Source organism: Narcine bancroftii, chromosome 8 (assembly GCF_036971445.1).
Source record: "Narcine bancroftii isolate sNarBan1 chromosome 8, sNarBan1.hap1, whole genome shotgun sequence".
NCBI lineage: Eukaryota > Metazoa > Chordata > Chondrichthyes > Torpediniformes > Narcinidae > Narcine > Narcine bancroftii.
Window position 1 is genome coordinate 129,702,879 of NC_091476.1, and position 144,179 is coordinate 129,847,057.

Consider the following 144,179-nt stretch of genomic DNA (forward strand, 5'->3'; position numbering starts at 1 on the left):
CCACTGATTCCCTGCCCCTGATTCCCCAATTCTGATTCCCCATATCTGATTCCCCGCCTCTGTTTCCCCGCCTCTGATTCCCCGCCTCTGATTCCCCATATCTGATTCCCTGCCTCTGATTCCCCAACTCTGATTCCCCACCTCTGATTCCCCAGCACTGATTCCCCACCTCAGATTCCCCGCGTCTGATTCCCTGCCTCTGATTCCCCGCCTCTGATTCCCTGCCTCTGATTCCCCATATCTGATTCCCCGCCTCTGATTCCCCATCTGTGATTCACAACCTCTGATGCCCCACCTCTGATTCCCCATATCTGATTCCCCGCCTCTGTTTCCCCACCTCTGATTCCCCGCCTCTGATTCCCCATATCTGATTCCCCGCCTCTGATTGCCCACCTCTGATTCCCCGCGTCTGATACCCTGCCTCTGATTCCCCGCCTCTGATTCCCCATCTCTGATTCACCACCTCTGATTCCCGCCCTCTGATTCCCCATCTCTGATTCCGCACATCCGATTCCCTGCCTATGTTTCCCCACCTCTGATTCCCCGCCTCTGATTCCCCATATCTGATTCCCTGCCTCTGTTTCCCCGCCTCTGATTCCCTACCTCTGTTTCCCCATATCTGATTCCCCGCCTCTGATTCCCCAACTCTAATACCCCGCCTCTGATTCCCCAGCTCTGATTCCCCGCCTCTGATTCCCCGCATCTGATTCCCTGCCTCTGATTCCCCGCCTCTGATTCCAGGCCTCTGATTCCCATCATCTGATTCCGGCCTCTGATTCCCGGCCTCTGATTCCCTGCTTCTGATTCTGATTCCCTGCCTCTGATTCCCCATCTCTGATTCCGCACATCTGATTCCCTGCCTCTGATTCCCCACCTCTGATTTTCCATATCTGATTCCCCGCCTCTGTTTCCCCGCCTCTGATTCCCCGCCTCTGTTTCCCAATATCTAAGTCCCCACCTCTGATTCCCCAAATCTGATTCCCCACCTCTGATTCCCCAGCTCTGATTCCCCGCCTCTGATGCCCCGCATCTGATTCCCTGCATCTGATTCCAAGCCTCTGATTCCCTGCCTCTGATTCCGAACCTCTGATTCCCCACCTCTGATTCCCCATATCTGATTCTCCGCCTCTGTTTCCCCGCCTCGGATTCCCCGCCTCAGTTTCCCCATATCTGATTCCCGGCCTCTGATTCCCCGCCTCTGATTCCCCGCCTCTGATTCCCTGCCTCTGATTCCCCATCTCCGATTCCGCACATCTGATTCCCTTCCTCTGATTCCCCGCCTCTGATTCCCCGCCTCTGATTCCCTGCCTCTGATTCCCAACCTCTGATTCCCCACCTCTGATTCCCCATATCTGATTCCCCGCCTCTGTTTCCCCGCCTCTGATTCCCCGCCTCTGATTCCCAACTCTGATTCCCCGCCTCTGATTCCCCAGCTCTGATTCCCCGTGTTTGATTCCCTGCCTCTGATTCCCTGCCCTGATTCCCCATCTCTGTTTCACCGCCTTTGATTCGCCACCTCTGATTCCACATATCTGATTCCCCGCCTCTGTTTCCCCGACTCTGATTCCCTTCCTCTGATTCCCAACCTCTGATTCCACACCTCTGATTCCCCATATCTGATTCCCCGCCTCTATTTCCCCATATCTGAATCCCCGCCTCTGATTCCCCAACTCTGATTCCCCGCCTCTGATTCCCCAGCTCTGATTCCCCGACTCTGATTCCCGGCGTCCGATTCCCTGCCTCTGAATCCCCGCCTCTGATTCCCCATCTCTGATTCCCCGCCTCTGATTCCCCGTGTCTGATTCCCTGCCTCTGATTCCCCGCCTCTGATTCCCCGCCTCTGATTCCCTGCCACTGATTCCCTGCCCCTGATTCCCCACCTCTGATTCCCCATATCTGATTCCCCGCCTCTGTTTCCCCGCCTCTGATTCCCCGCCTCTGATTCCCCATATCTGATTCCCTGCCTCTGATTCCCCAACTCTGATTCCCCGCCTCTGATTCCCCAGCTCTGAATCCCCGCATCTGATTCCCCGTGTCTGATTCCCTGCCTCTGATTCCCCGCCTTGATTCCCCATCTCTGATTCACAACCTCTGATTCCCCACCTCTGATTCCCTATATTTGATTCCCCGCCTCTGTTTCCCCGCCTCTGATTCCCCGCCTCTGATTCCCCATATCTGATTCCCCGCCTCTGATTGCCCACCTCTGATTCCCCGCCTCTGATTCGCCAGCTCTGATTCCCCGCCTCTGATTCCCCGCATCTGATTCCCTGCCTCTGATTCCCCGCCTCTGATTCCCCATCTCTGATTCACCGCCTTTGATTCGCCACCTCTGATTCCCCATGTCTGATTCCCCACCTCTGTTTCCCGGCCTCTGATTCCCCGCCTCTGATTCTCCATATCTCATTCCCCGCCTCTGAATCCCCATCTCTGATTCCCGGACTCTGATTCCCCACCTCTGATTCCCGGCCTCTTATTCCCAGCATCTGATTCCCGGCCTCTGATTCCCGGCCTCAGATTCCCCGCTCCTGATTCTGATTCCCTGCCTCTGATTCCCCATCTCTGATTCCGCACATCTGATTCCCTGCCTCTGATTCCCCACCTCTGATTCCCCATATCTGATTCCCCGCCTCTGTTTCCCCGCCTCTGATTCCCCGCATCTGATTCCCTGCCTCTGATTCCCCGCCTCTGATTCCCCATCTCTGATTCACCGCCTTTGATTCGCCACCTCTGATTCCCCATGTCTGATTCCCCACCTCTGTTTCCCGGCCTCTGATTCCCCGCCTCTGATTCTCCATATCTCATTCCCCGCCTCTGAATCCCCATCTCTGATTCCCGGACTCTGATTCCCCACCTCTGATTCCCGGCCTCTTATTCCCAGCATCTGATTCCCGGCCTCTGATTCCCGGCCTCAGATTCCCCGCTTCTGATTCTGATTCCCTGCCTCTGATTCCCCATCTCTGATTCCGCACATCTGATTCCCTGCCTCTGATTCCCCACCTCTGATTCCCCATATCTGATTCCCCGCCTCTGTTTCCCCGCCTCTGATTCCCCGCCTCTGTTTCCCCGCCTCTGATTCCCCGCCTCTGTTTCCCCATATCTGATTCCCCGCCTCTGATTCCCAACTATGATTCCCCGCCTCTGATTCCCCACCTCTGATTCCCCATATCTAATTCCCCGCCTCTGTTTGCCCGTCTCTGATTCCCCTCCTCTGTTTCCCCATATCTGATTCCCCGTCTCTGAATCCCCAACTCTGATTCCCTGCCTCTGATTCCCCAGCTCTGATTCCCCGCCTTTGATTCCCCCCGTCTGATTCCCAGCCTCTGAATCCCCGTGTCTGATTTCCTGCCTCTGATTCCCCGCCTCTGATTCCCCATCTCTGATTCCTCTGATTCCCCACATCTGATTCCCCATCTCTGATTCCGCACATCCGATTCCCTGCCTCTGATTCCCCAACTCTGATTCCCCACCTCTGATTCCCCAGCTCTGATTCCCCGCCTCAGATTCATCGCGTCTGATTCCCTGCCTCTGATTCCCCGCCTCTGATTCCCCATCTCTGTTTCCCCACCTCTGATTCCCCGTGTCTGATTCCCTGCCTCTGATTCCCCGCCTCTGAATCCCAGCCTCTGATTCCCCATATCTGATTCCCCGCCTCTGATTCCCTGCCTCTGATTCCCCAGCTCTGATTCCCCGCCTTTGATTCCCCCCGTCTGATTCCCAGCCTCTGAATCCCCGTGTCTTATTTCCTGCCTCTGATTCCCCGCCTCTGATTCCCCATCTCTGATTCACCGCCTCTGATTCCCCATCTCTGATTCCCCACCTCTGATTCCCCATATCTGATTCCCTGCCTCTGTTTCCCCGCCTCTGATTCCCCACCTCTGTTTCCCCATATCTGATTCCCCGCCTCTTATTCCCCAACTCTAATACCCCACCTCTGATTCCCCAGCTCTGATTCCCCGCCTCTGATTCCCCGCATCTGATTCCCTGCCTCTGATTCCCCGCCTCTGATTCCAGGCCTCTGATTCCCAGCATCTGATTCCGGCCTCTGATTCCCGGCCTCTGATTCCCTGCTTCTGATTCTGATTCCCTGCCTCTGATTCCCCATCTCTGATTTTCGCACATCTGATTCCTTGCCTCTGATTCCCCACCTCTGATTCCCCATATCTGATTCCCCGCCTGGGTTTCCCCGCCTCTGATTCCCCGCCTCTGTTTCCCAATATCTAAATCCCCGCCTCTGATTCCCCAAATCTGATTCCCCACCTCTGATTCCCCAGCTCTGATACCCCGCCTCTGATTCCCCGCATCTGATTCCCTGCATCTGATTCCAAGCCTCTGATTCCCTGCCTCTTATTCCCAACCTCTGATTCCCCACCTCTGATTCCCCATATCTGATACCCCGCCTCTGTTTCCCCGCCTCGGATTCCCCGCCTCTGTTTCCCCATATCTGATTCCCGGCCTCTGATTCCCCGCCTCTGATTCCCCGCCTCTGATTCCCTGCCTCTGATTCCCCATCTCCGATTCCGCACATCTGATTCCCTTCCTCTGATTCCCCGCCTCTGATTCCCCGCCTCTGATTCCCTGCCTCTGATTCCCAACCTCGGATTCCCCACCTCTGATTCCCCATATCTGATTCCCCGCCTCTGTTTCCCCGCCTCTGATTCCCCGCCTCTGATTCCCAACTCTGATTCGCCGCCTCTGATTCCCCAGCTCTGATTCCCCGTGTTTGATTCCCGGAGTCCGATTCCCTGCCTCTGATTCCCCTCCTCTGATTCCCCATCTCTGATTCCCCGCCTCCGATTCCCCGTGTCTGATTCCCTGCCTCTGATTCCCCGCGTCTGATTCCCCGCCTCTGATTCCCTGCCACTGATTCCCTGCCCCTGATTCCCCAATTCTGATTCCCCATATCTGATTCCCCGCCTCTGTTTCCCCGCCTCTGATTCCCCGCCTCTGATTCCCCATATCTGATTCCCTGCCTCTGATTCCCCAACTCTGATTCACCGCCTCTGATTCCCCAGCTCTGAATCCCCGCCTCTGATTCCCCGCGTCTGATTCCCTGCCTCTGATTCCCCGCCTTGATTCCCCATCTCTGATTCACAACCTCTGATTCCCCACCTCTGATTCCCTATATTTGATTCCCCGCCTCTGTTTCCCCGCCTCTGATTCGCAACCTCTAATTCCACACCTCTGATTCCCCATATCTGATTCCCCGCCTCTGTTACCCTGCCTCTGATTCCCGGCCTCTGTTTCCCCATATCTGATTCCCCTCCTCTGATTCCCCAACTCTGATTCCCCGCCTCTGATTCCCCAGCTCTGATTCCCCGCCTTTTATTCCCGGCCTCTGATTCCCTGCCACTGATTCCCCGCCCCTGATTCCCCACCTCTGATTCCCCATATCTGATTCCCCGCCTATGTTTCCCCAGCTCTGATTCCCCACCTCTGATTCCCAAGCTCTGATTCCCTGCCACTGATTCCCCGCCCCTGATTCCCCACCTCTGATTTCCCATATCTGATTCCCCGCCTCTGTTTCCCCAGCTCTGATTCCCTGCCTCTGATTCCCTGCCCTGATTCCCCATCTCTGTTTCACTGCCTTTGATTCGCCACCTCTGATTCCCCATATCTGATTCCCCGCCTCTGTTTCCCCGCCTCTGATTCCCTGCCTCTGATTCCCAACCTCTGATTCCACACCTCTGATTCCCCATATCTGATTCCCCGCCTCTATTTCCCCATATCTGATTCCCCGCCTCTGATTCCCCAACTCTGATTCCCCGCCTCTGATTCCCCAGCTCTGATTCCCCTCCTCTGATTCCCGGCGTCCGATTCCCTGCCTCTGATTCCCCGCCTCTGATTCCCCATCTCTGATTCTCCATATCTGATTCCCCGCCTCTGAATCCCCATCTCTGATTCCCGGACTCTGATTCCCCTCCTCTGATTCCTGGCCTCTTATTCCCAGCATCTGATTCCCGGCCTCTGATTCCCGGCCTCTGATTCCCCGCTTCTGATTCTGATTCCCTGCCTCTGATTCCCCATCTCTGATTCCGCACATCTGATTCCCTGCCTCTGATTCCCCACCTCTGATTCCCCATATCTGATTCCCCGCCTCTGTTTCCCCGCCTCTGATTCCCCGCCTCTGTTTCCCTATATCTAATTCCCCACCTCTGATGCCCCAACTCTGATTCCCCGCCTCTGATTCCCCAGCTCTAATTCCCCGCCTCTGATTCCCTGCATCCGATTCCCCATATCTGATTCCCCGCCTCTGTTTCCCCGCCTCTGATTCCCCGCCTCTGTTTCCCCATATCTGATTCCCGCCTCTGATTCCCAACTATGATTCCCCGCCTCTGATTCCCCAGCTCTGATTCCCTGCCTCTGATTCCCCGCGTTCTATTCCCTGCCTCTGATTCCCCGCCTGTGATTCCCCATCACTGATTCACCACCTCTGATTCCCTACCGATGATTCCCCATATCTAATTCCCCGCCTCTGTTTGCCCGCCTCTGATTCCCCGCCTCTGTTTCCCCATATCTGATTCCCCGCCTATGAATCCCCAACTCTGATTCCCTGCCTCAGATTACCCAGCTCTGATTCCCCGCCATTGATTCCCCCCGTCTGATTCCCAGCCTCTGAATCCCCGTGTCTGATTTCCTGCCTCTGATTCCCCGCCTCTGATTCCCCATCTCTGATTCACCGCCTCTGATTCCCCACCTCTGATTCCCCATCTCTGATTCCGCACATCCAATTCCCTGCCTCTGATTCCCCAACTCTGATTCCCCACCTCTGATTCCCCAGCTCTGATTCCCCGCCTCAGATTCCCCGCGTCTGATTCCCTGCCTCTGATTCCCCGCCTCTGATTCCCTGCCTCTGATTCCCCATATCTGATTCCCCGCCTCTGATTCCCCAACTCTGATTCCCCGCTTCTGATTCCCCAGCTCTGAATCCCCGCCTCTGATTCCCCGCATCTGATTCCCTGCCTCTGATTCCCCGCCTCTGATTCCCCATCTGTGATTCACAACCTCTGATGCCCCACCTCTGATTCCCCATATCTGATTCCCCGCCTCTGTTTCCCCGCCTCTGATTCCCCGCCTCTGATTCCCCATATCTGATTCCCCGCCTCTGATTGCCCACCTCTGATTCCCCGCGTCTGATACCCTGCCTCTGATTCCCCGCCTCTGATTCTCCATCTCTGATTCACCACCTCTGATTCCCGGCCTCTGATTCCCCATCTCTGATTCCGCACATCCGATTCCCTGCCTATGATTCCCCACCTCTGATTCCCCGCCTCTGATTCACCATATCTGATTCCCTGCCTCTGTTTCCCCGCCTCTGATTCCCTACCTCTGCTTCCCCATATCTGATTCCCCGCCTCTGATTCCCCAGCTCTGATTCCCCGCCTCTGATTCCCCGCATCTGATTCCCTGCCTCTGATTCCCCGCCTCTGATTCCAGGCCTTTGATTCCCAGCATCTGATTCCGGCCTCTGATTCCCGGCCTCTGATTCCCTGCTTCTGATTCTGTTTCCCTGCCTCTGATTCCCCATCTCTGATTCCGCACATCTGATTCCCTGCCTCTGATTCCCCACCTCTGATTCCCCATATCTGATTCCCCGCCTCTGTTTCCCCGCCTCTGATTCCCCGCCTCTGTTTCCCAATATCTAAGTCCCCACCTCTGATTCCCCAAATCTGATTCCCCACCTCTGATTCCCCAGCTCTGATTCCCCGCCTCTGATTCCCCGCATCTGATTCCCTGCATCTGATTCCAAGCCTCTGATTCCCTGCCTCTGATTCCCAACCTCTGATTCCCCACCTCTGATTCCCCATATCTGATTCCCCGCCTCTGTTTCCCCGCCTCGGATTCCCTGCCTCAGTTTCCCCATATCTGATTCCCGGCCTCTGATTCCCCGCCTCTGATTCCCCGCCTCTGATTCCCTGCCTCTGATTCCCCATCTCCGATTCCGCACATCTGATTCCCTTCCTCTGATTCCCCGCCTCTGATTCCCCGCCTCTGATTCCCTGCCTCTGTTTCCCCATATCTGATTCCCCGCCTCTGAGTCCCCAGCTCTGATTCCCCGCCTCTGATTCCCCATCTCTGATTCCGCACATCTGATTCCCTGCCTCTGATTCCCCACCTCTGATTCCCCATATCTGATTCCCCGCCTCTGTTTCCCCGCCTCTGATTCCCCGCCTCTGTTTCCCAATACCTAAGTCCCCACCTCTGATTCCCCAAATCTGATTCCCCACCTCTGATTCCCCAGCTCTGATTCCCCGCCTCTGATTCCCCGCATCTGATTCCCTGCATCTGATTCCAAGCCTCTGATTCCCTGCCTCTGATTCCCAACCTCTGATTCCCCACCTCTGATTCCCCATATCTGATTCCCCGCCTCTGTTTCCCCGCCTCGGATTCCCCGCCTCAGTTTCCCCATATCTGATTCCCGGCCTCTGATTCCCCGCCTCTGATTCCCCGCCTCTGATTCCCTGCCTCTGATTCCCCATCTCCGATTCCGCACATCTGATTCCCTTCCTCTGATTCCCCGCCTCTGATTCCCCGCCTCTGATTCCCTGCCTCTGATTCCCAACCTCTGATTCCCCACCTCTGATTCCCCATATCTGATTCCCCGCCTCTGTTTCCCCGCCTCTGATTCCCCGCCTCTGATTCCCAACTCTGATTCCCCGCCTCTGATTCCCCAGCTCTGATTCCCCGTGTTTGATTCCCTGCCTCTGATTCCCTGCCCTGATTCCCCATCTCTGTTTCACCGCCTTTGATTCGCCACCTCTGATTCCACATATCTGATTCCCCGCCTCTGTTTCCCCGACTCTGATTCCCTTCCTCTGATTTCCAACCTCTGATTCCACACCTCTGATTCCCCATATCTGATTCCCCGCCTCTATTTCCCCATATCTGATTCGCTGCCTCTGATTCCCCGCCTCTGATTCCCCATCTCTGATTCCCCGCCTCCGATTCCCCGTGTCTGATTCCCTGCCTCTGATTCCCCGCCTCTGATTCCCCGCCTCTGATTCCCTGCCACTGATTCCCTGCCCCTGATTCCCCAATTCTGATTCCCCATATCTGATTCCCCGCCTCTGTTTCCCCGCCTCTGATTCCCCGCCTCTGATTCCCCATATCTGATTCCCTGCCTCTGATTCCCCAACTCTGATTCACCGCCTCTGATTCCCCAGCTCTGAATCCCCGCCTCTGATTCCCCGCGTCTGATTCCCTGCCTCTGATTCCCCATCTCTGATTCACAACCTCTGATTCCCCACCTCTGATTCCCTATATTTGATTCCCCGCCTCTGTTTCCCCGCCTCTGATTCGCAACCTCTAATTCCCCACCTCTGATTCCCCATATCTGATTCCCCGCCTCTGTTACCCTGCCTCTGATTCCCGGCCTCTGTTTCCCCATATCTGATTCCCCTCCTCTGATTCCCCAACTCTGATTCCCCGCCTCTGATTCCCCAGCTCTGATTCCCCGCCTTTTATTCCCGGCCTCTGATTCCCTGCCACTGATTCCCCGCCCCTGATTCCCCACCTCTGATTCCCCATATCTGATTCCCCGCCTCTGTTTCCCCAGCTCTGATTCCCCACCTCTGATTCCCAAGCTCTGATTCCCTGCCACTGATTCCCCGCCCCTGATTCCCCACCTCTGATTTCCCATATCTGATTCCCCGCCTCTGTTTCCCCAGCTCTGATTCCCTGCCTCTGATTCCCTGCCCTGATTCCCCATCTCTGTTTCACCGCCTTTGATTCGCCACCTCTGATTCCCCATATCTGATTCCCCGCCTCTGTTTCCCCGCCTCTGATTCCCTGCCTCTGATTCCCAACCTCTGATTCCACACCTCTGATTCCCCATATCTGATTCCCCGCCTCTATTTCCCCATATCTGATTCCCCGCCTCTGATTCCCCAACTCTGATTCCCCGCCTCTGATTCCCCAGCTCTGATTCCCCGCCTCTGATTCCCGGCGTCCGATTCCCTGCCTCTGATTCCCCGCCTCTGATTCCCCATCTCTGATTCTCCATATCTGATTCCCCGCCTCTGAATCCCCATCTCTGATTCCCGGACTCTGATTCCCCTCCTCTGATTCCTGGCCTCTTATTCCCAGCATCTGATTCCCGGCCTCTAATTCCCGGCCTCTGATTCCCCGCTTCTGATTCTGATTCCATGCCTCTGATTCCCCATCTCTGATTCCGCACATCTGATTCCCTGCCTCTGATTCCCCACCTCTGATTCCCCATATCTGATTCCCCGCCTCTGTTTCCCCGCCTCTGATTCCCCGCCTCTGTTTCCCTATATCTAATTCCCCACCTCTGATGCCCCAACTCTGATTCCCCGCCTCTGATTCCCCAGCTCTGATTCCCCGCCTCTGATTCCCTGCATCCGATTCCCCATATCTGATTCCCCGCCTCTGTTTCCCCGCCTCTGATTCCCCGCCTCTGTTTCCCCATATCTGATTCCCGCCTCTGATTCCCAACTATGATTCCCCAACTCTGATTCCCTGCCTCAGATTACCCAGCTCTGAATCCCCGCCATTGATTCCCCCCGTCTGATTCCCAGCCTCTGAATCCCCGTGTCTGATTTCCTGCCTCTGATTCCCCGCCTCTGATTCCCCATCTCTGATTCACCGCCTCTGATTCCCCACCTCTGATTCCCCATCTCTGATTCCGCACATCCAATTCCCTGCCTCTGATTCCCCAACTCTGATTCCCCACCTCTGATTCCCCAGCTCTGATTCCCCGCCTCAGATTCCCCGCGTCTGATTCCCTGCCTCTGATTCCCCGCCTCTGATTCCCTGCCTCTGATTCCCCATATCTGATTCCCCGCCTCTGATTCCCCAACTCTGATTCCCCGCTTCTGATTCCCCAGCTCTGAATCCCCGCCTCTGATTCCCCGCATCTGATTCCCTGCCTCTGATTCCCTGCCTCTGATTCCCCATCTGTGATTCACAACCTCTGATGCCCCACCTCTGATTCCCCATATCTGATTCCCCGCCTCTGTTTCCCCGCCTCTGATTCCCCGCCTCTGATTCCCCATATCTGATTCCCCGCCTCTGATTGCCCACCTCTGATTCCCCGTGTCTGATACCCTGCCTCTGATTCCCCGCCTCTGATTCCCCATCTCTGATTCACCACCTCTGATTCCCGGCCTCTGATTCCCCATCTCTGATTCCGCACATCCGATTCCCTGCCTATGATTCCCCACCTCTGATTCCCCGCCTCTGATTCACCATATCTGATTCCCTGCCTCTGTTTCCCCGCCTCTGATTCCCTACCTCTGTTTCCCCATATCTGATTCCCCGCCTCTGATTCCCCAGCTCTGATTCCCCGCCTCTGATTCCCCGCATCTGATTCCCTGCCTCTGATTCCCCGCCTCTGATTCCAGGCCTCTGATTCCCAGCATCTGATTCCGGCCTCTGATTCCCGGCCTCTGATTCCCTGCTTCTGATTCTGTTTCCCTGCCTCTGATTCCCCACATCTGATTCCGCACATCTGATTCCCTGCCTCTGATTCCCCACCTCTGATTCCCCATATCTGATTCCCCGCCTCTGTTTCCCCGCCTCTGATTCCCCGCCTCTGATTCCCCATATCTGATTCCCCGCCTCTGATTGCCCACCTCTGATTCCCCGCGTCTGATACCCTGCCTCTGATTCCCCGCCTCTGATTCTCCATCTCTGATTCACCACCTCTGATTCCCGGCCTCTGATTCCCCATCTCTGATTCCGCACATCCGATTCCCTGCCTATGATTCCCCACCTCTGATTCCCCGCCTCTGATTCACCATATCTGATTCCCTGCCTCTGTTTCCCCGCCTCTGATTCCCTACCTCTGCTTCCCCATATTTGATTCCCCGCCTCTGATTCCCCAGCTCTGATTCCCCGCCTCTGATTCCCCGCATCTGATTCCCTGCCTCTGATTCCCCGCCTCTGATTCCAGGCCTCTGATTCCCAGCATCTGATTCCGGCCTCTGATTCCCGGCCTCTGATTCCCTGCTTCTGATTCTGTTTCCCTGCCTCTGATTCCCCATCTCTGATTCCGCACATCTGATTCCCTGCCTCTGATTCCCCACCTCTGATTCCCCATATCTGATTCCCCGCCTCTGTTTCCCCGCCTCTGATTCCCCGCCTCTGTTTCCCAATATCTAAGTCCCCACCTCTGATTCCCCAAATCTGATTCCCCACCTCTGATTCCCCAGCTCTGATTCCCCGCCTCTGATTCCCCGCATCTGATTCCCTGCATCTGATTCCAAGCCTCTGATTCCCTGCCTCTGATTCCCAACCTCTGATTCCCCACCTCTGATTCCCCATATCTGATTCCCCGCCTCTGTTTCCCCGCCTCGGATTCCCCGCCTCAGTTTCCCCATATCTGATTCCCGGCCTCTGATTCCCCGCCTCTGATTCCCCGCCTCTGATTCCCTGCCTCTGATTCCCCATCTCCGATTCCGCACATCTGATTCCCTTCCTCTGATTCCCCGCCTCTGATTCCCCGCCTCTGATTCCCTGCCTCTGTTTCCCCATATCTGATTCCCCGCCTCTGAGTCCCCAGCTCTGATTCCCCGCCTCTGATTCCCCGCATCTGATTCCCTGCCTCTGATTCCCAGCCTCTGATTCCAGGCCTCTGATTCCCAGCATCTGATTCCGGCCTCTGATTCCCGGCCTCTGATTCCCTGCTTCTGATTCTGTTTCCCTGCCTCTGATTCCCCATCTCTGATTCCGCACATCTGATTCCCTGCCTCTGATTCCCCACCTCTGATTCCCCATATCTGATTCCCCGCCTCTGTTTCCCCGCCTCTGATTCCCCGCCTCTGTTTCCCAATATCTAAGTCCCCACCTCTGATTCCCCAAATCTGATTCCCCACCTCTGATTCCCCAGCTCTGATTCCCCGCCTCTGATTCCCCGCATCTGATTCCCTGCATCTGATTCCAAGCCTCTGATTCCCTGCCTCTGATTCCCAACCTCTGATTCCCCACCTCTGATTCCCCATATCTGATTCCCCGCCTCTGTTTCCCCGCCTCGGATTCCCCGCCTCAGTTTCCCCATATCTGATTCCCGGCCTCTGATTCCCCGCCTCTGATTCCCCGCCTCTGATTCCCTGCCTCTGATTCCCCATCTCCGATTCCGCACATCTGATTCCCTTCCTCTGATTCCCCGCCTCTGATTCCCCGCCTCTGATTCCCTGCCTCTGATTCCCAACCTCTGATTCCCCACCTCTGATTCCCCATATCTGATTCCCCGCCTCTGTTTCCCCGCCTCTGATTCCCCGCCTCTGATTCCCAACTCTGATTCCCCGCCTCTGATTCCCCAGCTCTGATTCCCCGTGTTTGATTCCCTGCCTCTGATTCCCTGCCCTGATTCCCCATCTCTGTTTCACCGCCTTTGATTCGCCACCTCTGATTCCACATATCTGATTCCCCGCCTCTGTTTCCCCGACTCTGATTCCCTTCCTCTGATTCCCAACCTCTGATTCCACACCTCTGATTCCCCATATCTGACTCCCCGCCTCTATTTCCACATATCTGATTCCCTGCCTCTGATTCCCCGCCTCTGATTCCCCATCTCTGATTCCCCGCCTCCGATTCCCCGTGTCTGATTCCCTGCCTCTGATTCCCCGCCTCTGATTCCCCGCCTCTGATTCCCTGCCACTGATTCCCTGCCCCTGATTCCCCAATTCTGATTCCCCATATCTGATTCCCCGCCTCTGTTTCCCCGCCTCTGATTCCCCGCCTCTGATTCCCCATATCTGATTCCCTGCCTCTGATTCCCCAACTCTGATTCACCGCCTCTGATTCCCCAGCTCTGAATCCCCGCCTCTGATTCCCCGCGTCTGATTCCCTGCCTCTGATTCCCCGCCTTGATTCCCCATCTCTGATTCACAACCTCTGATTCCCCACCTCTGATTCCCTATATTTGATTCCCCGCCTCTGTTTCCCCGCCTCTGATTCGCAACCTCTAATTCCCCACCTCTGATTCCCCATATCTGATTCCCCGCCTCTGTTACCCTGCCTCTGATTCCCGGCCTCTGTTTCCCCATATCTGATTCCCCTCCTCTGATTCCCCAACTCTGATTCCCCGCCTCTGATTCCCCAGCTCTGATTCCCCGCCTTTTATTCCCGGCCTCTGATTCCCTGCCACTGATTCCCCGCCCCTGATTCCCCACCTCTGATTCCCCATATCTGATTCCCCGCCTCTGTTTCCCCAGCTCTGATTCCACACCTCTGATTCCCAAGCTCTGATTCCCTGCCACTGATTCCCCGCCCCTGATTCCCCACCTCTGATTTCCCATATCTGATTCCCCGCCTCTGTTTCCCCAGCTCTGATTCCCTGCCTCTGATTCCCTGCCCTGATTCCCCATCTCTGTTTCACCGCCTTTGATTCGCCACCTCTGATTCCCCATATCTGATTCCCCGCCTCTGTTTCCCCGCCTCTGATTCCCTGCCTCTGATTCCCAACCTCTGATTCCACACCTCTGATTCCCCATATCTGATTCCCCGCCTCTATTTCCCCATATCTGATTCCCCGCCTCTGATTCCCCAACTCTGATTCCCCGCCTCTGATTCCCCAGCTCTGATTCCCCGCCTCTGATTCCCGGCGTCCGATTCCCTGCCTCTGATTCCCCATCTCTGATTCTCCATATCTGATTCCCCGCCTCTGAATCCCCATCTCTGATTCCCGGACTCTGATTCCCCTCCTCTGATTCCTGGCCTCTTATTCCCAGCATCTGATTCCCGGCCTCTAATTCCCGGCCTCTGATTCCCCGCTTCTGATTCTGATTCCATGCCTCTGATTCCCCATCTCTGATTCCGCACATCTGATTCCCTGCCTCTGATTCCCCACCTCTGATTCCCCATATCTGATTCCCCGCCTCTGTTTCCCCGCATCTGATTCCCCGCCTCTGTTTCCCTATATCTAATTCCCCACCTCTGATGCCCCAACTCTGATTCCCCGCCTCTGATTCCCCAGCTCTGATTCCCCGCCTCTGATTCCCTGCATCCGATTCCCCATATCTGATTCCCCGCCTCTGTTTCCCCGCCTCTGATTCCCCGCCTCTGTTTCCCCATATCTGATTCCCGCCTCTGATTCCCAACTATGATTCCCCGCCTCTGATTCCCCAGCTCTGATTCCCTGCCTCTGATTCCCTGCGTTCTATTCCCTGCCTCTGATTCCCCGCCTGTGATTCCCCATCACTGATTCACCACCTCTGATTCCCTACCTCTGATTCCCCATATCTAATTCCCCGCCTCTGTTTGCCCGCCTCTGATTCCCCGCCTCTGTTTCCCCATATCTGATTCCCCGCCTATGAATCCCCAACTCTGATTCCCTGCCTCAGATTACCCAGCTCTGATTCCCCGCCATTGATTCCCCCCGTCTGATTCCCAGCCTCTGAATCCCCGTGTCTGATTTCCTGCCTCTGATTCCCCGCCTCTGATTCCCCATCTCTGATTCACCGCCTCTGATTCCCCACCTCTGATTCCCCATCTCTGATTCCGCACATCCAATTCCCTGCCTCTGATTCCCCAACTCTGATTCCCCACCTCTGATTCCCCAGCTCTGATTCCCCGCCTCAGATTCCCCGCGTCTGATTCCCTGCCTCTGATTCCCCGCCTCTGATTCCCTGCCTCTCATTCCCCATATCTGATTCCCCGCCTCTGATTCCCCAACTCTGATTCCCCGCTTCTGATTCCCCAGCTCTGAATCCCCGCCTCTGATTCCCCGCATCTGATTCCCTGCCTCTGATTCCCTGCCTCTGATTCCCCATCTGTGATTCACAACCTCTGATGCCCCACCTCTGATTCCCCATATCTGATTCCCCGCCTCTGTTTCCCCGCCTCTGATTCCCCGCCTCTGATTCCCCATATCTGATTCCCCGCCTCTGATTGCCCACCTCTGATGCCCCGCGTCTGATACCCTGCCTCTGATTCCCCGCCTCTGATTCCCCATCTCTGATTCACCACCTCTGATTCCCGGCCTCTGATTCCCCATCTCTGATTCCGCACATCCGATTCCCTGCCTATGATTCCCCACCTCTGATTCCCCGCCTCTGATTCACCATATCTGATTCCCTGCCTCTGTTTCCCCGCCTCTGATTCCCTACCTCTGTTTCCCCATATCTGATTCCCCGCCTCTGATTCCCCAGCTCTGATTCCCCGCCTCTGATTCCCCGCATCTGATTCCCTGCCTCTGATTCCCCGCCTCTGATTCCAGGCCTCGGATTCCCAGCATCTGATTCCGGCCTCTGATTCCCGGCCTCTGATTCCCTGCTTCTGATTCTGTTTCCCTGCCTCTGATTCCCCATCTCTGATTCCGCACATCTGATTCCCTGCCTCTGATTCCCCACCTCTGATTCCCCATATCTGATTCCCCGCCTCTGTTTCCCCGCCTCTGATTCCCCGCCTCTGTTTCCCAATATCTAAGTCCCCACCTCTGATTCCCCAAATCTGATTCCCCACCTCTGATTCCCCAGCTCTGATTCCCGGCCTCTGATTCCCCATCTCTGATTCCGCACATCCGATTCCCTGCCTATGATTCCCCACCTCTGATTCCCCGCCTCTGATTCACCATATCTGATTCCCTGCCTCTGTTTCCCCGCCTCTGATTCCCTACCTCTGTTTCCCCATATCTGATTCCCCGCCTCTGATTCCCCAGCTCTGATTCCCCGCCTCTGATTCCCCGCATCTGATTCCCTGCCTCTGATTCCCCGCCTCTGATTCCAGGCCTCTGATTCCCAGCATCTGATTCCGGCCTCTGATTCCCGGCCTCTGATTCCCTGCTTCTGATTCTGTTTCCCTGCCTCTGATTCCCCATCTCTGATTCCGCACATCTGATTCCCTGCCTCTGATTCCCCACCTCTGACTCCCCATATCTCATTCCCCGCCTCTGTTTCCCCGCCTCTGATTCCCCGCCTCTGATTCCCCATATCTGATTCCCCGCCTCTGATTGCCCACCTCTGATTCCCCGCGTCTGATACCCTGCCTCTGATTCCCCGCCTCTGATTCTCCATCTCTGATTCACCACCTCTGATTCCCGGCCTCTGATTCCCCATCTCTGATTCCGCACATCCGATTCCCTGCCTATGATTCCCCACCTCTGATTCCCCGCCTCTGATTCACCATATCTGATTCCCTGCCTCTGTTTCCCCGCCTCTGATTCCCTACCTCTGCTTCCCCATATTTGATTCCCCGCCTCTGATTCCCCAGCTCTGATTCCCCGCCTCTGATTCCCCGCATCTGATTCCCTGCCTCTGATTCCCCGCCTCTGATTCCAGGCCTCTGATTCCCAGCATCTGATTCCGGCCTCTGATTCCCGGCCTCTGATTCCCTGCTTCTGATTCTGTTTCCCTGCCTCTGATTCCCCATCTCTGATTCCGCACATCTGATTCCCTGCCTCTGATTCCCCACCTCTGATTCCCCATATCTGATTCCCCGCCTCTGTTTCCCCGCCTCTGATTCCCCGCCTCTGTTTCCCAATATCTAAGTCCCCACCTCTGATTCCCCAAATCTGATTCCCCACCTCTGATTCCCCAGCTCTGATTCCCCGCCTCTGATTCCCCGCATCTGATCCCCTGCATCTGATTCCAAGCCTCTGATTCCCTGCCTCTGATTCCCAACCTCTGATTCCCCACCTCTGATTCCCCATATCTGATTCCCCGCCTCTGTTTCCCCGCCTCGGATTCCCCGCCTCAGTTTCCCCATATCTGATTCCCGGCCTCTGATTCCCCGCCTCTGATTCCCCGCCTCTGATTCCCTGCCTCTGATTCCCCATCTCCGATTCCGCACATCTGATTCCCTTCCTCTGATTCCCCGCCTCTGATTCCCCGCCTCTGATTCCCTGCCTCTGTTTCCCCATATCTGATTCCCCGCCTCTGAGTCCCCAGCTCTGATTCCCCGCCTCTGATTCCCCGCATCTGATTCCCTGCCTCTGATTCCCAGCCTCTGATTCCAGGCCTCTGATTCCCAGCATCTGATTCCGGCCTCTGATTCCCGGCCTCTGATTCCCTGCTTCTGATTCTGTTTCCCTGCCTCTGATTCCCCATCTCTGATTCCGCACATCTGATTCCCTGCCTCTGATTCCCCACCTCTGATTCCCCATATCTGATTCCCCGCCTCTGTTTCCCCGCCTCTGATTCCCCGCCTCTGTTTCCCAATATCTAAGTCCCCACCTCTGATTCCCCAAATCTGATTCCCCACCTCTGATTCCCCAGCTCTGATTCCCCGCCTCTGATTCCCCGCATCTGATTCCCTGCATCTGATTCCAAGCCTCTGATTCCCTGCCTCTGATTCCCAACCTCTGATTCCCCACCTCTGATTCCCCATATCTGATTCCCCGCCTCTGTTTCCCCGCCTCGGATTCCCCGCCTCAGTTTCCCCATATCTGATTCCCGGCCTCTGATTCCCCGCCTCTGATTCCCCGCCTCTGATTCCCTGCCTCTGATTCCCCATCTCCGATTCCGCACATCTGATTCCCTTCCTCTGATTCCCCGCCTCTGATTCCCCGCCTCTGATTCCCTGCCTCTGATTCCCAACCTCTGATTCCCCACCTCTGATTCCCCATATCTGATTCCCCGCCTCTGTTTCCCCGCCTCTGATTCCCCGCCTCTGATTCCCAACTCTGATTCCCCGCCTCTGATTCCCCAGCTCTGATTCCCCGTGTTTGATTCCCTGCCTCTGATTCCCTGCCCTGATTCCCCATCTCTGTTTCACCGCCTTTGATTCGCCACCTCTGATTCCACATATCTGATTCCCCGCCTCTGTTTCCCCGACTCTGATTCCCTTCCTCTGATTCCCAACCTCTGATTCCACACCTCTGATTCCCCATATCTGATTCCCCGCCTCTATTTCCACATATCTGATTCCCTGCCTCTGATTCCCCGCCTCTGATTCCCCATCTCTGATTCCCCGCCTCCGATTCCCCGTGTCTGATTCCCTGCCTCTGATTCCCCGCCTCTGATTCCCCGCCTCTGATTCCCTGCCACTGATTCCCTGCCCCTGATTCCCCAATTCTGATTCCCCATATCTGATTCCCCGCCTCTGTTTCCCCGCCTCTGATTCCCCGCCTCTGATTCCCCATATCTGATTCCCTGCCTCTGATTCCCCAACTCTGATTCACCGCCTCTGATTCCCCAGCTCTGAATCCCCGCCTCTGATTCCCCGCGTCTGATTCCCTGCCTCTGATTCCCCGCCTTGATTCCCCATCTCTGATTCACAACCTCTGATTCCCCACCTCTGATTCCCTATATTTGATTCCCCGCCTCTGTTTCCCCGCCTCTGATTCACAACCTCTAATTCCCCACCTCTGATTCCCCATATCTGATTCCCCGCCTCTGTTACCCTGCCTCTGATTCCCGGCCTCTGTTTCCCCATATCTGATTCCCCTCCTCTGATTCCCCAACTCTGATTCCCCGCCTCTGATTCCCCAGCTCTGATTCCCCGCCTTTTATTCCCGGCCTCTGATTCCCTGCCACTGATTCCCCGCCCCTGATTCCCCACCTCTGATTCCCCATATCTGATTCCCCGCCTCTGTTTCCCCAGCTCTGATTCCACACCTCTGATTCCCAAGCTCTGATTCCCTGCCACTGATTCCCCGCCCCTGATTCCCCACCTCTGATTCCCCATATCTGATTCCCCGCCTCTGTTTCCCCAGCTCTGATTCCCTGCCTCTGATTCCCTGCCCTGATTCCCCATCTCTGTTTCACCGCCTTTGATTCGCCACCTCTGATTCCCCATATCTGATTCCCCGCCTCTGTTTCCCCGCCTCTGATTCCCTGCCTCTGATTCCCAACCTCTGATTCCACACCTCTGATTCCCCATATCTGATTCCCCGCCTCTATTTCCCCATATCTGATTCCCCGCCTCTGATTCCCCAACTCTGATTCCCCGCCTCTGATTCCCCAGCTCTGATTCCCCGCCTCTGATTCCCGGCGTCCGATTCCCTGCCTCTGATTCCCCATCTCTGATTCTCCATATCTGATTCCCCGCCTCTGAATCCCCATCTCTGATTCCCGGACTCTGATTCCCCTCCTCTGATTCCTGGCTCTTATTCCCAGCATCTGATTCCCGGCCTCTAATTCCCGGCCTCTGATTCCCCGCTTCTGATTCTGATTCCATGCCTCTGATTCCCCATCTCTGATTCCGCACATCTGATTCCCTGCCTCTGATTCCCCACCTCTGATTCCCCATATCTGATTCCCCGCCTCTGTTTCCCCGCATCTGATTCCCCGCCTCTGTTTCCCTATATCTAATTCCCCACCTCTGATGCCCCAACTCTGATTCCCCGCCTCTGATTCCCCAGCTCTGATTCCCCGCCTCTGATTTCCTGCATCTGATTCCCCATATCTGATTCCCCGCCTCTGTTTCCCCGCCTCTGATTCCCCGCCTCTGTTTCCCCATATCTGATTCCCGCCTCTGATTCCCAACTATGATTCCCCGCCTCTGATTCCCCAGCTCTGATTCCCTGCCTCTGATTCCCCGCGTTCTATTCCCTGCCTCTGATTCCCCGCCTGTGATTCCCCATCACTGATTCACCACCTCTGATTCCCTACCTCTGATTCCCCATATCTAATTCCCCGCCTCTGTTTGCCCGCCTCTGATTCCCCGCCTCTGTTTCCCCATATCTGATTCCCCGCCTATGAATCCCCAACTCTGATTCCCTGCCTCAGATTACCCAGCTCTGATTCCCCGCCATTGATTCCCCCCGTCTGATTCCCAGCCTCTGAATCCCCGTGTCTGATTTCCTGCCTCTGATTCCCCGCCTCTGATTCCCCATCTCTGATTCACCGCCTCTGATTCCCCACCTCTGATTCCCCATCTCTGATTCCGCACATCCAATTCCCTGCCTCTGATTCCCCAACTCTGATTCCCCACCTCTGATTCCCCAGCTCTGATTCCCCGCCTCAGATTCCCCGCGTCTGATTCCCTGCCTCTGATTCCCCGCCTCTGATTCCCTGCCTCTGATTCCCCATATCTGATTCCCCGCCTCTGATTCCCCAACTCTGATTCCCCGCTTCTGATTCCCCAGCTCTGAATCCCCGCCTCTGATTCCCCGCATCTGATTCCCTGCCTCTGATTCCCTGCCTCTGATTCCCCATCTGTGATTCACAACCTCTGATGCCCCACCTCTGATTCCCCATATCTGATTCCCCGCCTCTGTTTCCCCGCCTCTGATTCCCCGCCTCTGATTCCCCATATCTGATTCCCCGCCTCTGATTGCCCACCTCTGATGCCCCGCGTCTGATACCCTGCCTCTGATTCCCCGCCTCTGATTCCCCATCTCTGATTCACCACCTCTGATTCCCGGCCTCTGATTCCCCATCTCTGATTCCGCACATCCGATTCCCTGCCTATGATTCCCCACCTCTGATTCCCCGCCTCTGATTCACCATATCTGATTCCCTGCCTCTGTTTCCCCGCCTCTGATTCCCTACCTCTGTTTCCCCATATCTGATTCCCCGCCTCTGATTCCCCAGCTCTGATTCCCCGCCTCTGATTCCCCGCATCTGATTCCCTGCCTCTGATTCCCCGCCTCTGATTCCAGGCCTCTGATTCCCAGCATCTGATTCCGGCCTCTGATTCCCGGCCTCTGATTCCCTGCTTCTGATTCTGTTTCCCTGCCTCTGATTCCCCATCTCTGATTCCGCACATCTGATTCCCTGCCTCTGATTCCCCACCTCTGATTCCCCATATCTGATTCCCCGCCTCTGTTTCCCCGCCTCTGATTCCCCGCCTCTGTTTCCCAATATCTAAGTCCCCACCTCTGATTCCCCAAATCTGATTCCCCACCTCTGATTCCCCAGCTCTGATTCCCCGCATCTGATTCCCTGCATCTGATTCCAAGCCTCTGATTCCCTGCCTCTGATTCCCAACCTCTGATTCCCCACCTCTGATTCCCCATATCTGATTCCCCGCCTCTGTTTCCCCGCCTCGGATTCCCCGCCTCAGTTTCCCCATATCTGATTCCCGGCCTCTGATTCCCCGCCTCTGATTCCCCGCCTCTGATTCCCTGCCTCTGATTCCCCATCTCCGATTCCGCACATCTGATTCCCTTCCTCTGATTCCCCGCCTCTGATTCCCCGCCTCTGATTCCCTGCCTCTGTTTCCCCATATCTGATTCCCCGCCTCTGAGTCCCCAGCTCTGATTCCCCGCCTCTGATTCCCCGCATCTGATTCCTTGCCTCTGATTCCCCGCCTCTGATTCCAGGCCTCTGATTCCCAGCATCTGATTCCGGCCTCTGATTCCCGGCCTCTGATTCCCTGCTTCTGATTCTGTTTCCCTGCCTCTGATTCCCCATCTCTGATTCCGCACATCTGATTCCCTGCCTCTGATTCCCCACCTCTGATTCCCCATATCTGATTCCCCGCCTCTGTTTCCCCGCCTCTGATTCCCCGCCTCTGTTTCCCAATATCTAAGTCCCCACCTCTGATTCCCCAAATCTGATTCCCCACCTCTGATTCCCCAGCTCTGATTCCCCGCCTCTGATTCCCCGCATCTGATTCCCTGCATCTGATTCCAAGCCTCTGATTCCCTGCCTCTGATTCCCAACCTCTGATTCCCCACCTCTGATTCCCCATATCTGATTCCCCGCCTCTGTTTCCCCGCCTCGGATTCCCCGCCTCAGTTTCCCCATATCTGATTCCCGGCCTCTGATTCCCCGCCTCTGATTCCCCGCCTCTGATTCCCTGCCTCTGATTCCCCATCTCCGATTCCGCACATCTGATTCCCTTCCTCTGATTCCCCGCCTCTGATTCCCCGCCTCTGATTCCCTGCCTCTGATTCCCAACCTCTGATTCCCCACCTCTGATTCCCCATATCTGATTCCCCGCCTCTGTTTCCCCGCCTCTGATTCCCCGCCTCTGATTCCCAACTCTGATTCCCCGCCTCTGATTCCCCAGCTCTGATTCCCCGTGTTTGATTCCCTGCCTCTGATTCCCTGCCCTGATTCCCCATCTCTGTTTCACCGCCTTTGTTTCGCCACCTCTGATTCCACATATCTGATTCCCCGCCTCTGTTTCCCCGACTCTGATTCCCTTCCTCTGATTCCCAACCTCTGATTCCACACCTCTGATTCCCCATATCTGATTCCCCGCCTCTATTTCCCCATATCTGATTCCCTGCCTCTGATTCCCCGCCTCTGATTCCCCATCTCTGATTCCCCGCCTCCGATTCCCCGTGTCTGATTCCCTGCCTCTGATTCCCCGCCTCTGATTCCCCGCCTCTGATTCCCTGCCACTGATTCCCTGCCCCTGATTCCCCAATTCTGATTCCCCATATCTGATTCCCCGCCTCTGTTTCCCCGCCTCTGATTCCCCGCCTCTGATTCCCCATATCTGATTCCCTGCCTCTGATTCCCCAACTCTGATTCACCGCCTCTGATTCCCCAGCTCTGAATCCCCGCCTCTGATTCCCCGCGTCTGATTCCCTGCCTCTGATTCCCCGCCTTGATTCCCCATCTCTGATTCTCAACCTCTGATTCCCCACCTCTGATTCCCTATATTTGATTCCCCGCCTCTGTTTCCCCGCCTCTGATTCGCAACCTCTAATTCCCCACCTCTGATTCCCCATATCTGATTCCCCGCCTCTGTTACCCTGCCTCTGATTCCCGGCCTCGGTTTCCCCATATCTGATTCCCCTCCTCTGATTCCCCAACTCTGATTCCCCGCCTCTGATTCCCCAGCTCTGATTCCCCGCCTTTTATTCCCGGCCTCTGATTCCCTGCCACTGATTCCCCGCCCCTGATTCCCCACCTCTGATTCCCCATATCTGATTCCCCGCCTCTGTTTCCCCAGCTCTGATTCCCCACCTCTGATTCCCAAGCTCTGATTCCCTGCCACTGATTCCCCGCCCCTGATTCCCCACCTCTGATTTCCCATATCTGATTCCCCGCCTCTGTTTCCCCAGCTCTGATTCCCTGCCTCTGATTCCCTGCCCTGATTCCCCATCTCTGTTTCACCGCCTTTGATTCGCCACCTCTGATTCCCCATATCTGATTCCCCGCCTCTGTTTCCCCGCCTCTGATTCCCTGCCTCTGATTCCCAACCTCTGATTCCACACCTCTGATTCCCCATATCTGATTCCCCGCCTCCATTTCCCCATATCTGATTCCCCGCCTCTGATTCCCCAACTCTGATTCCCCGCCTCTGATTCCCCAGCTCTGATTCCCCGCCTCTGATTCCCGGCGTCCGATTCCCTGCCTCTGATTCCCCGCCTCTGATTCCCCATCTCTGATTCTCCATATCTGATTCCCCGCCTCTGAATCCCCATCTCTGATTCCCGGACTCTGATTCCCCTCCTCTGATTCCTGGCCTCTTATTCCCAGCATCTGATTCCCGGCCTCTAATTCCCGGCCTCTGATTCCCCGCTTCTGATTCTGATTCCATGCCTCTGATTCCCCATCTCTGATTCCGCACATCTGATTCCCTGCCTCTGATTCCCCACCTCTGATTCCCCATATCTGATTCCCCGCCTCTGTTTCCCCGCCTCTGATTCCCCGCCTCTGTTTCCCTATATCTAATTCCCCACCTCTGATGCCCCAACTCTGATTCCCCGCCTCTGATTCCCCAGCTCTGATTCCCCGCCTCTGATTCCCTGCATCCGATTCCCCATATCTGATTCCCCGCCTCTGTTTCCCCGCCTCTGATTCCCCGCCTCTGTTTCCCCATATCTGATTCCCGCCTCTGATTCCCAACTATGATTCTCCGCCTCTGATTCCCCAGCTCTGATTCCCTGCCTCTGATTCCCCGCGTTCTATTCCCTGCCTCTGATTCCCCGCCTGTGATTCCCCATCACTGATTCACCACCTCTGATTCCCTACCTCTGATTCCCCATATCTAATTCCCCGCCTCTGTTTGCCCGCCTCTGATTCCCCGCCTCTGTTTCCCCATATCTGATTCCCCGCCTATGAATCCCCAACTCTGATTCCCTGCCTCAGATTACCCAGCTCTGATTCCCCGCCATTGATTCCCCCCGTCTGATTCCCAGCCTCTGAATCCCCGTGTCTGATTTCCTGCCTCTGATTCCCCGCCTCTGATTCCCCATCTCTGATTCACCGCCTCTGATTCCCCACCTCTGATTCCCCATCTCTGATTCCGCACATCCAATTCCCTGCCTCTGATTCCCCAACTCTGATTCCCCACCTCTGATTCCCCAGCTCTGATTCCCCGCCTCAGATTCCCCGCGTCTGATTCCCTGCCTCTGATTCCCCGCCTCTGATTCCCTGCCTCTGATTCCCCATATCTGATTCCCCGCCTCTGATTCCCCAACTCTGATTCCCCGCTTCTGATTCCCCAGCTCTGAATCCCCGCCTCTGATTCCCCGCATCTGAATCCCTGCCTCTGATTCCCCGCCTCTGATTCCCCATCTGTGATTCACAACCTCTGATGCCCCACCTCTGATTCCCCATATCTGATTCCCCGCCTCTGTTTCCCCGCCTCTGATTCCCCGCCTCTGATTCCCCATATCTGATTCCCCGCCTCTGATTGCCCACCTCTGATTCCCCGCGTCTGATACCCTGCCTCTGATTCCCCGCCTCTGATTCCCCATCTCTGATTCACCACCTCTGATTCCCGGCCTCTGATTCCCCATCTCTGAATCCGCACATCCGATTCCCTACCTATGATTCCCCACCTCTGATTCCCCGCCTCTGATTCACCATATCTGATTCCCTGCCTCTGTTTCCCCGCCTCTGATTCCCTACCTCTGTTTCCCCATATCTGATTCCCCGCCTCTGATTCCCCAGCTCTGATTCCCCGCCTCTGATTCCCCGCATCTGATTCCCTGCCTCTGATTCCCCGCCTCTGATTCCAGGCCTCTGATTCCCAGCATTTGATTCCGGCCTCTGATTCCCGGCCTCTGATTCCCTGCTTCTGATTCTGTTTCCCTGCCTCTGATTCCCCATCTCTGATTCCGCACATCTGATTCCCTGCCTCTGATTCCCCACCTCTGATTCCCCATATCTGATTCCCCGCCTCTGTTTCCCCGCCTCTGATTCCCCGCCTCTGTTTCCCAATATCTAAGTCCCCACCTCTGATTCCCCAAATCTGATTCCCCACCTCTGATTCCCCAGCTCTGATTCCCCGCCTCTGATTCCCCGCATCTGATTCCCTGCATCTGATTCCAAGCCTCTGATTCCCTGCCTCTGATTCCCAACCTCTGATTCCCCACCTCTGATTCCCCATATCTGATTCCCCGCCTCTGTTTCCCCGCCTCGGATTCCCCGCCTCAGTTTCCCCATATCTGATTCCCGGCCTCTGATACCCCGCCTCTGATTCCCCGCCTCTAATTCCCTGCCTCTGATTCCCCATCTCCGATTCCGCACATCTGATTCCCTTCCTCTGATTCCCCGCCTCTGATTCCCCGCCTCTGATTCCCTGCCTCTGATTCCCAACCTCTGATTCCCCACCTCTGATTCCCCATATCTGATTCCCCGCCTCTGTTTCCCCACCTCTGATTCCCCGCCTCTGATTCCCAACTCTGATTCCCCGCCTCTGATTCCCCAGCTCTGATTCCCCGTGTTTGATTCCCTGCCTCTGATTCCCTGCCCTGATTCCCCATCTCTGTTTCACCGCCTTTGATTCGCCACCTCTGATTCCACATATCTGATTCCCCGCCTCTGTTTCCCCGACTCTGATTCCCTTCCTCTGATTCCCAACCTCTGATTCCACACCTCTGATTCCCCATATCTGATTCCCCGCCTCTATTTCCCCATATCTGATTCCCCGCCTCTGATTCCCCAACTCTGATTCCCCGCCTCTGATTCCCCAGCTCTGATTCCCCGACTCTGATTCCCGGCGTCCGATTCCCTGCCTCTGATTCCCCGCCTCTGATTCCCCATCTCTGATTCCCCGCCTCTGATTCCCCGTGTCTGATTCCCTACCTCTGATTCCCCGCCTCTGATTCCCCGCCTCAGATTCCCTGCCACTGATTCCCTGCACCTGATTCCCCACCTCTGATTCCCCATATCTGATTCCCCGCCTCTGTTTCCCCGCCTCTGATTCCCCGACTCTGATTCCCCATATCTGATTCCCTGCCTCTGATTCCCCAACTCTGATTCCCCGCCTCTGATTCCCCAGCTCTGAATCCCCGCCTCTGATTCCCCGTTTCTGATTCCCTGCCTCTGATTCCCCGCCTTGATTCCCTATCACTGATTCACCACCTCTGATTCCCCACCTCTGATTCCCCATATCTAATTCCCCGCCTCTGTTTGCCCGCCTCTGATTCCCCGCCTCTGTTTCCCCATATCTGATTCCCCGTCTCTGAATCCCCAACTCTGATTCCCTGCCTCTGATTCCCCAGCTCTGATTCCCCGCCTTTGATTCCCCCCGTCTGATTCCCAGCCTCTGAATCCCCGTGTCTGATTTCCTGCCTCTGATTCCCCGCCTCTGATTCCCCATCTCTGATTCCTCTGATTCCCCACATCTGATTCCCCATCTCTGATTCCGCACATCCGATTCCCTGCCTCTGATTCCCCAACTCTGATTCCCCACCTCTGATTCCCCAGCTCTGATTCCCCGCCTCAGATTCATCGCGTCTGATTCCCTGCCTCTGATTCCCCGCCTCTGATTCCCCATCTCTGATTCCCCACCTCTGATTCCCCGTGTCTGATTCCCTGCCTCTGATTCCCCGCCTCTGAATCCCAGCCTCTGATTCCCCATATCTGATTCCCCGCCTCTGATTCCCTGCCTCTGATTCCCCAGCTCTGATTCCCCGCCTTTGATTCCCCCCGTCTGATTCCCAGCCTCTGAATCCCCGTGTCTGATTTCCTGCCTCTGATTCCCCGCCTCTGATTCCCCATCTCTGATTCACCGCCTCTGATTCCCCATCTCTGATTCCCCACCTCTGATTCCCCATATCTGATTCCCTGCCTCTGTTTCCCCGCCTCTGATTCCCCACCTCTGTTTCCCCATATCTGATTCCCCGCCTCTGATTCCCCAACTCTAATACCCCACCTCTGATTCCCCAGCTCTGATTCCCCGCCTCTGATTCCCCGCATCTGATTCCCTGCCTCTGATTCCCCGCCTCTGATTCCAGGCCTCTGATTCCCAGCATCTGATTCCGGCCTCTGATTCCCGGCCTCTGATTCCCTGCTTCTGATTCTGATTCCCTGCCTCTGATTCCCCATCTCTGATTCCGCACATCCTATTCCTTGCCTCTGATTCCCCACCTCTGATTCCCCATATCTGATTCCCCGCCTGGGTTTCCCCGCCTCTGATTCCCCGCCTCTGTTTCCCAATATCTAAGTCCCCGCCTCTGATTCCCCAAATCTGATTCCCCACCTCTGATTCCCCAGCTCTGATTCCCCGCCTCTGATTCCCCGCATCTGATTCCCTGCATCTGATTCCAAGCCTCTGATTCCCTGCCTCTTATTCCCAACCTCTGATTCCCCACCTCTGATTCCCCATATCTGATTCCCCGCCTCTGTTTCCCCGCCTCGGATTCCCCGCCTCTGTTTCCCCATATCTGATTCCCGGCCTCTGATTCCCCGCCTCTGATTCCCCGCCTCTGATTCCCCATCTCCGATTCCGCACATCTGATTCCCTTCCTCTGATTCCCCGCCTCTGATTCCCCGCCTCTGATTCCCTGCCTCTGATTCCCAACCTCGGATTCCCCACCTCTGATTCCCCATATCTGATTCCCCGCCTCTGTTTCCCCGCCTCTGATTCCCCGCCTCTGATTCCCAACTCTGATTCGCCGCCTCTGATTCCCCAGCTCTGATTCCCCGTGTTTGATTCCCTGCCTCTGATTCCCTGCCCTGATTCCCCATCTCTGTTTCACCGCCTTTGATTCGCCACCTCTGATTCCCCATATCTGATTCCCCGCCTCTGTTTCCCCGACTCTGATTCCCTGCCTCTGATTCCCTACCTCTGATTCCACACCTCTAATTCCCCATATCTGATTCCCCACCTCTATTTCCCCATATCTGATTCCCCGCCTCTGATTCCCCAACTCTGATTCCCCGCCTCTGATTCCCCAGCTCTGATTCCCCGACTCTGATTCCCGGAGTCCGATTCCCTGCCTCTGATTCCCCGCCTCTGATTCCCCATCTCTGATTCCCCGCCTCCGATTCCCCGTGTCTGATTCCCTGCCTCTGATTCCCCGCCTCTGATTCCCCGCCTCTGATTCCCTGCCACTGATTCCCTGCCCCTGATTCCCCAATTCTGATTCCCCATATCTGATTCCCCGCCTCTGTTTCCCCGCCTCTGATTCCCCGCCTCTGATTCCCCATATCTGATTCCCTGCCTCTGATTCCCCAACTCTGATTCACCGCCTCTGATTCCCCAGCTCTGAATCCCCGCCTCTGATTCCCCGCGTCTGATTCCCTGCCTCTGATTCCCTGCCTTGATTCCCCATCTCTGATTCACAACCTCTGATTCCCCACCTCTGATTCCCTATATTTGATTCCCCGCCTCTGTTTCCCCGCCTCTGATTCGCAACCTCTAATTCCCCACCTCTGATTCCCCATATCTGATTCCCCGCCTCTGTTACCCTGCCTCAGATTCCCGGCCTCTGTTTCCCCATATCTGATTCCCCTCCTCTGATTCCCCAACTCTGATTCCCCGCCTCTGATTCCCCAGCTCTGATTCCCCGCCTTTTATTCCCGGCCTCTGATTCCCTGCCACTGATTCCCCGCCCCTGATTCCCCACCTCTGATTCCCCATATCTGATTCCCCGCCTCTGTTTCCCCAGCTCTGATTCCCCACCTCTGATTCCCAAGCTCTGATTCCCTGCCACTGATTCCCCGCCCCTGATTCCCCACCTCTGATTTCCCATATCTGATTCCCCGCCTCTGTTTCCCCAGCTCTGATTCCCTGCCTCTGATTCCCTGCCCTGATTCCCCATCTCTGTTTCACCGCCTTTGATTCGCCACCTCTGATTCCCCATATCTGATTCCCCGCCTCTGTTTCCCCGCCTCTGATTCCCTGCCTCTGATTCCCAACCTCTGATTCCACACCTCTGATTCCCCATATCTGATTCCCCGCCTCTATTTCCCCATATCTGATTCCCCGCCTCTGATTCCCCAACTCTGATTCCCCGCCTCTGATTCCCCAGCTCTGATTCCCCGACTCTGATTCCCGGCGTCCGATTCCCTGCCTCTGATTCCCCGCCTCTGATTCCCCATCTCTGATTCTCCATATCTGATTCCCCGCCTCTGAATCCCCATCTCTGATTCCCGGACTCTGATTCCCCTCCTCTGATTCCTGGCCTCTTATTCCCAGCATCTGATTCCCGGCCTCTGATTCCCGGCCTCTGATTCCCCGCTTCTGATTCTGATTCCCTGCCTCTGATTCCCCATCTCTGATTCCGCACATCTGATTCCCTGCCTCTGATTCCCCACCTCTGATTCCCCATATCTGATTCCCCGCCTCTGTTTCCCCGCCTGTGATTCCCCGCCTCTGTTTCCCTATATCTAATTCCCCACCTCTGATGCCCCAACTCTGATTCCCCGCCTCTGATTCCCCAGCTCTGATTCCCCGCCTCTGATTCCCTGCATCCGATTCCCCATAACTGATTCCCCGCCTCTGTTTCCCCGCCTCTGATTCCCCGCCTCTGTTTCCCCATATCTGATTCCCGCCTCTGATTCCCAACTATGATTCCCCGCCTCTGATTCCCCAGCTCTGATTCCCTGCCTCTGATTCCCCGCGTTCTATTCCCTGCCTCTGATTCCCCGCCTGTGATTCCCCATCACTGATTCACCACCTCTGATTCCCTACCTCTGATTCCCCATATCTAATTCCCCGCCTCTGTTTGCCTGCCTCTGATTCCCCGCCTCTGTTTCCCCATATCTGATTCCCCGCCTATGAATCCCCAACTCTGATTCCCTGCCTCAGATTACCCAGCTCTGATTCCCCGCCATTGATACCCCCGGTCTGATTCCCAGCCTCTGAATCCCCGTGTCTGATTTCCTGCCTCTGATTCCCCGCCTCTGATTCCCCATCTCTGATTCACCGCCTCTGATTCCCCACCTCTGATTCCCCATCTCTGATTCCGCACATCCAATTCCCTGCCTCTGATTCCCCAACTCTGATTCCCCACCTCTGATTCCCCAGCTCTGATTCCCCGCCTCAGATTCCCCGCGTCTGATTCCCTGCCTCTGATTCCCCGCCTCTGATTCCCTGCCTCTGATTCCCCATATCTGATTCCCCGCCTCTGATTCCCCAACTCTGATTCCCCGCTTCTGATTCCCCAGCTCTGAATCCCCGCCTCTGATTCCCCGCATCTGATTCCCTGCCTCTGATTCCCCGCCTCTGATTCCCCATCTGTGATTCACAACCTCTGATGCCCCACCTCTGATTCCCCATATCTGATTCCCCGCCTCTGTTTCCCCGCCTCTGATTCCCCGCCTCTGATTCCCCATATCTGATTCCCCGCCTCTGATTGCCCACCTCTGATTCCCCGCGTCTGATACCCTGCCTCTGATTCCCCGCCTCTGATTCCCCATCTCTGATTCACCACCTCTAATTCCCGGCCTCTGATTCCCCATCTCTGATTCAGCACACCCGATTCCCTGCCTATGATTCCCCACCTCTGATTCCCCGCCTCTGATTCACCATATCTGATTCCCTGCCTCTGTTTCCCCGCCTCTGATTCCCTACCTCTGTTTCCCCATATCTGATTCCCCGCCTCTGATTCCCCAACTCTAATACCCACCTCTGATTCCCCAGCTCTGATTCCCCGCCTCTGATTCCCCGCATCTGATTCCCTGCCTCTGATTCCCCGCCTCTGATTCCAGGCCTCTGATTCCCAGCATCTGATTCCGGCCTCTGATTCCCGGCCTCTGATTCCCTGCTTCTGATTCTGTTTCCCTGCCTCTGATTCCCCATCTCTGATTCCGCACATCTGATTCCCTGCCTCTGATTCCCCACCTCTGATTCCCCATATCTGATTCCCCGCCTCTGTTTCCCCGCCTCTGATTCCCCGCCTCTGTTTCCCAATATCTAATTCCCCACCTCTGATTTCCCAGCTCTGATTCCCCGCCTCTGATTCCCCGCATCTGATTCCCTGCATCTGATTCCAAGCCTCTGATTCCCTGCCTCTGATTCCCAACCTCTGATTCCCCACCTCTGATTCCCCATATCTGATTCCCCGCCTCTGTTTCCCCGCCTCGGATTCCCCGCCTCAGTTTCCCCATATCTGATTCCCGGCCTCTGATTCCCCGCCTCTGATTCCCCGCCTCTGATTCCCTGCCTCTGATTCCCCATCTCCGATTCCGCACATCTGATTCCCTTCCTCTGATTCCCCGCCTCTGATTCCCCGCCTCTGATTCCCTGCCTCTGATTCCCAACCTCTGATTCCCCACCTCTGATTCCCCATATCTGATTCCCCGCCTCTGTTTCCCCGCCTCTGATTCCCCGCCTCTGATTCCCCATATCTGTTTCCCCGCCTCTGATTCCCCGCCTCTGATTCCCAACTCTGATTCCCCGCCTCTGATTCCCCAGCTCTGATTCCCCGTGTTTGATTCCCTGCCTCTGATTCCCTGCCCTGATTCCCCATCTCTGTTTCACCGCCTTTGATTCGCCACCTCTGATTCCACATATCTGATTCCCCGCCTCTGTTTCCCCGACTCTGATTCCCTTCCTCTGATTCCCAACTTCTGATTCCACACCTCTGATTCCCCATATCTGATTCCCTGCCTCTATATCCCCATATCTGATTCCCCGCCTCTGATTCCCCAACTCTGATTCCCCGCCTCTGATTCCCCAGCTCTGATTCCCCGACTCTGATTCCCGGCGTCCGATTCCCTGCCTCTGATTCCCCGCCTCTGATTCCCCATCTCTGATTCCCCGCCTCTGATTCCCCGTGTCTGATTCCCTGCCTCTGATTCCCCGCCTCTGATTCCCCGCCTCTGATTCCCTGCCACTGATTCCCTGACCCTGATTCCCCACCTCTGATTCCCCATATCTGATTCCCCGCCTCTGTTTCCCCGCCTCTGATTCCCCGCCTCTGATTCCCCATATCTGATTCCCTGCCTCTGATTCCCCAACTCTGATTCCCCGCCTCTAATTCCCCAGCTCTGAATCCCCGCCTCTGATTCCCCGTGTCTGATTCCCTGCCTCTGATTCCCCGCCTTGATTCCCCATCTCTGATTCACAAACTCTGATTCCCCACCTCTGATTCCCTATATTTGATTCCCCGCCTCTGTTTCCCCGCCTATGATACCCCGCCTCTGATTCCCCATATCTGATTCCCCGCCTCTGATTGCCCACCTCTGATTCCCCGCCTCTGATTCGCCAGCTCTGATTCCCCGCCTCTGATTCCCCGCATCTGTTTCCCCGCCTCTGATTCCCCGCCTCTGATTCCCAACTCTGATTCGCCGCCTCTGATTCCCCAGCTCTGATTCCCCGTGTTTGATTCCCTGCCTCTGATTCCCTGCCCTGATTCCCCATCTCTGTGTCACCGCCTTTGATTCGCCACCTCTGATTCCCCATATCTGATTCCCCGCCTCTGTTTCCCCGACTCTGATTCCCTGCCTCTGATTCCCAACCTCTGATTCCACACCTCTGATTCCCCATATCTGATTCCCCGCCTCTATTTCCCCGCCTCTGATTCCCCAACTCTGATTCCCCGCCTCTGATTCCCCAGCTCTGATTCCCCGACTCTGATTCCCGGAGTCCGTTTCCCTGCCTCTGATTCCCCGCCTCTGATTTCCCATCTCTGATTCCCCGCCTCCGATTCCCCGTGTCTGATTCCCTGCCTCTGATTCCCCGCCTCTGATTCCCCGCCTCTGATTCCCTGCCACTGATTCCCTGCCCCTGATTCCCCAATTCTGATTCCCCATATCTGATTCCCCGCCTCTGTTTCCCCGCCTCTGATTCCCCGCCTCTGATTCCCCATATCTGATTCCCTGCCTCTGATTCCCCAACTCTGATTCACCGCCTCTGATTCCCCAGCTCTGAATCCCCGCCTCTGATTCCCCGCGTCTGATTCCCTGCCTCTGATTCCCCGCCTTGATTCCCCATCTCTGATTCAGAACCTCTGATTCCCCACCTCTGATTCCCTATATTTGATTCCCCGCCTCTGTTTCCCCGCCTCTGATTCGCAACCTCTAATTCCCCACCTCTGATTCCCCATATCTGATTCCCCGCCTCTGTTACCCTGCCTCTGATTCCCGGCCTCTGTTTCCCCATATCTGATTCCCCTCCTCTGATTCCCCAACTCTGATTCCCCGCCTCTGATTCCCCAGCTCTGATTCCCCGCCTTTTATTCCCGGCCTCTGATTCCCTGCCACTGATTCCCCGCCCCTGATTCCCCACCTCTGATTCCCCATATCTGATTCCCCGCCTCTGTTTCCCCAGCTCTGATTCCCCACCTCTGATTCCCAAGCTCTGATTCCCTGCCACTGATTCCCCGCCCCTGATTCCCCACCTCTGATTTCCCATATCTGATTCCCCGCCTCTGTTTCCCCAGCTCTGATTCCCTGCCTCTGATTCCCTGCCCTGATTCCCCATCTCTGTTTCACTGCCTTTGATTCGCCACCTCTGATTCCCCATATCTGATTCCCCGCCTCTGTTTCCCCGCCTCTGATTCCCTGCCTCTGATTGCCAACCTCTGATTCCACACCTCTGATTCCCCATATCTGATTCCCCGCCTCTATTTCCCCATATCTGATTCCCCGCCTCTGATTCCCCAACTCTGATTCCCCGCCTCTGATTCCCCAGCTCTGATTCCCCGCCTCTGATTCCCGGCGTCCGATTCCCTGCCTCTGATTCCCCGCCTCTGATTCCCCATCTCTGATTCTCCATATCTGATTCCCCGCCTCTGAATCCCCACCTCTGATTCCCTATATTTGATTCCCCGCCTCTGTTTCCCCGCCTATGATACCCCGCCTCTGATTCCCCATATCTGATTCCCCGCCTCTGATTGCCCACCTCTGATTCCCCGCCTCTGATTCGCCAGCTCTGATTCCCCGCCTCTGATTCCCCGCATCTGTTTCCCCGCCTCTGATTCCCCGCCTCTGATTCCCAACTCTGATTCGCCGCCTCTGATTCCCCAGCTCTGATTCCCCGTGTTTGATTCCCTGCCTCTGATTCCCTGCCCTGATTCCCCATCTCTGTGTCACCGCCTTTGATTCGCCACCTCTGATTCCCCATATCTGATTCCCCGCCTCTGTTTCCCCGACTCTGATTCCCTGCCTCTGATTCCCAACCTCTGATTCCACACCTCTGATTCCCCATATCTGATTCCCCGCCTCTATTTCCCCATATCTGATTCCCCGCCTCTGATTCCCCAACTCTGATTCCCCGCCTCTGATTCCCCAGCTCTGATTCCCCGACTCTGATTCCCGGAGTCCGTTTCCCTGCCTCTGATTCCCCGCCTCTGATTTCCCATCTCTGATTCCCCGCCTCCGATTCCCCGTGTCTGATTCCCTGCCTCTGATTCCCCACCTCTGATTCCCCGCCTCTGATTCCCTGCCACTGATTCCCTGCCCCTGATTCCCCAATTCTGATTCCCCATATCTGATTCCCCGCCTCTGTTTCCCCGCCTCGGATTCCCCGCCTCAGTTTCCCCATATCTGATTCCCGGCCTCTGATTCCCCGCCTCTGATTCCCCGCCTCTGATTCCCTGCCTCTGATTCCCCATCTCCGATTCCGCACATCTGATTCCCTTCCTCTGATTCCCCGCCTCTGATTCCCCGCCTCTGATTCCCTGCCTCTGATTCCCAACCTCTGATTCCCCACCTCTGATTCCCCATATCTGATTCCCCGCCTCTGTTTCCCCGCCTCTGATTCCCCGCCTCTGATTCCCCATATCTGTTTCCCCGCCTCTGATTCCCCGCCTCTGATTCCCAACTCTGATTCCCCGCCTCTGATTCCCCAGCTCTGATTCCCCGTGTTTGATTCCCTGCCTCTGATTCCCTGCCCTGATTCCCCATCTCTGTTTCACCGCCTTTGATTCGCCACCTCTGATTCCACATATCTGATTCCCCGCCTCTGTTTCCCCGACTCTGATTCCCTTCCTCTGATTCCCAACTTCTGATTCCACACCTCTGATTCCCCATATCTGATTCCCTGCCTCTATATCCCCATATCTGATTCCCCGCCTCTGATTCCCCAACTCTGATTCCCCGCCTCTGATTCCCCAGCTCTGATTCCCCGACTCTGATTCCCGGCGTCCGATTCCCTGCCTCTGATTCCCCGCCTCTGATTCCCCATCTCTGATTCCCCGCCTCTGATTCCCCGTGTCTGATTCCCTGCCTCTGATTCCCCGCCTCTGATTCCCCGCCTCTGATTCCCTGCCACTGATTCCCTGACCCTGATTCCCCACCTCTGATTCCCCATATCTGATTCCCCGCCTCTGTTTCCCCGCCTCTGATTCCCCGCCTCTGATTCCCCATATCTGATTCCCTGCCTCTGATTCCCCAACTCTGATTCCCCGCCTCTAATTCCCCAGCTCTGAATCCCCGCCTCTGATTCCCCGTGTCTGATTCCCTGCCTCTGATTCCCCGCCTTGATTCCCCATCTCTGATTCACAAACTCTGATTCCCCACCTCTGATTCCCTATATTTGATTCCCCGCCTCTGTTTCCCCGCCTATGATACCCCGCCTCTGATTCCCCATATCTGATTCCCCGCCTCTGATTGCCCACCTCTGATTCCCCGCCTCTGATTCGCCAGCTCTGATTCCCCGCCTCTGATTCCCCGCATCTGTTTCCCCGCCTCTGATTCCCCGCCTCTGATTCCCAACTCTGATTCGCCGCCTCTGATTCCCCAGCTCTGATTCCCCGTGTTTGATTCCCTGCCTCTGATTCCCTGCCCTGATTCCCCATCTCTGTGTCACCGCCTTTGATTCGCCACCTCTGATTCCCCATATCTGATTCCCCGCCTCTGTTTCCCCGACTCTGATTCCCTGCCTCTGATTCCCAACCTCTGATTCCACACCTCTGATTCCCCATATCTGATTCCCCGCCTCTATTTCCCCGCCTCTGATTCCCCAACTCTGATTCCCCGCCTCTGATTCCCCAGCTCTGATTCCCCGACTCTGATTCCCGGAGTCCGTTTCCCTGCCTCTGATTCCCCGCCTCTGATTTCCCATCTCTGATTCCCCGCCTCCGATTCCCCGTGTCTGATTCCCTGCCTCTGATTCCCCGCCTCTGATTCCCCGCCTCTGATTCCCTGCCACTGATTCCCTGCCCCTGATTCCCCAATTCTGATTCCCCATATCTGATTCCCCGCCTCTGTTTCCCCGCCTCTGATTCCCCGCCTCTGATTCCCCATATCTGATTCCCTGCCTCTGATTCCCCAACTCTGATTCACCGCCTCTGATTCCCCAGCTCTGAATCCCCGCCTCTGATTCCCCGCGTCTGATTCCCTGCCTCTGATTCCCCGCCTTGATTCCCCATCTCTGATTCAGAACCTCTGATTCCCCACCTCTGATTCCCTATATTTGATTCCCCGCCTCTGTTTCCCCGCCTCTGATTCGCAACCTCTAATTCCCCACCTCTGATTCCCCATATCTGATTCCCCGCCTCTGTTACCCTGCCTCTGATTCCCGGCCTCTGTTTCCCCATATCTGATTCCCCTCCTCTGATTCCCCAACTCTGATTCCCCGCCTCTGATTCCCCAGCTCTGATTCCCCGCCTTTTATTCCCGGCCTCTGATTCCCTGCCACTGATTCCCCGCCCCTGATTCCCCACCTCTGATTCCCCATATCTGATTCCCCGCCTCTGTTTCCCCAGCTCTGATTCCCCACCTCTGATTCCCAAGCTCTGATTCCCTGCCACTGATTCCCCGCCCCTGATTCCCCACCTCTGATTTCCCATATCTGATTCCCCGCCTCTGTTTCCCCAGCTCTGATTCCCTGCCTCTGATTCCCTGCCCTGATTCCCCATCTCTGTTTCACTGCCTTTGATTCGCCACCTCTGATTCCCCATATCTGATTCCCCGCCTCTGTTTCCCCGCCTCTGATTCCCTGCCTCTGATTGCCAACCTCTGATTCCACACCTCTGATTCCCCATATCTGATTCCCCGCCTCTATTTCCCCATATCTGATTCCCCGCCTCTGATTCCCCAACTCTGATTCCCCGCCTCTGATTCCCCAGCTCTGATTCCCCGCCTCTGATTCCCGGCGTCCGATTCCCTGCCTCTGATTCCCCGCCTCTGATTCCCCATCTCTGATTCTCCATATCTGATTCCCCGCCTCTGAATCCCCACCTCTGATTCCCTATATTTGATTCCCCGCCTCTGTTTCCCCGCCTATGATACCCCGCCTCTGATTCCCCATATCTGATTCCCCGCCTCTGATTGCCCACCTCTGATTCCCCGCCTCTGATTCGCCAGCTCTGATTCCCCGCCTCTGATTCCCCGCATCTGTTTCCCCGCCTCTGATTCCCCGCCTCTGATTCCCAACTCTGATTCGCCGCCTCTGATTCCCCAGCTCTGATTCCCCGTGTTTGATTCCCTGCCTCTGATTCCCTGCCCTGATTCCCCATCTCTGTGTCACCGCCTTTGATTCGCCACCTCTGATTCCCCATATCTGATTCCCCGCCTCTGTTTCCCCGACTCTGATTCCCTGCCTCTGATTCCCAACCTCTGATTCCACACCTCTGATTCCCCATATCTGATTCCCCGCCTCTATTTCCCCATATCTGATTCCCCGCCTCTGATTCCCCAACTCTGATTCCCCGCCTCTGATTCCCCAGCTCTGATTCCCCGACTCTGATTCCCGGAGTCCGTTTCCCTGCCTCTGATTCCCCGCCTCTGATTTCCCATCTCTGATTCCCCGCCTCCGATTCCCCGTGTCTGATTCCCTGCCTCTGATTCCCCACCTCTGATTCCCCGCCTCTGATTCCCTGCCACTGATTCCCTGCCCCTGATTCCCCAATTCTGATTCCCCATATCTGATTCCCCGCCTCTGTTTCCCCGCCTCTGATTCCCCGCCTCTGATTCCCCATATCTGATTCCCTGCCTCTGATTCCCCAACTCTGATTCACCGCCTCTGATTCCCCAGCTCTGAATCCCCGCCTCTGATTCCCCGCGTCTGATTCCCTGCCTCTGATTCCCCGCCTTGATTCCCCATCTCTGATTCAGAACCTCTGATTCCCCACCTCTGATTCCCTATATTTGATTCCCCGCCTCTGTTTCCCCGCCTCTGATTCGCAACCTCTAATTCCCCACCTCTGATTCCCCATATCTGATTCCCCGCCTCTGTTACCCTGCCTCTGATTCCCGGCCTCTGTTTCCCCATATCTGATTCCCCTCCTCTGATTCCCCAACTCTGATTCCCCGCCTCTGATTCCCCAGCTCTGATTCCCCGCCTTTTATTCCCGGCCTCTGATTCCCTGCCACTGATTCCCCGCCCCTGATTCCCCACCTCTGATTCCCCATATCTGATTCCCCGCCTCTGTTTCCCCAGCTCTGATTCCCCACCTCTGATTCCCAAGCTCTGATTCCCTGCCACTGATTCCCCGCCCCTGATTCCCCACCTCTGATTTCCCATATCTGATTCCCCGCCTCTGTTTCCCCAGCTCTGATTCCCTGCCTCTGATTCCCTGCCCTGATTCCCCATCTCTGTTTCACTGCCTTTGATTCGCCACCTCTGATTCCCCATATCTGATTCCCCGCCTCTGTTTCCCCGCCTCTGATTCCCTGCCTCTGATTGCCAACCTCTGATTCCACACCTCTGATTCCCCATATCTGATTCCCCGCCTCTATTTCCCCATATCTGATTCCCCGCCTCTGATTCCCCAACTCTGATTCCCCGCCTCTGATTCCCCAGCTCTGATTCCCCGCCTCTGATTCCCGGCGTCCGATTCCCTGCCTCTGATTCCCCGCCTCTGATTCCCCATCTCTGATTCTCCATATCTGATTCCCCGCCTCTGAATCCCCATCTCTGATTCCCGGACTCTGATTCCCCTCCTCTGATTCCTGGCCTCTTATTCCCAGCATCTGATTCCCGGCCTCTGATTCCCGGCCTCTGATTCCCTGCTTCTGATTCTGATTCCCTGCCTCTGATTCCCCATCTCTGATTCCGCACATCTGATTCCCTGCCTCTGATTCCCCACCTCTGATTCCCCATATCTGATTCCCCGCCTCTGTTTCCCCGCCTCTGATTCCCCGCCTCTGTTTCCCTATATCTAATTCCCCACCTCTGATGCCCCAACTCTGATTCCCCGCCTCTGATTCCCCAGCTCTGGTTCCCCGCCTCTGATTCCCTGCATCCGATTCCACATATCTGATTCCCCGCCTCTGTTTCCCCGCCTCTGATTCCCCGCCTCTGTTTCCCAATATCTAAGTCCCCACCTCTGATTCCCCAAATCTGATTCCCCACCTCTGATTCCCCAGCTCTGATTCCCCGCCTCTGATGCCCCGCATCTGATTCCCTGCATCTGATTCCAAGCCTCTGATTCCCTGCCTCTGATTCCCAACCTCTGATTCCCCACCTCTGATTCCCCATATCTGATTCCCCGCCTGTGTTTCCCCGCCTCGGATTCCCCGCCTCAGTTTCCCCATATCTGATTCCCGGCCTCTGATTCCCCGCCTCTGATTACCCGCCTCTGATTCCCTGCCTCTGATTCCCCATCTCCGATTCCGCACATCTGATTCCCTTCCTCTGATTCCCCGCCTGTGATTCCCCGCCTCTGATTCCCTGCCTCTGATTCCCAGCCTCTGATTCCCCACCTCTGATTCCCCATATCTGATTCCCCGCCTCTGTTTCCCCGCCTCTGATTCCCCGCCTCTGATTCCCAACTCTGATTCCCCGCCTCTGATTCCCCAGCTCTGATTCCCCGTGTTTGATTCCCTGCCTCTGATTCCCTGCCCTGATTCCCCATCTCTGTTTCACCGCCTTTGATTCGCCACCTCTGATTCCACATATCTGATTCCCCGCCTCTGTTTCCCCGACTCTGATTCCCTTCCTCTGATTCCCAACCTCTGATTCCACACCTCTGATTCCCCATATCTGATTCCCCGCCTCTATTTCCCCATATCTGAATCCCCGCCTCCGATTCCCTGCCTCTGATTCCCCGCCTCTGATTCCCCATCTCTGATTCCCCGCCTCTAATTCCCCGTGTCTGATTCCCTGCCTCTGATTCCCCTCCTCTGATTCCCCGCCTCTGATTCCCTGCCACTGATTCCCTGCCCCTGATTCCCCACCTCTGATTCCCCATATCTGATTCCCCGCCTCTGTTTCCCCGCCTCTGATTCCCCGCCTCTGATTCCCCATATCTGATTCCCTGCCTCTGATTCCCCAACTCTGATTCCCCGCCTCTGATTCCCCAGCTCTGAATCCCCGCCTCTGATTCCCCGTGTCTGATTCCCTGCCTCTGATTCCCCGCCTTGATTCCCCATCTCTGATTCACAACCTCTGATTCCCCACCTCTGATTCCCTATATTTGATTCCCCGCCTCTGTTTCCCCGCCTCTGATTCCCCGCCTCTGATTCCCCATATCTGATTCCCCGCCTCTGTTACCCTGCCTCTGATTCCCGGCCTCTGTTTCCCCATATCTGATTCCCCTCCTCTGATTCCCCAACTCTGATTCCCCGCCTCTGATTCCCCAGCTCTGATTCCCCGCCTTTTATTCCCGGCCTCTGATTCCCTGCCACTGATTCCCCGCCCCTGATTCCCCACCTCTGATTCCCCATATCTGATTCCCCGCCTCTGTTTCCCCAGCTCTGATTCCCCACCTCTGATTCCCAAGCTCTGATTCCCTGCCACTGATTCCCCGCCCCTGATTCCCCACCTCTGATTTCCCATATCTGATTCCCCGCCTCTGTTTCCCCAGCTCTGATTCCCTGCCTCTGATTCCCTGCCCTGATTCCCCATCTCTGTTTCACTGCCTTTGATTCGCCACCTCTGATTCCCCATATCTGATTCCCCGCCTCTGTTTCCCCGCCTCTGATTCCCTGCCTCTGATTGCCAACCTCTGATTCCACACCTCTGATTCCCCATATCTGATTCCCCGCCTCTATTTCCCCATATCTGATTCCCCGCCTCTGATTCCCCAACTCTGATTCCCCGCCTCTGATTCCCCAGCTCTGATTCCCCGCCTCTGATTCCCGGCGTCCGATTCCCTGCCTCTGATTCCCCGCCTCTGATTCCCCATCTCTGATTCTCCATATCTGATTCCCCGCCTCTGAATCCCCATCTCTGATTCCCGGACTCTGATTCCCCTCCTCTGATTCCTGGCCTCTTATTCCCAGCATCTGATTCCCGGCCTCTGATTCCCGGCCTCTGATTCCCTGCTTCTGATTCTGATTCCCTGCCTCTGATTCCCCATCTCTGATTCCGCACATCTGATTCCCTGCCTCTGATTCCCCACCTCTGATTCCCCATATCTGATTCCCCGCCTCTGTTTCCCCGCCTCTGATTCCCCGCCTCTGTTTCCCTATATCTAATTCCCCACCTCTGATGCCCCAACTCTGATTCCCCGCCTCTGATTCCCCAGCTCTGGTTCCCCGCCTCTGATTCCCTGCATCCGATTCCACATATCTGATTCCCCGCCTCTGTTTCCCCGCCTCTGATTCCCCGCCTCTGTTTCCCAATATCTAAGTCCCCACCTCTGATTCCCCAAATCTGATTCCCCACCTCTGATTCCCCAGCTCTGATTCCCCGCCTCTGATGCCCCGCATCTGATTCCCTGCATCTGATTCCAAGCCTCTGATTCCCTGCCTCTGATTCCCAACCTCTGATTCCCCACCTCTGATTCCCCATATCTGATTCCCCGCCTGTGTTTCCCCGCCTCGGATTCCCCGCCTCAGTTTCCCCATATCTGATTCCCGGCCTCTGATTCCCCGCCTCTGATTCCCCGCCTCTGATTCCCTGCCTCTGATTCCCCATCTCCGATTCCGCACATCTGATTCCCTTCCTCTGATTCCCCGCCTGTGATTCCCCGCCTCTGATTCCCTGCCTCTGATTCCCAGCCTCTGATTCCCCACCTCTGATTCCCCATATCTGATTCCCCGCCTCTGTTTCCCCGCCTCTGATTCCCCGCCTCTGATTCCCAACTCTGATTCCCCGCCTCTGATTCCCCAGCTCTGATTCCCCGTGTTTGATTCCCTGCCTCTGATTCCCTGCCCTGATTCCCCATCTCTGTTTCACCGCCTTTGATTCGCCACCTCTGATTCCACATATCTGATTCCCCGCCTCTGTTTCCCCGACTCTGATTCCCTTCCTCTGATTCCCAACCTCTGATTCCACACCTCTGATTCCCCATATCTGATTCCCCGCCTCTATTTCCCCATATCTGAATCCCCGCCTCCGATTCCCTGCCTCTGATTCCCCGCCTCTGATTCCCCATCTCTGATTCCCCGCCTCTGATTCCCCGTGTCTGATTCCCTGCCTCTGATTCCCCTCCTCTGATTCCCCGCCTCTGATTCCCTGCCACTGATTCCCTGCCCCTGATTCCCCACCTCTGATTCCCCATATCTGATTCCCCGCCTCTGTTTCCCCGCCTCTGATTCCCCGCCTCTGATTCCCCATATCTGATTCCCTGCCTCTGATTCCCCAACTCTGATTCCCCGCCTCTGATTCCCCAGCTCTGAATCCCCGCCTCTGATTCCCCGTGTCTGATTCCCTGCCTCTGATTCCCCGCCTTGATTCCCCATCTCTGATTCACAACCTCTGATTCCCCACCTCTGATTCCCTATATTTGATTCCCCGCCTCTGTTTCCCCGCCTCTGATTCCCCGCCTCTGATTCCCCATATCTGATTCCCCGCCTCTGATTGCCCACCTCTGATTCCCCGCCTCTGATTCGCCAGCTCTGATTCCCCGCCTCTGATTCCCCGCATCTGATTCCCTGCCTCTGATTCCCCGCCTCTGATTCCCCATCTCTGATTCACCGCCTTTGATTCGCCACCTCTGATTCCCCATGTCTGATTCCCCACCTCTGTTTCCCGGCCTCTGATTCTCCGCCTCTGATTCTCCATATCTCATTCCCCGCCTCTGAATCCCCATCTCTGATTCCCGGACTCTGATTCCCCACCTCTGATTCCCGGCCTCTTATTCCCAGCATCTGATTCCCGGCCTCTGATTCCCGGCCTCGGATTCCCCGCTTCTGATTCTGATTCCCTGCCTCTAATTCCCCATCTCTGATTCCGCACATCTGATTCCCTGCCTCTGATTCCCCCCTCTGATTCCCCATATCTGATTCCCCGCCTCTGTTTCCCTATATCTAATTCCCCACCTCTGTTTCCCTATATCTGATGCCCCAACTCTGATTCCCCGCCTCTGATTCCCCAGCTCTGATTCCCCGCCTCTGATTCCCCGCATCCGATTCCCCATATCTCATTCCCCGCCTCTGTTTCCCCGCCTCTGATTCCCCGCCTCTGTTTCCCCATATCTGATTCCCCGCCTCTGATTCCCAACTATGATTCCCCGCCTCTGATTCCCCACCTCTGATTCCCCATATCTAATTCCCCGCCTCTGTTTGCCCGCCTCTGATTCCCCTCCTCTGTTTCCCCATATCTGATTCCCCGTCTCTGAATCCCCAACTCTGATTCCCTGCCTCTGATTCCCCAGCTCTGATTCCCCGCCTTTGATTCCCCCCGTCTGATTCCCAGCCTCTGAATCCCCGTGTCTGATTTCCTGCCTCTGATTCCCCGCCTCTGATTCCCCATCTCTGATTCCTCTGATTCCCCACATCTGATTCCCCATCTCTGATTCCGCACATCCGATTCCCTGCCTCTGATTCCCCAACTCTGATTCCCCACCTCTGATTCCCCAGCTCTGATTCCCCGCCTCAGATTCATCGCGTCTGATTCCCTGCCTCTGATTCCCCGCCTCTGATTCCCCATCTCTGATTCCCCACCTCTGATTCCCCGTGTCTGATTCCCTGCCTCTGATTCCACGCCTCTGAATCCCAGCCTCTGATTCCCCATATCTGATTCCCCGCCTCTGATTCCCTGCCTCTGATTCCCCAGCTCTGATTCCCCGCCTTTGATTCCCCCCGTCTGATTCCCAGCCTCTGAATCCCCGTGTCTGATTTCCTGCCTCTGATTCCCCGCCTCTGATTCCCCATCTCTGATTCACCGCCTTTGATTCGCCACCTCTGATTCCCCATGTCTGATTCCCCACCTCTGTTTCCCGGCCTCTGATTCTCCGCCTCTGATTCTCCATATCTCATTCCCCGCCTCTGAATCCCCATCTCTGATTCCCGGACTCTGATTCCCCACCTCTGATTCCCGGCCTCTTATTCCCAGCATCTGATTCCAGGCCTCTGATTCCCGGCCTCGGATTCCCCGCTTCTGATTCTGATTCCCTGCCTCTGATTCCCCATCTCTGATTCCGCACATCTGATTCCCTGCCTCTGATTCCCCCCTCTGATTCCCCATATCTGATTCCCCGCCTCTGTTTCCCTATATCTAATTCCCCACCTCTGTTTCCCTATATCTGATGCCCCAACTCTGATTCCCCGCCTCTGATTCCCCCCGTCTGATTCCCAGCCTCTGAATCCCCGTGTCTGATTTCCTGCCTCTGATTCCCCGCCTCTGATTCCCCATCTCTGATTCACCGACTCTGATTCCCCATCTCTGATTCCCCACCTCTTATTCCCCATATCTGATTCCCTGCCTCTGTTTCCCCGCCTCTGATTCCCCACCTCTGTTTCCCCATATCTGATTCCCCGCCTCTGATTCCCCAACTCTAATACCCCACCTCTGATTCCCCAGCTCTGATTCCCCGCCTCTGATTCCCCGCATCTGATTCCCTGCCTCTGATTCCCCGCCTCTGATTCCAGGCCTCTGATTCCCAGCATCTGATTCCGGCCTCTGATTCCCGGCCACTGATTCCCTGCTTCTGATTCTGATTCCCTGCCTCTGATTCCCCATCTCTGATTCCGCACATCTGATTCCTTGCCTCTGATTCCCCACCTCTGATTCCCCATATCTGATTCCCCGCCTGGGTTTCCCCGCCTCTGATTCCCCGCCTCTGTTTCCCAATATCTAAGTCCCCGCCTCTGATTCCCCAAATCTGATTCCCCACCTCTGATTCCCCAGCTCTGATTCCCCGCCTCTGATTCCCCGCATCTGATTCCCTGCATCTGATTCCAAGCCTCTGATTCCCTGCCTCTTATTCCCAACCTCTGATTCCCCACCTCTGATTCCCCATATCTGATTCCCCGCCTCTGTTTCCCCGCCTCGGATTCCCCGCCTCTGTTTCCCCATATCTGATTCCCGGCCTCTGATTCCCCGCCTCTGATTCCCCGCCTCTGATTCCCTGCCTCTGATTCCCCATCTCCGATTCCGCACATCTGATTCCCTTCCTCTGATTCCCCGCCTCTGATTCCCCGCCTCTGATTCCCTGCCTCTGATTCCCAACCTCGGATTCCCCACCTCTGATTCCCCATATCTGATTCCCCGCCTCTGTTTCCCCGCCTCTGATTCCCCGCCTCTGATTCCCAACTCTGATTCGCCGCCTCTGATTCCCCAGCTCTGATTCCCCGTGTTTGATTCCCTGCCTCTGATTCCCTGCCCTGATTCCCCATCTCTGTTTCACCGCCTTTGATTCGCCACCTCTGATTCCCCATATCTGATTCTCCGCCTCTGTTTCCCCGACTCTGATTCCCTGCCTCTGATTCCCAACCTCTGATTCCACACCTCTGATTCCCCATATCTGATTCCCCGCCTCTATTTCCCCATATCTGATTCCCCGCCTCTGATTCCCCAACTCTGATTCCCCGCCTCTGCATCCCCAGCTCTGATTCCCCGACTCTGATTCCCGGAGTCCGATTCCCTGCCTCTGATTCCCCGCCTCTGATTCCCCATCTCTGATTCCCCGCCTCCGATTCCCCGTGTCTGATTCCCTGCCTCTGATTCCCCGCCTCTGATTCCCCGCCTCTGATTCCCTGCCACTGATTCCCTGCCCCTGATTCCCCAATTCTGATTCCCCATATCTGATTCCCCGCCTCTGTTTCCCCGCCTCTGATTCCCCATATCTGAATCCCCGCCTCTGATTCCCCGCGTCTGATTCCCTGCCTCTGATTCCCCGCCTTGATTCCCCATCTCTGATTCAGAACCTCTGATTCCCCACCTCTGATTCCCTATATTTGATTCCCCGCCTCTGTTTCCCCGCCTCTGATTCGCAACCTCTAATTCCCCACCTCTGATTCCCCATATCTGATTCCCCGCCTCTGTTACCCTGCCTCTGATTCCCGGCCTCTGTTTCCCCATATCTGATTCCCCTCCTCTGATTCCCCAACTCTGATTCCCCGCCTCTGATTCCCCAGCTCTGATTCCCCGCCTTTTATTCCCGGCCTCTGATTCCCTGCCACTGATTCCCCGCCCCTGATTCCCCACCTCTGATTCCCCATATCTGATTCCCCGCCTCTGTTTCCCCAGCTCTGATTCCCCACCTCTGATTCCCAAGCTCTGATTCCCTGCCACTGATTCCCCGCCCCTGATTCCCCACCTCTGATTCCCCATATCTGATTCCCCGCCTCTGTTTCCCCAGCTCTGATTCCCTGCCTCTGATTCCCTGCCCTGATTCCCCATCTCTGTTTCACCGCCTTTGATTCGCCACCTCTGATTCCCCATATCTGATTCCCCGCCTCTGTTTCCCCGCCTCTGATTCCCTGCCTCTGATTCCCAACCTCTGATTCCACACCTCTGATTCCCCATATCTGATTCCCCGCCTCTATTTCCCCATATCTGATTCCCCGCCTCTGATTCCCCAACTCTGATTCCCCGCCTCTGATTCCCCAGCTCTGATTCCCCGCCTCTGATTCCCGGCGTCCGATTCCCTGCCTCTGATTCCCCGCCTCTGATTCCCCATCTCTGATTCTCCATATCTGATTCCCCGCCTCTGAATCCCCATCTCTGATTCCCGGACTCTGATTCCCCTCCTCTGATTCCTGGCCTCTTATTCCCAGCATCTGATTCCCGGCCTCTGATTCCCGGCCTCTGATTCCCCGCTTCTGATTCTGATTCCCTGCCTCTGATTCCCCATCTCTGATTCCGCACATCTGATTCCCTGCCTCTGATTCCCCACCTCTGATTCCCCATATCTGATTCCCCGCCTCTGTTTCCCTGCCTCTGATTCCCCGCCTCTGTTTCCCTATATCTAATTCCCCACCTCTGATGCCCCAACTCTGATTCCCCGCCTCTGATTCCCCAGCTCTGATTCCCCGCCTCTGATTCCCTGCATCCGATTCCCCATATCTGATTCCCCGCCTCTGTTTCCCCGCCTCTGATTCCCCGCCTCTGTTTCCCCATATCTGATTCCCGCCTCTGATTCCCAACTATGATTCCCCGCCTCTGATTCCCCAGCTCTGATTCCCTGCCTCTGATTCCCCGCGTTCTATTCCCTGCCTCTGATTCCCCGCCTGTGATTCCCCATCACTGATTCACCACCTCTGATTCCCTACCTCTGATTCCCCATATCTAATTCCCCGCCTCTGTTTGCCCGCCTCTGATTCCCCGCCTCTGTTTCCCCATATCTGATTCCCCGCCTATGAATCCCCAACTCTGATTCCCTGCCTCAGATTACCCAGCTCTGATTCCCCGCCATTGATTCCCCCCGTCTGATTCCCAGCCTCTGAATCCCCGTGTCTGATTTCCTGCCTCTGATTCCCCGCCTCTGATTCCCCATCTCTGATTCACCGCCTCTGATTCCCCACCTCTGATTCCCCATCTCTGATTCCGCACATCCAATTCCCTGCCTCTGATTCCCCAACTCTGATTCCCCACCTCTGATTCCCCAGCTCTGAATCCCCGCCTCAGATTCCCCGCGTCTGATTCCCTGCCTCTGATTCCCCGCCTCTGATTCCCTGCCTCTGATTCCCCATATCTGATTCCCCGCCTCTGATTCCCCAACTCTGATTCCCCGCTTCTGATTCCCCAGCTCTGAATCCCCGCCTCTGATTCCCCGCATCTGATTCCCTGCCTCTGATTCCCCGCCTCTGATTCCCCATCTGTGATTCACAACCTCTGATGCCCCACCTCTGATTCCCCATATCTGATTCCCCGCCTCTGTTTCCCCGCCTCTGATTCCCCGCCTCTGATTCCCCATATCTGATTCCCCGCCTCTGATTGCCCACCTCTGATTCCCCGCGTCTGACACCCTGCCTCTGATTCCCCGCCTCTGATTCCCCATCTCTGATTCACCACCTCTGATTCCCGGCCTCTGATTCCCCATCTCTGATTCCGCACATCCGATTCCCTGCCTATGATTCCCCACCTCTGATTCCCCGCCTCTGATTCACCATATCTGATTCCCTGCCTCTGTTTCCCCGCCTCTGATTCCCTACCTCTGTTTCCCCATATCTGATTCCCCGCCTCTGATTCCCCAGCTCTGATTCCCCGCCTCTGATTCCCCGCATCTGATTCCCTGCCTCTGATTCCCCGCCTCTGATTCCAGGCCTCTGATTCCCAGCATCTGATTCCGGCCTCTGATTCCCGGCCTCTGATTCCCTGCTTCTGATTCTGTTTCCCTGCCTCTGATTCCCCATCTCTGATTCCGCACATCTGATTCCCTGCCTCTGATTCCCCACCTCTGATTCCCCATATCTGATTCCCCGCCTCTGTTTCCCCGCCTCTGATTCCCCGCCTCTGTTTCCCAATATCTAAGTCCCCACCTCTGATTCCCCAAATCTGATTCCCCACCTCTGATTCCCCAGCTCTGATTCCCCGCCTCTGATTCCCCGCATCTGATTCCCTGCATCTGATTCCAAGCCTCTGATTCCCTGCCTCTGATTCCCAACCTCTGATTCCCCACCTCTGATTCCCCATATCTGATTCCCCGCCTCTGTTTCCCCGCCTCGGATTCCCCGCCTCAGTTTCCCCATATCTGATACCCGGCCTCTGATTCCCCGCCTCTGATTCCCCGCCTCTGATTCCCTGCCTCTGATTCCCCATCTCCGATTCCGCACATCTGATTCCCTTCCTCTGATTCCCCGCCTCTGATTCCCCGCCTCTGATTCCCTGCCTCTGTTTCCCCATATCTGATTCCCCGCCTCTGAGTCCCCAGCTCTGATTCCCCGCCTCTGATTCCCCGCATCTGATTCCCTGCCTCTGATTCCCCGCCTCTGATTCCAGGCCTCTGATTCCCAGCATCTGATTCCGGCCTCTGATTCCCGGCCTCTGATTCCCTGCTTCTGATTCTGTTTCCCTGCCTCTGATTCCCCATCTCTGATTCCGCACATCTGATTCCCTGCCTCTGATTCCCACCTCTGATTCCCCATATCTGATTCCCCGCCTCTGTTTCCCCGCCTCTGATTCCCCGCCTCTGTTTCCCAATATCTAAGTCCCCACCTCTGATTCCCCAATTCTGATTCCCCACCTCTGATTCCCCAGCTCTGATTCCCCGCCTCTGATTCCCCGCATCTGATTCCCTGCATCTGATTCCAAGCCTCTGATTCCCTGCCTCTGATTCCCAAACTCTGATTCCCCACCTCTGATTCCCCATATCTGATTCCCCGCCTCTGTTTCCCCGCCTCGGATTCCCCGCCTCAGTTTCCCCATATCTGATTCCCGGCCTCTGATTCCCCGCCTCTGATTCCCCGCCTCTGATTCCCTGCCTCTGATTCCCCATCTCCGATTCCGCACATCTGATTCCCTTCCTCTGATTCCCCGCCTCTGATTCCCCGCCTCTGATTCCCTGCCTCTGATTCCCAACCTCTGATTCCCCACCTCTGATTCCCCATATCTGATTCCCCGCCTCTGTTTCCCCGCCTCTGATTCCCCGCCTCTGATTCCCAACTCTGATTCCCCGCCTCTGATTCCCCAGCTCTGATTCCCCGTGTTTGATTCCCTGCCTCTGATTCCCTGCCCTGATTCCCCATCTCTGTTTCACCGCCTTTGATTCGCCACCTCTGATTCCACATATCTGATTCCCCGCCTCTGTTTCCCCGACTCTGATTCCCTTCCTCTGATTCCCAACCTCTGATTCCACACCTCTGATTCCCCATATCTGATTCCCCGCCTCTATTTCCCCATATCTGATTCCCTGCCTCTGATTCCCCGCCTCTGATTCCCCATCTCTGATTCCCCGCCTCCGATTCCCCGTGTCTGATTCCCTGCCTCTGATTCCCCGCCTCTGATTCCCCGCCTCTGATTCCCTGCCACTGATTCCCTGCCCCTGATTCCCCAATTCTGATTCCCCATATCTGATTCCCCGCCTCTGTTTCCCCGCCTCTGATTCCCCGCCTCTGATTCCCCATATCTGATACCCTGCCTCTGATTCCCCATATCTGATTCCCCGCCTCTGATTCCCCAACTCTGATTCCCCGCTTCTGATTCCCCAGCTCTGAATACCCGCCTCTGATTCCCCGCATCTGATTCCCTGCCTCTGATTCCCCGCCTCTGATTCCCCATCTGTGATTCACAACCTCTGATGCCCCACCTCTGATTCCCCATATCTGATTCCCCGCCTCTGTTTCCCCGCCTCTGATTCCCCGCCTCTGATTCCTCATATCTGATTCCCCGCCTCTGATTGCCCACCTCTGATTCCCCGCGTCTGATACCCTGCCTCTGATTCCCCGCCTCTGATTCTCCATCTCTGATTCACCACCTCTGATTCCCGGCCTCTGATTCCCCATCTCTGATTCCGCACATCCGATTCCCTGCCTATGATTCCCCACCTCTGATTCCCCGCCTCTGATTCACCATATCTGATTCCCTGCCTCTGTTTCCCCGCCTCTGATTCCCTACCTCTGCTTCCCCATATCTGATTCCCCGCCTCTGATTCCCCAGCTCTGATTCCCCGCCTCTGATTCCCCGCATCTGATTCCCTGCCTCTGATTCCCCGCCTCTGATTCCAGGCCTCTGATTCCCAGCATCTGATTCCGGCCTCTGATTCCCGGCCTCTGATTCCCTGCTTCTGATTCTGTTTCCCTGCCTCTGATTCCCCATCTCTGATTCCGCACATCTGATTCCCTGCCTCTGATTCCCCACCTCTGATTCCCCATATCTGATTCCCCGCCTCTGTTTCCCCGCCTCTGATTCCCCGCCTCTGTTTCCCAATATCTAAGTCCCCACCTCTGATTCCCCAAATCTGATTCCCCACCTCTGATTCCCCAGCTCTGATTCCCCGCCTCTGATTCCCCGCATCTGATTCCCTGCATCTGATTCCAAGCCTCTGATTCCCTGCCTCTGATTCCCAACCTCTGATTCCCCACCTCTGATTCCCCATATCTGATTCCCCGCCTCTGTTTCCCCGCCTCGGATTCCCCGCCTCAGTTTCCCCATATCTGATTCCCGGCCTCTGATTCCCCGCCTCTGATTCCCCGCCTCTGATTCCCTGCCTCTGATTCCCCATCTCCGATTCCGCACATCTGATTCCCTTCCTCTGATTCCCCGCCTCTGATTCCCCGCCTCTGATTCCCTGCCTCTGATTCCCAACCTCTGATTCCCCACCTCTGATTCCCCATATCTGATTCCCCGCCTCTGTTTCCCCGCCTCTGATTCCCTGCCTCTGATTCCCCATCTCCGATTCCGCACATCTGATTCCCTTCCTCTGATTCCCCGCCTCTGATTCCCCGCCTCTGATTCCCCGCATCTGATTCCCTGCCTCTGATTCCCCGCCTCTGATTCCAGGCCTCTGATTCCCAGCATCTGATTCCGGCCTCCGATTCCCGGCCTCTGATTCCCTGCTTCTGATTCTGTTTCCCTGCCTCTGATTCCCCATCTCTGATTCCGCACATCTGATTCCCTGCCTCTGATTCCCCACCTCTGATTCCCCATATCTGATTCCCCGCCTCTGTTTCCCCGCCTCTGATTCCCCGCCTCTGTTTCCCAATATCTAAGTCCCCACCTCTGATTCCCCAAATCTGATTCCCCACCTCTGATTCCCCAGCTCTGATTCCCCGCCTCTGATTCCCCGCATCTGATTCCCTGCATATGATTCCAAGCCTCTGATTCCCTGCCTCTGATTCCCAACCTCTGATTCCCCACTTCTGATTCCCCATATCTGATTCCCCGCCTCTGTTTCCCCGCCTCGGATTCCCCGCCTCAGTTTCCCCATATCTGATTCCCGGCCTCTGATTCCCCGCCTCTGATTCCCCGCCTCTGATTCCCTGCCTCTGTTTCCCCATATCTGATTCCCCGCCTCTGAGTCCCCAGCTCTGATTCCCCGCCTCTGATTCCCCGCATCTGATTCCCTGCCTCTGATTCCCCGCCTCTGATTCCAGGCCTCTGATTCCCAGCATCTGATTCCGGCCTCTGATTCCCGGCCTCTGATTCCCTGCTTCTGATTCTGTTTCCCTGCCTCTGATTCCCCATCTCTGATTCCGCACATCTGATTCCCTGCCTCTGATTCCCCACCTCTGATTCCCCATATCTGATTCCCCGCCTCTGTTTCCCCGCCTCTGATTCCCCGCCTCTGTTTCCCAATATCTAAGTCCCCACCTCTGATTCCCCAAATCTGATTCCCCACCTCTGATTCCCCAGCTCTGATTCCCCGCATCTGATTCCCTGCATCTGATTCCAAGCCTCTGATTCCCTGCCTCTGATTCCCAACCTCTGATTCCCCACCTCTGATTCCCCATATCTGATTCCCCGCCTCTGTTTCCCCGCCTCGGATTCCCCGCCTCAGTTTCCCCATATCTGATTCCCGGCCTCTGATTCCCCGCCTCTGATTCCCCGCCTCTGATTCCCTGCCTCTGATTCCCCATCTCCGATTCCGCACATCTGATTCCCTTCCTCTGATTCCCCGCCTCTGATTCCCCGCCTCTGATTCCCTGCCTCTGATTCCCAACCTCTGATTCCCCACCTCTGATTCCCCATATCTGATTCCCCGCCTCTGTTTCCCCGCCTCTGATTCCCCGCCTCTGATTCCCAACTCTGATTCCCCGCCTCTGATTCCCCAGCTCTGATTCCCCGTGTTTGATTCCCTGCCTCTGATTCCCTGCCCTGATTCCCCATCTCTGTTTCACCGCCTTTGATTCGCCACCTCTGATTCCACATATCTGATTCCCTGCCTCTGTTTCCCCGACTCTGATTCCCTTCCTCTGATTCCCAACCTCTGATTCCACACCTCTGATTCCCCATATCTGATTCCCCGCCTCTATTTCCCCATATCTGATTCCCTGCCTCTGATTCCCCGCCTCTGATTCCCCATCTCTGATTCCCCGCCTCCGATTCCCCGTGTCTGATTCCCTGCCTCTGATTCCCCGCCTCTGATTCCCCGCCTCTGATTCCCTGCCACTGATTCCCTGCCCCTGATTCCCCAATTCTGATTCCCCATATCTGATTCCCCGCCTCTGTTTCCCCGCCTCTGATTCCCCGCCTCTGATTCCCCATATCTGATTCCCTGCCTCTGATACCCCAACTCTGATTCACCGCCTCTGATTCCCCAGCTCTGAATCCCCGCCTCTGATTCCCCGCGTCTGATTCCCTGCCTCTGATTCCCCGCCTTGATTCCCCATCTCTGATTCACAACCTCTGATTCCCCACCTCTGATTCCCTATATTTGATTCCCCGCCTCTGTTTCCCCGCCTCTGATTCGCAACCTCTAATTCCCCACCTCTGATTCCCCATATCTGATTCCCCGCCTCTGTTACCCTGCCTCTGATTCCCGGCCTCTGTTTCCCCATATCTGATTCCCCTCCTCTGATTCCCCAACTCTGATTCCCCGCCTCTGATTCCCTGCCTCTTATTCCCAACCTCTGATTCCCCACCTCTGATTCCCCATATCTGATTCCCCGCCTCTGTTTCCCCGCCTCTGATTCCCCGCCTCTGTTTCCCCATATCTGATTCCCCGCCTCTGATTCCCAACTATGATTCCCCGCCTCTGATTCCCCACCTCTGATTCCCCATATCTAATTCCCCGCCTCTGTTTGCCCGCCTCTGATTCCCCTCCTCTGTTTCCCCATATCTGATTCCCCGTCTCTGAATCCCCAACTCTGATTCCCTGCCTCTGATTCCCCAGCTCTGATTCCCCGCCTTTGATTCCCCCCGTCTGATTCCCAGCCTCTGAATCCCCGTGTCTGATTTCCTGCCTCTGATTCCCCGCCTCTGATTCCCCATCTCTGATTCCTCTGATTCCCCACATCTGATTCCCCATCTCTGATTCCGCACATCCGATTCCCTGCCTCTGATTCCCCAACTCTGATTCCCCACCTCTGATTCCCCAGCTCTGATTCCCCGCCTCAGATTCATCGCGTCTTATTCCCTGCCTCTGATTCCCCGCCTCTGATTCCCCATCTCTGATTCCCCACCTCTGATTCCCCGTGTCTGATTCCCTGCCTCTGATTCCACGCCTCTGAATCCCAGCCTCTGATTCCCCATATCTGATTCCCCGCCTCTGATTCCCTGCCTCTGATTCCCCAGCTCTGATTCCCCGCCTTTGATTCCCCCCGTCTGATTCCCAGCCTCTGAATCCCCGTGTCTGATTTCCTGCCTCTGATTCCCCGCCTCTGATTCCCCATCTCTGATTCACCGCCTCTGATTCCCCATCTCTGATTCCCCACCTCTGATTCCCCATATCTGATTCCCTGCCTCTGTTTCCCCGCCTCTGATTCCCCACCTCTGTTTCCCCATATCTGATTCCCCGCCTCTGATTCCCCAACTCTAATACCCCACCTCTGATTCCCCAGCTCTGATTCCCCGCCTCTGATTCCCCGCATCTGATTCCCTGCCTCTGATTCCCCGCCTCTGATTCCAGGCCTCTGATTCCCAGCATCTGATTCCGGCCTCTGATTCCCGGCCACTGATTCCCTGCTTCTGATTCTGATTCCCTGCCTCTGATTCCCCATCTCTGATTCCGCACATCTGATTCCTTGCCTCTGATTCCCCACCTCTGATTCCCCATATCTGATTCCCCGCCTGGGTTTCCCCGCCTCTGATTCCCCGCCTCTGTTTCCCAATATCTAAGTCCCCGCCTCTGATTCCCCAAATCTGATTCCCCACCTCTGATTCCCCAGCTCTGATTCCCCGCCTCTGATTCCCCGCATCTGATTCCCTGCATCTGATTCCAAGCCTCTGATTCCCTGCCTCTTATTCCCAACCTCTGATTCCCCACCTCTGATTCCCCATATCTGATTCCCCGCCTCTGTTTCCCCGCCTCGGATTCCCCGCCTCTGTTTCCCCATATCTGATTCCCGGCCTCTGATTCCCCGCCTCTGATTCCCCGCCTCTGATTCCCTGCCTCTGATTCCCCATCTCCGATTCCGCACATCTGATTCCCTTCCTCTGATTCCCCGCCTCTGATTCCCCGCCTCTGATTCCCTGCCTCTGATTCCCAACCTCGGATTCCCCACCTCTGATTCCCCATATCTGATTCCCCGCCTCTGTTTCCCCGCCTCTGATTCCCCGCCTCTGATTCCCAACTCTGATTCGCCGCCTCTGATTCCCCAGCTCTGATTCCCCGTGTTTGATTCCCTGCCTCTGATTCCCTGCCCTGATTCCCCATCTCTGTTTCACCGCCTTTGATTCGCCACCTCTGATTCCCCATATCTGATTCTCCGCCTCTGTTTCCCCGACTCTGATTCCCTACCTCTGATTCCCAACCTCTGATTCCACACCTCTGATTCCCCATATCTGATTCCCCGCCTCTATTTCCCCATATCTGATTCCCCGCCTCTGATTCCCCAACTCTGATTCCCCGCCTCTGATTCCCCAGCTCTGATTCCCCGACTCTGATTCCCGGAGTCCGATTCCCTTCCTCTGATTCCCCGCCTCTGATTCCCCATCTCTGATTCCCCGCCTCCGATTCCCCGTGTCTGATTCCCTGCCTCTGATTCCCCGCCTCTGATTCCCCGCCTCTGATTCCATGCCACTGATACCCTGCCCCTGATTCCCCAATTCTGATTCCCCATATCTGATTCCCCGCCTCTGTTTCCCCGCCTCTGATTCCCCGCCTCTGATTCCCCATATCTGATTCCCTGCCTCTGATTCCCCAACTCTGATTCACCGCCTCTGATTCCCCAGCTCTGAATCCCCGCCTCTGATTCCCCGCGTCTGATTCCCTGCCTCTGATTCCCCGCCTTGATTCCCCATCTCTGATTCACAACCTCTGATTCCCCACCTCTGATTCCCTATATTTGATTCCCCGCCTCTGTTTCCCCGCCTCTGATTCGCAACCTCTAATTCCCCACCTCTGATTCCCCATATCTGATTCCCCGCCTCTGTTACCCTGCCTCTGATTCCCGGCCTCTGTTTCCCCATATCTGATTCCCCTCCTCTGATTCCCCAACTCTGATTCCCCGCCTCTGATTCCCCAGCTCTGATTCCCCGCCTTTTATTCCCGGCCTCTGATTCCCTGCCACTGATTCCCCGCCCCTGATTCCCCACCTCTGATTCCCCATATCTGATTCCCCGCCTCTGTTTCCCCAGCTCTGATTCCCCACCTCTGATTCCCAAGCTCTGATTCCCTGCCACTGATTCCCCGCCCCTGATTCCCCACCTCTGATTTCCCATATCTGATTCCCCGCCTCTGTTTCCCCAGCTCTGATTCCCTGCCTCTGATTCCCTGCCCTGATTCCCCATCTCTGTTTCACCGCCTTTGATTCGCCACCTCTGATTCCCCATATCTGATTCCCCGCCTCTGTTTCCCCGCCTCTGATTCCCTGCCTCTGATTCCCAACCTCTGATTCCACACCTCTGATTCCCCATATCTGATTCCCCGCCTCTATTTCCCCATATCTGATTCCCCGCCTCTGATTCCCCAACTCTGATTCCCCGCCTCTGATTCCCCAGCTCTGATTCCCCGCCTCTGATTCCCGGCGTCCGATTCCCTGCCTCTGATTCCCCGCCTCTGATTCCCCATCTCTGATTCTCCATATCTGATTCCCCGCCTCTGAATCCCCATCTCTGATTCCCGGACTCTGATTCCCCTCCTCTGATTCCTGGCCTCTTATTCCCAGCATCTGATTCCCGGCCTCTGACTCCCGGCCTCTGATTCCTCGCTTCTGATTCTGATTCCCTGCCTCTGATTCCCCATCTCTGATTCCGCACATCTGATTCCCTGCCTCTGATTCCCCACCTCTGATTCCCCATATCTGATTCCCCGCCTCTGTTTCCCCGCCTCTGATTCCCCGCCTCTGTTTCCCTATATCTAATTCCCCACCTCTGATGCCCCAACTCTGATTCCCCGCCTCTGATTCCCCAGCTCTGATTCCCCGCCTCTGATTCCCTGCATCCGATTCCCCATATCTGATTCCCCGCCTCTGTTTCCCCAACTCTGATTCCCCGCCTCTGATTCCCCAGCTCTGATTCCCCGACTCTGAATCCCGGAGTCCGATTCCCTTCCTCTGATTCCCCGCCTCTGATTCCCCATCTCTGATTCCCCGCCTCCGATTCCCCGTGTCTGATTCCCTGCCTCTGATTCCCCGCCTCTGATTCCCCGCCTCTGATTCCATGCCACTGATACCCTGCCCCTGATTCCCCAATTCTGATTCCCCATATCTGATTCCCCGCCTCTGTTTCCCCGCCTCTGATTCCCCGCCTCTGATTCCCCATATCTGATTCCCTGCCTCTGATTCCCCAACTCTGATTCACCGCCTCTGATTCCCCAGCTCTGAATCCCCGCCTCTGATTCCCCGCGTCTGATTCCCTGCCTCTGATTCCCCGCCTTGATTCCCCATCTCTGATTCACAACCTCTGATTCCCCACCTCTGATTCCCTATATTTGATTCCCCGCCTCTGTTTCCCCGCCTCTGATTCGCAACCTCTAATTCCCCACCTCTGATTCCCCATATCTGATTCCCCGCCTCTGTTACCCTGCCTCTGATTCCCGGCCTCTGTTTCCCCATATCTGATTCCCCTCCTCTGATTCCCCAACTCTGATTCCCCGCCTCTGATTCCCCAGCTCTGATTCCCCGCCTTTTATTCCCGGCCTCTGATTCCCTGCCACTGATTCCCCGCCCCTGATTCCCCACCTCTGATTCCCCATATCTGATTCCCCGCCTCTGTTTCCCCAGCTCTGATTCCCCACCTCTGATTCCCAAGCTCTGATTCCCTGCCACTGATTCCCCGCCCCTGATTCCCCACCTCTGATTTCCCATATCTGATTCCCCGCCTCTGTTTCCCCAGCTCTGATTCCCTGCCTCTGATTCCCTGCCCTGATTCCCCATCTCTGTTTCACCGCCTTTGATTCGCCACCTCTGATTCCCCATATCTGATTCCCCGCCTCTGTTTCCCCGCCTCTGATTCCCTGCCTCTGATTCCCAACCTCTGATTCCACACCTCTGATTCCCCATATCTGATTCCCCGCCTCTATTTCCCCATATCTGATTCCCCGCCTCTGATTCCCCAACTCTGATTCCCCGCCTCTGATTCCCCAGCTCTGATTCCCCGCCTCTGATTCCCGGCGTCCGATTCCCTGCCTCTGATTCCCCGCCTCTGATTCCCCATCTCTGATTCTCCATATCTGATTCCCCGCCTCTGAATCCCCATCTCTGATTCCCGGACTCTGATTCCCCTCCTCTGATTCCTGGCCTCTTATTCCCAGCATCTGATTCCCGGCCTCTGACTCCCGGCCTCTGATTCCTCGCTTCTGATTCTGATTCCCTGCCTCTGATTCCCCATCTCTGATTCCGCACATCTGATTCCCTGCCTCTGATTCCCCACCTCTGATTCCCCATATCTGATTCCCCGCCTCTGTTTCCCCGCCTCTGATTCCCCGCCTCTGTTTCCCTATATCTAATTCCCCACCTCTGATGCCCCAACTCTGATTCCCCGCCTCTGATTCCCCAGCTCTGATTCCCCGCCTCTGATTCCCTGCATCCGATTCCCCATATCTGATTCCCCGCCTCTGTTTCCCCGCCTCTGATTCCCCGCCTCTGTTTCCCCATATCTGATTCCCACCTCTGATTCCCAACTATGATTCCCCGCCTCTGATTCCCCAGCTCTGATTCCCTGCCTCTGATTCCCCGCGTTCTATTCCCTGCCTCTGATTCCCCGCCTGTGATTCCCCATCACTGATTCACCACCTCTGATTCCCTACCTCTGATTCCCCATATCTAATTCCCCGCCTCTGTTTGCCCGCCTCTGATTCCCCGCCTCTGTTTCCCCATATCTGATTCCCCGCCTATGAATCCCCAACTCTGATTCCCTGCCTCAGATTACCCAGCTCTGATTCCCCGCCATTGATTCCCCCCGTCTGATTCCCAGCCTCTGAATCCCCGTGTCTGATTTCCTGCCTCTGATTCCCCGCCTCTGATTCCCCATCTCTGATTCACCGCCTCTGATTCCCCACCTCTGATTCCCCATCTCTGATTCCGCACATCCAATTCCCTGCCTCTGATTCCCCAACTCTGATTCCCCACCTCTGATTCCCCAGCTCTGATTCCCCGCCTCAGATTCCCAGCGTCTGATTCCCTGCCTCTGATTCCCCGCCTCTGATTCCCTGCCTCTGATTCCCCATATCTGATTCCCCGCCTCTGATTCCCCAACTCTGATTCCCCGCTTCTGATTCCCCAGCTCTGAATCCCCGCCTCTGATTCCCCGCATCTGATTCCCTGCCTCTGATTCCCCGCCTCTGATTCCCCATCTGTGATTCACAACCTCTGATGCCCCACCTCTGATTCCCCATATCTGATTCCCCGCCTCTGTTTCCCCGCCTCTGATTCCCCGCCTCTGATTCCCCATATCTGATTCCCCGCCTCTGATTGCCCACCTCTGATTCCCCGCGTCTGATACCCTGCCTCTGATTCCCCGCCTCTGATTCCCCATCTCTGATTCACCACCTCTGATTCCCGGCCTCTGATTCCCCATCTCTGATTCCGCACATCCGATTCCCTGCCTATGATTCCCCACCTCTGATTCCCCGCCTCTGATTCACCATATCTGATTCCCTGCCTCTGTTTCCCCGCCTCTGATTCCCTACCTCTGTTTCCCCATATCTGATTCCCCGCCTCTGATTCCCCAGCTCTGATTCCCCGCCTCTGATTCCCCGCATCTGATTCCCTGCCTCTGATTCCCCGCCTCTGATTCCAGGCCTCTGATTCCCAGCATCTGATTCCGGCCTCTGATTCCCGGCCTCTGATTCCCTGCTTCTGATTCTGTTTCCCTGCCTCTGATTCCCCATCTCTGATTCCGCACATCTGATTCCCTGCCTCTGATTCCCCACCTCTGATTCCCCATATCTGATTCCCCGCCTCTGTTTCCCCGCCTCTGATTCCCCGCCTCTGTTTCCCAATATCTAAGTCCCCACCTCTGATTCCCCAAATCTGATTCCCCACCTCTGATTCCCCAGCTCTGATTCCCCGCCTCTGATTCCCCGCATCTGATTCCCTGCATCTGATTCCAAGCCTCTGATTCCCTGCCTCTGATTCCCAACCTCTGATTCCCCACCTCTGATTCCCCATATCTGATTCCCCGCCTCTGTTTCCCCGCCTCGGATTCCCCGCCTCAGTTTCCCCATATCTGATACCCGGCCTCTGATTCCCCGCCTCTGATTCCCCGCCTCTGATTCCCTGCCTCTGATTCCCCATCTCCGATTCCGCACATCTGATTCCCTTCCTCTGATTCCCCGCCTCTGATTCCCCGCCTCTGATTCCCTGCCTCTGTTTCCCCATATCTGATTCCCCGCCTCTGAGTCCCCAGCTCTGATTCCCCGCCTCTGATTCCCCGCATCTGATTCCCTGCCTCTGATTCCCCGCCTCTGATTCCAGGCCTCTGATTCCCAGCATCTGATTCCGGCCTCTGATTCCCGGCCTCTGATTCCCTGCTTCTGATTCTGTTTCCCTGCCTCTGATTCCCCATCTCTGATTCCGCACATCTGATTCCCTGCCTCTGATTCCCCACCTCTGATTCCCCATATCTGATTCCCCGCCTCTGTTTCCCCGCCTCTGATTCCCCGCCTCTGTTTCCCAATATCTAAGTCCCCACCTCTGATTCCCCAAATCTGATTCCCCACCTCTGATTCCCCAGCTCTGATTCCCCGCCTCTGATTCCCCGCATCTGATTCCCTGCATCTGATTCCAAGCCTCTGATTCCCTGCCTCTGATTCCCAACCTCTGATTCCCCACCTCTGATTCCCCATATCTGATTCCCCGCCTCTGTTTCCCTGCCTCGGATTCCCCGCCTCAGTTTCCCCATATCTGATTCCCGGCCTCTGATTCCCCGCCTCTGATTCCCCGCCTCTGATTCCCTGCCTCTGATTCCCCATCTCCGATTCCGCACCTCTGATTCCCCATATCTGATTCCCCGCCTCTGTTTCCCCGCCTCTGATTCCCCGCCTCTGATTCCCAACTCTGATTCCCCGCCTCTGATTCCCCAGCTCTGATTCCCCGTGTTTGATTCCCTGCCTCTGATTCCCTGCCCTGATTCCCCATCTCTGTTTCACCGCCTTTGATTCGCCACCTCTGATTCCACATATCTGATTCCCCGCCTCTGTTTCCCCGACTCTGATTCCCTTCCTCTGATTCCCAACCTCTGATTCCACACCTCTGATTCCCCATATCTGATTCCCCGCCTCTATTTCCCCATATCTGATTCCCTGCCTCTGATTCCCCGCCTCTGATTCCCCATCTCTGATTCCCCGCCTCCGATTCCCCGTGTCTGATTCCCTGCCTCTGATTCCCCGCCTCTGATTCCCCGCCTCTGATTCCCTGCCACTGATTCCCTGCCCCTGATTCCCCAATTCTGATTCCCCATATCTGATTCCCCGCCTCTGTTTCCCCGCCTCTGATTCCCCGCCTCTGATTCCCCATATATGATTCCCTGCCTCTGATTCCCCATATCTGATTCCCCGCCTCTGATTCCCCAACTCTGTTTCCCCGCTTCTGATTCCCCAGCTCTGAATACCCGCCTCTGATTCCCCGCATCTGATTCCCTGCCTCTGATTCCCCGCCTCTGATTCCCCATCTGTGATTCACAACCTCTGATGCCCCACCTCTGATTCCCCATATCTGATTCCCCGCCTCTGTTTCCCCGCCTCTGATTCCCCGCCTCTGATTCCTCATATCTGATTCCCCGCCTCTGATTGCCCACCTCTGATTCCCCGCGTCTGATACCCTGCCTCTGATTCCCCGCCTCTGATTCTCCATCTCTGATTCACCACCTCTGATTCCCGGCCTCTGATTCCCCATCTCTGATTCCGCACATCCGATTCCCTGCCTATGATTCCCCACCTCTGATTCCCCGCCTCTGATTCACCATATCTGATTCCCTGCCTCTGTTTCCCCGCCTCTGATTCCCTACCTCTGCTTCCCCATATCTGATTCCCCGCCTCTGATTCCCCAGCTCTGATTCCCCGCCTCTGATTCCCCGCATCTGATTCCCTGCCTCTGATTCCCCGCCTCTGATTCCAGGCCTCTGATTCCCAGCATCTGATTCCGGCCTCTGATTCCCGGCCTCTGATTCCCTGCTTCTGATTCTGTTTCCCTGCCTCTGATTCCCCATCTCTGATTCCGCACATCTGATTCCCTGCCTCTGATTCCCCACCTCTGATTCCCCATATCTGATTCCCCGCCTCTGTTTCCCCGCCTCTGATTCCCCGCCTCTGTTTCCCAATATCTAAGTCCCCACCTCTGATTCCCCAAATCTGATTCCCCACCTCTGATTCCCCAGCTCTGATTCCCCGCCTCTGATTCCCCGCATCTGATTCCCTGCATCTGATTCCAAGCCTCTGATTCCCTGCCTCTGATTCCCAACCTCTGATTCCCCACCTCTGATTCCCCATATCTGATTCCCCGCCTCTGTTTCCCCGCCTCGGATTCCCCGCCTCAGTTTCCCCATATCTGATTCCCGGCCTCTGATTCCCCGCCTCTGATTCCCCGCCTCTGATTCCCTGCCTCTGATTCCCCATCTCCGATTCCGCACATCTGATTCCCTTCCTCTGATTCCCCGCCTCTGATTCCCCGCCTCTGATTCCCTGCCTCTGATTCCCAACCTCTGATTCCCCACCTCTGATTCCCCATATCTGATTCCCCGCCTCTGTTTCCCCGCCTCTGATTCCCTGCCTCTGATTCCCCATCTCCGATTCCGCACATCTGATTCCCTTCCTCTGATTCCCCGCCTCTGATTCCCCGCCTCTGATTCCCCGCATCTGATTCCCTGCCTCTGATTCCCCGCCTCTGATTCCAGGCCTCTGATTCCCAGCATCTGATTCCGGCCTCCGATTCCCGGCCTCTGATTCCCTGCTTCTGATTCTGTTTCCCTGCCTCTGATTCCCCATCTCTGATTCCGCACATCTGATTCCCTGCCTCTGATTCCCCACCTCTGATTCCCCATATCTGATTCCCCGCCTCTGTTTCCCCGCCTCTGATTCCCCGCCTCTGTTTCCCAATATCTAAGTCCCCACCTCTGATTCCCCAAATCTGATTCCCCACCTCTGATTCCCCAGCTCTGATTCCCCGCCTCTGATTCCCCGCATCTGATTCCCTGCATATGATTCCAAGCCTCTGATTCCCTGCCTCTGATTCCCAACCTCTGATTCCCCACTTCTGATTCCCCATATCTGATTCCCCGCCTCTGTTTCCCCGCCTCGGATTCCCCGCCTCAGTTTCCCCATATCTGATTCCCGGCCTCTGATTCCCCGCCTCTGATTCCCCGCCTCTGATTCCCTGCCTCTGTTTCCCCATATCTGATTCCCCGCCTCTGAGTCCCCAGCTCTGATTCCCCGCCTCTGATTCCCCGCATCTGATTCCCTGCCTCTGATTCCCCGCCTCTGATTCCAGGCCTCTGATTCCCAGCATCTGATTCCGGCCTCTGATTCCCGGCCTCTGATTCCCTGCTTCTGATTCTGTTTCCCTGCCTCTGATTCCCCATCTCTGATTCCGCACATCTGATTCCCTGCCTCTGATTCCCCACCTCTGATTCCCCATATCTGATTCCCCGCCTCTGTTTCCCCGCCTCTGATTCCCCGCCTCTGTTTCCCAATATCTAAGTCCCCACCTCTGATTCCCCAAATCTGATTCCCCACCTCTGATTCCCCAGCTCTGATTCCCCGCATCTGATTCCCTGCATCTGATTCCAAGCCTCTGATTCCCTGCCTCTGATTCCCAACCTCTGATTCCCCACCTCTGATTCCCCATATCTGATTCCCCGCCTCTGTTTCCCCGCCTCGGATTCCCCGCCTCAGTTTCCCCATATCTGATTCCCGGCCTCTGATTCCCCGCCTCTGATTCCCCGCCTCTGATTCCCTGCCTCTGATTCCCCATCTCCGATTCCGCACATCTGATTCCCTTCCTCTGATTCCCCGCCTCTGATTCCCCGCCTCTGATTCCCTGCCTCTGATTCCCAACCTCTGATTCCCCACCTCTGATTCCCCATATCTGATTCCCCGCCTCTGTTTCCCCGCCTCTGATTCCCCGCCTCTGATTCCCAACTCTGATTCCCCGCCTCTGATTCCCCAGCTCTGATTCCCCGTGTTTGATTCCCTGCCTCTGATTCCCTGCCCTGATTCCCCATCTCTGTTTCACCGCCTTTGATTCGCCACCTCTGATTCCACATATCTGATTCCCTGCCTCTGTTTCCCCGACTCTGATTCCCTTCCTCTGATTCCCAACCTCTGATTCCACACCTCTGATTCCCCATATCTGATTCCCCGCCTCTATTTCCCCATATCTGATTCCCTGCCTCTGATTCCCCGCCTCTGATTCCCCATCTCTGATTCCCCGCCTCCGATTCCCCGTGTCTGATTCCCTGCCTCTGATTCCCCGCCTCTGATTCCCCGCCTCTGATTCCCTGCCACTGATTCCCTGCCCCTGATTCCCCAATTCTGATTCCCCATATCTGATTCCCCGCCTCTGTTTCCCCGCCTCTGATTCCCCGCCTCTGATTCCCCATATCTGATTCCCTGCCTCTGATACCCCAACTCTGATTCACCGCCTCTGATTCCCCAGCTCTGAATCCCCGCCTCTGATTCCCCGCGTCTGATTCCCTGCCTCTGATTCCCCGCCTTGATTCCCCATCTCTGATTCACAACCTCTGATTCCCCACCTCTGATTCCCTATATTTGATTCCCCGCCTCTGTTTCCCCGCCTCTGATTCGCAACCTCTAATTCCCCACCTCTGATTCCCCATATCTGATTCCCCGCCTCTGTTACCCTGCCTCTGATTCCCGGCCTCTGTTTCCCCATATCTGATTCCCCTCCTCTGATTCCCCAACTCTGATTCCCCGCCTCTGATTCCCTGCCTCTTATTCCCAACCTCTGATTCCCCACCTCTGATTCCCCATATCTGATTCCCCGCCTCTGTTTCCCCGCCTCTGATTCCCCGCCTCTGTTTCCCCATATCTGATTCCCCGCCTCTGATTCCCAACTATGATTCCCCGCCTCTGATTCCCCACCTCTGATTCCCCATATCTAATTCCCCGCCTCTGTTTGCCCGCCTCTGATTCCCCTCCTCTGTTTCCCCATATCTGATTCCCCGTCTCTGAATCCCCAACTCTGATTCCCTGCCTCTGATTCCCCAGCTCTGATTCCCCGCCTTTGATTCCCCCCGTCTGATTCCCAGCCTCTGAATCCCCGTGTCTGATTTCCTGCCTCTGATTCCCCGCCTCTGATTCCCCATCTCTGATTCCTCTGATTCCCCACATCTGATTCCCCATCTCTGATTCCGCACATCCGATTCCCTGCCTCTGATTCCCCAACTCTGATTCCCCACCTCTGATTCCCCAGCTCTGATTCCCCGCCTCAGATTCATCGCGTCTTATTCCCTGCCTCTGATTCCCCGCCTCTGATTCCCCATCTCTGATTCCCCACCTCTGATTCCCCGTGTCTGATTCCCTGCCTCTGATTCCACGCCTCTGAATCCCAGCCTCTGATTCCCCATATCTGATTCCCCGCCTCTGATTCCCTGCCTCTGATTCCCCAGCTCTGATTCCCCGCCTTTGATTCCCCCCGTCTGATTCCCAGCCTCTGAATCCCCGTGTCTGATTTCCTGCCTCTGATTCCCCGCCTCTGATTCCCCATCTCTGATTCACCGCCTCTGATTCCCCATCTCTGATTCCCCACCTCTGATTCCCCATATCTGATTCCCTGCCTCTGTTTCCCCGCCTCTGATTCCCCACCTCTGTTTCCCCATATCTGATTCCCCGCCTCTGATTCCCCAACTCTAATACCCCACCTCTGATTCCCCAGCTCTGATTCCCCGCCTCTGATTCCCCGCATCTGATTCCCTGCCTCTGATTCCCCGCCTCTGATTCCAGGCCTCTGATTCCCAGCATCTGATTCCGGCCTCTGATTCCCGGCCACTGATTCCCTGCTTCTGATTCTGATTCCCTGCCTCTGATTCCCCATCTCTGATTCCGCACATCTGATTCCTTGCCTCTGATTCCCCACCTCTGATTCCCCATATCTGATTCCCCGCCTGGGTTTCCCCGCCTCTGATTCCCCGCCTCTGTTTCCCAATATCTAAGTCCCCGCCTCTGATTCCCCAAATCTGATTCCCCACCTCTGATTCCCCAGCTCTGATTCCCCGCCTCTGATTCCCCGCATCTGATTCCCTGCATCTGATTCCAAGCCTCTGATTCCCTGCCTCTTATTCCCAACCTCTGATTCCCCACCTCTGATTCCCCATATCTGATTCCCCGCCTCTGTTTCCCCGCCTCGGATTCCCCGCCTCTGTTTCCCCATATCTGATTCCCGGCCTCTGATTCCCCGCCTCTGATTCCCCGCCTCTGATTCCCTGCCTCTGATTCCCCATCTCCGATTCCGCACATCTGATTCCCTTCCTCTGATTCCCCGCCTCTGATTCCCCGCCTCTGATTCCCTGCCTCTGATTCCCAACCTCGGATTCCCCACCTCTGATTCCCCATATCTGATTCCCCGCCTCTGTTTCCCCGCCTCTGATTCCCCGCCTCTGATTCCCAACTCTGATTCGCCGCCTCTGATTCCCCAGCTCTGATTCCCCGTGTTTGATTCCCTGCCTCTGATTCCCTGCCCTGATTCCCCATCTCTGTTTCACCGCCTTTGATTCGCCACCTCTGATTCCCCATATCTGATTCTCCGCCTCTGTTTCCCCGACTCTGATTCCCTACCTCTGATTCCCAACCTCTGATTCCACACCTCTGATTCCCCATATCTGATTCCCCGCCTCTATTTCCCCATATCTGATTCCCCGCCTCTGATTCCCCAACTCTGATTCCCCGCCTCTGATTCCCCAGCTCTGATTCCCCGACTCTGATTCCCGGAGTCCGATTCCCTTCCTCTGATTCCCCGCCTCTGATTCCCCATCTCTGATTCCCCGCCTCCGATTCCCCGTGTCTGATTCCCTGCCTCTGATTCCCCGCCTCTGATTCCCCGCCTCTGATTCCATGCCACTGATACCCTGCCCCTGATTCCCCAATTCTGATTCCCCATATCTGATTCCCCGCCTCTGTTTCCCCGCCTCTGATTCCCCGCCTCTGATTCCCCATATCTGATTCCCTGCCTCTGATTCCCCAACTCTGATTCACCGCCTCTGATTCCCCAGCTCTGAATCCCCGCCTCTGATTCCCCGCGTCTGATTCCCTGCCTCTGATTCCCCGCCTTGATTCCCCATCTCTGATTCACAACCTCTGATTCCCCACCTCTGATTCCCTATATTTGATTCCCCGCCTCTGTTTCCCCGCCTCTGATTCGCAACCTCTAATTCCCCACCTCTGATTCCCCATATCTGATTCCCCGCCTCTGTTACCCTGCCTCTGATTCCCGGCCTCTGTTTCCCCATATCTGATTCCCCTCCTCTGATTCCCCAACTCTGATTCCCCGCCTCTGATTCCCCAGCTCTGATTCCCCGCCTTTTATTCCCGGCCTCTGATTCCCTGCCACTGATTCCCCGCCCCTGATTCCCCACCTCTGATTCCCCATATCTGATTCCCCGCCTCTGTTTCCCCAGCTCTGATTCCCCACCTCTGATTCCCAAGCTCTGATTCCCTGCCACTGATTCCCCGCCCCTGATTCCCCACCTCTGATTTCCCATATCTGATTCCCCGCCTCTGTTTCCCCAGCTCTGATTCCCTGCCTCTGATTCCCTGCCCTGATTCCCCATCTCTGTTTCACCGCCTTTGATTCGCCACCTCTGATTCCCCATATCTGATTCCCCGCCTCTGTTTCCCCGCCTCTGATTCCCTGCCTCTGATTCCCAACCTCTGATTCCACACCTCTGATTCCCCATATCTGATTCCCCGCCTCTATTTCCCCATATCTGATTCCCCGCCTCTGATTCCCCAACTCTGATTCCCCGCCTCTGATTCCCCAGCTCTGATTCCCCGCCTCTGATTCCCGGCGTCCGATTCCCTGCCTCTGATTCCCCGCCTCTGATTCCCCATCTCTGATTCTCCATATCTGATTCCCCGCCTCTGAATCCCCATCTCTGATTCCCGGACTCTGATTCCCCTCCTCTGATTCCTGGCCTCTTATTCCCAGCATCTGATTCCCGGCCTCTGACTCCCGGCCTCTGATTCCTCGCTTCTGATTCTGATTCCCTGCCTCTGATTCCCCATCTCTGATTCCGCACATCTGATTCCCTGCCTCTGATTCCCCACCTCTGATTCCCCATATCTGATTCCCCGCCTCTGTTTCCCCGCCTCTGATTCCCCGCCTCTGTTTCCCTATATCTAATTCCCCACCTCTGATGCCCCAACTCTGATTCCCCGCCTCTGATTCCCCAGCTCTGATTCCCCGCCTCTGATTCCCTGCATCCGATTCCCCATATCTGATTCCCCGCCTCTGTTTCCCCAACTCTGATTCCCCGCCTCTGATTCCCCAGCTCTGATTCCCCGACTCTGAATCCCGGAGTCCGATTCCCTTCCTCTGATTCCCCGCCTCTGATTCCCCATCTCTGATTCCCCGCCTCCGATTCCCCGTGTCTGATTCCCTGCCTCTGATTCCCCGCCTCTGATTCCCCGCCTCTGATTCCATGCCACTGATACCCTGCCCCTGATTCCCCAATTCTGATTCCCCATATCTGATTCCCCGCCTCTGTTTCCCCGCCTCTGATTCCCCGCCTCTGATTCCCCATATCTGATTCCCTGCCTCTGATTCCCCAACTCTGATTCACCGCCTCTGATTCCCCAGCTCTGATTCCCCGCCTCAGATTCATCGCGTCTTATTCCCTGCCTCTGATTCCCCGCCTCTGATTCCCCATCTCTGATTCCCCACCTCTGATTCCCCGTGTCTGATTCCCTGCCTCTGATTCCACGCCTCTGAATCCCAGCCTCTGATTCCCCATATCTGATTCCCCGCCTCTGATTCCCTGCCTCTGATTCCCCAGCTCTGATTCCCCGCCTTTGATTCCCCCCGTCTGATTCCCAGCCTCTGAATCCCCGTGTCTGATTTCCTGCCTCTGATTCCCCGCCTCTGATTCCCCATCTCTGATTCACCGCCTCTGATTCCCCATCTCTGATTCCCCACCTCTGATTCCCCATATCTGATTCCCTGCCTCTGTTTCCCCGCCTCTGATTCCCCACCTCTGTTTCCCCATATCTGATTCCCCGCCTCTGATTCCCCAACTCTAATACCCCACCTCTGATTCCCCAGCTCTGATTCCCCGCCTCTGATTCCCCGCATCTGATTCCCTGCCTCTGATTCCCCGCCTCTGATTCCAGGCCTCTGATTCCCAGCATCTGATTCCGGCCTCTGATTCCCGGCCACTGATTCCCTGCTTCTGATTCTGATTCCCTGCCTCTGATTCCCCATCTCTGATTCCGCACATCTGATTCCTTGCCTCTGATTCCCCACCTCTGATTCCCCATATCTGATTCCCCGCCTGGGTTTCCCCGCCTCTGATTCCCCGCCTCTGTTTCCCAATATCTAAGTCCCCGCCTCTGATTCCCCAAATCTGATTCCCCACCTCTGATTCCCCAGCTCTGATTCCCCGCCTCTGATTCCCCGCATCTGATTCCCTGCATCTGATTCCAAGCCTCTGATTCCCTGCCTCTTATTCCCAACCTCTGATTCCCCACCTCTGATTCCCCATATCTGATTCCCCGCCTCTGTTTCCCCGCCTCGGATTCCCCGCCTCTGTTTCCCCATATCTGATTCCCGGCCTCTGATTCCCCGCCTCTGATTCCCCGCCTCTGATTCCCTGCCTCTGATTCCCCATCTCCGATTCCGCACATCTGATTCCCTTCCTCTGATTCCCCGCCTCTGATTCCCCGCCTCTGATTCCCTGCCTCTGATTCCCAACCTCGGATTCCCCACCTCTGATTCCCCATATCTGATTCCCCGCCTCTGTTTCCCCGCCTCTGATTCCCCGCCTCTGATTCCCAACTCTGATTCGCCGCCTCTGATTCCCCAGCTCTGATTCCCCGTGTTTGATTCCCTGCCTCTGATTCCCTGCCCTGATTCCCCATCTCTGTTTCACCGCCTTTGATTCGCCACCTCTGATTCCCCATATCTGATTCTCCGCCTCTGTTTCCCCGACTCTGATTCCCTACCTCTGATTCCCAACCTCTGATTCCACACCTCTGATTCCCCATATCTGATTCCCCGCCTCTATTTCCCCATATCTGATTCCCCGCCTCTGATTCCCCAACTCTGATTCCCCGCCTCTGATTCCCCAGCTCTGATTCCCCGACTCTGATTCCCGGAGTCCGATTCCCTTCCTCTGATTCCCCGCCTCTGATTCCCCATCTCTGATTCCCCGCCTCCGATTCCCCGTGTCTGATTCCCTGCCTCTGATTCCCCGCCTCTGATTCCCCGCCTCTGATTCCATGCCACTGATACCCTGCCCCTGATTCCCCAATTCTGATTCCCCATATCTGATTCCCCGCCTCTGTTTCCCCGCCTCTGATTCCCCGCCTCTGATTCCCCATATCTGATTCCCTGCCTCTGATTCCCCAACTCTGATTCACCGCCTCTGATTCCCCAGCTCTGAATCCCCGCCTCTGATTCCCCGCGTCTGATTCCCTGCCTCTGATTCCCCGCCTTGATTCCCCATCTCTGATTCACAACCTCTGATTCCCCACCTCTGATTCCCTATATTTGATTCCCCGCCTCTGTTTCCCCGCCTCTGATTCGCAACCTCTAATTCCCCACCTCTGATTCCCCATATCTGATTCCCCGCCTCTGTTACCCTGCCTCTGATTCCCGGCCTCTGTTTCCCCATATCTGATTCCCCTCCTCTGATTCCCCAACTCTGATTCCCCGCCTCTGATTCCCCAGCTCTGATTCCCCGCCTTTTATTCCCGGCCTCTGATTCCCTGCCACTGATTCCCCGCCCCTGATTCCCCACCTCTGATTCCCCATATCTGATTCCCCGCCTCTGTTTCCCCAGCTCTGATTCCCCACCTCTGATTCCCAAGCTCTGATTCCCTGCCACTGATTCCCCGCCCCTGATTCCCCACCTCTGATTTCCCATATCTGATTCCCCGCCTCTGTTTCCCCAGCTCTGATTCCCTGCCTCTGATTCCCTGCCCTGATTCCCCATCTCTGTTTCACCGCCTTTGATTCGCCACCTCTGATTCCCCATATCTGATTCCCCGCCTCTGTTTCCCCGCCTCTGATTCCCTGCCTCTGATTCCCAACCTCTGATTCCACACCTCTGATTCCCCATATCTGATTCCCCGCCTCTATTTCCCCATATCTGATTCCCCGCCTCTGATTCCCCAACTCTGATTCCCCGCCTCTGATTCCCCAGCTCTGATTCCCCGCCTCTGATTCCCGGCGTCCGATTCCCTGCCTCTGATTCCCCGCCTCTGATTCCCCATCTCTGATTCTCCATATCTGATTCCCCGCCTCTGAATCCCCATCTCTGATTCCCGGACTCTGATTCCCCTCCTCTGATTCCTGGCCTCTTATTCCCAGCATCTGATTCCCGGCCTCTGACTCCCGGCCTCTGATTCCTCGCTTCTGATTCTGATTCCCTGCCTCTGATTCCCCATCTCTGATTCCGCACATCTGATTCCCTGCCTCTGATTCCCCACCTCTGATTCCCCATATCTGATTCCCCGCCTCTGTTTCCCCGCCTCTGATTCCCCGCCTCTGTTTCCCTATATCTAATTCCCCACCTCTGATGCCCCAACTCTGATTCCCCGCCTCTGATTCCCCAGCTCTGATTCCCCGCCTCTGATTCCCTGCATCCGATTCCCCATATCTGATTCCCCGCCTCTGTTTCCCCAACTCTGATTCCCCGCCTCTGATTCCCCAGCTCTGATTCCCCGACTCTGAATCCCGGAGTCCGATTCCCTTCCTCTGATTCCCCGCCTCTGATTCCCCATCTCTGATTCCCCGCCTCCGATTCCCCGTGTCTGATTCCCTGCCTCTGATTCCCCGCCTCTGATTCCCCGCCTCTGATTCCATGCCACTGATACCCTGCCCCTGATTCCCCAATTCTGATTCCCCATATCTGATTCCCCGCCTCTGTTTCCCCGCCTCTGATTCCCCGCCTCTGATTCCCCATATCTGATTCCCTGCCTCTGATTCCCCAACTCTGATTCACCGCCTCTGATTCCCCAGCTCTGAATCCCCGCCTCTGATTCCCCGCGTCTGATTCCCTGCCTCTGATTCCCCGCCTTGATTCCCCATCTCTGATTCACAACCTCTGATTCCCCACCTCTGATTCCCTATATTTGATTCCCCGCCTCTGTTTCCCCGCCTCTGATTCGCAACCTCTAATTCCCCACCTCTGATTCCCCATATCTGATTCCCCGCCTCTGTTACCCTGCCTCTGATTCCCGGCCTCTGTTTCCCCATATCTGATTCCCCTCCTCTGATTCCCCAACTCTGATTCCCCGCCTCTGATTCCCCAGCTCTGATTCCCCGCCTTTTATTCCCGGCCTCTGATTCCCTGCCACTGATTCCCCGCCCCTGATTCCCCACCTCTGATTCCCCATATCTGATTCCCCGCCTCTGTTTCCCCAGCTCTGATTCCCCACCTCTGATTCCCAAGCTCTGATTCCCTGCCACTGATTCCCCGCCCCTGATTCCCCACCTCTGATTTCCCATATCTGATTCCCCGCCTCTGTTTCCCCAGCTCTGATTCCCTGCCTCTGATTCCCTGCCCTGATTCCCCATCTCTGTTTCACCGCCTTTGATTCGCCACCTCTGATTCCCCATATCTGATTCCCCGCCTCTGTTTCCCCGCCTCTGATTCCCTGCCTCTGATTCCCAACCTCTGATTCCACACCTCTGATTCCCCATATCTGATTCCCCGCCTCTATTTCCCCATATCTGATTCCCCGCCTCTGATTCCCCAACTCTGATTCCCCGCCTCTGATTCCCCAGCTCTGATTCCCCGCCTCTGATTCCCGGCGTCCGATTCCCTGCCTCTGATTCCCCGCCTCTGATTCCCCATCTCTGATTCTCCATATCTGATTCCCCGCCTCTGAATCCCCATCTCTGATTCCCGGACTCTGATTCCCCTCCTCTGATTCCTGGCCTCTTATTCCCAGCATCTGATTCCCGGCCTCTGACTCCCGGCCTCTGATTCCTCGCTTCTGATTCTGATTCCCTGCCTCTGATTCCCCATCTCTGATTCCGCACATCTGATTCCCTGCCTCTGATTCCCCACCTCTGATTCCCCATATCTGATTCCCCGCCTCTGTTTCCCCGCCTCTGATTCCCCGCCTCTGTTTCCCTATATCTAATTCCCCACCTCTGATGCCCCAACTCTGATTCCCCGCCTCTGATTCCCCAGCTCTGATTCCCCGCCTCTGATTCCCTGCATCCGATTCCCCATATCTGATTCCCCGCCTCTGTTTCCCCGCCTCTGATTCCCCGCCTCTGTTTCCCCATATCTGATTCCCACCTCTGATTCCCAACTATGATTCCCCGCCTCTGATTCCCCAGCTCTGATTCCCTGCCTCTGATTCCCCGCGTTCTATTCCCTGCCTCTGATTCCCCGCCTGTGATTCCCCATCACTGATTCACCACCTCTGATTCCCTACCTCTGATTCCCCATATCTAATTCCCCGCCTCTGTTTGCCCGCCTCTGATTCCCCGCCTCTGTTTCCCCATATCTGATTCCCCGCCTATGAATCCCCAACTCTGATTCCCTGCCTCAGATTACCCAGCTCTGATTCCCCGCCATTGATTCCCCCCGTCTGATTCCCAGCCTCTGAATCCCCGTGTCTGATTTCCTGCCTCTGATTCCCCGCCTCTGATTCCCCATCTCTGATTCACCGCCTCTGATTCCCCACCTCTGATTCCCCATCTCTGATTCCGCACATCCAATTCCCTGCCTCTGATTCCCCAACTCTGATTCCCCACCTCTGATTCCCCAGCTCTGATTCCCCGCCTCAGATTCCCAGCGTCTGATTCCCTGCCTCTGATTCCCCGCCTCTGATTCCCTGCCTCTGATTCCCCATATCTGATTCCCCGCCTCTGATTCCCCAACTCTGATTCCCCGCTTCTGATTCCCCAGCTCTGAATCCCCGCCTCTGATTCCCCGCATCTGATTCCCTGCCTCTGATTCCCCGCCTCTGATTCCCCATCTGTGATTCACAACCTCTGATGCCCCACCTCTGATTCCCCATATCTGATTCCCCGCCTCTGTTTCCCCGCCTCTGATTCCCCGCCTCTGATTCCCCATATCTGATTCCCCGCCTCTGATTGCCCACCTCTGATTCCCCGCGTCTGATACCCTGCCTCTGATTCCCCGCCTCTGATTCCCCATCTCTGATTCACCACCTCTGATTCCCGGCCTCTGATTCCCCATCTCTGATTCCGCACATCCGATTCCCTGCCTATGATTCCCCACCTCTGATTCCCCGCCTCTGATTCACCATATCTGATTCCCTGCCTCTGTTTCCCCGCCTCTGATTCCCTACCTCTGTTTCCCCATATCTGATTCCCCGCCTCTGATTCCCCAGCTCTGATTCCCCGCCTCTGATTCCCCGCATCTGATTCCCTGCCTCTGATTCCCCGCCTCTGATTCCAGGCCTCTGATTCCCAGCATCTGATTCCGGCCTCTGATTCCCGGCCTCTGATTCCCTGCTTCTGATTCTGTTTCCCTGCCTCTGATTCCCCATCTCTGATTCCGCACATCTGATTCCCTGCCTCTGATTCCCCACCTCTGATTCCCCATATCTGATTCCCCGCCTCTGTTTCCCCGCCTCTGATTCCCCGCCTCTGTTTCCCAATATCTAAGTCCCCACCTCTGATTCCCCAAATCTGATTCCCCACCTCTGATTCCCCAGCTCTGATTCCCCGCCTCTGATTCCCCGCATCTGATTCCCTGCATCTGATTCCAAGCCTCTGATTCCCTGCCTCTGATTCCCAACCTCTGATTCCCCACCTCTGATTCCCCATATCTGATTCCCCGCCTCTGTTTCCCCGCCTCGGATTCCCCGCCTCAGTTTCCCCATATCTGATACCCGGCCTCTGATTCCCCGCCTCTGATTCCCCGCCTCTGATTCCCTGCCTCTGATTCCCCATCTCCGATTCCGCACATCTGATTCCCTTCCTCTGATTCCCCGCCTCTGATTCCCCGCCTCTGATTCCCTGCCTCTGTTTCCCCATATCTGATTCCCCGCCTCTGAGTCCCCAGCTCTGATTCCCCGCCTCTGATTCCCCGCATCTGATTCCCTGCCTCTGATTCCCCGCCTCTGATTCCAGGCCTCTGATTCCCAGCATCTGATTCCGGCCTCTGATTCCCGGCCTCTGATTCCCTGCTTCTGATTCTGTTTCCCTGCCTCTGATTCCCCATCTCTGATTCCGCACATCTGATTCCCTGCCTCTGATTCCCCACCTCTGATTCCCCATATCTGATTCCCCGCCTCTGTTTCCCCGCCTCTGATTCCCCGCCTCTGTTTCCCAATATCTAAGTCCCCACCTCTGATTCCCCAAATCTGATTCCCCACCTCTGATTCCCCAGCTCTGATTCCCCGCCTCTGATTCCCCGCATCTGATTCCCTGCATCTGATTCCAAGCCTCTGATTCCCTGCCTCTGATTCCCAACCTCTGATTCCCCACCTCTGATTCCCCATATCTGATTCCCCGCCTCTGTTTCCCTGCCTCGGATTCCCCGCCTCAGTTTCCCCATATCTGATTCCCGGCCTCTGATTCCCCGCCTCTGATTCCCCGCCTCTGATTCCCTGCCTCTGATTCCCCATCTCCGATTCCGCACCTCTGATTCCCCATATCTGATTCCCCGCCTCTGTTTCCCCGCCTCTGATTCCCCGCCTCTGATTCCCAACTCTGATTCCCCGCCTCTGATTCCCCAGCTCTGATTCCCCGTGTTTGATTCCCTGCCTCTGATTCCCTGCCCTGATTCCCCATCTCTGTTTCACCGCCTTTGATTCGCCACCTCTGATTCCACATATCTGATTCCCCGCCTCTGTTTCCCCGACTCTGATTCCCTTCCTCTGATTCCCAACCTCTGATTCCACACCTCTGATTCCCCATATCTGATTCCCCGCCTCTATTTCCCCATATCTGATTCCCTGCCTCTGATTCCCCGCCTCTGATTCCCCATCTCTGATTCCCCGCCTCCGATTCCCCGTGTCTGATTCCCTGCCTCTGATTCCCCGCCTCTGATTCCCCGCCTCTGATTCCCTGCCACTGATTCCCTGCCCCTGATTCCCCAATTCTGATTCCCCATATCTGATTCCCCGCCTCTGTTTCCCCGCCTCTGATTCCCCGCCTCTGATTCCCCATATATGATTCCCTGCCTCTGATTCCCCATATCTGATTCCCCGCCTCTGATTCCCCAACTCTGATTCCCCGCTTCTGATTCCCCAGCTCTGAATCCCCGCCTCTGATTCCCCGCATCTGATTCCCTGCCTCTGATTCCCCGCCTCTGATTCCCCATCTGTGATTCACAACCTCTGATGCCCCACCTCTGATTCCCCATATCTGATTCCCCGCCTCTGTTTCCCCGCATCTGATTCCCCGCCTCTGATTCCCCATATCTGATTCCCCGCCTCTGATTGCCCACCTCTGATTCCCCGCGTCTGATACCCTGCCTCTGATTCCCCGCCTCTGATTCTCCATCTCTGATTCACCACCTCTGATTCCCAGCCTCTGATTCCCCATCTCTGATTCCGCACATCCGATTCCCTGCCTATGATTCCCCACCTCTGATTCCCCGCCTCTGATTCACCATATCTGATTCCCTGCCTCTGTTTCCCCGCCTCTGATTCCCTACCTCTGCTTCCCCATATCTGATTCCCCGCCTCTGATTCCCCAGCTCTGATTCCCCGCCTCTGATTCCCCGCATCTGATTCCCTGCCTCTGATTCCCCGCCTCTGATTCCAGGCCTCTGATTCCCAGCATCTGATTCCGGCCTCTGATTCCCGGCCTCTGATTCCCTGCTTCTGATTCTGTTTCCCTGCCTCTGATTCCCCATCTCTGATTCCGCACATCTGATTCCCTGCCTCTGATTCCCCACCTCTGATTCCCCATATCTGATTCCCCGCCTCTGTTTCCCCGCCTCTGATTCCCCGCCTCTGTTTCCCAATATCTAAGTCCCCACCTCTGATTCCCCAAATCTGATTCCCCACCTCTGATTCCCCAGCTCTGATTCCCCGCCTCTGATTCCCCGCATCTGATTCCCTGCATCTGATTCCAAGCCTCTGATTCCCTGCCTCTGATTCCCAACCTCTGATTCCCCACCTCTGATTCCCCATATCTGATTCCCCGCCTCTGTTTCCCCGCCTCGGATTCCCCGCCTCAGTTTCCCCATATCTGATTCCCGGCCTCTGATTCCCCGCCTCTGATTCCCCGCCTCTGATTCCCTGCCTCTGATTCCCCATCTCCGATTCCGCACATCTGATTCCCTTCCTCTGATTCCCCGCCTCTGATTCCCCGCCTCTGATTCCCTGCCTCTGATTCCCAACCTCTGATTCCCCACCTCTGATTCCCCATATCTGATTCCCCGCCTCTGTTTCCCCGCCTCTGATTCCCTGCCTCTGATTCCCCATCTCCGATTCCGCACATCTGATTCCCTTCCTCTGATTCCCCGCCTCTGATTCCCCGCCTCTGATTCCCCGCATCTGATTCCCTGCCTCTGATTCCCCGCCTCTGATTCCAGGCCTCTGATTCCCAGCATCTGATTCCGGCCTCTGATTCCCGGCCTCTGATTCCCTGCTTCTGATTCTGTTTCCCTGCCTCTGATTCCCCATCTCTGATTCCGCACATCTGATTCCCTGCCTCTGATTCCCCACCTCTGATTCCCCAGCTCTGATTCCCCGCCTCTGATTCCCCGCATCTGATTCCCTGCATCTGATTCCAAGCCTCTGATTCCCTGCCTCTGATTCCCAACCTCTGATTCCCCACCTCTGATTCCCCATATCTGATTCCCCGCCTCTGTTTCCCCGCCTCGGATTCCCTGCATCCGATTCCCCATATCTGATTCCCCGCCTCTGTTTCCCCGCCTCTGATTCCCCGCCTCTGTTTCCCCATATCTGATTCCCGCCTCTGATTCCCAACTATGATTCCCCGCCTCTGATTCCCCAGCTCTGATTCCCTGCCTCTGATTCCCCGCGTTCTATTCCCTGCCTCTGATTCCCCGCCTGTGATTCCCCATCACTGATTCACCACCTCTGATTCCCTACCTCTGATTCCCCATATCTAATTCCCCGCCTCTGTTTGCCCGCCTCTGATTCCCCGCCTCTGTTTCCCCATATCTGATTCCCCGCCTATGAATCCCCAACTCTGATTCCCTGCCTCAGATTACCCAGCTCTGATTCCCCGCCATTGATTCCCCCCGTCTGATTCCCAGCCTCTGAATCCCCGTGTCTGATTTCCTGCCTCTGATTCCCCGCCTCTGATTCCCCATCTCTGATTCACCGCCTCTGATTCCCCACCTCTGATTCCCCATCTCTGATTCCGCACATCCAATTCCCTGCCTCTGATTCCCCAACTCTGATTCCCCACCTCTGATTCCCCAGCTCTGATTCCCCGCCTCAGATTCCCCGCGTCTGATTCCCTGCCTCTGATTCCCCGCCTCTGATTCCCTGCCTCTGATTCCCCATATCTGATTCCCCGCCTCTGATTCCCCAACTCTGATTCCCCGCTTCTGATTCCCCAGCTCTGAATCCCCGCCTCTGATTCCCCGCATCTGATTCCCTGCCTCTGATTCCCCGCCTCTGATTCCCCATCTGTGATTCACAACCTCTGATGCCCCACCTCTGATTCCCCATATCTGATTCCCCGCCTCTGTTTCCCCGCCTCTGATTCCCCGCCTCTGATTCCCCATATCTGATTCCCCGCCTCTGATTGCCCACCTCTGATTCCCCGCGTCTGATACCCTGCCTCTGATTCCCCGCCTCTGATTCCCCATCTCTGATTCACCACCTCTGATTCCCGGCCTCTGATTCCCCATCTCTGATTCCGCACATCCGATTCCCTGCCTATGATTCCCCACCTCTGATTCCCCGCCTCTGATTCACCATATCTGATTCCCTGCCTCTGTTTCCCCGCCTCTGATTCCCTACCTCTGTTTCCCCATATCTGATTCCCCGCCTCTGATTCCCCAGCTCTGATTCCCCGCCTCTGATTCCCCGCATCTGATTCCCTGCCTCTGATTCCCCGCCTCTGATTCCAGGCCTCTGATTCCCAGCATCTGATTCCGGCCTCTGATTCCCGGCCTCTGATTCCCTGCTTCTGATTCTGTTTCCCTGCCTCTGATTCCCCATCTCTGATTCCGCACATCTGATTCCCTGCCTCTGATTCCCCACCTCTGATTCCCCATATCTGATTCCCCGCCTCTGTTTCCCCGCCTCTGATTCCCCGCCTCTGTTTCCCAATATCTAAGTCCCCACCTCTGATTCCCCAAATCTGATTCCCCACCTCTGATTCCCCAGCTCTGATTCCCCGCCTCTGATTCCCCGCATCTGATTCCCTGCATCTGATTCCAAGCCTCTGATTCCCTGCCTCTGATTCCCAACCTCTGATTCCCCACCTCTGATTCCCCATATCTGATTCCCCGCCTCTGTTTCCCCGCCTCGGATTCCCCGCCTCAGTTTCCCCATATCATATACCCGGCCTCTGATTCCCCGCCTCTGATTCCCCGCCTCTGATTCCCTGCCTCTGATTCCCCATCTCCGATTCCGCACATCTGATTCCCTTCCTCTGATTCCCCGCCTCTGATTCCCCGCCTCTGATTCCCTGCCTCTGTTTCCCCATATCTGATTCCCCGCCTCTGAGTCCCCAGCTCTGATTCCCCGCCTCTGATTCCCCGCATCTGATTCCCTGCCTCTGATTCCCCGCCTCTGATTCCAGGCCTCTGATTCCCAGCATCTGATTCCGGCCTCTGATTCCCGGCCTCTGATTCCCTGCTTCTGATTCTGTTTCCCTGCCTCTGATTCCCCATCTCTGATTCCGCACATCTGATTCCCTGCCTCTGATTCCCCACCTCTGATTCCCCATATCTGATTCCCCGCCTCTGTTTCCCCGCCTCTGATTCCCCGCCTCTGTTTCCCAATATCTAAGTCCCCACCTCTGATTCCCCAAATCTGATTCCCCACCTCTGATTCCCCAGCTCTGATTCCCCGCCTCTGATTCCCCGCATCTGATTCCCTGCATCTGATTCCAAGCCTCTGATTCCCTGCCTCTGATTCCCCACCTCTGATTCCCCACCTCTGATTCCCCATATCTGATTCCCCGCCTCTGTTTCCCTGCCTCGGATTCCCCGCCTCAGTTTCCCCATATCTGATTCCCGGCCTCTGATTCCCCGCCTCTGATTCCCCGCCTCTGATTCCCTGCCTCTGATTCCCCATCTCCGATTCCGCACCTCTGATTCCCCATATCTGATTCCCCGCCTCTGATTCCCCGCATCTGATTCCCTGCCTCTGATTCCCCGCCTCTGATTCCAGGCCTCTGATTCCCAGCATCTGATTCCGGCCTCTGATTCCCCGCCTCTGATTCCCCAGCTCTGATTCCCCGTGTTTGATTCCCTGCCTCTGATTCCCTGCCCTGATTCCCCATCTCTGTTTCACCGCCTTTGATTCGCCACCTCTGATTCCACATATCTGATTCCCCGCCTCTGTTTCCCCGACTCTGATTCCCTTCCTCTGATTCCCAACCTCTGATTCCACACCTCTGATTCCCCATATCTGATTCCCCGCCTCTATTTCCCCATATCTGATTCCCTGCCTCTGATTCCCCGCCTCTGATTCCCCATCTCTGATTCCCCGCCTCCGATTCCCCGTGTCTGATTCCCTGCCTCTGATTCCCCGCCTCTGATTCCCCGCCTCTGATTCCCTGCCACTGATTCCCTGCCCCTGATTCCCCAATTCTGATTCCCCATATCTGATTCCCCGCCTCTGTTTCCCCGCCTCTGATTCCCCGCCTCTGATTCCCCATATCTGATACCCTGCCTCTGATTCCCCATATCTGATTCCCCGCCTCTGATTCCCCAACTCTGATTCCCCGCTTCTGATTCCCCAGCTCTGAATACCCGCCTCTGATTCCCCGCATCTGATTCCCTGCCTCTGATTCCCCGCCTCTGATTCCCCATCTGTGATTCACAACCTCTGATGCCCCACCTCTGATTCCCCATATCTGATTCCCCGCCTCTGTTTCCCCGCCTCTGATTCCCCGCCTCTGATTCCCCATATCTGATTCCCCGCCTCTGATTGCCCACCTCTGATTCCCCGCGTCTGATACCCTGCCTCTGATTCCCCGCCTCTGATTCTCCATCTCTGATTCACCACCTCTGATTCCCGGCCTCTGATTCCCCATCTCTGATTCCGCACATCCGATTCCCTGCCTATGATTCCCCACCTCTGATTCCCCGCCTCTGATTCACCATATCTGATTCCCTGCCTCTGTTTCCCCGCCTCTGATTCCCTACCTCTGCTTCCCCATATCTGATTCCCCGCCTCTGATTCCCCAGCTCTGATTCCCCGCCTCTGATTCCCCGCATCTGATTCCCTGCCTCTGATTCCCCGCCTCTGATTCCAGGCCTCTGATTCCCAGCATCTGATTCCGGCCTCTGATTCCCGGCCTCTGATTCCCTGCTTCTGATTCTGTTTCCCTGCCTCTGATTCCCCATCTCTGATTCCGCACATCTGATTCCTTGCCTCTGATTCCCCACCTCTGATTCCCCATATCTGATTCCCCGCCTCTGTTTCCCCGCCTCTGATTCCCCGCCTCTGTTTCCCAATATCTAAGTCCCCACCTCTGATTCCCCAAATCTGATTCCCCACCTCTGATTCCCCAGCTCTGATTCCCCGCCTCTGATTCCCCGCATCTGATTCCCTGCATCTGATTCCAAGCCTCTGATTCCCTGCCTCTGATTCCCAACCTCTGATTCCCCACATCTGATTCCCCATATCTGATTCCCCGCCTCTGTTTCCCCGCCTCGGATTCCCCGCCTCAGTTTCCCCATATCTGATTCCCGGCCTCTGATTCCCCGCCTCTGATTCCCCGCCTCTGATTCCCTGCCTCTGATTCCCCATCTCCGATTCCGCACATCTGATTCCCTTCCTCTGATTCCCCGCCTCTGATTCCCTGCCTCTGATTCCCTGCCTCTGATTCCCAACCTCTGATTCCCCACCTCTGATTCCCCATATCTGATTCCCCGCCTCTGTTTCCCCGCCTCTGATTCCCTGCCTCTGATTCCCCATCTCCGATTCCGCACATCTGATTCCCTTCCTCTGATTCCCCGCCTCTGATTCCAGGCCTCTGATTCCCAGCATCTGATTCCGGCCTCTGATTCCCGGCCTCTGATTCCCTGCTTCTGATTCTGTTTCCCTGCCTCTGATTCCCCATCTCTGATTCCGCACATCTGATTCCCTGCCTCTGATTCCCCACCTCTGATTCCCCATATCTGATTCCCCGCCTCTGTTTCCCCGCCTCTGATTCCCCGCCTCTGTTTCCCAATATCTAAGTCCCCACCTCTGATTCCCCAAATCTGATTCCCCACCTCTGATTCCCCAGCTCTGATTCCCCGCCTCTGATTCCCCGCATCTGATTCCCTGCATATGATTCCAAGCCTCTGATTCCCTGCCTCTGATTCCCAACCTCTGATTCCCCACCTCTGATTCCCCATATCTGATTCCCCGCCTCTGTTTCCCCGCCTCGGATTCCCCGCCTCAGTTTCCCCATATCTGATTCCCGGCCTCTGATTCCCCGCCTCTGATTCCCCGCCTCTGATTCCCTGCCTCTGTTTCCCCATATCTGATTCCCCGCCTCTGAGTCCCCAGCTCTGATTCCCCGCCTCTGATTCCCCGCATCTGATTCCCTGCCTCTGATTCCCCGCCTCTGATTCCAGGCCTCTGATTCCCAGCATCTGATTCCGGCCTCTGATTCCCGGCCTCTGATTCCCTGCTTCTGATTCTGTTTCCCTGCCTCTGATTCCCCATCTCTGATTCCGCACATCTGATTCCCTGCCTCTGATTCCCCACCTCTGATTCCCCATATCTGATTCCCCGCCTCTGTTTCCCCGCCTCTGATTCCCCGCCTCTGTTTCCCAATATCTAAGTCCCCACCTCTGATTCCCCAAATCTGATTCCCCACCTCTGATTCCCCAGCTCTGATTCCCCGCATCTGATTCCCTGCATCTGATTCCAAGCCTCTGATTCCCTGCCTCTGATTCCCAACCTCTGATTCCCCACCTCTGATTCCCCATATCTGATTCCCCGCCTCTGTTTCCCCGCCTCGGATTCCCCGCCTCAGTTTCCCCATATCTGATTCCCGGCCTCTGATTCCCCGCCTCTGATTCCCCGCCTCTGATTCCCTGCCTCTGATTCCCCATCTCCGATTCCGCACATCTGATTCCCTTCCTCTGATTCCCCGCCTCTGATTCCCCGCCTCTGATTCCCTGCCTCTGATTCCCAACCTCTGATTCCCCACCTCTGATTCCCCATATCTGATTCCCCGCCTCTGTTTCCCCGCCTCTGATTCCCCGCCACTGATTCCCAACTCTGATTCCCCGCCTCTGATTCCCCAGCTCTGATTCCCCGTGTTTGATTCCCTGCCTCTGATTCCCTGCCCTGATTCCCCATCTCTGTTTCACCGCCTTTGATTCGCCACCTCTGATTCCACATATCTGATTCCCTGCCTCTGTTTCCCCGACTCTGATTCCCTTCCTCTGATTCCCAACCTCTGATTCCACACCTCTGATTCCCCATATCTGATTCCCCGCCTCTATTTCCCCATATCTGATTCCCTGCCTCTGATTCCCCGCCTCTGATTCCCCATCTCTGATTCCCCGCCTCCGATTCCCCGTGTCTGATTCCCTGCCTCTGATTCCCCGCCTCTGATTCCCCGCCTCTGATTCCCTGCCACTGATTCCCTGCCCCTGATTCCCCAATTCTGATTCCCCATATCTGATTCCCCGCCTCTGTTTCCCCGCCTCTGATTCCCCGCCTCTGATTCCCCATATCTGATTCCCTGCCTCTGATTCCCCAACTCTGATTCACCGCCTCTGATTCCCCAGCTCTGAATCCCCGCCTCTGATTCCCCGCGTCTGATTCCCTGCCTCTGATTCCCCGCCTTGATTCCCCATCTCTGATTCACAACCTCTGATTCCCCACCTCTGATTCCCTATATTTGATTCCCCGCCTCTGTTTCCCCGCCTCTGATTCGCAACCTCTAATTCCCCACCTCTGATTCCCCATATCTGATTCCCCGCCTCTGTTACCCTGCCTCTGATTCCCGGCCTCTGTTTCCCCATATCTGATTCCCCTCCTCTGATTCCCCAACTCTGATTCCCCGCCTCTGATTCCCTGCCTCTTATTCCCAACCTCTGATTCCCCACCTCTGATTCCCCATATCTGATTCCCCGCCTCTGTTTCCCCGCCTCTGATTCCCCGCCTCTGTTTCCCCATATCTGATTCCCCGCCTCTGATTCCCAACTATGATTCCCCGCCTCTGATTCCCCACCTCTGATTCCCCATATCTAATTCCCCGCCTCTGTTTGCCCGCCTCTGATTCCCCTCCTCTGTTTCCCCATATCTGATTCCCCGTCTCTGAATCCCCAACTCTGATTCCCTGCCTCTGATTCCCCAGCTCTGATTCCCCGCCTTTGATTCCCCCCGTCTGATTCCCAGCCTCTGAATCCCCGTGTCTGATTTCCTGCCTCTGATTCCCCGCCTCTGATTCCCCATCTCTGATTCCTCTGATTCCCCACATCTGATTCCCCATCTCTGATTCCGCACATCCGATTCCCTGCCTCTGATTCCCCAACTCTGATTCCCCACCTCTGATTCCCCAGCTCTGATTCCCCGCCTCAGATTCATCGCGTCTTATTCCCTGCCTCTGATTCCCCGCCTCTGATTCCCCATCTCTGATTCCCCACCTCTGATTCCCCGTGTCTGATTCCCTGCCTCTGATTCCACGCCTCTGAATCCCAGCCTCTGATTCCCCATATCTGATTCCCCGCCTCTGATTCCCTGCCTCTGATTCCCCAGCTCTGATTCCCCGCCTTTGATTCCCCCCGTCTGATTCCCAGCCTCTGAATCCCCGTGTCTGATTTCCTGCCTCTGATTCCCCGCCTCTGATTCCCCATCTCTGATTCACCGCCTCTGATTCCCCATCTCTGATTCCCCACCTCTGATTCCCCATATCTGATTCCCTGCCTCTGTTTCCCCGCCTCTGATTCCCCACCTCTGTTTCCCCATATCTGATTCCCCGCCTCTGATTCCCCAACTCTAATACCCCACCTCTGATTCCCCAGCTCTGATTCCCCGCCTCTGATTCCCCGCATCTGATTCCCTGCCTCTGATTCCCCGCCTCTGATTCCAGGCCTCTGATTCCCAGCATCTGATTCCGGCCTCTGATTCCCGGCCACTGATTCCCTGCTTCTGATTCTGATTCCCTGCCTCTGATTCGCCATCTCTGATTCCGCACATCTGATTCCTTGCCTCTGATTCCCCACCTCTGATTCCCCATATCTGATTCCCCGCCTGGGTTTCCCCGCCTCTGATTCCCCGCCTCTGTTTCCCAATATCTAAGTCCCCGCCTCTGATTCCCCAAATCTGATTCCCCACCTCTGATTCCCCAGCTCTGATTCCCCGCCTCTGATTCCCCGCATCTGATTCCCTGCATCTGATTCCAAGCCTCTGATTCCCTGCCTCTTATTCCCAACCTCTGATTCCCCACCTCTGATTCCCCATATCTGATTCCCCGCCTCTGTTTCCCCGCCTCGGATTCCCCGCCTCTGTTTCCCCATATCTGATTCCCGGCCTCTGATTCCCCGCCTCTGATTCCCCGCCTCTGATTCCCTGCCTCTGATTCCCCATCTCCGATTCCGCACATCTGATTCCCTTCCTCTGATTCCCCGCCTCTGATTCCCCGCCTCTGATTCCCTGCCTCTGATTCCCAACCTCGGATTCCCCACCTCTGATTCCCCATATCTGATTCCCCGCCTCTGTTTCCCCGCCTCTGATTCCCCGCCTCTGATTCCCAACTCTGATTCGCCGCCTCTGATTCCCCAGCTCTGATTCCCCGTGTTTGATTCCCTGCCTCTGATTCCCTGCCCTGATTCCCCATCTCTGTTTCACCGCCTTTGATTCGCCACCTCTGATTCCCCATATCTGATTCTCCGCCTCTGTTTCCCCGACTCTGATTCCCTGCCTCTGATTCCCAACCTCTGATTCCACACCTCTGATTCCCCATATCTGATTCCCCGCCTCTATTTCCCCATATCTGATTCCCCGCCTCTGATTCCCCAACTCTGATTCCCCGCCTCTGATTCCCCAGCTCTGATTCCCCGACTCTGATTCCCGGAGTCCGATTCCCTTCCTCTGATTCCCCGCCTCTGATTCCCCATCTCTGATTCCCCGCCTCCGATTCCCCGTGTCTGATTCCCTGCCTCTGATTCCCCGCCTCTGATTCCCCGCCTCTGATTCCATGCCACTGATACCCTGCCCCTGATTCCCCAATTCTGATTCCCCATATCTGATTCCCCGCCTCTGTTTCCCCGCCTCTGATTCCCCGCCTCTGATTCCCCATATCTGATTCCCTGCCTCTGATTCCCCAACTCTGATTCACCGCCTCTGATTCCCCAGCTCTGAATCCCCGCCTCTGATTCCCCGCGTCTGATTCCCTGCCTCTGATTCCCCGCCTTGATTCCCCATCTCTGATTCACAACCTCTGATTCCCCACCTCTGATTCCCTATATTTGATTCCCCGCCTCTGTTTCCCCGCCTCTGATTCGCAACCTCTAATTCCCCACCTCTGATTCCCCATATCTGATTCCCCGCCTCTGTTACCCTGCCTCTGATTCCCGGCCTCTGTTTCCCCATATCTGATTCCCCTCCTCTGATTCCCCAACTCTGATTCCCCGCCTCTGATTCCCCAGCTCTGATTCCCCGCCTTTTATTCCCGGCCTCTGATTCCCTGCCACTGATTCCCCGCCCCTGATTCCCCACCTCTGATTCCCCATATCTGATTCCCCGCCTCTGCTTCCCCAGCTCTGATTCCCCACCTCTGATTCCCAAGCTCTGATTCCCTGCCACTGATTCCCCGCCCCTGATTCCCCACCTCTGATTTCCCATATCTGATTCCCCGCCTCTGTTTCCCCAGCTCTGATTCCCTGCCTCTGATTCCCTGCCCTGATTCCCCATCTCTGTTTCACCGCCTTTGATTCGCCACCTCTGATTCCCCATATCTGATTCCCCGCCTCTGTTTCCCCGCCTCTGATTCCCTGCCTCTGATTCCCAACCTCTGATTCCACACCTCTGATTCCCCATATCTGATTCCCCGCCTCTATTTCCCCATATCTGATTCCCCGCCTCTGATTCCCCAACTCTGATTCCCCGCCTCTGATTCCCCAGCTCTGATTCCCCGCCTCTGATTCCCGGCGTCCGATTCCCTGCCTCTGATTCCCCGCCTCTGATTCCCCATCTCTGATTCTCCATATCTGATTCCCCGCCTCTGAATCCCCATCTCTGATTCCCGGACTCTGATTCCCCTCCTCTGATTCCTGGCCTCTTATTCCCAGCATCTGATTCCCGGCCTCTGACTCCCGGCCTCTGATTCCTCGCTTCTGATTCTGATTCCCTGCCTCTGATTCCCCATCTCTGATTCCGCACATCTGATTCCCTGCCTCTGATTCCCCACCTCTGATTCCCCATATCTGATTCCCCGCCTCTGTTTCCCCGCCTCTGATTCCCCGCCTCTGTTTCCCTATATCTAATTCCCCACCTCTGATGCCCCAACTCTGATTCCCCGCCTCTGATTCCCCAGCTCTGATTCCCCGCCTCTGATTCCCTGCATCCGATTCCCCATATCTGATTCCCCGCCTCTGTTTCCCCGCCTCTGATTCCCCGCCTCTGTTTCCCCATATCTGATTCCCGCCTCTGATTCCCAACTATGATTCCCCGCCTCTGATTCCCCAGCTCTGATTCCCTGCCTCTGATTCCCCGCGTTCTATTCCCTGCCTCTGATTCCCCGCCTGTGATTCCCCATCACTGATTCACCACCTCTGATTCCCTACCTCTGATTCCCCATATCTAATTCCCCGCCTCTGTTTGCCCGCCTCTGATTCCCCGCCTCTGTTTCCCCATATCTGATTCCCCGCCTATGAATCCCCAACTCTGATTCCCTGCCTCAGATTACCCAGCTCTGATTCCCCGCCATTGATTCCCCCCGTCTGATTCCCAGCCTCTGAATCCCCGTGTCTGATTTCCTGCCTCTGATTCCCCGCCTCTGATTCCCCATCTCTGATTCACCGCCTCTGATTCCCCACCTCTGATTCCCCATCTCTGATTCCGCACATCCAATTCCCTGCCTCTGATTCCCCAACTCTGATTCCCCACCTCTGATTCCCCAGCTCTGATTCCCCGCCTCAGATTCCCCGCGTCTGATTCCCTGCCTCTGATTCCCCGCCTCTGATTCCCTGCCTCTGATTCCCCATATCTGATTCCCCGCCTCTGATTCCCCAACTCTGATTCCCCGCTTCTGATTCCCCAGCTCTGAATCCCCGCCTCTGATTCCCCGCATCTGATTCCCTGCCTCTGATTCCCCGCCTCTGATTCCCCATCTGTGATTCACAACCTCTGATGCCCCACCTCTGATTCCCCATATCTGATTCCCCGCCTCTGTTTCCCCGCCTCTGATTCCCCGCCTCTGATTCCCCATATCTGATTCCCCGCCTCTGATTGCCCACCTCTGATTCCCCGCGTCTGATACCCTGCCTCTGATTCCCCGCCTCTGATTCCCCATCTCTGATTCACCACCTCTGATTCCCGGCCTCTGATTCCCCATCTCTGATTCCGCACATCCGATTCCCTGCCTATGATTCCCCACCTCTGATTCCCCGCCTCTGATTCACCATATCTGATTCCCTGCCTCTGTTTCCCCGCCTCTGATTCCCTACCTCTGTTTCCCCATATCTGATTCCCCGCCTCTGATTCCCCAGCTCTGATTCCCCGCCTCTGATTCCCCGCATCTGATTCCCTGCCTCTGATTCCCCGCCTCTGATTCCAGGCCTCTGATTCCCAGCATCTGATTCCGGCCTCTGATTCCCGGCCTCTGATTCCCTGCTTCTGATTCTGTTTCCCTGCCTCTGATTCCCCATCTCTGATTCCGCACATCTGATTCCCTGCCTCTGATTCCCCACCTCTGATTCCCCATATCTGATTCCCCGCCTCTGTTTCCCCGCCTCTGATTCCCCGCCTCTGTTTCCCAATATCTAAGTCCCCACCTCTGATTCCCCAAATCTGATTCCCCACCTCTGATTCCCCAGCTCTGATTCCCCGCCTCTGATTCCCCGCATCTGATTCCCTGCATCTGATTCCAAGCCTCTGATTCCCTGCCTCTGATTCCCAACCTCTGATTCCCCACCTCTGATTCCCCATATCTGATTCCCCGCCTCTGTTTCCCCGCCTCGGATTCCCCGCCTCAGTTTCCCCATATCTGATACCCGGCCTCTGATTCCCCGCCTCTGATTCCCCGCCTCTGATTCCCTGCCTCTGATTCCCCATCTCCGATTCCGCACATCTGATTCCCTTCCTCTGATTCCCCGCCTCTGATTCCCCGCCTCTGATTCCCTGCCTCTGTTTCCCCATATCTGATTCCCCGCCTCTGAGTCCCCAGCTCTGATTCCCCGCCTCTGATTCCCCGCATCTGATTCCCTGCCTCTGATTCCCCGCCTCTGATTCCAGGCCTCTGATTCCCAGCATCTGATTCCGGCCTCTGATTCCCGGCCTCTGATTCCCTGCTTCTGATTCTGTTTCCCTGCCTCTGATTCCCCATCTCTGATTCCGCACATCTGATTCCCTGCCTCTGATTCCCCACCTCTGATTCCCCATATCTGATTCCCCGCCTCTGTTTCCCCGCCTCTGATTCCCCGCCTCTGTTTCCCAATATCTAAGTCCCCACCTCTGATTCCCCAAATCTGATTCCCCACCTCTGATTCCCCAGCTCTGATTCCCCGCCTCTGATTCCCCGCATCTGATTCCCTGCATCTGATTCCAAGCCTCTGATTCCCTGCCTCTGATTCCCAACCTCTGATTCCCCACCTCTGATTCCCCATATCTGATTCCCCGCCTCTGTTTCCCTGCCTCGGATTCCCCGCCTCAGTTTCCCCATATCTGATTCCCGGCCTCTGATTCCCCGCCTCTGATTCCCCGCCTCTGATTCCCTGCCTCTGATTCCCCATCTCCGATTCCGCACCTCTGATTCCCCATATCTGATTCCCCGCCTCTGTTTCCCCGCCTCTGATTCCCCGCCTCTGATTCCCAACTCTGATTCCCCGCCTCTGATTCCCCAGCTCTGATTCCCCGTGTTTGATTCCCTGCCTCTGATTCCCTGCCCTGATTCCCCATCTCTGTTTCACCGCCTTTGATTCGCCACCTCTGATTCCACATATCTGATTCCCCGCCTCTGTTTCCCCGACTCTGATTCCCTTCCTCTGATTCCCAACCTCTGATTCCACACCTCTGATTCCCCATATCTGATACCCCGCCTCTATTTCCCCATATCTGATTCCCTGCCTCTGATTCCCCGCCTCTGATTCCCCATCTCTGATTCCCCGCCTCCGATTCCCCGTGTCTGATTCCCTGCCTCTGATTCCCCGCCTCTGATTCCCCGCCTCTGATTCCCTGCCACTGATTCCCTGCCCCTGATTCCCCAATTCTGATTCCCCATATCTGATTCCCCGCCTCTGTTTCCCCGCCTCTGATTCCCCGCCTCTGATTCCCCATATATGATTCCCTGCCTCTGATTCCCCATATCTGATTCCCCGCCTCTGATTCCCCAACTCTGATTCCCCGCTTCTGATTCCCCAGCTCTGAATCCCCGCCTCTGATTCCCCGCATCTGATTCCCTGCCTCTGATTCCCCGCCTCTGATTCCCCATCTGTGATTCACAACCTCTGATGCCCCACCTCTGATTCCCCATATCTGATTCCCCGCCTCTGTTTCCCCGCCTCTGATTCCCCGCCTCTGATTCCCCATATCTGATTCCCCGCCTCTGATTGCCCACCTCTGATTCCCCGCGTCTGATACCCTGCCTCTGATTCCCCGCCTCTGATTCTCCATCTCTGATTCACCACCTCTGATTCCCAGCCTCTGATTCCCCATCTCTGATTCCGCACATCCGATTCCCTGCCTATGATTCCCCACCTCTGATTCCCCGCCTCTGATTCACCATATCTGATTCCCTGCCTCTGTTTCCCCGCCTCTGATTCCCTACCTCTGCTTCCCCATATCTGATTCCCCGCCTCTGATTCCCCAGCTCTGATTCCCCGCCTCTGATTCCCCGCATCTGATTCCCTGCCTCTGATTCCCCGCCTCTGATTCCAGGCCTCTGATTCCCAGCATCTGATTCCGGCCTCTGATTCCCGGCCTCTGATTCCCTGCTTCTGATTCTGTTTCCCTGCCTCTGATTCCCCATCTCTGATTCCGCACATCTGATTCCCTGCCTCTGATTCCCCACCTCTGATTCCCCATATCTGATTCCCCGCCTCTGTTTCCCCGCCTCTGATTCCCCGCCTCTGTTTCCCAATATCTAAGTCCCCACCTCTGATTCCCCAAATCTGATTCCCCACCTCTGATTCCCCAGCTCTGATTCCCCGCCTCTGATTCCCCGCATCTGATTCCCTGCATCTGATTCCAAGCCTCTGATTCCCTGCCTCTGATTCCCAACCTCTGATTCCCCACCTCTGATTCCCCATATCTGATTCCCCGCCTCTGTTTCCCCGCCTCGGATTCCCCGCCTCAGTTTCCCCATATCTGATTCCCGGCCTCTGATTCCCCGCCTCTGATTCCCCGCCTCTGATTCCCTGCCTCTGATTCCCCATCTCCGATTCCGCACATCTGATTCCCTTCCTCTGATTCCCCGCCTCTGATTCCCCGCCTCTGATTCCCTGCCTCTGATTCCCAACCTCTGATTCCCCACCTCTGATTCCCCATATCTGATTCCCCGCCTCTGTTTCCCCGCCTCTGATTCCCTGCCTCTGATTCCCCATCTCCGATTCCGCACATCTGATTCCCTTCCTCTGATTCCCCGCCTCTGATTCCCCGCATCTGATTCCCTGCCTCTGATTCCCCGCCTCTGATTCCAGGCCTCTGATTCCCAGCATCTGATTCCGGCCTCTGATTCCCGGCCTCTGATTCCCTGCTTCTGATTCTGTTTCCCTGCCTCTGATTCCCCATCTCTGATTCCGCACATCTGATTCCCTGCCTCTGATTCCCCACCTCTGATTCCCCATATCTGATTCCCCGCCTCTGTTTCCCCGCCTCTGATTCCCCGCCTCTGTTTCCCAATATCTAAGTCCCCACCTCTGATTCCCCAAATCTGATTCCCCACCTCTGATTCCCCAGCTCTGATTCCCCGCCTCTGATTCCCCGCATCTGATTCCCTGCATCTGATTCCAAGCCTCTGATTCCCTGCCTCTGATTCCCAACCTCTGATTCCCCACCTCTGATTCCCCATATCTGATTCCCCGCCTCTGTTTCCCCGCCTCGGATTCCCCGCCTCAGTTTCCCCATATCTGTTTCCCGGCCTCTGATTCCCCGCCTCTGATTCCCCACCTCTGATTCCCTGCCTCTGTTTCCCCATATCTGATTCCCCGCCTCTGAGTCCCCAGCTCTGATTCCCCGCCTCTGATTCCCCGCATCTGATTCCCTGCCTCTGATTCCCCGCCTCTGATTCCAGGCCTCTGATTCCCAGCATCTGATTCCGGCCTCTGATTCCCGGCCTCTGATTCCCTGCTTCTGATTCTGTTTCCCTGCCTCTGATTCCCCATCTTTGATTCCGCACATCTGATTCCCTGCCTCTGATTCCCCACCTCTGATTCCCCATATCTGATTCCCCGCCTCTGTTTCCCCGCCTCTGATTCCCCGCCTCTGTTTCCCAATATCTAAGTCCCCACCTCTGATTCCCCAAATCTGATTCCCCACCTCTGATTCCCCAGCTCTGATTCCCCGCCTCTGATTCCCCGCATCTGATTCCCTGCATCTGATTCCAAGCCTCTGATTCCCTGCCTCTGATTCCCAACCTCTGATTCCCCACCTCTGATTCCCCATATCTGATTCCCCGCCTCTGTTTCCCCGCCTCGGATTCCCCGCCTCAGTTTCCCCATATCTGATTCCCGGCCTCTGATTCCCCGCCTCTGATTCCCCGCCTCTGATTCCCTGCCTCTGATTCCCCATCTCCGATTCCGCACATCTGATTCCCTTCCTCTGATTCCCCGCCTCTGATTCCCCGCCTCTGATTCCCTGCCTCTGATTCCCAACCTCTGATTCCCCACCTCTGATTCCCCATATCTGATTCCCCGCCTCTGTTTCCCCGCCTCTGATTCCCCGCCTCTGATTCCCAACTCTGATTCACCGCCTCTGATTCCCCAGCTCTGATTCCCCGTGTTTGATTCCCTTCCTCTGATTCCCCGCCTCTGATTCCCCGCCTCTGATTCCCTGCCTCTGATTCCCAACCTCTGATTCCCCACCTCTGATTCCCCATATCTGATTCGCCACCTCTGATTCCACATATCTGATTCCCCGCCTCTGTTTCCCCGACTCTGATTCCCTTCCTCTGATTCCCAACCTCTGATTCCACACCTCTGATTCCCCATATCTGATTCCCCGCCTCTATTTCCCCATATCTGATTCCCTGCCTCTGATTCCCCATCTCTGATTCCCCGCCTCCGATTCCCCGTGTCTGATTCCCTGCCTCTGATTCCCCGCCTCTGATTCCCCGCCTCTGATTCCCTGCCACTGATTCCCTGCCCCTGATTCCCCAATTCTGATTCCCCATATCTGATTCCCCGCCTCTGTTTCCCCGCCTCTGATTCCCCGCCTCTGATTCCCCATATCTGATTCCCTGCCTCTGATTCCCCAACTCTGATTCACCGCCTCTGATTCCCCAGCTCTGAATCCCCGCCTCTGAATCCCCGCGTCTGATTCCCTGCCTCTGATTCCCCGCCTTGATTCCCCATCTCTGATTCACAACCTCTGATTCCCCACCTCTGATTCCCTATATTTGATTCCCCGCCTCTGTTTCCCCGCCTCTGATTCGCAACCTCTAATTCCCCACCTCTGATTCCCCATATCTGATTCCCCGCCTCTGTTACCCTGCCTCTGATTCCCGGCCTCTGTTTCCCCATATCTGATTCCCCTCCTCTGATTCCCCAACTCTGATTCCCCGCCTCTGATTCCCCAGCTCTGATTCCCCGCCTTTTATTCCCGGCCTCTGATTCCCTGCCACTGATTCCCCGCCCCTGATTCCCCACCTCTGATTCCCCATATCTGATTCCCCGCCTCTGTTTCCCCAGCTCTGATTCCCCACCTCTGATTCCCAAGCTCTGATTCCCTGCCACTGATTCCCCGCCCCTGATTCCCCACCTCTGATTTCCCATATCTGATTCCCCGCCTCTGTTTCCCCAGCTCTGATTCCCTGCCTCTGATTCCCTGCCCTGATTCCCCATCTCTGTTTCACCGCCTTTGATTCGCCACCTCTGATTCCCCATATCTGATTCCCCGCCTCTGTTTCCCCGCCTCTGATTCCCTGCCTCTGATTCCCAACCTCTGATTCCACACCTCTGATTCCCCATATCTGATTCCCCGCCTCTATTTCCCCATATCTGATTCCCCGCCTCTGATTCCCCAACTCTGATTCCCCGCCTCTGATTCCCCAGCTCTGATTCCCCGCCTCTGATTCCCGGCGTCCGATTCCCTGCCTCTGATTCCCCGCCTCTGATTCCCCATCTCTGATTCTCCATATCTGATTCCCCGCCTCTGAATCCCCATCTCTGATTCCCGGACTCTGATTCCCCTCCTCTGATTCCTGGCCTCTTATTCCCAGCATCTGATTCCCGGCCTCTAATTCCCGGCCTCTGATTCCCCGCTTCTCATTCTGATTCCATGCCTCTGATTCCCCATCTCTGATTCCGCACATCTGATTCCCTGCCTCTGATTCCCCACCTCTGATTCCCCATATCTGATTCCCCGCCTCTGTTTCCCCGCCTCTGATTCCCCGCCTCTGTTTCCCTATATCTAATTCCCCACCTCTGATGCCCCAACTCTGATTCCCCGCCTCTGATTCCCCAGCTCTGATTCCCCGCCTCTGATTCCCTGCATCCGATTCCCCATATCTGATTCCCCGCCTCTGTTTCCCCGCCTCTGATTCCCCGCCTCTGTTTCCCCATATCTGATTCCCGCCTCTGATTCCCAACTATGATTCCCCGCCTCTGATTCCCCAGCTCTGATTCCCTGCCTCTGATTCCCCGCGTTCTATTCCCTGCCTCTGATTCCCCGCCTGTGATTCCCCATCACTGATTCACCACCTCTGATTCCCTACCTCTGATTCCCCATATCTAATTCCCCGCCTCTGTTTGCCCGCCTCTGATTCCCCGCCTCTGTTTCCCCATATCTGATTCCCCGCCTATGAATCCCCAACTCTGATTCCCTGCCTCAGATTACCCAGCTCTGATTCCCCGCCATTGATTCCCCCCGTCTGATTCCCAGCCTCTGAATCCCCGTGTCTGATTTCCTGCCTCTGATTCCCCGCCTCTGATTCCCCATCTCTGATTCACCGCCTCTGATTCCCCACCTCTGATTCCCCATCTCTGATTCCGCACATCCAATTCCCTGCCTCTGATTCCCCAACTCTGATTCCCCACCTCTGATTCCCCAGCTCTGATTCCCCGCCTCAGATTCCCCGCGTCTGATTCCCAGCCTCTGATTCCCCGCCTCTGATTCCCTGCCTCTGATTCCCCATATCTGATTCCCCGCCTCTGATTCCCCAACTCTGATTCCCCGCTTCTGATTCCCCAGCTCTGAATCCCCGCCTCTGATTCCCCGCATCTGATTCCCTGCCTCTGATTCCCCGCCTCTGATTCCCCATCTGTGATTCACAGCCTCTGATGCCCCACCTCTGATTCCCCATATCTGATTCCCCGCCTCTGTTTCCCCGCCTCTGATTCCCCGCCTCTGATTTCCCATATCTGATTCCCCGCCTCTGATTGCCCACGTCTGATTCCCCGCGTCTGATACCCTGCCTCTGATTCCCCGCCTCTGATTCCCCATCTCTGATTCACCACCTCTGATTCCCGGCCTCTGATTCCCCATCTCTGATTCCGCACATCCGATTCCCTGCCTATGATTCCCCACCTCTGATTCCCCGCCTCTGATTCACCATATCTGATTCCCTGCCTCTGTTTCCCCGCCTCTGATTCCCTACCTCTGTTTCCCCATATCTGATTCCCCGCCTCTGATTCCCCTGCTCTGATTCCCCGCCTCTGATTCCCCGCATCTGATTCCCTGCCTCTGATTCCCCGCCTCTGATTCCAGGCCTCTGATTCCCAGCATCTGATTCCGGCCTCTGATTCCCGGCCTCTGATTCCCTGCTTCTGATTCTGTTTCCCTGCCTCTGATTCCCCATCTCTGATTCCGCACATCTGATTCCCTGCCTCTGATTCCCCACCTCTGATTCCCCATATCTGATTCCCCGCCTCTGTTTCCCCGCCTCTGATTCCCCGCCTCTGTTTCCCAATATCTAAGTCCCCACCTCTGATTCCCCAAATCTGATTCCCCACCTCTGATTCCCCAGCTCTGATTCCCCGCCACTGATTCCCCGCATCTGATTCCCTGCATCTGATTCCAAGCCTCTGATTCCCTGCCTCTGATTCCCAACCTCTGATTCCCCACCTCTGATTCCCCATATCTGATTCCCCGCCTCTGTTTCCCCGCCTCGGATTCCCCGCCTCAGTTTCCCCATATCTGATTCCCGGCCTCTGATTCCCCGCCTCTGATTCCCCGCCTCTGATTCCCTGCCTCTGATTCCCCATCTCCGATTCCGCACATCTGATTCCCTTCCTCTGATTCCCCGCCTCTGATTCCCCGCCTCTGATTCCCTGCCTCTGATTCCCAACCTCTGATTCCCCACCTCTGATTCCCCATATCTGATTCCCCGCCTCTGTTTCCCCGCCTCTGATTCCCCGCCTCTGATTCCCAACTCTGATTCCCCGCCTCTGATTCCCCAGCTCTGATTCCCCGTGTTTGATTCCCTGCCTCTGATTCCCTGCCCTGATTCCCCATCTCTGTTTCACCGCCTTTGATTCGCCACCTCTGATTCCACATATCTGATTCCCCGCCTCTGTTTCCCCGACTCTGATTCCCTTCCTCTGATTCCCAACCTCTGATTCCACACCTCTGATTCCCCATATCTGATTCCCCGCCTCTATTTCCCCATATCTGATTCCCCGCCTCTGATTCCCCAACTCTGATTCCCCGCCTCTGATTCCCCAGCTCTGATTCCCCGACTCTGATTCCCGGCGTCCGATTCCCTGCCTCTGATTCCCCGCCTCTGATTCCCCATCTCTGATTCCCCGCCTCTGATTCCCTGTGTCTGATTCCCTGCCTCTGATTCCCCGCCTCTGATTCCCCGCCTCTGATTCCCTGCCACTGATTCCCTGCCCCTGATTCCCCACCTCTGATTCCCCATATCTGATTCCCCGCCTCTGTTTCCCCGCCTCTGATTCCCCGACTCTGATTCCCCATATCTGATTCCCTGCCTCTGATTCCCCAACTCTGATTCCCCGCCTCTGATTCCCCAGCTCTGAATCCCCGCCTCTGATTCCCCGTGTCTGATTCCCTGCCTCTGATTCCCCGCCTTGATTCCCTATCACTGATTCACCACCTCTGATTCCCCACCTCTGATTCCCCATATCTAATTCCCCGCCTCTGTTTGCCCGCCTCTGATTCCCCGCCTCTGTTTCCCCATATCTGATTCCCCGTCTCTGAATCCCCAACTCTGATTCCCTGCCTCTGATTCCCCAGCTCTGATTCCCCGCCTTTGATTCCCCCCGTCTGATTCCCAGCCTCTGAATCCCCGTGTCTGATTTCCTGCCTCTGATTCCCCGCCTCTGATTCCCCATCTCTGATTCCTCTGATTCCCCACATCTGATTCCCCATCTCTGATTCCGCACATCCGATTCCCTGCCTCTGATTCCCCAACTCTGATTCCCCACCTCTGATTCCCCAGCTCTGATTCCCCGCCTCAGATTCATCGCGTCTGATTCCCTGCCTCTGATTCCCCGCCTCTGATTCCCCATCTCTGATTCCCCACCTCTAATTCCCCGTGTCTGATTCCCTGCCTCTGATTCCCCGCCTCTGAATCCCAGCCTCTGATTCCCCATATCTGATTCCCCGCCTCTGATTCCCTGCCTCTGATTCCCCAGCTCTGATTCCCCGCCTTTGATTCCCCCCGTCTGATTCCCAGCCTCTGAATCCCCGTGTCTGATTTCCTGCCTCTGATTCCCCGCCTCTGATCCCCCATCTCTGATTCACCGCCTCTGATTCCCCATCTCTGATTCCCCACCTCTGATTCCCCATATCTGATTCCCTGCCTCTGTTTCCCCGCCTCTGATTCCCCACCTCTGTTTCCCCATATCTGATTCCCCGCCTCTGATTCCCCAACTCTAATACCCCACCTCTGATTCCCCAGCTCTGATTCCCCGCCTCTGATTCCCCGCATCTGATTCCCTGCCTCTGATTCCCCGCCTCTGATTCCAGGCCTCTGATTCCCAGCATCTGATTCCGGCCTCTGATTCCCGGCCTCTGATTCCCTGCTTCTGATTCTGATTCCCTTCCTCTGATTCCCCATCTCTGATTCCACACATCTGATTCCTTGCCTCTGATTCCCCACCTCTGATTCCCCATATCTGATTCCCCGCCTGGGTTTCCCCGCCTCTGATTCCCCGCCTCTGTTTCCCAATATCTAAGTCCCCGCCTCTGATTCCCCAAATCTGATTCCCCACCTCTGATTCCCCAGCTCTGATTCCCCGCCTCTGATTCCCCGCATCTGATTCCCTGCATCTGATTCCAAGCCTCTGATTCCCTGCCTCTTATTCCCAACCTCTGATTCCCCACCTCTGATTCCCCATATCTGATTCCCCGCCTCTGTTTCCCCGCCTCGGATTCCCCGCCTCTGTTTCCCCATATCTGATTCCCGGCCTCTGATTCCCCGCCTCTGATTCCCCGCCTCTGATTCCCTGCCTCTGATTCCCCATCTCCGATTCCGCACATCTGATTCCCTTCCTCTGATTCCCCGCCTCTGATTCCCCGCCTCTGATTCTCTGCCTCTGATTCCCAACCTCGGATTCCCCACCTCTGATTCCCCATATCTGATTCCCCGCCTCTGATTCCCCGCCTCTGATTCCCAACTCTGATTCGCCGCCTCTGATTCCCCAGCTCTGATTCCCCGTGTTTGATTCCCTGCCTCTGATTCCCTGCCCTGATTCCCCATCTCTGTTTCACCGCCTTTGATTCGCCACCTCTGATTCCCCATATCTGATTCCCCGCCTCTGTTTCCCCGACTCTGATTCCCTGCCTCTGATTCCCTACCTCTGATTCCACACCTCTGATTCCCCATATCTGATTCCCCACCTCTATTTCCCCATATCTGATTCCCCGCCTCTGATTCCCCAACTCTGATTCCCCGCCTCTGATTCCCCAGCTCTGATTCCCCGACTCTGATTCCCGGAGTCCGATTCCCTGCCTCTGATTCCCTGCCTCTGATTCCCCAACTCTGATTCACCGCCTCTGATTCCCCAGCTCTGAATCCCCGCCTCTGATTCCCCGCGTCTGATTCCCTGCCTCTGATTCCCCGCCTTGATTCCCCATCTCTGATTCAGAACCTCTGATTCCCCACCTCTGATTCCCTATATTTGATGCCCTGCCTCTGTTTCCCCGCCTCTGATTCGCAACCTCTAATTCCCCACCTCTGATTCCCCATATCTGATTCCCCGCCTCTGTTACCCTGCCTCTGATTCCCGGCCTCTGTTTCCCCATATCTGATTCCCCTCCTCTGATTCCCCAACTCTGATTCCCCGCCTCTGATTCCCCAGCTCTGATTCCCCGCCTTTTATTCCCGGCCTCTGATTCCCTGCCACTGATTCCCCGCCCCTGATTCCCCACCTCTGATTCCCCATATCTGATTCCCCGCCTCTGTTTCCCCAGCTCTGATTCCCCACCTCTGATTCCCAAGCTCTGATTCCCTGCCACTGATTCCCCGCCCCTGATTCCCCACCTCTGATTCCCAAGCTCTGATTCCCTGCCTCTGATTCCCTGCCCTGATTCCCCATCTCTGTTTCACTGCCTTTGATTCGCCACCTCTGATTCCCCATATCTGATTCCCCGCCTCTGTTTCCCCGCCTCTGATTCCCTGCCTCTGATTCCCAACCTCTGATTCCACACCTCTGATTCCCCATATCTGATTCCCCGCCTCTATTTCCCCATATCTGATTCCCCGCCTCTGATTCCCCAACTCTGATTCCCCGCCTCTGATTCCCCAGCTCTGATTCCCCGCCTCTGATTCCCGGCGTCCGATTCCCTGCCTCTGATTCCCCGCCTCTGATTCCCCATCTCTGATTCTCCATATCTGATTCCCCGCCTCTGAATCCCCATCTCTGATTCCCGGACTCTGATTCCCCTCCTCTGATTCCTGGCCTCTGATTCCCCGCTTCTGATTCCGATTCCCTGCCTCTGATTCCCCATCTCTGATTCCGCACATCTGATTCCCTGCCTCTGATTCCCCACCTCTGATTCCCCATATCTGATTCCCCGCCTCTGTTTCCCCGCCTCTGATTCCCCGCCTCTGTTTCCCTATATCTAATTCCCCACCTCTGATGCCCCAACTCTGATTCCCCGCCTCTGATTCCCCAGCTCTGATTCCCCGCCTCTGATTCACTGCATCCGATTCCCCATATCTGATTCCCCGCCTCTGTTTCCCCGCCTCTGATTCCCCGCCTCTGTTTCCCCATATCTGATTCCCGCCTCTGATTCCCAACTATGATTCCCCGCCTCTGATTCCCCAGCTCTGATTCCCTGCCTCTGATTCCCCGCGTTCTATTCCCTGCCTCTGATTCCCCGCCTGTGATTCCCCATCACTGATTCACCACCTCTGATTCCCTACCTCTGATTCCCCATATCTAATTTCCCGCCTCTGTTTGCCCGCCTCTGATTCCCTGCCTCTGTTTCCCCATATCTGATTCCCCGCCTATGAATCCCCAACTCTGATTCCCTGCCTCAGATTACCCAGCTCTGATTCCCCGCCATTGATTCCCCCCGTCTGATTCCCAGCCTCTGAATCCCCGTGTCTGATTTCCTGCCTCTGATTCCCCGCCTCTGATTCCCCATCTCTGATTCACCGCCTCTGATTCCCCACCTCTGATTCCCCATCTCAGATTCCGCACATCCAATTCCCTGCCTCTGATTCCCCAACTCTGATTCCCCACCTCTGATTCCCCAGCTCTGATTCCCCGCCTCAGATTCCCCGCGTCTGATTCCCTGCCTCTGATTCCCCGCCTCTGATTCCCTGCCTCTGATTCCCCATATCTGATTCCCCGCCTCTGATTCCCCAACTCTGATTCCCCGCTTCTGATTCCCCAGCTCTGAATCCCCGCCTCTGATTCCCCGCATCTGATTCCCTGCCTCTGATACCCCGCCTCTGATTCCCCATCTGTGATTCACAACCTCTGATGCCCCACCTCTGATTCCCCATATCTGATTCCCCGCCTCTGTTTCCCCGCCTCTGATTCCCCGCCTCTGATTCCCCATATCTGATTCCCCGCCTCTGATTGCCCACCTCTGATACCCCGCGTCTGATACCCTGCCTCTGATTCCCCGCCTCTGATTCCCCATCTCTGATTCACCACCTCTGATTCCCGGCCTCTGATTCCCCATCTCTGATTCCGCACACCCGATTCCCTGCCTATGATTCCCCACCTCTGATTCCCCGCCACTGATTCACCATATCTGATTCCCTGCCTCTGTTTCCCCGCCTCTGATTCCCTACCTCTGTTTCCCCATATCTGATTCCCCGCCTCTGATTCCCCAACTCTAATACCCCGCCTCTGATTCCCCAGCTCTGATTCCCCGCCTCTGATTCCCCGCATCTGATTCCCTGCCTCTGATTCCCCGCCTCTGATTCCAGGCCTCTGATTCCCAGCATCTGATTCCGGCCTCTGATTCCCGGCCTCTGATTCCCTGCTTCTGATTCTGTTTCCCTGCCTCTGATTCCCCATCTCTGATTCCGCACATCTGATTCCCTGCCTCTGATTCCCCACCTCTGATTCCCCATATCTGATTCCCCGCCTCTGTTTCCCCGCCTCTGATTCCCCGCCTCTGTTTCCCAATATCTAAGTCCCCACCTCTGATTCCCCAAATCTGATTCCCCACCTCTGATTCCCCAGCTCTGATTCCCCGCCTCTGATTCCCCGCATCTGATTCCCTGCATCTGATTCCAAGCCTCTGATTCCCTGCCTCTGATTCCCAACCTCTGATTCCCCACCTCTGATTCCCCATATCTGATTCCCCGCCTCTGTTTCCCCGCCTCGGATTCCCCGCCTCAGTTTCCCCATATCTGATTCCCGGCCTCTGATTCCCCGCCTCTGATTCCCCGCCTCTGATTCCCTGCCTCTGATTCCCCATCTCCGATTCCGCACATCTGATTCCCTTCCTCTGATTCCCCGCCTCTGATTCCCCGCCTCTGATTCCCTGCCTCTGATTCCCAACCTCTGATTCCCCACCTCTGATCCCCATATCTGATTCCCCGCCTCTGTTTCCCCGCCTCTGATTCCCCGCCTCTGATTCCCAACTCTGATTCCCCGCCTCTGATTCCCCAGCTCTGATTCCCCGTGTTTGATTCCCTGCCTCTGATTCCCTGCCCTGATTCCCCATCTCTGTTTCACCGCCTTTGATTCGCCACCTCTGATTCCACATATCTGATTCCCCGCCTCTGTTTCCCCGACTCTGATTCCCTTCCTCTGATTCCCAACCTCTGATTCCACACCTCTGATTCCCCATATCTGATTCCCCGCCTCTATTTCCCCATATCTGATTCCCCACCTCTGATTCCCCAGCTCTGATTCCCCAACTCTGATTCCCGGCGTCCGATTCCCTGCCTCTGATTCCCCGCCTCTGATTCCCAATCTCTGATTCCCCGCCTCTGATTCCCCGTGTCTGATTCCCTGCCTCTGATTCCCCGCCTCTGATTCCCCGCCTCTGATTCCCTGCCACTGATTCCCTGCCCCTGATTCCCCACCTCTGATTCCCCATATCTGATTCTCCGCCTCTGTTTCCCCGCCTCTGATTCCCCGCCTCTGATTCCCCATATCTGATTCCCTGCCTCTGATTCCCCAACTCTGATTCCCCGCCTCTGATTCCCCAGCTCTGAATCCCCGCCTCTGATTCCCCGTGTCTGATTCCCTGCCTCTGATTCCCCGCCTTGATTCCCCATCTCTGATTCACAACCTCTGATTCCCCACCTCTGATTCCCTATATTTGATTCCCCGCCTCTGTTTACCCGCCTCTGATTCCCCGCCTCTGATTCCCCATATCTGATTCCCCGCCTCTGATTGCCCACCTCTGATTCCCCGCCTCTGATTCGCCAGCTCTGATTCCCCGCCTCTGATTCCCCGCATCTGATTCCCTGCCTCTGATTCCCCGCCTCTGATTCCCCATCTCTGATTCACCGCCTTTGATTCGCCACCTCTGATTCCCCATATCTGATTCCCCACCTCTGTTTCCCGGCCTCTGATTCCCCGCCTCTGATTCTCCATATCTCATTCCCCGCCTCTGAATCCCCATCTCTGATTCCCGGACTCTGATTCCCCACCTCTGATTCAAGGCCTCTTATTCCCAGCATCTGATTCCCGGCCTCTGATTCCCGGCCTCTGATTCCCCGCTTCTGATTCTGATTCCCTGCCTCTGATTCCCCATCTCTGATTCCGCACATCTGATTCCCTGCCTCTGATTCCCCACCTCTGATTCCCCATATCTGATTCCCCGCCTCTGTTTCCCCGCCTCTGATTCCCCACCTCTGTTTCCCGATATCTAATTCCCCACCTCTGATGCCCCAACTCTGATTCCCCGCCTCTGATTCCCCAGCTCTGATTCCCCGCCTCTGATTCCCCCCCTTGTTTCCCCATATCTGATTCCCCGCCTCTGATTCCCAACTATGATTCCCCGCCTCTGATTCCCCAGCTCTGATTCCCTGCGTCTGATTCCCTGCGTTCTATTCCCTGCCTCTGATTCCCCGCCTGTGATTCCCCATCACTGATTCACCACCTCTGATTCGCCACCTCTGATTCCCCATATCTAATTCCCCGCCTCTGTTTGCCCGCCTCTGATTCCCCGCCTCTCTTTCCCCATATCTGATTCCCCGTCTCTGAATCCCCAACTCTGATTCCCTGTCTCTGATTCCCCAGCTCTGATTCCCCGCCTTTGATTCCCCCCGTCTGATTCCCAGCCTCTGAATCCCCGTGTCTGATTTCCTGCCTCTGATTCCCCGCCTCTGATTCCCCATCTCTGATTCCTCTGATAACCCACATCTGATTCCCCATCTCTGATTCCGCACATCCGATTCCCTGCCTCTGATTCCCCAACTCTGATTCCCCACCTCTGATTCCCCAGCTCTGATTCCCCGCCTCAGATTCCCCGCGTCTGATTCCCTGCCTCTGATTCCCCGCCTCTGATTCCCCATCTCTGATTCCCCACCTCTGATTCCCCGTGTCTGATTCCCTGCCTCTGATTCCCCGCCTCTGAATCCCAGCCTCTGATTCCCCATATCTGATTCCCCGCCTCTGATTCCCTGCCTCTGATTCCCCAGCTCTGATTCCCCGCCTTTGATTCCCCCCGTCTAATTCCCAGCCTCTGAATCCCCGTGTCTGATTTCCTGCCTCTGATTCCCCGCCTCTGATTCCCCATCTCTGATTCACCGCCTCTGATTCCCCATCTCTGATTCCCCACCTCTGATTCCCCGTGTCTGATTCCCCGTGTCTGATTCCCTGCCTCTGATTCCACGCCTCTGATTCCCCATATCTGATTCCCTGCCACTGATTCCCCGCCTCTGATTCCCCATCTCTGATTCACCACCTCTGATTCCCGGCCTCTGATTGCCCACCTCTGATTCCCCGCCTCTGATTCGCCAGCTATGATACCCCCCCTCTGATTCCCCGCGTCTGATTCCCCGCCTCTGATTCCCCAACTCTAATACCCCGCCTCTGATTCCCCAGCTCTGATTCCCCTCCTCTGATTCCCCGCATCTGATTCCCTGCCTCTGATTCCCTGCCTCTGATTCCAGGCCTCTGATTCCCAACCTCTGATTCCCCACCTCTGATTCCCCATATCTGATTCCCCGCCTCTGTTTCACCGCCTCTGATTCCCCGACTCTGTTTCCCCATATCTGATTCCCCGCCTCTGATTCCCCAACTCCGATTCCCCGCCTGTGATTCCCCAGCTCTAATTCCCCGCCTCTGATTCCCCATATCTGATTCCCATCCTCTGATTGCCCACCTCTGATTCCCCGCCTCTGATTCGCCAGCTCTGATTCCCCGCCTCTGATTCCCCGCATCTGATTCCCTGCCTCTGATTCCCCGCCTCTGATTCCCCATCTCTGATTCCCCGCCTGTGATTCCCCAGCTCTGATTCCCAGCCTCTGATTCCCCGTGTTTGATCCCCTGCCTCTGATTACCTTCCTCTGATTCCCGGCCTCTGATACCCCGCTTCTGATTCTGATTCCCTGCCTCTGATTCCCCATCTCTGATTCACCACATCTAATTCCCTGCCTCTGATTCCACGCCCCTGATTCCCCACCTCTGATTCCCCATATCTGAATCCCCGCCTCTGATTCCACGCCTCTGATTCCCTGCCTCTGATTCCCAACCTCTGATTCCCCACCCCTGATTCCCCATATCTGATTCCCCACCTCTGTTTCCCTGCCTCTGATTCTCCGCCCCTGTTTCCCCATATCTGATTCCCCGCCTCTGATTCCCCAACTCTGATTCCCCACCTCTGATTCCCCAGCTCTGATTCCCCGCCTCTGATTCCCCGTGTTTGATTCCCTGCCTCTGATTCCCCGCCTCTGATTCCCCATCTCTGATTCACCGCCTTTGATTCGACACCTCTGATTCCCCATATCTGATTCCCCACCTCTGTTACCCCGCCTCTGATTCCCCGCCTCTGATTCCCCATATATCATTCCCCGCCTCTAAATCCCCAACTCTGATTCCCTGTCTCTGATTCCCCAGCTCTGATTCCCCGCCTTTGATTCCCCCCGTCTGATTCCCAGCCTCTGAATCCCCGTGTCTGATTTCCTGCCTCTGATTCCCCGCCTCTGATTCCCCATCTCTGATTCCTCTGATTCCCCACATCTGATTCCCCATCTCTGATTCCGCACATCCGATTCCCTGCCTCTGATTCCCCAACTCTGATTCCCCACCTCTGATTCCCCAGCTCTGATTCCCCGCCTCAGATTCCCCGCGTCTGATTCCCTGCCTCTGATTCCCCGCCTCTGATTCCCCATCTCTGATTCCCCACCTCTGATTCCCCGTGTCTGATTCCCTGCCTCTGATTCCCCGCCTCTGAATCCCAGCCTCTGATTCCCCATATCTGATTCCCCGCCTCTGATTCCCTGCCTCTGATTCCCCAGCTCTGATTCCCCAGCTCTGAATCCCCGCCTCTGATTCCCCGTGTCTGATTCCCTGCCTCTGATTCCCCGCCTTGATTCCCCATCTCTGATTCACAACCTCTGATTCCCCACCTCTGATTCCCCGCCTCTGATTCCCCAGCTCTGAATCCCCGCCTCTGATTCCCCGTGTCTGATTCCCTGCCTCTGATTCCCCGCCTTGATTCCCCATCTCTGATTCACAACCTCTGATTCCCCACCTCTGATTCCCTATATTTGATTCCCCGCCTCTGTTTACCCGCCTCTGATTCCCCGCCTCTGATTCCCCATATCTGATTCCCCGCCTCTGATTGCCCACCTCTGATTCCCCGCCTCTGATTCGCCAGCTCTGATTCCCCGCCTCTGATTCCCCGCATCTGATTCCCTGCCTCTGATTCCCCGCCTCTGATTCCCCATCTCTGATTCACCGCCTTTGATTCGCCACCTCTGATTCCCCATATCTGATTCCCCACCTCTGTTTCCCGGCCTCTGATTCCCCGCCTCTGATTCTCCATATCTCATTCCCCGCCTCTGAATCCCCATCTCTGATTCCCGGACTCTGATTCCCCACCTCTGATTCAAGGCCTCTTATTCCCAGCATCTGATTCCCGGCCTCTGATTCCCGGCCTCTGATTCCCCGCTTCTGATTCTGATTCCCTGCCTCTGATTCCCCATCTCTGATTCCGCACATCTGATTCCCTGCCTCTGATTCCCCACCTCTGATTCCCCATATCTGATTCCCCGCCTCTGTTTCCCCGCCTCTGATTCCCCACCTCTGTTTCCCGATATCTAATTCCCCACCTCTGATGCCCCAACTCTGATTCCCCGCCTCTGATTCCCCAGCTCTGATTCCCCGCCTCTGATTCCCCCCCTTGTTTCCCCATATCTGATTCCCCGCCTCTGATTCCCAACTATGATTCCCCGCCTCTGATTCCCCAGCTCTGATTCCCTGCGTCTGATTCCCTGCGTTCTATTCCCTGCCTCTGATTCCCCGCCTGTGATTCCCCATCACTGATTCACCACCTCTGATTCGCCACCTCTGATTCCCCATATCTAATTCCCCGCCTCTGTTTGCCCGCCTCTGATTCCCCGCCTCTCTTTCCCCATATCTGATTCCCCGTCTCTGAATCCCCAACTCTGATTCCCTGTCTCTGATTCCCCAGCTCTGATTCCCCGCCTTTGATTCCCCCCGTCTGATTCCCAGCCTCTGAATCCCCGTGTCTGATTTCCTGCCTCTGATTCCCCGCCTCTGATTCCCCATCTCTGATTCCTCTGATAACCCACATCTGATTCCCCATCTCTGATTCCGCACATCCGATTCCCTGCCTCTGATTCCCCAACTCTGATTCCCCACCTCTGATTCCCCAGCTCTGATTCCCCGCCTCAGATTCCCCGCGTCTGATTCCCTGCCTCTGATTCCCCGCCTCTGATTCCCCATCTCTGATTCCCCACCTCTGATTCCCCGTGTCTGATTCCCTGCCTCTGATTCCCCGCCTCTGAATCCCAGCCTCTGATTCCCCATATCTGATTCCCCGCCTCTGATTCCCTGCCTCTGATTCCCCAGCTCTGATTCCCCGCCTTTGATTCCCCCCGTCTAATTCCCAGCCTCTGAATCCCCGTGTCTGATTTCCTGCCTCTGATTCCCCGCCTCTGATTCCCCATCTCTGATTCACCGCCTCTGATTCCCCATCTCTGATTCCCCACCTCTGATTCCCCGTGTCTGATTCCCCGTGTCTGATTCCCTGCCTCTGATTCCACGCCTCTGATTCCCCATATCTGATTCCCTGCCACTGATTCCCCGCCTCTGATTCCCCATCTCTGATTCACCACCTCTGATTCCCGGCCTCTGATTGCCCACCTCTGATTCCCCGCCTCTGATTCGCCAGCTATGATACCCCCCCTCTGATTCCCCGCGTCTGATTCCCCGCCTCTGATTCCCCAACTCTAATACCCCGCCTCTGATTCCCCAGCTCTGATTCCCCTCCTCTGATTCCCCGCATCTGATTCCCTGCCTCTGATTCCCTGCCTCTGATTCCAGGCCTCTGATTCCCAACCTCTGATTCCCCACCTCTGATTCCCCATATCTGATTCCCCGCCTCTGTTTCACCGCCTCTGATTCCCCGACTCTGTTTCCCCATATCTGATTCCCCGCCTCTGATTCCCCAACTCCGATTCCCCGCCTGTGATTCCCCAGCTCTAATTCCCCGCCTCTGATTCCCCATATCTGATTCCCATCCTCTGATTGCCCACCTCTGATTCCCCGCCTCTGATTCGCCAGCTCTGATTCCCCGCCTCTGATTCCCCGCATCTGATTCCCTGCCTCTGATTCCCCGCCTCTGATTCCCCATCTCTGATTCCCCGCCTGTGATTCCCCAGCTCTGATTCCCAGCCTCTGATTCCCCGTGTTTGATCCCCTGCCTCTGATTACCTTCCTCTGATTCCCGGCCTCTGATACCCCGCTTCTGATTCTGATTCCCTGCCTCTGATTCCCCATCTCTGATTCACCACATCTAATTCCCTGCCTCTGATTCCACGCCCCTGATTCCCCACCTCTGATTCCCCATATCTGAATCCCCGCCTCTGATTCCACGCCTCTGATTCCCTGCCTCTGATTCCCAACCTCTGATTCCCCACCCCTGATTCCCCATATCTGATTCCCCACCTCTGTTTCCCTGCCTCTGATTCTCCGCCCCTGTTTCCCCATATCTGATTCCCCGCCTCTGATTCCCCAACTCTGATTCCCCACCTCTGATTCCCCAGCTCTGATTCCCCGCCTCTGATTCCCCGTGTTTGATTCCCTGCCTCTGATTCCCCGCCTCTGATTCCCCATCTCTGATTCACCGCCTTTGATTCGACACCTCTGATTCCCCATATCTGATTCCCCACCTCTGTTACCCCGCCTCTGATTCCCCGCCTCTGATTCCCCATATATCATTCCCCGCCTCTGAATCCCCAACTCTGATTCCCTGTCTCTGATTCCCCAGCTCTGATTCCCCGCCTTTGATTCCCCCCGTCTGATTCCCAGCCTCTGAATCCCCGTGTCTGATTTCCTGCCTCTGATTCCCCGCCTCTGATTCCCCATCTCTGATTCCTCTGATTCCCCACATCTGATTCCCCATCTCTGATTCCGCACATCCGATTCCCTGCCTCTGATTCCCCAACTCTGATTCCCCACCTCTGATTCCCCAGCTCTGATTCCCCGCCTCAGATTCCCCGCGTCTGATTCCCTGCCTCTGATTCCCCGCCTCTGATTCCCCATCTCTGATTCCCCACCTCTGATTCCCCGTGTCTGATTCCCTGCCTCTGATTCCCCGCCTCTGAATCCCAGCCTCTGATTCCCCATATCTGATTCCCCGCCTCTGATTCCCTGCCTCTGATTCCCCAGCTCTGATTCCCCGCCTTTGATTCCCCCCGTCTAATTCCCAGCCTCTGAATCCCCGTGTCTGATTTCCTGCCTCTGATTCCCCGCCTCTGATTCCCCATCTCTGATTCACCGCCTCTGATTCCCCATCTCTGATTCCCCACCTCTGATCCCCCGTGTCTGATTCCCCGTGTCTGATTCCCTGCCTCTGATTCCACGCCTCTGATTCCCCATATCTGATTCCCTGCCACTGATTCCCCGCCTCTGATTCCCCATATCTGATTCCCCGCCTCTGATTCCCCATCTCTGTTTCACCGCCTTTGATTCGCCACCTCTGATTCCACATATCTGATTCCCCGCCTCTGTTTCCCCGACTCTGATTCCCTTCCTCTGATTCCCAACCTCTGATTCCACACCTCTGATTCCCCATATCTGATTCCCCGCCTCTATTTCCCCATATCTGATTCCCCGCCTCTGATTCCCCAACTCTGATTCCCCGCCTCTGATTCCCCAGCTCTGATTCCCCGACTCTGATTCCCGGCGTCCGATTCCCTGCCTCTGATTCCCCGCCTCTGATTCCCCATCTCTGATTCCCCGCCTCTGATTCCCCGTGTCTGATTCCCTGCCTCTGATTCCCCGCCTCTGATTCCCCGCCTCTGATTACCTGCCACTGATTCCCTGCCCCTGATTCCCCACCTCTGATTCCCCATATCTGATTCTCCGCCTCTGTTTCCCCGCCTCTGATTCCCCGCCTTTGATTCCCCCCGTCTAATTCCCAGCCTCTGAATCCCCGTGTCTGATTTCCTGCCTCTGATTCCCCGCCTCTGATTCCCCATCTCTGATTCACCGCCTCTGATTCCCCATCTCTGATTCCCCACCTCTGATTCCCCGTGTCTGATTCCCCGTGTCTGATTCCCTGCCTCTGATTCCACGCCTCTGATTCCCCATATCTGATTCCCTGCCACTGATTCCCCGCCTCTGATTCCCCATCTCTGATTCACCACCTCTGATTCCCGGCCTCTGATTGCCCACCTCTGATTCCCCGCCTCTGATTCGCCAGCTATGATACCCCCCCTCTGATTCCCCGCGTCTGATTCCCCGCCTCTGATTCCCCATATCTGATTCCCTGCCTCTGATTCCCCAACTCTGATTCCCCGCCTCTGATTCCCCAGCTCTGAATCCCCGCCTCTGATTCCCCGTGTCTGATTCCCTGCCTCTGATTCCCCGCCTTGATTCCCCATCTCTGATTCACAACCTCTGATTCCCCACCTCTGATTCCCTATATTTGATTCCCCGCCTCTGTTTCCCCGCCTCTGATTCCCCGCCTCTGATTCCCCATATCTGATTCCCCGCCTCTGATTGCCCACCTCTGATTCCCCGCCTCTGATTCGCCAGCTCTGATTCCCCGCCTTTGATTCCCCGCATCTGATTCCCTGCCTCTGATTCCCCGCCTCTGATTCCCCATCTCTGATTCACCGCCTTTGATTCGCCACCTCTGATTCCCCATATCTGATTCCCCACCTCTGTTTCCCGGCCTCTGATTCCCCGCCTCTGATTCTCCATATCTCATTCCCCGCCTCTGAATCCCCATCTCTGATTCCCGGACTCTGATTCCACACCTCTGATTCCCGGCCTCTTATTCCCAGCATCTGATTCCCGGCCTCTGATTCCCGGCCTCTGATTCCCCGCTTCTGATTCTGATTCCCTGCCTCTGATTCCCCATCTCTGATTCCGCACATCTGATTCCCTGCCTCTGATTCCCCACCTCTGATTCCCCATATCTGATTCCCCGCCTCTGATTGCCCGCCTCTGATTCGCCAGCTATGATACCCCCCCTCTGATTCCCCGCCTCTGATTCCCCGCCTCTGATTCCCCACCTCTGTTTCCCGATATCTAATTCACCACCTCTGATGCCCCAACTCTGATTCCCGCCTCTGATTCCCCAGCTCTGATTCCCCGCCTCTGATTCCCCGCATCCGATTCCCCATATCTGATTCCCCGCCTCTGATTCCCCGCATCTGATTCCCTGCCTCTGATTCCCCGCCTCTGATTCCCCGCCTCTGATTACCTGCCACTGATTCCCTGCCCCTGATTCCCCACCTCTGATTCCCCATATCTGATTCTCCGCCTCTGTTTCCCCGCCTCTGATTCCCCGCCTCTGATTCCCCATATCTGATTCCCTGCCTCTGATTCCCCAACTCTGATTCCCCGCCTCTGATTCCCCAGCTCTGAATCCCCGCCTCTGATTCCCCGTGTCTGATTCCCTGCCTCTGATTCCCCGCCTTGATTCCCCATCTCTGATTCACAACCTCTGATTCCCCACCTCTGATTCCCTATATTTGATTCCCCGCCTCTGTTTCCCCGCCTCTGATTCCCCGCCTCTGATTCCCCATATCTGATTCCCCGCCTCTGATTGCCCACCTCTGATTCCCCGCCTCTGATTCGCCAGCTCTGATTCCCCGCCTTTGATTCCCCGCATCTGATTCCCTGCCTCTGATTCCCCGCCTCTGATTCCCCATCTCTGATTCACCGCCTTTGATTCGCCACCTCTGATTCCCCATATCTGATTCCCCACCTCTGTTTCCCGGCCTCTGATTCCCCGCCTCTGATTCTCCATATCTCATTCCCCGCCTCTGAATCCCCATCTCTGATTCCCGGACTCTGATTCCACACCTCTGATTCCCGGCCTCTTATTCCCAGCATCTGATTCCCGGCCTCTGATTCCCGGCCTCTGATTCCCCGCTTCTGATTCTGATTCCCTGCCTCTGATTCCCCATCTCTGATTCCGCACATCTGATTCCCTGCCTCTGATTCCCCACCTCTGATTCCCCATATCTGATTCCCCGCCTCTGATTGCCCACCTCTGATTCCCCGCCTCTGATTCGCCAGCTATGATACCCCCCCTCTGATTCCCCGCCTCTGATTCCCCGCCTCTGATTCCCCACCTCTGTTTCCCGATATCTAATTCACCACCTCTGATGCCCCAACTCTGATTCCCGCCTCTGATTCCCCAGCTCTGATTCCCCGCCTCTGATTCCCCGCATCCGATTCCCCATATCTGATTCCCCGCCTCTGATTCCCCATCTCTGATTCACCACCTCTGATTCCCGGCCTCTGATTGCCCACCTCTGATTCCCCGCCTCTGATTCGCCAGCTATGATACCCCCCCTCTGATTCCCCGCGTCTGATTCCCCGCCTCTGATTCCCCAATTCTAATACCCCGCCTCTGATTCCCCAGCTCTGATTCCCCTCCTCTGATTCCCCGCATCTGATTCCCTGCCTCTGATTCCCCGCCTCTGATTCCCCGCCTCTGATTACCTGCCACTGATTCCCTGCCCCTGATTCCCCACCTCTGATTCCCCATATCTGATTCTCCGCCTCTGTTTCCCCGCCTCTGATTCCCCGCCTCTGATTCCCCATATCTGATTCCCTGCCTCTGATTCCCCAACTCTGATTCCCCGCCTCTGATTCCCCAGCTCTGAATCCCCGCCTCTGATTCCCCGTGTCTGATTCCCTGCCTCTGATTCCCCGCCTTGATTCCCCATCTCTGATTCACAACCTCTGATTCCCCACCTCTGATTCCCTATATTTGATTCCCCGCCTCTGTTTCCCCGCCTCTGATTCCCCGCCTCTGATTCCCCATATCTGATTCCCCGCCTCTGATTGCCCACCTCTGATTCCCCGCCTCTGATTCGCCAGCTCTGATTCCCCGCCTTTGATTCCCCGCATCTGATTCCCTGCCTCTGATTCCCCGCCTCTGATTCCCCATCTCTGATTCACCGCCTTTGATTCGCCACCTCTGATTCCCCATATCTGATTCCCCACCTCTGTTTCCCGGCCTCTGATTCCCCGCCTCTGATTCTCCATATCTCATTCCCCGCCTCTGAATCCCCATCTCTGATTCCCGGACTCTGATTCCACACCTCTGATTCCCGGCCTCTTATTCCCAGCATCTGATTCCCGGCCTCTGATTCCCGGCCTCTGATTCCCCGCTTCTGATTCTGATTCCCTGCCTCTGATTCCCCATCTCTGATTCCGCACATCTGATTCCCTGCCTCTGATTCCCCACCTCTGATTCCCCATATCTGATTCCCCGCCTCTGATTGCCCACCTCTGATTCCCCGCCTCTGATTCGCCAGCTATGATACCCCCCCTCTGATTCCCCGCCTCTGATTCCCCGCCTCTGATTCCCCACCTCTGTTTCCCGATATCTAATTCACCACCTCTGATGCCCCAACTCTGATTCCCGCCTCTGATTCCCCAGCTCTGATTCCCCGCCTCTGATTCCCCGCATCCGATTCCCCATATCTGATTCCCCGCCTCTGTTTCCCCGCCTCTGATTCCCCGCCTCTGTTTCCCCATATCTGATTCCCCGCCTCTGATTCCCAACTATGATTCCCCGCCTCTGATTCCCCAGCTCTGATTCCCTGCGTCTGATTCCCTGCGTTCTATTCCCTGCCTCTGATTCCCCGCCTGTGATTCCCCATCACTGATTCACCACCTCTGATTCGCCACCTCTGATTCCCCATATCTAATTCCCCGCCTCTGTTTGCCCGCCTCTGATTCCCCGCCTCTCTTTCCCCATATCTGATTCCCCGTCTCTGAATCACCAACTCTGATTCCCTGTCTCTGATTCCCCAGCTCTGATTCCCCGCCTTTGATTCCCCCCGTCTGATTCCCAGCCTCTGAATCCCCGTGTCTGATTTCCTGCCTCTGATTCCCCGCCTCTGATTCCCCATCTCTGATTCCTCTGATTCCCCACATCTGATTCCCCATCTCTGATTCCGCACATCCGATTCCCTGCCTCTGATTCCCCAACTCTGATTCCCCACCTCTGATTCCCCATCTCTGATTCCCCACCTCTGATTCCCCGTGTCTGATTCCCAGCCTCTGATTCCCCGCCTCTGATTCCCCAGCTCTGATTCCCCGACTCTGATTCCCGGCGTCCGATTCCCTGCCTCTGATTCCCCGCCTCTCTTTCCCCATATCTGATTCCCCATATCTGATTCCCCGCCTCTGATTCCCTGCCTCTGATTCCCCAGCTCTGATTCCCCGCCTTTGATTCCCCCCGTCTAATTCCCAGCCTCTGAATCCCCGTGTCTGATTTCCTGCCTCTGATTCCCCGCCTCTGATTCCCCATCTCTGATTCACCGCCTCTGATTCCCCATCTCTGATTCCCCACCTCTGATTCCCCGTGTCTGATTCCCCGTGTCTGATTCCCTGCCTCTGATTCCACGCCTCTGATTCCCCATATCTGATTCCCTGCCACTGATTCCCCGCCTCTGATTCCCCATCTCTGATTCACCACCTCTGATTCCCGGCCTCTGATTGCCCACCTCTGATTCCCCGCCTCTGATTCGCCAGCTATGATACCCCCCCTCTGATTCCCCGCGTCTGATTCCCCGCCTCTGATTCCCCAATTCTAATACCCCGCCTCTGATTCCCCAGCTCTGATTCCCCTCCTCTGATTCCCCGCATCTGATTCCCTGCCTCTGATTCCCCGCCTCTGATTCCAGGCCTCTGATTCCCAACCTCTGATTCCCCACCTCTGATTCCCCATATCTGATTCCCCGCCTCTGTTTCACCGCCTCTGATTCCCCGACTCTGTTTCCCCATATCTGATTCCCCGCCTCTGATTCCCCAACTCTGATTCCCCGCCTGTGATTCCCCAGCTCTAATTCCCCGCCTCTGATTCCCCATATCTGATTCCCATCCTCTGATTGCCCACCTCTGATTCCCCGCCTCTGATTCGCCAGCTCTGATTCCCCGCCTCTGATTCCCCGCATCTGATTCCCTGCCTCTGATTCCCCGCCTCTGATTCCCCATCTCTGATTCCCCGCCTGTGATTCCCCAGCTCTGATTCCCAGCCTCTGATTCCCCGTGTTTGATCCCCTGCCTCTGATTACCTTCCTCTGATTCCCGGCCTCAGATACCCCGCTTCTGATTCTGATTCCCTGCCTCTGATTCCCCATCTCTGATTCACCACATCTAATTCCCAGCCTCTGATTCCACGCCCCTGATTCCCCACCTCTGATTCCCCATATCTGAATCCCCGCCTCTGTTTCCACGCCTCTGATTCCCTGCCTCTGATTCCCAACCTCTGATTCCCCACCCCTGATTCCCCATATCTAATTCCCCGCCTCTGTTTCCCTGCCTCTGATTCTCCGCCCCTGTTTCCCCATATCTGATTCCCCGCCTCTGATTCCCCAACTCTGATTCCCCACCTCTGATTCCCCAGCTCTGATTCCCCGCCTCTGATTCCCCGTGTTTGATTCCCTGCCTCTGATTCCCCGCCTCTGATTCCCCATCTCTGATTCACCACCTTTGATTCGACACCTCTGATTCCCCATATCTGATTCCCCACCTCTGTTACCCCGCCTCTGATTCCCCGCCTCTGATTCCCCATATATCATTCCCCGCCTCTGAATCCCCATCTCTGATTCCCGGACTCTGATTCCCCACCTCTGAATACCGGCCTCTTATTCCCGGCATCTGAATCCCGGCCTCTGATTCCCGGCCTCTGATTCCCCGCTTCTGATTCTGATTCCCTGCCTCTGATTCCCCATCTCTGATTCCGCACATCTGATTCCCTGCCTCTGATTCCCCACCTCTGATTCCCCATATCTGATTCCCCACCTCTGTTTCCCCGCCTCTGATTCCCCGCCTCTGTTTCCCCATATCTAATTCCCCACCTCTGATGCCCCAACTCTGATACCCCGCCTCTGATTCCCCAGCTCTGATTCCCCGCCTCTGATTCCCCGCATCCGATTCCCCATATCTGATTCCCCGCCTCTGTTTCCCCGCCTTTGATTCCCCGCCTCTGTTTCCCCATATCTGATTCCCCGCCTCTGATTCCCAACTATGATTCCCCGCCTCTGATTCCCCAGCTCTGATTCACCGCCTCTGATTCCCCGCGTTCTATTCCCTGCCTCTGATTCCCCGCCTGTGATTCCCCATCTCTGATTCACCACCTCTGATTCCCCACCTCTGATTCCCCTTATCTAATTCCCCGCCTCTGTTTGCCCGCCTCTGATTCCCCGCCTCTGTTTCCCCATATCTGATTCCCCGTGTCTGATTCCCTGCCTCTGATTCCCCGCCTCTGATTCCCCGCCTCTGATTCCCTGCCACTGTTTCCCTGCCCCTGATACCCCACCTCTGATTCCCCATATCTGATTCCCTGCCTCTGTTTCCCCGCCTCTGATTCCCCGCCTCTGATTCCCCGCCTCTGATTCCCCGCCTCTGATTCCCCAACTCTGATTCCCCGCCTCTGATTCCCCAGCTCTGATTCCCTGCGTCTGATTCCCTGCGTTCTATTCCCTGCCTCTGATTCCCCGCCTGTGATTCCCCATCACTGATTCACCACCTCTGATTCGCCACCTCTGATTCCCCATATCTAATTCCCCGCCTCTGTTTGCCCGCCTCTGATTCCCCGCCTCTCTTTCCCCATATCTGATTCCCCGTCTCTGAATCCCCAACTCTGATTCCCTGTCTCTGATTCCCCAGCTCTGATTCCCCGCCTTTGATTCCCCCCGTCTGATTCCCAGCCTCTGAATCCCCGTGTCTGATTTCCTGCCTCTGATTCCCCGCCTCTGATTCCCCATCTCTGATTCCTCTGATTCCCCACATCTGATTCCCCATCTCTGATTCCGCACATCCGATTCCCTGCCTCTGATTCCCCAACTCTGATTCCCCACCTCTGATTCCCCAGCTCTGATTCCCCGCCTCAGATTCCCCGCGTCTGATTCCCTGCCTCTGATTCCCCGCCTCTGATTCCCCATCTCTGATTCCCCACCTCTGATTCCCCGTGTCTGATTCCCTGCCTCTGATTCCCCGCCTCTGAATCCCAGCCTCTGATTCCCCATATCTGATTCCCAGCCTCTGATTCCCCATATCTGATTCCCCGCCTCTGATTCCCTGCCTCTGATTCCCCAGCTCTGATTCCCCGCCTTTGATTCCCCCCGTCTAATTCCCAGCCTCTGAATCCCCGTGTCTGATTTCCTGCCTCTGATTCCCCGCCTCTGATTCCCCATCTCTGATTCAACGCCTCTGATTCCCCATCTCTGATTCCCCACCTCTGATTCCCCGTGTCTGATTCACCGTGTCTGATTCCCTGCCTCTGATTCCACGCCTCTGATTCCCCATATCTGATTCCCTGCCACTGATTCCCCGCCTCTGATTCCCCATCTCTGATTCACCACCTCTGATTCCCGGCCTCTGATTGCCCACCTCTGATTCCCCGCCTCTGATTCGCCAGCTATGATACCCCCCCTCTGATTCCCCGCGTCTGATTCCCCGCCTCTGATTCCCCAATTCTAATACCCCGCCTCTGATTCCCCAGCTCTGATTCCCCTCCTCTGATTCCCCGCCTCTGATTCCCTGCCTCTGATTCCCCGCCTCTGATTCCAGGCCTCTGATTCCCAACCTCTGATTCCCCACCTCTGATTCCCCATATCTGATTCCCCGCCTCTGTTTCACCGCCTCTGATTCCCCAACTCTGTTTCCCCATATCTGATTCCCCGCCTCTGATTCCCCAACTCTGATTCCCCGCCTGTGATTCCCCAGCTCTAATTCCCCACCTCTGATTCCCCATATCTGATTCCCATCCTCTGATTGCCCACCTCTGATTCCCCGCCTCTGATTCGCCAGCTCTGATTCCCCGCCTCTGATTCCCCGCATCTGATTCCCTGCCTCTGATTCCCCGCCTCTGATTCCCCATCTCTGATTCCCCGCCTGTGATTCCCCAGCTCTGATTCCCAGCCTCTGATTCCCCGTGTTTGATCCCCTGCCTCTGATTACCTTCCTCTGATTCCCGGCCTCTGATACCCCGCTTCTGATTCTGATTCCCTGCATCTGATTCCCCATCTCTGATTCACCACATCTAATTCCCTGCCTCTGATTCCACGCCCCTGATTCCCCACCTCTGATTCCCCATATCTGAATCCCAGCCTCTGTATCCACGCCTCTGATTCCCTGCCTCTGATTCCCAACCTCTGATTCCCCACCCCTGATTCCCCATATCTGATTCCCCGCCTCTGTTTCCCTGCCTCTGATTCTCCGCCCCTGTTTCCCCATATCTGATTCCCCGCCTCTGATTCCCCAACTCTGATTCCCCACCTCTGATTCCCCAGCTCTGATTCCCCGCCTCTGATTCCCCGTGTTTGATTCCCTGCCTCTGATTCCCCGCCTCTGATTCCCCATCTCTGATTCACCGCCTTTGATTCGACACCTCTGATTCCCCATATCTGATTCCCCACCTCTGTTACCCCGACTCTGATTACCCGCCTCTGATTCCCCATATATCATTCCCCGCCTCTGAATCCCCATCTCTGATTCCCGGACTCTGATTCCCCACCTCTGATTCCCCGCCTCTGATTCCCTGCCACTGATTCCCTGCCCCTGATACCCCACCTCTGATTCCCCATATCTGATTCCCTGCCTCTGTTTCCCCGCCTCTGATTCCCCGCCTCTGATTCCCCGCCTCTGATTCCCCGCCTCTGATTCCCCAACTCTGATTCCCCGCCTCTGATTCCCCAGCTCTAATTCCCTGCGTCTGATTCCCTGCGTTCTATTCCCTGCCTCTGATTCCCCGCCTGTGATTCCCCATCACTGATTCACCACCTCTGATTCGCCACCTCTGATTCCCCATATCTAATTCCCCGCCTCTGTTTGCCCGCCTCTGATTCCCCGCCTCTCTTTCCCCATATCTGATTCCCCGTCTCTGAATCCCCAACTCTGATTCCCTGTCTCTGATTCCCCAGCTCTGATTCCCCGCCTTTGATTCCCCCCGTCTGATTCCCAGCCTCTGAATCCCCGTGTCTGATTTCCTGCCTCTGATTCCCCGCCTCTGATTCCCCACCTCTGATTCCTCTGATTCCCCACATCTGATTCCCCATCTCTGATTCCGCACATCCGATTCCCTGCCTCTGATTCCCCAACTCTGATTCCCCACCTCTGATTCCCCAGCTCTGATTCCCCTCCTCAGATTCCCCGCGTCTGATTCCCTGCCTCTGATTCCCCGCCTCTGATTCCCCATCTCTGATTCCCCACCTCTGATTCCCCGTGTCTGATTCCCTGCCTCTGATTCCCCGCCTCTGAATCCCAGCCTCTGATTCCCCATATCTGATTCCCCGCCTCTGATTCCCTGCCTCTGATTCCCCAGCTCTGATTCCCCGCCTTTGATTCCCCCCGTCTAATTCCCAGCCTCTGAATCCCCGTGTCTGATTTCCTGCCTCTGATTCCCCGCCTCTGATTCCCCATCTCTGATTCACCGCCTCTGATTCCCCATCTCTGATTCCCCACCTCTGATTCCCCGTGTCTGATTCCCCGTGTCTGATTCCCTGCCTCTGATTCCACGCCTCTGATTCCCCATATCTGATTCCCTGCCACTGATTCCCCGCCTCTGATTCCCCATCTCTGATTCACCACCTCTGATTCCCGGCCTCTGATTGCCCACCTCTGATTCCCCGCCTCTGATTCGCCAGCTATGATACCCCCACTCTGATTCCCCGCGTCTGATTCCCCGCCTCTGATTCCCCAACTCTAATACCCCGCCTCTGATTCCCCAGCTCTGATTCCCCTCCTCTGATTCCCCGCATCTGATTCCCTGCCTCTGATTCCCCGCCTCTGATTCCAGGCCTCTGATTCCCAACCTCTGATTCCCCACCTCTGATTCCCCATATCTGATTCCCCGCGTCTGTTTCACCGCCTCTGATTCCCCGACTCTGTATCCCCATATCTGATTCCCCGCCTCTGATTCCCCAACTCTGATTCCCCGCCTGTGATTCCCCAGCTCTAATTCCCCGCCTCTGATTCCCCATATCTGATTCCCATCCTCTGATTGCCCACCTCTGATTCCCCGCCTCTGATTCGCCAGCTCTGATTCCCCGCCTCTGATTCCCCGCATCTGATTCCCTGCCTCTGATTCCCCGCCTCTGATTCCCCATCTCTGATTCCCCGCCTGTGATTCCCCAGCTCTGATTCCCAGCCTCTGATTCCCCGTGTTTGATCCCCTGCCTCTGATTACCTTCCTCTGATTCCCGGCCTCTGATACCCCGCTTCTGATTCTGATTCCCTGCCTCTGATTCCCCATCTCTGATTCACCACATCTAATTCCCTGCCTCTGATTCCACGCCCCTGATTCCCCACTGATTCCCCATATCTGAATCCCCGCCTCTGTTTCCACGCCTCTGATTCCCTGCCTCTGATTCCCAACCTCTGATTCCCCACCCCTGATTCCCCATATCTGATTCCCCGCCTCTGTTTCCCTGCCTCTGATTCTCCGCCCCTGTTTCCCCATATCTGATTCCCCGCCTCTGATTCCCCAACTCTGATTCCCCACCTCTGATTCCCCAGCTCTGATTCCCCGCCTCTGATTCCCCGTGTTTGATTCCCTGCCTCTGATTCCCCGCCTCTGATTCCCCATCTCTGATTCACCGCCTTTGATTCGACACCTCTGATTCCCCATATCTGATTCCCCACCTCTGTTACCCCGCCTCTGATTCCCCGCCTCTGATTCCCCATATATCATTCCCCGCCTCTGAATCCCCATCTCTGATTCCCGGACTCTGATTCCCCACCTCTGATTCCCGGCCTCTTATTCCCGGCATCTGAATCCCGGCCTCTGATTCCCGGCCTCTGATTCCCCGCTTCTGATTCTGATTCCCTGCCTCTGATTCCCCATCTCTGATTCCTCACATCTGATTCCCTGCCTCTGATTCCCCACCTCTGATTCCCCATATCTGATTCCCCACCTCTATTTCCCCGCCTCTGATTCCCCGCCTCTGTTTCCCCATATCTAATTCCCCACCTCTGATGCCCCAACTCTGATACCCCGCCTCTGATTCCCCAGCTCTGATTCCCCGCCTCTGATTCCCCGCATCCGATTCCCCATATCTGATTCCCCACCTCTGTTTCCCCGCCTTTGATTCCCCGCCTCTGTTTCCCCATATCTGATTCCCCGCCTCTGATTCCCAACTATGATTCCCCGCCTCTGATTCCCCAGCTCTGATTCACCGCCTCTGATTCCCCGCGTTCTATTCCCTGCCTCTGATTCCCCGCCTGTGATTCCCCATCTCTGATTCACCACCTCTAATTCCCCGCCTCTGTTTGCCCGCCTCTGATTCCCCGCCTCTGTTTCCCCATATCTGATTCCCCGTTTCTGATTCCCTGCCTCTGATTCCCCGCCTCTGATTCCCCGCCTCTGATTCCCTGCCACTGATTCCCTGCCCCTGATACCCCACCTCTGATTCCCCATATCTGATTCCCTGCCTCTGTTTCCCCGCCTCTGATTCCCTGCCTCTGATTCCCCGCCTCTGATTCCCCGCCTCTGATTCCCCAACTCTGATTCCCCGCCTCTGATTCCCCAGCTCTGATACCCGCCTCTGATTCCCCGCGTCTGTTTCCCCGCCTCTGATTCCCTGCCTCTGTTTCCCCATATCTAAGTCCCCGACTCTGATTCCCCAACTCTGATTCCCCACCTCTGATTCCCCAGCTCTGATTCCCCGCCTCTGATTCCCCGCATCTGATTCCCTGCATCTGATTCCCAGCCTCTGATTCCCCACCTCTGATTCCCCAGCTCTGATTCCCCGCCTCAGATTCCCCGCGTCTGATTCCCTGCCTCTGATTCCCCGCCTCTGATTCCCCATCTCTGATTCCCCACCTCTGATTCCCCGTGTCTGATTCCCTGCCTCTGATTCCCCGCCTCTGAATCCCAGCCTCTGATTCCCCATATCTGATTCCCAGCCTCTGATTCCCCATATCTGATTCCCCGCCTCTGATTCCCTGCCTCTGATTCCCCAGCTCTGATTCCCCGCCTTTGATTCCCCCCGTCTAATTCCCAGCCTCTGAATCCCCGTGTCTGATTTCCTGCCTCTGATTCCCCGCCTCTGATTCCCCATCTCTGATTCAACGCCTCTGATTCCCCATCTCTGATTCCCCACCTCTGATTCCCCGTGTCTGATTCACCGTGTCTGATTCCCTGCCTCTGATTCCACGCCTCTGATTCCCCATATCTGATTCCCTGCCACTGATTCCCCGCCTCTGATTCCCCATCTCTGATTCACCACCTCTGATTCCCGGCCTCTGATTGCCCACCTCTGATTCCCCGCCTCTGATTCGCCAGCTATGATACCCCCCCTCTGATTCCCCGCGTCTGATTCCCCGCCTCTGATTCCCCAATTCTAATACCCCGCCTCTGATTCCCCAGCTCTGATTCCCCTCCTCTGATTCCCCGCATCTGATTCCCTGCCTCTGATTCCCCGCCTCTGATTCCAGGCCTCTGATTCCCAACCTCTGATTCCCCACCTCTGATTCCCCATATCTGATTCCCCGCCTCTGTTTCACCGCCTCTGATTCCCCAACTCTGTTTCCCCATATCTGATTCCCCGCCTCTGATTCCCCAACTCTGATTCCCCGCCTGTGATTCCCCAGCTCTAATTCCCCACCTCTGATTCCCCATATCTGATTCCCATCCTCTGATTGCCCACCTCTGATTCCCCGCCTCTGATTCGCCAGCTCTGATTCCCCGCCTCTGATTCCCCGCATCTGATTCCCTGCCTCTGATTCCCCGCCTCTGATTCCCCATCTCTGATTCCCCGCCTGTGATTCCCCAGCTCTGATTCCCAGCCTCTGATTCCCCGTGTTTGATCCCCTGCCTCTGATTACCTTCCTCTGATTCCCGGCCTCTGATACCCCGCTTCTGATTCTGATTCCCTGCATCTGATTCCCCATCTCTGATTCACCACATCTAATTCCCTGCCTCTGATTCCACGCCCCTGATTCCCCACCTCTGATTCCCCATATCTGAATCCCAGCCTCTGTATCCACGCCTCTGATTCCCTGCCTCTGATTCCCAACCTCTGATTCCCCACCCCTGATTCCCCATATCTGATTCCCCGCCTCTGTTTCCCTGCCTCTGATTCTCCGCCCCTGTTTCCCCATATCTGATTCCCCGCCTCTGATTCCCCAACTCTGATTCCCCACCTCTGATTCCCCAGCTCTGATTCCCCGCCTCTGATTCCCCGTGTTTGATTCCCTGCCTCTGATTCCCCGCCTCTGATTCCCCATCTCTGATTCACCGCCTTTGATTCGACACCTCTGATTCCCCATATCTGATTCCCCACCTCTGTTACCCCGACTCTGATTACCCGCCTCTGATTCCCCATATATCATTCCCCGCCTCTGAATCCCCATCTCTGATTCCCGGACTCTGATTCCCCACCTCTGATTCCCCGCCTCTGATTCCCTGCCACTGATTCCCTGCCCCTGATACCCCACCTCTGATTCCCCATATCTGATTCCCTGCCTCTGTTTCCCCGCCTCTGATTCCCCGCCTCTGATTCCCCGCCTCTGATTCCCCGCCTCTGATTCCCCAACTCTGATTCCCCGCCTCTGATTCCCCAGCTCTAATTCCCTGCGTCTGATTCCCTGCGTTCTATTCCCTGCCTCTGATTCCCCGCCTGTGATTCCCCATCACTGATTCACCACCTCTGATTCGCCACCTCTGATTCCCCATATCTAATTCCCCGCCTCTGTTTGCCCGCCTCTGATTCCCCGCCTCTCTTTCCCCATATCTGATTCCCCGTCTCTGAATCCCCAACTCTGATTCCCTGTCTCTGATTCCCCAGCTCTGATTCCCCGCCTTTGATTCCCCCCGTCTGATTCCCAGCCTCTGAATCCCCGTGTCTGATTTCCTGCCTCTGATTCCCCGCCTCTGATTCCCCACCTCTGATTCCTCTGATTCCCCACATCTGATTCCCCATCTCTGATTCCGCACATCCGATTCCCTGCCTCTGATTCCCCAACTCTGATTCCCCACCTCTGATTCCCCAGCTCTGATTCCCCGCCTCAGATTCCCCGCGTCTGATTCCCTGCCTCTGATTCCCCGCCTCTGATTCCCCATCTCTGATTCCCCACCTCTGATTCCCCGTGTCTGATTCCCTGCCTCTGATTCCCCGCCTCTGAATCCCAGCCTCTGATTCCCCATATCTGATTCCCCGCCTCTGATTCCCTGCCTCTGATTCCCCAGCTCTGATTCCCCGCCTTTGATTCCCCCCGTCTAATTCCCAGCCTCTGAATCCCCGTGTCTGATTTCCTGCCTCTGATTCCCCGCCTCTGATTCCCCATCTCTGATTCACCGCCTCTGATTCCCCATCTCTGATTCCCCACCTCTGATTCCCCGTGTCTGATTCCCCGTGTCTGATTCCCTGCCTCTGATTCCACGCCTCTGATTCCCCATATCTGATTCCCTGCCACTGATTCCCCGCCTCTGATTCCCCATCTCTGATTCACCACCTCTGATTCCCGGCCTCTGATTGCCCACCTCTGATTCCCCGCCTCTGATTCGCCAGCTATGATACCCCCACTCTGATTCCCCGCGTCTGATTCCCCGCCTCTGATTCCCCAACTCTAATACCCCGCCTCTGATTCCCCAGCTCTGATTCCCCTCCTCTGATTCCCCGCATCTGATTCCCTGCCTCTGATTCCCCGCCTCTGATTCCAGGCCTCTGATTCCCAACCTCTGATTCCCCACCTCTGATTCCCCATATCTGATTCCCCGCGTCTGTTTCACCGCCTCTGATTCCCCGACTCTGTATCCCCATATCTGATTCCCCGCCTCTGATTCCCCAACTCTGATTCCCCGCCTGTGATTCCCCAGCTCTAATTCCCCGCCTCTGATTCCCCATATCTGATTCCCATCCTCTGATTGCCCACCTCTGATTCCCCGCCTCTGATTCGCCAGCTCTGATTCCCCGCCTCTGATTCCCCGCATCTGATTCCCTGCCTCTGATTCCCCGCCTCTGATTCCCCATCTCTGATTCCCCGCCTGTGATTCCCCAGCTCTGATTCCCAGCCTCTGATTCCCCGTGTTTGATCCCCTGCCTCTGATTACCTTCCTCTGATTCCCGGCCTCTGATACCCCGCTTCTGATTCTGATTCCCTGCCTCTGATTCCCCATCTCTGATTCACCACATCTAATTCCCTGCCTCTGATTCCACGCCCCTGATTCCCCACTGATTCCCCATATCTGAATCCCCGCCTCTGTTTCCACGCCTCTGATTCCCTGCCTCTGATTCCCAACCTCTGATTCCCCACCCCTGATTCCCCATATCTGATTCCCCGCCTCTGTTTCCCTGCCTCTGATTCTCCGCCCCTGTTTCCCCATATCTGATTCCCCGCCTCTGATTCCCCAACTCTGATTCCCCACCTCTGATTCCCCAGCTCTGATTCCCCGCCTCTGATTCCCCGTGTTTGATTCCCTGCCTCTGATTCCCCGCCTCTGATTCCCCATCTCTGATTCACCGCCTTTGATTCGACACCTCTGATTCCCCATATCTGATTCCCCACCTCTGTTACCCCGCCTCTGATTCCCCGCCTCTGATTCCCCATATATCATTCCCCGCCTCTGAATCCCCATCTCTGATTCCCGGACTCTGATTCCCCACCTCTGATTCCCGGCCTCTTATTCCCGGCATCTGAATCCCGGCCTCTGATTCCCGGCCTCTGATTCCCCGCTTCTGATTCTGATTCCCTGCCTCTGATTCCCCATCTCTGATTCCTCACATCTGATTCCCTGCCTCTGATTCCCCACCTCTGATTCCCCATATCTGATTCCCCACCTCTATTTCCCCGCCTCTGATTCCCCGCCTCTGTTTCCCCATATCTAATTCCCCACCTCTGATGCCCCAACTCTGATACCCCGCCTCTGATTCCCCAGCTCTGATTCCCCGCCTCTGATTCCCCGCATCCGATTCCCCATATCTGATTCCCCGCCTCTGTTTCCCCGCCTTTGATTCCCCGCCTCTGTTTCCCCATATCTGATTCCCCGCCTCTGATTCCCAACTATGATTCCCCGCCTCTGATTCCCCAGCTCTGATTCACCGCCTCTGATTCCCCGCGTTCTATTCCCTGCCTCTGATTCCCCGCCTGTGATTCCCCATCTCTGATTCACCACCTCTAATTCCCCGCCTCTGTTTGCCCGCCTCTGATTCCCCGCCTCTGTTTCCCCATATCTGATTCCCCGTTTCTGATTCCCTGCCTCTGATTCCCCGCCTCTGATTCCCCGCCTCTGATTCCCTGCCACTGATTCCCTGCCCCTGATACCCCACCTCTGATTCCCCATATCTGATTCCCTGCCTCTGTTTCCCCGCCTCTGATTCCCTGCCTCTGATTCCCCGCCTCTGATTCCCCGCCTCTGATTCCCCAACTCTGATTCCCCGCCTCTGATTCCCCAGCTCTGATACCCGCCTCTGATTCCCCGCGTCTGATTCCCCGCCTCTGATTCCCTGCCTCTGTTTCCCCATATCTAAGTCCCCGACTCTGATTCCCCAACTCTGATTCCCCACCTCTGATTCCCCAGCTCTGATTCCCCGCCTCTGATTCCCCGCATCTGATTCCCTGCATCTGATTCCCAGCCTCTGATTCCCTGCCTCTGATTCCCAACCTCTGATTCCCCACCTCTGATTCCCCATATCTGATTCCCCGCCTCTGTTTCCCCGCCTCTGATTCCCCGCCTCTGTTTCCCCATATTTGATTCCCGGCCTCTGATTCCCCATATCTGATTCCCCGCCTCTGATTCCCTGCCTCTGATTCCCCAGCTCTGATTCCCCGCCTTTGATTCCCCCCGTCTAATTCCCAGCCTCTGAATCCCCGTGTCTGATTTCCTGCCTCTGATTCCCCGCCTCTGATTCCCCATCTCTGATTCACCGCCTCTGATTCCCCATCTCTGATTCCCCCCCTCTGATTCCCCGTGTCTGATTCACCGTGTCTGATTCCCTGCCTCTGATTCCACGCCTCTGATTCCCCATATCTGATTCCCTGCCACTGATTGCCCGCCTCTGATTCCCCATCTCTGATTCACCACCTCTGATTCCCGGCCTCTGATTGCCCACCTCTGATTCCCCGCCTCTGATTCGCCAGCTATGATACCCCCCCTCTGATTCCCCGCGTCTGATTCCCCGCCTCTGATTCCCCAATTCTAATACCCCGCCTCTGATTCCCCAGCTCTGATTCCCCTCCTCTGATTCCCCGCATCTGATTCCCTGCCTCTGATTCCCCGCCTCTGATTCCAGGCCTCTGATTCCCAACCTCTGATTCCCCACCTCTGATTCCCCATATCTGATTCCCCGCCTCTGTTTCACCGCCTCTGATTCCCCGACTCTGTTTCCCCATATCTGATTCCCCGCCTCTGATTCCCCAACTCTGATTCCCCGCCTGTGATTCCCCAGCTCTAATTCCCCGCCTCTGATTCCCCATATCTGATTCCCATCCTCTGATTGCCCACCTCTGATTCCCCGCCTCTGATTCGCCAGCTCTGATTCCCCGCCTCTGATTCCCCGCATCTGATTCCCTGCCTCTGATTCCCCGCCTCTGATTCCCCATCTCTGATTCCCCGCCTGTGATTCCCCAGCTCTGATTCCCAGCCTCTGATTCCCCGTGTTTGATCCCCTGCCTCTGATTACCTTCCTCTGATTCCCGGCCTCTGATACCCCGCTTCTGATTCTGATTCCCTGCCTCTGATTCCCCATCTCTGATTCACCACATCTAATTCCCTGCCTCTGATTCCACGCCCCTGATTCCCCACCTCTGATTCCCCATATCTGAATCCCAGCCTCTGTATCCACGCCTCTGATTCCCTGCCTCTGATTCCCAACCTCTGATGCCCCACCCCTGATTCCCCATATCTGATTCCCCGCCTCTGTTTCCCTGCCTCTGATTCTCCGCCCCTGTTTCCCCATATCTGATTCCCCGCCTCTGATTCCCCAACTCTGATTCCCCACCTCTGATTCCCCAGCTCTGATTCCCCGCCTCTGATTCCCCGTGTTTGATTCCCTGCCTCTGATTCCCCGCTTCTGATTCCCCATCTCTGATTCACCGCCTTTGATTCGACACCTCTGATTCCCCATATCTGATTCCCCACCTCTGTTACCCCGACTCTGATTCCCCGCCTCTGATTCCCCATATATCATTCCCCGCCTCTGAATCCCCATCTCTGATTCCCGGACTCTGATTCCCCACCTCTGATTCCCGGCCTCTTATTCCCGGCATCTGAATCCCGGCCTCTGATTCCCGGCCTCTGATTCCCCGCTTCTGATTCTGATTCCCTGCCTCTGATTCCCCATCTCTGATTCCGCACATCTGATTCCCTGCCTCTGATTCCCCACCTCTGATTCCCCATATCTGATTCCCCACCTCTGTTTCCCCGCCTCTGATTCCCCGCCTCTGTTTCCCCATATCTAATTCCCCACCTCTGATGCCCCAACTCTGATACCCCGCCTCTAATTCCCCAGCTCTGATTCCCCGCCTCTGATTCCCCGCATCCGATTCCCCATATCTGATTCCCCGCCTCTGTTTCCCCGCCTTTGATTCCCTGCCTCTGTTTCCCCATATCTGATTCCCCGCCTCTGATTCCCAACTATGATTCCCCGCCTCTGATTCCCCAGCTCTGATTCACCGCCTCTGATTCCCCGCGTTCTATTCCCTGCCTCTGATTCCCCGCCTGTGATTCCCCATCTCTGATTCACCACCTCTGATTCCCCACCTCTGATTCCCCTTATCTAATTCCCCGCCTCTGTTTGCCCGCCTCTGATTCCCCGCCTCTGTTTCCCCATATCTGATTCCCCGTGTCTGATTCCCTGCCTCTGATTCCCCGCCTCTGATTCCCCGCCTCTGATTCCCTGCCACTGATTCCCTGCCCCTGATACCCCACCTCTGATTCCCCATATCTGATTCCCTGCCTCTGTTTCCCCGCCTCTGATTCCCCGCCTCTGATTCCCCGCCTCTGATTCCCCGCCTCTGATTCCCCAACTCTGATTCCCCGCCTCTGATTCCCCAGCTCTGATTCCCTGCGTCTGATTCCCTGCGTTCTATTCCCTGCCTCTGATTCCCCGCCTGTGATTCCCCATCACTGATTCACCACCTCTGATTCGCCACCTCTGATTCCCCATATCTAATTCCCCGCCTCTGTTTGCCCGCCTCTGATTCCCCGCCTCTCTTTCCCCATATCTGATTCCCCGTCTCTGAATCCCCAACTCTGATTCCCTGTCTCTGATTCCCCAGCTCTGATTCCCCGCCTTTGATTCCCCCGTCTGATTCCCAGCCTCTGAATCCCCGTGTCTGATTTCCTGCCTCTGATTCCCCGCCTCTGATTCCCCATCTCTGATTCCTCTGATTCCCCACATCTGATTCCCCATCTCTGATTCCGCACATCCGATTCCCTGCCTCTGATTCCCCAACTCTGATTCCCCACCTCTGATTCCCCAGCTCTGATTCCCCGCCTCAGATTCCCCGCGTCTGATTCCCTGCCTCTGATTCCCCGCCTCTGATTCCCCATCTCTGATTCCCCACCTCTGATTCCCCGTGTCTGATTCCCTGCCTCTGATTCCCCGCCTCTGAATCCCAGCCTCTGATTCCCCATATCTGATTCCCCGCCTCTGATTCCCTGCCTCTGATTCCCCAGCTCTGATTCCCCGCCTTTGATTCCCCCCGTCTAATTCCCAGCCTCTGAATCCCCGTGTCTGATTTCCTGCCTCTGATTCCCCGCCTCTGATTCCCCATCTCTGATTCACCGCCTCTGATTCCCCATCTCTGATTCCCCACCTCTGATTCCCCGTGTCTGATTCCCCGTGTCTGATTCCCTGCCTCTGATTCCACGCCTCTGATTCCCCATATCTGATTCCCTGCCACTGATTCCCCGCCTCTGATTCCCCATCTCTGATTCACCACCTCTGATTCCCGGCCTCTGATTGCCCACCTCTGATTCCCCGCCTCTGATTCGCCAGCTATGATACCCCCACTCTGATTCCCCGCGTCTGATTCCCCGCCTCTGATTCCCCAACTCTAATACCCCGCCTCTGATTCCCCAGCTCTGATTCCCCTCCTCTGATTCCCCGCATCTGATTCCCTGCCTCTGATTCCCCGCCTCTGATTCCAGGCCTCTGATTCCCAACCTCTGATTCCCCACCTCTGATTCCCCATATCTGATTCCCCGCGTCTGTTTCACCGCCTCTGATTCCCCGAATCTGTTTCCCCATATCTGATTCCCCGCCTCTGATTCCCCAACTCTGATTCCCCGCCTGTGATTCCCCAGCTCTAATTCCCCGCCTCTGATTCCCCATATCTGATTCCCATCCTCTGATTGCCCACCTCTGATTCCCCGCCTCTGATTCGCCAGCTCTGATTCCCCGCCTCTGATTCCCCGCATCTGATTCCCTGCTTCTGATTCCCCGCCTCTGATTCCCCATCTCTGATTCCCCGCCTGTGATTCCCCAGCTCTGATTCCCAGCCTCTGATTCCCCGTGTTTGATCCCCTGCCTCTGATTACCTTCCTCTGATTCCCGGCCTCTGATACCCCGCTTCTGATTCTGATTCCCTGCCTCTGATTCCCCATCTCTGATTCACCACATCTAATTCCCTGCCTCTGATTCCACGCCCCTGATTCCCCACCTCTGATTCCCCATATCTGAATCCCCGCCTCTGTTTCCACGCCTCTGATTCCCTGCCTCTGATTCCCAACCTCTGATTCCCCACCCCTGATTCCCCATATCTGATTCCCCAACTCTGAATCCCTGCCTCTGATTCCCCAGCTCTGATTCCCCGCCTCTGATTCCCCGTGTTTGATTCCCTGCCTCTGATTCCCCGCCTCTGATACCCCATCTCTGATTCACCGCCTTTGATTCGACACCTCTGATTCCCCATATCTGATTCCCCACCTCTGTTACCCCGCCTCTGATTCCCTGCCTCTGATTCCCCATATATCATTCCCCGCCTCTGAATCCCCATCTCTGATTCCCGGACTCTGATTCCCCACCTCTGATTCCCGGCCTCTTATTCCCGGCATCTGAATCCCGGCCTCTGATTCCCGGCCTCTGATTCCCCGCTTCTGATCCTGATTCCCTGCCTCTGATTCCCCATCTCTGATTCCTCACATCTGATTCCCTGCCTCTGATTCCCCACCTCTGATTCCCCATATCTGATTCCCCACCTCTATTTCCCCGCCTCTGATTCCCCGCCTCTGTTTCCCCATATCTAATTCCCCACCTCTGATGCCCCAACTCTGATACCCCGCCTCTGATTCCCCAGCTCTGATTCCCCGCCTCTGATTCCCCGCATCCGATTCCCCATATCTGATTCCCCGCCTCTGTTTCCCCGCCTTTGATTCCCCGCCTCTGTTTCCCCATATCTGATTCCCCGCCTCTGATTCCCAACTATGATTACCCGCCTCTGATTCCCCAGCTCTGATTCACCGCCTCTGATTCCCCGCGTTCTATTCCCTGCCTCTGATTCCCCGCCTGTGATTCCCCATCTCTGATTCACCACCTCTAATTCCCCGCCTCTGTTTGCCCGCCTCTGATTCCCCGCCTCTGTTTCCCCATATCTGATTCCCCGTTTCTGATTCCCTGCCTCTGATTCCCCGCCTCTGATTCCCCGCCTCTGATTCCCTGCCACTGATTCCCTGCCCCTGATACCCCACCTCTGATTCCCCATATCTGATTCCCTGCCTCTGTTTCCCCGCCTCTGATTCCCCGCCTCTGATTCCCCGCCTCTGATTCCCCGCCTCTGATTCCCCAACTCTGATTCCCCGCCTCTGATTCCCCAGCTCTGATACCCGCCTCTGATTCCCCGCGTCTGTTTCCCCGCCTCTGATTCCCTGCCTCTGTTTCCCCATATCTAAGTCCCCGACTCTGATTCCCCAACTCTGATTCCCCACCTCTGATTCCCCAGCTCTGATTCCCCGCCTCTGATTCCCCGCTTCTGATTCTGATTCCCTGCCTCTGATTCCCCATCTCTGATTCCGCACATCTGATTCCCTGCCTCTGATTCCCCACCTCTGATTCCCCATATCTGATTCCCCACCTCTGTTTCCCCGCCTCTGATTCCCCGCCTCTGTTTCCCCATATCTAATTCCCCACCTCTGATGCCCCAACTCTGATACCCCGCCTCTGATTCCCCAGCTCTGATTCCCCGCCTCTGATTCCCCGCATCCGATTCCCCATATCTGATTCCCCGACTCTGTTTCCCCGCCTTTGATTCCCTGCCTCTGTTTCCCCATATCTGATTCCCCGCCTCTGATTCCCAACTATGATTCCCCGCCTCTGATTCCCCATCTCTGATTCCCCACCTCTGATTCCCCGTGTCTGATTCCCTGCCTCTGATTCCCCGCCTCTGAATCCCAGCCTCTGATTCCCCATATCTGATTCCCCGCCTCTGATTCCCTGCCTCTGATTCCCCAGCTCTGATTCCCCGCCTTTGATTCCCCCCGTCTAATTCCCAGCCTCTGAATCCCCGTGTCTGATTTCCTGCCTCTGATTCCCCGCCTCTGATTCCCCATCTCTGATTCACCGCCTCTGATTCCCCATCTCTGATTCCCCACCTCTGATTCCCCGTGTCTGATTCCCCGTGTCTGATTCCCTGCCTCTGATTCCACGCCTCTGATTCCCCATATCTGATTCCCTGCCACTGATTCCCCGCCTCTGATTCCCCATCTCTGATTCACCACCTCTGATTCCCGGCCTCTGATTGCCCACCTCTGATTCCCCGCCTCTGATTCGCCAGCTATGATACCCCCACTCTGATTCCCCGCGTCTGATTCCCCGCCTCTGATTCCCCAACTCTAATACCCCGCCTCTGATTCCCCAGCTCTGATTCCCCTCCTCTGATTCCCCGCATCTGATTCCCTGCCTCTGATTCCCCGCCTCTGATTCCAGGCCTCTGATTCCCAACCTCTGATTCCCCACCTCTGATTCCCCATATCTGATTCCCCGCGTCTGTTTCACCGCCTCTGATTCCCCGACTCTGTTTCCCCATATCTGATTCCCCGCCTCTGATTCCCCAACTCTGATTCCCCGCCTGTGATTCCCCAGCTCTAATTCCCCGCCTCTGATTCCCCATATCTGATTCCCATCCTCTGATTGCCCACCTCTGATTCCCCGCCTCTGATTCGCCAGCTCTGATTCCCCGCCTCTGATTCCCCGCATCTGATTCCCTGCCTCTGATTCCCCGCCTCTGATTCCCCATCTCCGATTCCCCGCCTGTGATTCCCCAGCTCTGATTCCCAGCCTCTGATTCCCCGTGTTTGATCCCCTGCCTCTGATTACCTTCCTCTGATTCCCGGCCTCTGATACCCCGCTTCTGATTCTGATTCCCTGCCTCTGATTCCCCATCTCTGATTCACCACATCTAATTCCCTGCCTCTGATTCCACGCCCCTGATTCCCCACCTCTGATTCCCCATATCTGAATCCCCGCCTCTGTTTCCACGCCTCTGATTCCCTGCCTCTGATTCCCAACCTCTGATTCCCCACCCCTGATTCCCCATATCTGATTCCCCAACTCTGAATCCCTGCCTCTGATTCCCCAGCTCTGATTCCCCGCCTCTGATTCCCCGTGTTTGATTCCCTGCCTCTGATTCCCCGCCTCTGATACCCCATCTCTGATTCACCGCCTTTGATTCGACACCTCTGATTCCCCATATCTGATTCCCCACCTCTGTTACCCCGCCTCTGATTCCCTGCCTCTGATTCCCCATATATCATTCCCCGCCTCTGAATCCCCATCTCTGATTCCCGGACTCTGATTCCCCACCTCTGATTCCCGGCCTCTTATTCCCGGCATCTGAATCCCGGCCTCTGATTCCCGGCCTCTGATTCCCCGCTTCTGATTCTGATTCCCTGCCTCTGATTCCCCATCTCTGATTCCTCACATCTGATTCCCTGCCTCTGATTCCCCACCTCTGATTCCCCATATCTGATTCCCCACCTCTATTTCCCCGCCTCTGATTCCCCGCCTCTGTTTCCCCATATCTAATTCCCCACCTCTGATGCCCCAACTCTGATACCCCGCCTCTGATTCCCCAGCTCTGATTCCCCGCCTCTGATTCCCCGCATCCGATTCCCCATATCTGATTCCCCGCCTCTGTTTCCCCGCCTTTGATTCCCCGCCTCTGTTTCCCCATATCTGATTCCCCGCCTCTGATTCCCAACTATGATTACCCGCCTCTGATTCCCCAGCTCTGATTCACCGCCTCTGATTCCCCGCGTTCTATTCCCTGCCTCTGATTCCCCGCCTGTGATTCCCCATCTCTGATTCACCACCTCTAATTCCCCGCCTCTGTTTGCCCGCCTCTGATTCCCCGCCTCTGTTTCCCCATATCTGATTCCCCGTTTCTGATTCCCTGCCTCTGATTCCCCGCCTCTGATTCCCCGCCTCTGATTCCCTGCCACTGATTCCCTGCCCCTGATACCCCACCTCTGATTCCCCATATCTGATTCCCTGCCTCTGTTTCCCCGCCTCTGATTCCCCGCCTCTGATTCCCCGCCTCTGATTCCCCGCCTCTGATTCCCCAACTCTGATTCCCCGCCTCTGATTCCCCAGCTCTGATACCCGCCTCTGATTCCCCGCGTCTGTTTCCCCGCCTCTGATTCCCTGCCTCTGTTTCCCCATATCTAAGTCCCCGACTCTGATTCCCCAACTCTGATTCCCCACCTCTGATTCCCCAGCTCTGATTCCCCGCCTCTGATTCCCCGCTTCTGATTCTGATTCCCTGCCTCTGATTCCCCATCTCTGATTCCGCACATCTGATTCCCTGCCTCTGATTCCCCACCTCTGATTCCCCATATCTGATTCCCCACCTCTGTTTCCCCGCCTCTGATTCCCCGCCTCTGTTTCCCCATATCTAATTCCCCACCTCTGATGCCCCAACTCTGATACCCCGCCTCTGATTCCCCAGCTCTGATTCCCCGCCTGGGATTCCCCGCATCCGATTCCCCATATCTGATTCCCCGCCTCTGTTTCCCCGCCTTTGATTCCCTGCCTCTGTTTCCCCATATCTGATTCCCCGCCTCTGATTCCCAACTATGATTCCCCGCCTCTGATTCCCCAGCTCTGATTCACCGCCTCTGATTCCCCGCGTTCTATTCCCTGCCTCTGATTCCCCGCCTGTGATTCCCCATCTCTGATTCACCACCTCTGATTCCCCACCTCTGTTTCCCCTTATCTAATTCCCCGCCTCTGTTTGCCCGCCTCTGATTCCCCGCCTCTGTTTCCCCATATCTGATTCCCCGTGTCTGATTCCCTGCCTCTGATTCCCCGCCTCTGATTCCCCGCCTCTGATTCCCTGCCACTGATTCCCTGCCCCTGATACCCCACCTCTGATTCCCCATATCTGATTCCCTGCCTCTGTTTCCCCGCCTCTGATTCCCCGCCTCTGATTCCCCGCCTCTGATTCCCCGCCTCTGATTCCCCAACTCTGATTCCCCACCTCTGATTCCCCAGCTCTGATTCCCTGCGTCTGATTCCCTGCGTTCTATTCCCTGCCTCTGATTCCCCGCCTGTGATTCCCCATCACTGATTCACCACCTCTGATTCGCCACCTCTGATTCCCCATATCTAATTCCCCGCCTCTGTTTGCCCGCCTCTGATTCCCCGCCTCTCTTTCCCCATATCTGATTCCCCGTCTCTGAATCCCCAACTCTGATTCCCTGTCTCTGATTCCCCAGCTCTGATTCCCCGCCTTTGATTCCCCCGTCTGATTCCCAGCCTCTGAATCCCCGTGTCTGATTTCCTGCCTCTGATTCCCCGCCTCTGATTCCCCATCTCTGATTCCTCTGATTCCCCACATCTGATTCCCCATCTCTGATTCCGCACATCCGATTCCCTGCCTCTGATTCCCCAACTCTGATTCCCCACCTCTGATTCCCCAGCTCTGATTCCCCGCCTCAGATTCCCCGCGTCTGATTCCCTGCCTCTGATTCCCCGCCTCTGATTCCCCATCTCTGATTCCCCACCTCTGATTCCCCGTGTCTGATTCCCTGCCTCTGATTCCCCGCCTCTGAATCCCAGCCTCTGATTCCCCATATCTGATTCCCCGCCTCTGATTCCCTGCCTCTGATTCCCCAGCTCTGATTCCCCGCCTTTGATTCCCCCCGTCTAATTCCCAGCCTCTGAATCCCCGTGTCTGATTTCCTGCCTCTGATTCCCCGCCTCTGATTCCCCATCTCTGATTCACTGCCTCTGATTCCCCATCTCTGATTCCCCACCTCTGATTCCCCGTGTCTGATTCCCCGTGTCTGATTCCCTGCCTCTGATTCCACGCCTCTGATTCCCCATATCTGATTCCCTGCCACTGATTCCCCGCCTCTGATTCCCCATCTCTGATTCACCACCTCTGATTCCCGGCCTCTGATTGCCCACCTCTGATTCCCCGCCTCTGATTCGCCAGCTATGATACCCCCACTCTGATTCCCCGCGTCTGATTCCCCAGCTCTGATTCCCCTCCTCTGATTCCCCGCATCTGATTCCCTGCCTCTGATTCCCCGCCTCTGATTCCAGGCCTCTGATTCCCAACCTCTGATTCCCCACCTCTGATTCCCCATATCTGATTCCCCGCGTCTGTTTCACCGCCTCTGATTCCCCGACTCTGTTTCCCCATATCTGATTCCCCGCCTCTGATTCCCCAACTCTGATTCCCCGCCTGTGATTCCCCAGCTCTAATTCCCCGCCTCTGATTCCCCATATCTGATTCCCATCCTCTGATTGCCCACCTCTGATTCCCCGCCTCTGATTCGCCAGCTCTGATTCCCCGCCTCTGATTCCCCGCATCTGATTCCCTGCCTCTGATTCCCCGCCTCTGATTCCCCATCTCTGATTCCCCGCCTGTGATTCCCCAGCTCTGATTCCCAGCCTCTGATTCCCCGTGTTTGATCCCCTGCCTCTGATTACCTTCCTCTGATTCCCGGCCTCTGATACCCCGCTTCTGATTCTGATTCCCTGCCTCTGATTCCCCATCTCTGATTCACCACATCTAATTCCCTGCCTCTGATTCCACGCCCCTGATTCCCCACCTCTGATTCCCCATATCTGAATCCCCGCCTCTGTTTCCACGCCTCTGATTCCCTGCCTCTGATTCCCAACCTCTGATTCCCCACCCCTGATTCCCCATATCTGATTCCCCAACTCTGAATCCCTGCCTCTGATTCCCCAGCTCTGATTCCCCGCCTCTGATTCCCCGTGTTTGATTCCCTGCCTCTGATTCCCCGCCTCTGATTCCCCATCTCTGATTCACCGCCTTTGATTCGACACCTCTGATTCCCCAAATCTGATTCCCCACCTCTGTTACCCCGCCTCTGATTCCCCGCCTCTGATTCCCCATATATCATTCCCCGCCTCTGAATCCCCATCTATGATTCCCGGACTCTGATTCCCCACCTCTGATTCCCCAGCTCTGATTCCCCGCCTCAGATTCCCCGCGTCTGATTCCCTGCCTCTGATTCCCCGCCTCTGATTCCCCATCTCTGATTCCCCACCTCTGATTCCCCGTGTCTGATTCCCTGCCTCTGATTCCCCGCCTCTGAATCCCAGCCTCTGATTCCCCATATCTGATTCCCCGCCTCTGATTCCCTGCCTCTGATTCCCCAGCTCTGATTCCCCGCCTTTGATTCCCCCCGTCTAATTCCCAGCCTCTGAATCCCCGTGTCTGATTTCCTGCCTCTGATTCCCCGCCTCTGATTCCCCATCTCTGATTCACCGCCTCTGATTCCCCATCTCTGATTCCCCACCTCTGATTCCCCGTGTCTGATTCCCCGTGTCTGATTCCCTGCCTCTGATTCCACGCCTCTGATTCCCCATATCTGATTCCCTGCCACTGATTCCCCGCCTCTGATTCCCCATCTCTGATTCACCACCTCTGATTCCCGGCCTCTGATTGCCCACCTCTGATTCCCCGCCTCTGATTCGCCAGCTATGATACCCCCACTCTAATTCCCCGCGTCTGATTCCCCGCCTCTGATTCCCCAACTCTAATACCCCGCCTCTGATTCCCCAGCTCTGATTCCCCTCCTCTGATTCCCCGCATCTGATTCCCTGCCTCTGATTCCCCGCCTCTGATTCCAGGCCTCTGATTCCCAACCTCTGATTCCCCACCTCTGATTCCCCATATCTGATTCCCCGCGTCTGTTTCACCGCCTCTGATTCCCCGACTCTGTATCCCCATATCTGATTCCCCGCCTCTGATTCCCCAACTCTGATTCCCCGCCTGTGATTCCCCAGCTCTAATTCCCCGCCTCTGATTCCCCATATCTGATTCCCATCCTCTGATTGCCCACCTCTGATTCCCCGCCTGTGATTCGCCAGCTCTGATTCCCCGCCTCTGATTCCCCGCATCTGATTCCCTGCCTCTGATTCCCCGCCTCTGATTCCCCATCTCTGATTCCCCGCCTGTGATTCCCCAGCTCTGATTCCCAGCCTCTGATTCCCCGTGTTTGATCCCCTGCCTCTGATTACCTTCCTCTGATTCCCGGCCTCTGATACCCCGCTTCTGATTCTGATTCCCTGCCTCTGATTCCCCATCTCTGATTCACCACATCTAATTCCCTGCCTCTGATTCCACGCCCCTGATTCCCCACCTCTGATTCCCCATATCTGAATCCCCGCCTCTGTTTCCACGCCTCTGATTCCCTGCCTCTGATTCCCAACCTCTGATTCCCCACCCCTGATTCCCCATATCTGATTCCCCGCCTCTGTTTCCCTGCCTCTGATTCTCCGCCCCTGTTTCCCCATATCTGATTCCCCGCCTCTGATTCCCCAACTCTGATTCCCCACCTCTGATTCCCCAGCTCTGATTCCCCGCCTCTGATTCCCCGTGTTTGATTCCCTGCCTCTGATTCCCCGCCTCTGATTCCCCATCTCTGATTCACCGCCTTTGATTCGACACCTCTGATTCCCCATATCTGATTCCCCACCTCTGTTACCCCGCCTCTGATTCCCCGCCTCTGATTCCCCATATATCATTCCCCGCCTCTGAATCCCCATCTCTGATTCCCGGACTCTGATTCCCCACCTCTGATTCCCGGCCTCTTATTCCCGGCATCTGAATCCCGGCCTCTGATTCCCGGCCTCTGATTCCCCGCTTCTGATTCTGATTCCCTGCCTCTGATTCCCCATCTCTGATTCCTCACATCTGATTCCCTGCCTCTGATTCCCCACCTCTGATTCCCCATATCTGATTCCCCACCTCTATTTCCCCGCCTCTGATTCCCCGCCTCTGTTTCCCCATATCTAATTCCCCACCTCTGATGCCCCAACTCTGATACCCCGCCTCTGATTCCCCAGCTCTGATTCCCCGCCTCTGATTCCCCGCATCCGATTCCCCATATCTGATTCCCCGCCTCTGTTTCCCCGCCTTTGATTCCCCGCCTCTGTTTCCCCATATCTGATTCCCCGCCTCTGATTCCCAACTATGATTCCCCGCCTCTGATTCCCCAGCTCTGATTCACCGCCTCTGATTCCCCGCGTTCTATTCCCTGCCTCTGATTCCCCGCCTGTGATTCCCCATCTCTGATTCACCACCTCTGATTCCCCGCGTCTGTTTCCCCGCCTCTGATTCCCTGCCTCTGTTTCCCCATATCTAAGTCCCCGACTCTGATTCCCCAACTCTGATTCCCCACCTCTGATTCCCAGCCTCTGATTCCCTGCCTCTGATTCCCAACCTCTGATTCCCCACCTCTGATTCCCCATATCTGATTCCCCGCCTCTGTTTCCCCGCCTCTGATTCCCCGCCTCTGTTTCCCCATATTTGATTCCCGGCCTCTGATTCCCCATATCTGATTCCCCGCCTCTGATTCCCTGCCTCTGATTCCCCAGCTCTGATTCCCCGCCTTTGATTCCCCCCGTCTAATTCCCAGCCTCTGAATCCCCGTGTCTGATTTCCTGCCTCTGATTCCCCGCCTCTGATTCCCCATCTCTGATTCACCGCCTCTGATTCCCCATCTCTGATTCCCCCCCTCTGATTCCCCGTGTCTGATTCACCGTGTCTGATTCCCTGCCTCTGATTCCACGCCTCTGATTCCCCATATCTGATTCCCTGCCACTGATTGCCCGCCTCTGATTCCCCATCTCTGATTCACCACCTCTGATTCCCGGCCTCTGATTGCCCACCTCTGATTCCCCGCCTCTGATTCGCCAGCTATGATACCCCCCCTCTGATTCCCCGCGTCTGATTCCCCGCCTCTGATTCCCCAATTCTAATACCCCGCCTCTGATTCCCCAGCTCTGATTCCCCTCCTCTGATTCCCCGCATCTGATTCCCTGCCTCTGATTCCCCGCCTCTGATTCCAGGCCTCTGATTCCCAACCTCTGATTCCCCACCTCTGATTCCCCATATCTGATTCCCCGCCTCTGTTTCACCGCCTCTGATTCCCCGACTCTGTTTCCCCATATCTGATTCCCCGCCTCTGATTCCCCAACTCTGATTCCCCGCCTGTGATTCCCCAGCTCTAATTCCCCGCCTCTGATTCCCCATATCTGATTCCCATCCTCTGATTGCCCACCTCTGATTCCCCGCCTCTGATTCGCCAGCTCTGATTCCCCGCCTCTGATTCCCCGCATCTGATTCCCTGCCTCTGATTCCCCGCCTCTGATTCCCCATCTCTGATTCCCCGCCTGTGATTCCCCAGCTCTGATTCCCAGCCTCTGATTCCCCGTGTTTGATCCCCTGCCTCTGATTACCTTCCTCTGATTCCCGGCCTCTGATACCCCGCTTCTGATTCTGATTCCCTGCCTCTGATTCCCCATCTCTGATTCACCACATCTAATTCCCTGCCTCTGATTCCACGCCCCTGATTCCCCACCTCTGATTCCCCATATCTGAATCCCAGCCTCTGTATCCACGCCTCTGATTCCCTGCCTCTGATTCCCAACCTCTGATGCCCCACCCCTGATTCCCCATATCTGATTCCCCGCCTCTGTTTCCCTGCCTCTGATTCTCCGCCCCTGTTTCCCCATATCTGATTCCCCGCCTCTGATTCCCCAACTCTGATTCCCCACCTCTGATTCCCCAGCTCTGATTCCCCGCCTCTGATTCCCCGTGTTTGATTCCCTGCCTCTGATTCCCCGCTTCTGATTCCCCATCTCTGATTCACCGCCTTTGATTCGACACCTCTGATTCCCCATATCTGATTCCCCACCTCTGTTACCCCGACTCTGATTCCCCGCCTCTGATTCCCCATATATCATTCCCCGCCTCTGAATCCCCATCTCTGATTCCCGGACTCTGATTCCCCACCTCTGATTCCCGGCCTCTTATTCCCGGCATCTGAATCCCGGCCTCTGATTCCCGGTCTCTGATTCCCCGCTTCTGATTCTGATTCCCTGCCTCTGATTCCCCATCTCTGATTCCGCACATCTGATTCCCTGCCTCTGATTCCCCACCTCTGATTCCCCATATCTGATTCCCCACCTCTGTTTCCCCGCCTCTGATTCCCCGCCTCTGTTTCCCCATATCTAATTCCCCACCTCTGATGCCCCAACTCTGATACCCCGCCTCTAATTCCCCAGCTCTGATTCCCCGCCTCTGATTCCCCGCATCCGATTCCCCATATCTGATTCCCCGCCTCTGTTTCCCCGCCTTTGATTCCCTGCCTCTGTTTCCCCATATCTGATTCCCCGCCTCTGATTCCCAACTATGATTCCCCGCCTCTGATTCCCCAGCTCTGATTCACCGCCTCTGATTCCCCGCGTTCTATTCCCTGCCTCTGATTCCCCGCCTGTGATTCCCCATCTCTGATTCACCACCTCTGATTCCCCACCTCTGATTCCCCTTATCTAATTCCCCGCCTCTGTTTGCCCGCCTCTGATTCCCCGCCTCTGTTTCCCCATATCTGATTCCCCGTGTCTGATTCCCTGCCTCTGATTCCCCGCCTCTGATTCCCCGCCTCTGATTCCCTGCCACTGATTCCCTGCCCCTGATACCCCACCTCTGATTCCCCATATCTGATTCCCTGCCTCTGTTTCCCCGCCTCTGATTCCCCGCCTCTGATTCCCCGCCTCTGATTCCCCGCCTCTGATTCCCCAACTCTGATTCCCCGCCTCTGATTCCCCAGCTCTGATTCCCTGCGTCTGATTCCCTGCGTTCTATTCCCTGCCTCTGATTCCCCGCCTGTGATTCCCCATCACTGATTCACCACCTCTGATTCGCCACCTCTGATTCCCCATATCTAATTCCCCGCCTCTGTTTGCCCGCCTCTGATTCCCCGCCTCTCTTTCCCCATATCTGATTCCCCGTCTCTGAATCCCCAACTCTGATTTCCTGTCTCTGATTCCCCAGCTCTGATTCCCCGCCTTTGATTCCCCCGTCTGATTCCCAGCCTCTGAATCCCCGTGTCTGATTTCCTGCCTCTGATTCCCCGCCTCTGATTCCCCATCTCTGATTCCTCTGATTCCCCACATCTGATTCCCCATCTCTGATTCCGCACATCCGATTCCCTGCCTCTGATTCCCCAACTCTGATTCCCCACCTCTGATTCCCCAGCTCTGATTCCCCGCCTCAGATTCCCCGCGTCTGATTCCCTGCCT